At 43.6% G+C, this 144,179-nt stretch overlaps 5 protein-coding genes and 1 long non-coding RNA gene across 9 annotated transcripts; 2 read left to right on the top strand and 4 right to left on the bottom strand.

Annotated features, from left to right (window-relative positions):
* The first annotated feature begins 24,956 nt into the window (after nucleotides 1–24,956).
* On the top strand, nucleotides 24,957–28,925 carry MPEG1 (macrophage expressed 1). Its single transcript, XM_019754076.3, has one exon. It carries the CDS (start codon nucleotides 25,052–25,054, stop codon nucleotides 27,203–27,205), a length of 2,154 nt encoding a protein of 717 aa, XP_019609635.2. The 5' UTR covers nucleotides 24,957–25,051; the 3' UTR covers nucleotides 27,206–28,925.
* Nucleotides 28,926–29,791: 866 nt separating this feature from the next.
* Nucleotides 29,792–63,168, bottom strand: DTX4 (deltex E3 ubiquitin ligase 4). Its single transcript, XM_019754057.3, has 9 exons — nucleotides 62,956–63,168; nucleotides 54,071–54,794; nucleotides 47,924–47,985; nucleotides 47,434–47,595; nucleotides 45,610–45,671; nucleotides 44,575–44,727; nucleotides 42,205–42,366; nucleotides 34,700–34,789; nucleotides 29,792–33,211 (listed from the first exon to the last, which is right to left on the bottom strand). Exons 1-9 carry the CDS (start codon nucleotides 63,164–63,166, stop codon nucleotides 32,978–32,980), a joined length of 1,860 nt encoding a protein of 619 aa, XP_019609616.3. The 5' UTR covers nucleotides 63,167–63,168; the 3' UTR covers nucleotides 29,792–32,977.
* LOC141572272 (uncharacterized) lies at nucleotides 61,404–107,324 on the top strand. 2 transcript variants are annotated; one of them, XR_012497596.2, is made up of 3 exons: nucleotides 61,404–62,518; nucleotides 69,369–69,481; nucleotides 102,391–107,324. It is a non-coding gene; the product is annotated as an uncharacterized LOC141572272 (long non-coding RNA). The 2 variants fall into 2 exon arrangements; XR_016018372.1 differs by lacking the exon at nucleotides 102,391–107,324 and adding an exon at nucleotides 78,226–78,364 and having other exon boundaries at nucleotides 61,406–62,518.
* On the bottom strand, nucleotides 75,735–89,084 carry FAM111A (FAM111 trypsin like peptidase A). 3 transcript variants are annotated; one of them, XM_074336426.2, is made up of 5 exons: nucleotides 88,830–88,953; nucleotides 87,909–87,958; nucleotides 85,632–85,661; nucleotides 81,072–81,181; nucleotides 75,735–78,982 (listed from the first exon to the last, which is right to left on the bottom strand). In XM_074336426.2, the coding sequence occupies exons 4-5, from the start codon at nucleotides 81,150–81,152 to the stop codon at nucleotides 77,243–77,245; spliced, it is 1,821 nt and encodes a 606-aa protein (XP_074192527.2). In that variant the 5' UTR covers nucleotides 81,153–81,181; nucleotides 85,632–85,661; nucleotides 87,909–87,958; nucleotides 88,830–88,953; the 3' UTR covers nucleotides 75,735–77,242. The 3 variants fall into 3 exon arrangements, with proteins under 3 accessions (XP_074192527.2, XP_074192526.2, XP_074192525.2); XM_074336425.2 differs by lacking the exon at nucleotides 87,909–87,958 and having other exon boundaries at nucleotides 88,830–89,084; XM_074336424.2 differs by lacking the exons at nucleotides 85,632–85,661; nucleotides 87,909–87,958 and having other exon boundaries at nucleotides 88,830–88,951.
* FAM111B (FAM111 trypsin like peptidase B) lies at nucleotides 91,057–97,872 on the bottom strand. Its single transcript, XM_074336427.2, has 3 exons — nucleotides 97,090–97,872; nucleotides 95,147–95,303; nucleotides 91,057–93,306 (listed from the first exon to the last, which is right to left on the bottom strand). The coding sequence occupies exons 2-3, from the start codon at nucleotides 95,225–95,227 to the stop codon at nucleotides 91,222–91,224; spliced, it is 2,166 nt and encodes a 721-aa protein (XP_074192528.2). The 5' UTR covers nucleotides 95,228–95,303; nucleotides 97,090–97,872; the 3' UTR covers nucleotides 91,057–91,221.
* A 46-nt stretch (nucleotides 107,325–107,370) lies between the features above and the next one.
* LOC109459546 (glycine N-acyltransferase-like protein 1) lies at nucleotides 107,371–132,078 on the bottom strand. The gene is made up of 6 exons (XM_088789606.1): nucleotides 131,883–132,078; nucleotides 120,347–120,466; nucleotides 119,565–119,672; nucleotides 111,583–111,709; nucleotides 111,185–111,362; nucleotides 107,371–110,909 (listed from the first exon to the last, which is right to left on the bottom strand). Exons 2-6 carry the CDS (start codon nucleotides 120,422–120,424, stop codon nucleotides 110,486–110,488), a joined length of 915 nt encoding a protein of 304 aa, XP_088645732.1. The 5' UTR covers nucleotides 120,425–120,466; nucleotides 131,883–132,078; the 3' UTR covers nucleotides 107,371–110,485.
* Between the last annotated feature and the right edge of the window lie 12,101 nt (nucleotides 132,079–144,179).

The raw sequence follows: 144,179 nt of genomic DNA, 5'->3' as shown, positions 1-144,179 counted from the left end.
TGTTCCTCCATTTGTTTGTCTTGTTCTTTTGTTGTTTTCAGTTTTATATACCACATATCAGTGAAATCATATGGTTCTCTTTCTGTCTGACTTATTTCGCTTAGCATTATAATCTCAAGGGATAAATAACTTTTATATCATTTTCTTTTTTTAAAAAAAATTATTATTTTTATTTTTCAATTACAGTTGACATTCAATATTTTTTTCCTGGATTTCACATTATATTTTATTAATTTTTTTATTTTTCAATTACATTTGACATACACTATTATGTTAGTTTCAGGTGTACCACATAGTGCTTAGGCATTTATGTAACTTACAAGGTGATCACGCTGATATCATACATATTTATTACAATATTATTGACTATATTCCCAAAACTATATATCCCCATGATTATTTTTTTTAAAGATTTTTATTAAAAATATAGCTAACATACAATATTTATTAGTTTCAGAGGTACACCATAGTTATTCAACATTTATATACCTAAAGAAGTAATCACCATAAATCCAGCAACCATCTGACACTGTACTATGCTATCACAATATTATTGACTATATTCTCCATGCTGTACATTACAACCTATGATTTATTATTAATTTTTTATGCCTGGAAATTTGGACCTCTTATTCCCCTTCCCGCTTACCCTCATTTTTAAATTTATCAATTACAGTTGACATTCAATATTAATTGATATTAATTTCAGGTATACAGCATAGTGGTTAGACATCTATATAATTTAAGAAATGATCCCCCTGACTAGTCTAGTACTCACCTGGCACTATACATAGTTATCACAATTTTATTGACCATATTCCCTGTGTTTCACTTTACATCCCCATGACTATTTTGTAACTACAAATTTGTACTTCTTAATCCCTTCACCTTTTTCACCCTGCCCCCTAACCCTTTCTCATCTATCACTCCAACAAATCTAGTACCTATCTGACACCATACACAGTTATTACAATATTATTGACTCTATTCCTTATCTGTGTGTTGGGTGGGCAGGGTTCCAGCTGAGTCAGCAGGGCAGAGCAGCAGAGCTCACCAGGCCAATCAGATTGAGATTTGGCCAGTGGGGGGCGGGCTCAACACAGGCAAGATGGTGCCTGCCTGCTGGCTGCACAGGAGGTAAACCCCCTCACCAGGAAAATGCTAACTGTCCTCCAATCCTCCCCCTGAAGCCACACACCTCTGTCTGCTCCCTGTATGTTTCTGCTGCCCCCCAAGTCACCGTCCCTCCGTTGGAACCCAAGGAGAGTGCCTGCGAGCAAGTGAGTCTGTGCGCGGGTCATTTAAGAGGACCTCTGGGTTTCCTGCAGCCTTCTGTCCCACCCAGTTCGTCAGAATCATCAGTTTTTCACAGCCAGATGTTATGGGGGCTTCTCTTCTTGGCATCAGTACTCTAGGCTGAGAAGCCTGGTATGGGGGGCTGGGGTCTCTCCTCTAGGAGGAACCAATGCAGCCGAAGTATCCTCCCCTGATTCTCAATCACCACATGCAGGTGTGAGGCTCATTCCACATCTCTTCCCCTCCTACCAGTCTGGATGTGGCTTCTTTAAAATTTTAATTGTAGGACTTCTGTTTGGCTAGATTTTAGATGGTTTTCCAGGTTGATTGTTCTATAATTTAGTTGTAATTTTAACGTGTCCATGGAAGGATGCAGGAACAGTGTTTCTATACTCCGCCATCTTGGATCTCTTTTTATGTTATTTTCAATGAGCTAAAAACAACTATTTGCAAAGGCAGACAAGACCAGCTGTAGGCATGAGTATGAAGTCCTCTAACTTTGTCCTCTGTGCCACCCCCTCACACTTTAAGCCCTCCCCATCCCCATCTGGGTTCCTTATCTTTCCCATTACTGCTTGCCTCTATGCTCTCATACAGCCTTCCTTTGTTCCCGGTAACTGGAGCCACAGGCTTAAGTGCTGGTTCTGCCAATGACTGGTTGTGATCTGGTGAGCAGCCATGAATGAGAACCTCTGTGCCAGAGTACCCCTCTCTGTGGCTTTTCCTTCAGTCTCCAAACCTGTTCCAGTTTCTCCAATCTTGAGAATTCTTTCACTTGACATTGCCAGATGCTTTTCCTTTTCCTTTCCCTTCTCTTCTTTCACTGCTAAACTGGCATCTCACTCTCTTCAGCACTTGGATATCTCCCCATGGTCCCCACTCCAGATATCCCATCCGGGATTAACGGGCTATTGAAACTCCTGGGAAGATCACACCTTCCTTCCTTCTTGCCATCTGATGGCCTTTTTATTCATGTTTTATTTTTTCTCTTTGATTTCCATGCCGTATTCACCAAGCATTACTAGGTGGCGAAGGCTTTGAGGAGCAGGATAAGGAACTTGAATGCAATTGGGCTATTTATGAAGAACAAGAAACTAACAATATTCTTGAGCAAGGGATGACGTGGTTGGACCTGCTCTTTAGGGAGGTAATCTGCACATTAAGAAAGAAGGGTTGAGTTGAAGAAAGTCTGCAGGCAAAAAGACCAGTTAGAAGATTTTGGAAGATCAGGAACAATCAGGTTAAAACTGCCTGAAGATAAAGGAGCTGGGATGGAGATGTCAGGAGGCCTTGTTGATTCCACTGATGATGTTTATAGTCTGTAAATATTAAAGACAAAGAGAGTCCTTTCTGAAAATTTGCCTTGGGGAGAAGGGAGGGAGGGAGGGAAGGAGAGAGGAAGGAATTTAAAAAAAAACACCACACCACAGTCTTTCAGCATCCTATGCTTACATCCTTCACTCTACAATAAGGAGTATGAAATGAGAGGTTTGTTTTGTTTTTATTATTATTCTTTTAATCTAGTAAAGATTAATTGCATACGAATGACTGCATTGAATATGATGATCCTTTCCCCAATATCATGCCTTAGCAAGACCCAAGAATGTAGGCATAAGGCCAAGAGCTGGGAATTTGGGGAAAGGGGTATAATATTTTGGCTTCACAGTAGGAGACTATGGCCCTTGTAGAAGAGAAGTGGGTGGGGTTTGGGAGTAAAGAAGGGAAACGGCAGATTTTTCTCATTTGGATGCAAGTTGAAGAGCTGCCAATACAAACAGGGTGTGGCCGCCATCTTTCACAAATCCTTGAAAGAAGCCACAGTGTCCTGTGGGTTTGCACAATGCCCACTTCCTTCTGTTCTTTGCATGTCCCTCCCCAAGACACACAAATAGACTTCAAGTCTTTTCAAGTTGGATATTTGATAAATCATAAACAAAACACGTACACGAGGGAAATCTGGCCCTAGTCAAACAGCAAAGAATTATTTTCTTTTAAACTTCCTGCACATAGGTCTTTTGACAAATGAGGTCTATGAAGGGATTTCCCTCCTTGCCATCTGTTTTTTATGTCTTTTTGGATGGCAGTGGGGTGTGGAGGACTGAGTGTAGATTTTGGCTTCTGGAAGTCCTGCGTACAAATTCTAGCTTTGCTGCAATCTTTCTATGTGACATTTAGCAAGCACTTCTTCACAATTCCATTTTCTCATCTGAAAACGTGTTCAAGAATGCTTTCCTTTGGAAGCTACTGTGAGGATATTATAAAATAAAGTATGCAAAGGCCAAATCCACACAACCAAAACTCTAATACCTGTCTGTCTTCTATTCTCTTTGTCTTTACGTCACAAAATTATACAATCTTAGAGTTTTAAAGAACTCATAAATTAAGCTAATTCAGACTCTCTATTTTTGATGATCTATTTCTTTTATTTTTCCAGTTTTATTAAGATATAAATGACATATAACATTGTATTAGTTTAAGGTTCACAACATAATAATTTGATGTATGTATATGTTGTGAAATGTTTACCACAATAGGTTTAGTTAACATTCATCAGCTTCCATAGTTACAGATTTTTTCTTGTGATGAGAACTTTTAAGATCTACTGTCTTAGCAACTTTTAAATATACGAGCATAGTATTATTAACTATAGTTGCTATGCTGTACATTAGATCCCCAGAACTTACTTATCTTATAACTGGAATTTTGTACTTTTTGACCACCTTCACCCATTTCCCTCCACCCCCTGCCTCTGGCAACCATCAGTCTGTTCTCTGTTTCTATGAGGTTTTTGTTTGTTTGTTTATTTGTTTTTTCTTCCACATACAAGTGAGATTATCGTTGTCAAGTGGACTATCTTCTCATTACTTATTTCCAGTGATGGAGAATTTACTCTTTTCCAGGACATCTATTCTAGCTTTGAACTGTTCTATCATTTTCCTACAACCTGTCTCCCTCCCTCTTTCCTTCCCTCCCTCCCTTTCTTCTCTCCCTCGCTCTCCATCTCTCCCTCTTTTACCTGTTTAGTCATAGTTCCAACTCTTGGAGTCATCTGAAAGATATTACACTGAAGAGAAGTCATCTGAACTGCAAATACCCCCATACCTCGAATGTATCATTCATTTGGGAACTACCACCTTAGAACTTCATTCCTCTTTATCTTGGTGTGTAGCTTTGACTTCGTTCAAATGTAAATGGACCTATCCAGGTTGAGGAAGAGAAGAAAACTCTTTACTGTGATTTTCAGCATTCAGGTTTCACATAACTAGTCTTGTTCAGTCAGTTGCGGTGAGGAAAGGGTCATCTCTATTGCAATTACACCGATAATATGGCCTTCTGGAGTGCCCAGACCCATTGCCAGATTATTTTATAGCATCCAGGAAAGAGAACAGGCTCTGGAATAGAAGAATCAAGGGTTTAAATCTTGGCTTAGTCACTTAATAAGTCCTTAAGTTGTCATAACCTCAGTAAGCTTCTGGTCTGAAATATGTGTCTTTTGGAATTGTTGTAAACTGAACTCATTCAGCAAATATTGTTTAATGTCTACTATGTGCCAGACTCTGTGCAAGGCACTGAGGTTATAATGCCCTCCCCGACTTTACAGTCAAGAATGCAGACAGAACAAGTCAGCAAACAAAAGTAAACACAAAGTGTGGTAAGTGTTAATGAAATAAGCCAACATGTTGCTATAAATATTGGGAATAACATAAGGGACATCTGGTCCATGTATTCATTATTTATCATGTATAAGTACATGCACCTGGGTTTAGGCAGCAGGTGTAGTGGAGAGCAGACCTTGGATTAGGGACAGAGACCTGGGTTCAAATCCTTACAGTGCTAGTGATTTGTTAAGTAATAAAAATTATTTATTTTTTCTGTTCAAAACTTGGTGTAAGGGGCTGGCCTGGTGGCTCAGGCGGTTAGAGCTCCATGGTCCTAACTCCGAAGGCTGCTGCCGGTTCGATTCCCACATGGGCCAGTGGGCTCTGAAACACAAGGTTGCCAGTTCAATTCCTTGAGTCCCGCAAGGGATGGTGGGCTCCGCCCCCTGCAACTAAGATTGAACAGGGCACCTTGAGCTGAGCTGCTGCTCAGCTCCCGGATGGCTCAGTTGGTTGGAGTGCGTCCTCTCAACCACAAGGTTGCCAGTTCGACTCCCTCCAAGGGATGGTGGGCAGCGCCCCCTGCAACTAGCAACGGCAACTGGACCTGGAGCTGAGCTGCGCCCTCCACAACTAAGACTGAAAGGACAACAACTTGAAGCTGAACGGCACCTTCCACAACTAAGATTGAAAGGACAACAATTTGACTTGGAAAAAATCCTGGAAGTACACACTGTTCCCCAATAAAGTCCTGTTCCCCTTCCCCAATAAAATCTTTTAAAAAAGAAAAAACTTGGTGTAAGTTATTTCATTTAATCCTCACAATCTATGAGGTAGTGCTATTATTACCTCTGTTTTACATTTGAGGGAAATCGGAAGAGATTTAAGAGTGATGTGTCTGTTTGACTGAGGCCACACAGCTCTTGAGTAGTGATGGAAGGATTAGAGACTAGCTCTGTCTGACAGCAAAGCCTTGCTTTGGATGAACACAAATAAGATCATGGATGTGAAAATGCCGTATAAACTCAAGACTGCTGTAAAATTAAGTGGTGGTGGTCCTCAGATCATGCAATGCATGCGTGCACACACACACACACACACACACACACACACACACACACACAACTCTACTTCTATATCTTTATCTCCAGATAATTCTGGAGGTTATTGATGTGGTCCCACGGGACCAAGACAAGGCAGTGTCCATATTCTATGGAGCTGCAATTCCCATGCTGAATCCCATCATATATAGTTTGTAAAACAAGGAGATCAAAGAGGTGTTGAAAAAATGCAAGGAGAGAAAGAAGCAGATGTCCTCTTTCTATCTTATAGTTCCTTGAGTTAAAAACAAAAAAACCCTTAAGTTTTGCTATATGTAAATAGGCATAATAATAATATGACTCACAGAATCTAAATGATAAATTAAGAAGCTATTTCAAATAAGATCCCCAACATACATGTCTACTGTACAATTAGGTTCAACAAAGGTTTGTTTTCTTCCCTTTGCTTTTCTTGTCATGGACCAACAGGGTTTCGATTTTGGTTCTCTGCAATAGAAAATAAATATGCCTTTCCGTGACACTCCTTAGCTTTATGACCTTGGGTGCTGGGTTCAGTATACCATACCTTAGAATCAACTGAGGCGCGGCCCCAGGACCATGAGCACTCCATATAGACCTCTTTATAATATAACACTGCTCATACCGATTCATGAACCACTCGGGACACATTTTCTGTTCCCGTTGCTTTGGATTCCTGCCTATCCAAAGGTTGATACTGACCAGCAAGGCTGACTCTTGATTAAAAACCTGAGAGACCTAACTGTGTGGGTTCAGCAATGGTTACTCAGAACCAGGAGAGCAATAAGGTACCTGTAAACCATGTCTGAGAAGAGCCAAGGATCACATCTGTGGGGTCATGAAGTCTCCTGGGGCCAGAAATAGGATTCGAAACCAGCAGATACGAAGCTGTGATGTTGCAGTGAGCAAAAAGCAAGGATAACGGCAAGTGAGAAGACCTAGAGAATAGAGCATCATGAGGTTAATTTTCATGGCTGAACCTCCTAGTGCTTGGGTGGGACCAGCTGGTTTAAGGAACAAGGTCAAGGAAGAGAGGCTTCCCCAAAAGCTCTGATTCCATATCTGCTCCCTAGACTGGTTCTCACTCCTGGCCTTGCATGGATAGTTGACTCACTCTCTCCTCACCTCCATCCCCAGTGTACTTTCACTTCATGTGCTAGAGTTGGGTTCTGTCTTCTGTCTTGCTGAAATCTGACCTGAGCCTGTCCCATGATTCTGACATCCTTGCTTTCATTTTCATGCATTATCTCAGAAGGGGCCATGATCGGAAGTCCTACTTCTTTAATGGTTTTGTATGTAAATCATGGTGATTCATGACAGTCATCCCTAAGTCACATGAACTTTGGCTATGATTATTCTTCTGCTTAAATCCTCTTTTCAGTTCATGATGTTATTTGATTTGTTCTCTGACCACTTGGATAAAAGTTACTTCAGGGTGTTCCCATAGCATCCTCTGTTTCATCTATCAGCAACTATGAGACTTCATTATTTCTTCTTTCTAGTTATCTGTCTTCTCCCCAAGTTGTTAACATCCTTGCCTAACTGTTCTCTATTATTTCCTCAAAGCATAGGACATGACTGGGGCAAACAGTGTACTTAATAAGTATTTCTTTAATAAATGAATAAATAAATCCAAATTCACTTGACAGATAATTTAGAGATTTCATGCCAAGGAAGGGAATTAACATTTATGGATGCTTAGTGTATGCCAGGCATTGTGCCCAGCAATTTTTAAAAATTGTATTTTAATTCTATAAGATATACACAGATTCCTTGTTAAAAATTAAAATGTTATACATAAGAGAATGTCTCCTTTGGCCATAACCCTCAATTTCAATTCCTTCCAGCACTCCGGAAGAGGTAATGATTATTTATGTTGGCATGTAATATAATACCTTTTCTGCATATTAATATTCATATATGTACCAATTGAAAATATGTAATACTGCCTTATGTGGCTTTGTGTGTATTTACATAAATGGTATTGCACTGAATGATGATTCTATGCCTTGCTTCCCCCCCATTCAACATTATTTAGTCGAACCCTTTCCATGCTATACATATAAATCTACCCCAGTCTTTTTAAAAAAGATTTTTATTAAAAATATAGCTAACATGCAATATTATATTAGTTTCAGGTGTACACCATAGTTATTCAACATTTATACACCTGAAGAAGTAACCACCATAATGAGCCCAGCAACCATCTGACATTGTACTATCCTATCACAATATTATTAACTATATTTCCTATGCTGTACATTATATCCCCATGTCTTATTTGTTTTATACCTGGAAATTTGGACCTCTTATTTTCCTTCACCTTCCCCCCCACTTTTAAAATTTTCAATTATAGTTGACAGTCAGTATCATTTTATATTAATTTAAGATGTACAGCATAGTGGTAAGACATTTATATAATTTAAGGAAAAGGAACGATCCCCCTGATTAGTCTAGTCCCCACCTGGCACTATACATAGTTATTACCGTATCACTGACTATAATCCTTATGCTTTACTTTACATCTTCATGACTATTTTTTAACTACCAATTTGTAGTTCTTAATCCCTTCCCCTTTTTCACTCACCCCAATCCTTCCATCTGGCAACAATCAATATATTCTCTATACCTATGAGTTTGTTTCTGATTTCTTTGCTTTGTTAATTTTGTTCTTTAGATTCCACATACAAGCAAAATCAAATTGCATCTGTCTTTCTCTGTCTGACGTACTCCAGTCAGCACAATACCAGGTCCATCCATGCTGCTGCAGATGACAAGAACCCATGCCCTTCCATGGCTGAGCAATATCCCATTGTGTATATGTACCACCTCCTCTTTGTCCATTCTTCCATCCATGGACACCCAGGCAGCGTCCATATCTTGGCCATTGTAAATAATGCTGCAATGAACATATGGATGCACATGTCCCCTTGAAGTAGCGCTTTGGGTTACTTTGGATAAATACCCCAAAGTGGGATTACTGGGTCCTTCATTGTCTCTTGTTATAGCTCTTGTTTTAAAGTTTATTTTGTCTGGTATAAGTATTGCTACCCCAGCATTTTTCATTTCTTTCATTTTCATGAAATATCTTTTTCTATCCCTTTACTTTCTGTCTGTGTGTGTCTTTAAATCTGAGGTGAGTCTCTTGTAGGCAGCATATGTAAGGGTTTTGTTTTCTATGTCTTTTGAGTGCAGCATTTAATCCATTTACATGGGAAATAGTTGTTAATAGATACGTAGCTATTGCCATTTTATTATTCATAATTTTGATCTCCACCCCCCCTTCCTCCACGTCAAGCAACAAAAGAACAAGACAAACAAATGAGAAACAGAAACTCATAGACACAGACAATGGTTTGGTGGTTGCCAGAGGGTAAGGGGGGTGGGGGGTGGGGGTGGGAGATGAGGGTAAGGGGGATCGAATATATGGTGATGGAAGGAGAACTGACTCTGGGTGATGAACACACAATGGGATTTATAGATGATGTAATACAGAATTGTACACCTGAAATCTATGTAATTTTACTAACAATTGTCACCCCAATAAATTTAATAAAATTAAAAAAAAAAAAAAGAAGTCCCACTAACTTTCCTGGTAATACTAGTGTGGTGGTGATGAACTCCCTTAGCTTTTCCTTGTCTGGGAAGCTCTTTACCTGTCCTTTGATTTTAAACAATAGCTTTGCTGGGTAGAGTAATCTTGGTTGTAGGTCCTTGCTTTTCATCATGTTGAATATTTTGTGCCAATCCCTTCTGGCCTGCAAAGTTTCTGTTGATAAGTCAGCTGACAATCTTATGGAAGCTCCCTTGTAAGTTATTAGTTGCCTTTCTTTTTCTGCTTTTAGGAGTCTCTCTTTGTCTTTAATCTAGGGCCATTTTAATTATAATGTATCTTGGTGTGAGCCTGTTTAGGTTCATACTGTGTTTCCCTGAAAATAAGACTGGGTCTTATATAAACTTTTGCTCCAAAAGACAAATTAGGGCTTATGTTCAGGGGATGTCATCCTGAAAAATCATGCTAGGGCTTAATTTCTGGTTAGGTCTTATTTTCGGGGAAACATGGTATTGTTTGGGACTCTCTGGGCTTCCTGGACTTGGATGACTATTTCCTTCACCAGGTTAGAAAAGTTTTCAGTCATTATTTCTTCAAATAGGTTCTCAATCTCTTGCTTTGTCTCTTCTCCTTTTGGTACCCCTATGATGCGAATGTTGTTATGCTTGATGTTACCCCAGAAGTCTCTAAAACTATCCCCATTTTTTTTTCTTTTTGCTGTTCTGATTGGGTGTTTTCTGCTACCTTGCCTTCCAAATTGCTGCTTCGATCCTCTGCTTCATCTAGTCTGCTGGTGATTCCCTCTAGTGCATTCTTCATTTCAGTTATTATATTTTTCACTTCTGACAGGTTCTTTTTTATGGTTTCTGTGTCCTTTTTTATGCTTGCTAGCTCTTTGTTGTTATTCTCACTGAGTTCCTTGGTCATGCTTATAACCATTGTTTTGAACTCTGTATCTGGTAGATTACTTGCCTCCAATTCATTTCATTCTTTTTCTGGAGTTTTCTCCTGTTTTAATTTTGGGACATATTTCTTTTTTTCCCTCAGTTTGGCTGCCTCTATGTGTTTGTTTCTATGTATTAGGTATATCTGCTATGTCTCCCAGTCTTGGCCATGTGGCTTTATGCAGTAGATACCCTGTGGGGTCTTGCACAGTCTCTCTGGTCACGTGCTCTGGGTGCTCCAGGATTGTCCCTTGTGAGGGGTGTGTGTGCCCTCCTGTTATAGTTGAGCCTTGATTGCTATTGGCACATCAGTGAGTGGGATTGACCCTCAGGCTGATTGGCTATGGGGTTTGGCCATGTCCACAACTTACAGGCTGCTGTGCGGAGGACTTACCCCACTGAGTGGTATTTACCCCAGTGGGCTCTGATGCCTGTTGAGACCCCCCTTTGGGTGTGCTGCTTGTGGGACTAATTGACTGTTGCTCTGCTGTGGTCTGAAGCCAACCTCCAAATATATTGGTTCTGGAGACTCTTGTGAGGGGCTCTGGTGCAGGCCCAGGTCGCCCACTGACTGTGACCAGCTGGGGAGTACCTGGTAGGAGCTATAAAGCAATTCACAATTGTTTGCTGCCTGTGTTACTGAAGTGCTCTGAAAACATTTATTGTGACTAAGCCTTGTAAATTTTGAGGGAGGCATTGAACTGGATAATCTGAAATCTTGAAAATTATAACCTAGTTCCAGATGGTTTAGTTCAGAAACTAAAACCTAAAATGTAGCTGAAATCTAAGAATGCAGGAAGGAGGTTGTGGGGGCAGAGCCCCAGAAAGAAGTTTCCAGGCTCTCGGCCTCACATAGACAGGTGCTGGCTCAGGTAGTAAATGGCCATCAACTGTGATTGCATGGCCATCAGCTGTGGCTAGTTGGCCGTCAGTTGTAACCAGTGAGCCATTAGCCACTAATATAACTGCTGTGGCTATGCTAGCAGAAGAAGAATGGAGGCTAGCAAGAAGATGGTGGCTGGGCTGGCAAGTGTGGATAGCGGTTTGCGGACAGTGTGGATCCAGCCTCCAGTGAGAGTATAGTGCCGCCAGAGAGAATATAGTGGTATGACTCCCCTACCTATGGCTCCGTGGGTGTTCCTTTTTGGCCTCACCATATCCTGCGTTCTTGTGTGGGGAGTGGGAGCAGAGACCCCACCTGAAAGATGGTGCGGCGAGGTCTCCCGCACGACAGAGGTACTAGCCAGGATGATAAGACATGGAAAAGAAATGAAAACATAGGCAGATTGAAAAGGAAGAAACTGTCATTATTAGAAGATGCTATGATAGTCTGCACAGAAATTGTAAAAATTCCTACATGCAAATCACTAGAACTAATAAGAAAGTTTAGCAACTTAACTAGATATAAGATCAAAATGCAAAAGTCAGTTGCATCTCCACACACCAGGAATGAGCAGTTTGAAAACGTAACTTTAAAATTTATTTAGACAAGAAAAATGAAATCTATGTATGCAAGGAAAATAAAAGACATCTAGGAAAAAACATCTAAGGAAAGATATAACATTTTATGGAGAAGTTGGTTAAACCTTATTGAAAGATATTACAGTTGACCTTAGTGAATAGAGTGGTAGCCACATCAGAAAGCTCAATAGAAAGAGATGTGAGTTCTTCCTAAATTGATCTATCGAGTAAGAGTAAGTAAAATCAAAACCTCAACAGAGTTTTTCATGGAATATGAAATTTAGATGGATGATCAAAAGGTAATTTAGTTAAGACATCCTTTCCTGAAAAGAGGGAATTCAGGGAAGTTCTAGATACAGGTTTCTCCCACTATCTGAAAGGATAGCACTTCTACGAAACCTTTCATGAGCTGAAGTGGTGAAAAGCGAAGAAGCAATTACTTTAGGACGCAGCTTGCTAACAGATGCACAAATAAATCGAGATAAAGTACAGGTGCTCACAGACACAATTCAAAGCTGTGGGGCTTGATGCTGGATGCTGAGTATGGTTCCCGGACAAGGAGCTTGGGGGCCCACTCTCACCGCTCTGGTGAGTGCTGCCTCTATAAGACTCATTGCAAAACAAATACTGACTGCTATTTTTGCTTTTTGCCTTTTATCGTAAAAGCAAAAATTCTCTTTGGATTTCTTTTGGTTCACAAAAGCAGGTACTAATGTAGGTCTTTTGTAAAAGTGAAGGGGCAGAAAGCAAACTTTTGAAAAGTGGGGGACACCTGTATCAAGATTTACTATAAAAAAATAGTAATTAATGCAGTGTAATGTGTCAGTGAAGAGCAGACAAGGAAACACCTGGAACAGATTAGAAATCCCAGAAACAGACCCACATGTGTACAGATATCCATCATGTGAGTGGAGAAAGGACGGACTTATAAGTAAATGATGCTGGAACAATTGATTATCCACGGAGAAAAAATAAAATTGACTTTCACTTCATAACATAAACCAGAATCAATCCCCTATAGGATTAAGGATTTAAATGTAAAAGGCAAACTTCTAAAGTTTTAGAAGAAAATATAGAAGAATCTCTTTATGACCTTGGATAGGAAATGGGATGATTTCCCCAAAGATGGGGACATGTGGGATTCTAGTAACTTCTATCACATGTCTTCCTAAAATTTTTGCTAACAATTGAATTCTAGAACTGAGTGGAAATGTTGGAGGCCCCTGAATTCAACTTCTGCTTAATCCAGGAACACTTTCCAGCCCCTGACTTCTAAACGGCACCCTCAGCGACGAAGTGCTCAGCACCTTCCAAACAGGATGGCTGCCACCAATACTGAGCCTGGGGTAGCTCTGCAGAAAGCCAGGGCACCCCAAAGCTGCTGCCACCTGCTGGCTCCTTTAAGGTTCAGCCCCTGATAAAGCCCCATGTGGTGCACGAGTTGGGTGAGGCAGGGTCTCAGTGAGTCACTAGAGTGGGAAGAATTGTGGTTAATGGGTTAATGTGACTCTGGTTTGGTGTCAGTGCTGAGCCTGGAGCTACTCAGTAAAAGTTTCAGAGCACACCAAGGTGAGTTGCCACCCCCCTAAGGCCCGAGGACTCTGATAGTTTTCCAAGAAAGAGTGCAATATGGGAGGGGCTTGCTGCTCATGGAGAAAGTGCCTCTGGTGGACCGAGAGTTACATGGAGGCATGGTTCCTGCTGAGTCAGCAGGGCGGAGCAGTGGAGCTCACCAGGCCAATCAGATTCAGATTTGGTCTGTGGAGGCAGGCTCAACATAGGAAAGATGGTGTCCACCTGTCCACTGCATGGAAGCAGGACCCCTCACCGGGAAAATACCGACTGTCCTCCCTGCCTCCCCCTGAAGTCACACAACTCAGTCTGCCCCCCATATGTCTTCAAGGAATCCAAAATCATCAGCCCAAGGTGAGTGCTTGCGAATGAGTGAGTCTGTGCTCAGGCCATTTAAGAGGGTGTCTGTGTTTCCCACAGCTTTCCATCCCACCCAAATGGTAAGAATCGCCACTGTTTTTCACAGCCAGATGTTGTGGGGGCTCCTCTTTCTGGCACCAGTACTCTGGGTTAGGGAAGCCAGTGTGGGGCTGGGGTCTTTTCTTAGGGAGGAATCTTTGCGGCTGAGATATCCCTTCTGGTACTCAACTGCCACACAGAGATTTGGGGCCAGACCGTTTCACGTCTCTGCTGCTCCTACCGGTCTCCACATGGCTTCTTCTTTATATCTTTAGTTTAAAACTTCCGTTCTTCCAGACTTCAAATAGTTCTCCAAGTTGATTGTTCTATAATTTAGTTGTAATTTAAATGTGTTCACAGAAGGAAGCAGGCACAGTGTTTAACTAGTCTGCCACGTTGGATTTCTACCCGTCTTTTAAATTGTTTCATAGAATTGAAATACCAAAATTTATGTACCTCTTTTTCCATTGATGGACATTTAGGTAGTTACCAGTTTTTGCTAGTTTATTACAAACAGTGTTGCAATATGTATGTGTGTATATACCTCATTGTGCTAATATGCAATTTTGATGGCAGAAACTGAGAAGTTGAATTGCTGCCTATAGGATATATATATATATATATTTAAATTTTAATAGATATTGCCAATTTCTCTAAAATGCCTACCAGTGGATGCTCCCGCCAGCAGTGTACTAGGGCACCTATCTCCTCGTAGCCTTGAAGAAGGATAATATTATCAAAACTTAATTTTTTCCTACCTGATGAGCTTTTTATATATCTTGTTTTAATTGCTGGAGTGACCCTGCTGGATAGGGTTGTTTATTGTTCTTATTTACATATAATGTCCCACATAAAGACTTTCTATCCACTTTTCTTTTTTTTCAGTTCTCACAACCACACTATGAGATAGGGGTTTTTATGTAAAAGATGAGTATGATACGTAAGGCTTGGGAAGGAGGTTAAGTAACATACACAAAGGCACACACTAAGTCAGGGAGCTCCTAAGTGTGTATCTACATGATACCAAGACCATTAATTGAAAATACATATTCTCACATGTATGTGTAGCATCATCCAGAGACAAAGGAGAAACTATCAAAATAAATTCTGTCTGTCAAAAACTATTTTCTCAAGTCAGGCAGAAAGTAAGTGCAGACAGAGACAGGAGAACTGACTTCTGTTAAATAGTTAAGGTTAGTTTTAATAAGATCATCTCTTAAGTGACATACCAGGAGTGAGAAGCTTTATTTAAAACAGCATTATTGAAAAATGGGTTTCTCAATGGAACAATTTTATACATGGTTTTATTCCCAAATGATGGTGAAACAAGGAAGAAGTCAAAATGTTAAAACATACACAGAACTGAATTAATAATGCTCTCCAAAGGTAAGCAAAAGTAAGGAGACTCCATCCCGGGTTACAGCATATGAGTATGCCTCTATATTCAGATTAAGAAAATGATCACTTGTACTGTAGGCTCCGGTGAGGAGAAACAGTCGTGAATGGCCGTGTATGGAGATATCGGGGTCAGGGAGAGAACAGGGGAGGAGGGTTGATGTATTAAAGTCTTCCCCTGGACTAAACCGGATAAAAGAGAGTTTAGCAGACAACATTGTATCAGCACCCACACGAATTGTTTGTACCGGAGGACTCTGCTTTCTAACAACTGCCTTTTTATGAACAATTCTGTGTTTGTCCTATTGACCCTGTGCATAGTATTACTGCACATGGAAACATGAACTCTTTCTACGCTGGCTGCTGAGAACTTTTGAGTAAAATTTGTGCCCCATCTGTAGCAAGAATTTAGGTCACTCTGGCGTGTAGTTTTCTTCTTCCTGGCCCTAGTCTGCATCCCTACTTTTTTCTTTCACCATTCTTTTAGTCTTTTCTCTTGTATATTTGATATATCTTTGCAAACTGCTTGCTTCAACATTTTGGATTAAAGTAGAATATAAAAGTGACCAAGAGTTCGCTTTACCCACCAGATTGGTACATTAGAAAGGGAATTCATCATGGGATATTTAGTCACCAATATCTCTAACCTCTGCTCAGATCACACCCATCTCCCTAATCTGTAGTCATTCGAGAGTTCTCCCTCATCGTTCTCCTAATTCCCTCTCAAACGTTTTTCTCTGTATGTCTCTTTCTATGTCACTAGGTGTCTCTGTCTCTGTCTCTGTCTCTGTCTCTGTCTCTCTGTCTCTCTGTCTCTCTGTCTCTCTGTCTCTCTGTCTCTCTGTCTCTCTCTCTCTCTCTCTCTCTCTCTCTCTCTCAATCTCTCTCTCGCTGTGTCTTGGAGAACCACCCTGACTCTCTGGTCTGAGTTGAGCCCTCTACCATATTCTTGAGCACACTGCACTTCCCTTTCCATAGAATGCATCACTGTGCAATGTCTGTCTTCCTATTAGACTATGATCTCCATGACAAAGTGAGTGGTGCCTGACACATAGTACTTATGCAGGGTTTTTTGCGATTACATTAATCATTTCACTAGACCTCAGAAAGTTTTTAGAGCTATCAGTAACCTCCTACCGTGTTTCCTGAAAATAAGACCTAGCCAGGCAATCAGCTCTAATGTGCCTTTTGGAGCAAAAATTAATATAAGACCTGGTCTTAGTATAATATAAGACCGGGTCTAATATAATATAATATGATATTATATGATATGATATAATATAATACCCGTTCTTACATTAATTTTTGCTCCAAAAGGTGCATTAGAGCTGATTGTCTGTCTAGGTCTTATTTTCGGGGGAACAGAGTGGTGACTACTCTATTCCACCTCCATTTTCACAAATAAAGAACTAAAGCTTTGAGTGGGGAAATAATTTGCTAATGACTCACAGCTGGTTAATGAAAACCCTTCTTTCCAGCCCAGCAATCTTTCCATTTACTACATAACAGCTGGTCGTTGCCTGTCAACAAATTATCCAAAAGGAGGTGAAAGGTTCTCTAAGGCAGAATGCAGGATGGTCTGAAAATCCTTGCTTCATAGTTTGGCAACTCTGACTTCCTGTTTTCAGGGAAATCGTGCTACTTCAGCTCTGTCTCATGAATTTTATGGCTAGGGAAGCTTTTCTTCTCATCATTATTACAAAACTGGAAGATAATGTAGAAGATACATGTGGACTGGTATTTCGAACTGTGTTCCAGGAGTCCCAGGGTTTGCTCGGCCCTCCTCCAAGATGTGAACTGAGGCAGCTCCTTTTAACATAAAAAAATATATATATATATATATATATATATATACACACATACATATATATTCAAAATACACAAATATAGATATATTATTTACTATATGTATATATATACATATATATATATATTTTTTTATTTTATTTTATTGGGGAACAGTGTTTTTCTCCAGGGCCCATCAGCTCCAAGTCATTGTCCTTCAATCTAATTGTGGAGGGTGCAGCTCAGCTCCAAGTCCAATTGCTGTTTTCAATCTTTAGTTGCAGGGGGCACAGCCCACCATCCCGTGCGGGAATTGAACCAACAACTTTGTTGTTGAGAGCTGGTGCTCTAACCAACTGAGACATCCAGCCACCCAACTTTTTACATTTTATATATTAGTTTCCACGTAAGCTTGCATTTGAAAATAAAGGTTCCAATGCTAAAATTAGTCTTATAATCTACAAATTTAATAAAAATCCTCTAATTTTGTGAATGAGGAAATGAAAATCCAGACAAAGGAAACAATTTTCAAGAGAGTGACGAAGCCAGGATTCAAATCAAGGCCTCCTGACTCACAGGTTAGCGGCAGAATGAGGAATAGAATCCAGGCCTTCAGAATTCTAGCCCTGTGCTACTTACTGTCCCATGCTGCCCTCATTTCCAAAGGTAGAAATTAAAACCTAGTTTCAAAAGAGGAACAAAAAGAGAGGGACAGAAAGGCCTTCTCAGTACCCGGGAAACCCCTGTTGTCTCGACCATGCACTTTTCTACACACACACACACACACACACACACACACACACACACATTCTCACATACTCACAAACACATTCATACAGACACACACACACATGCAATCACACATACACACACATTCTCACATACTCACACACAAACACATTCATACAGACACACACACACACATGCAATCACACACACACACATTCTCACATACTCACACACAAACACACATTCTCACATACTCACACACAAACACATTCATACAGACACACACACACATGCAATCACACACACACACACACACACACACACACACCCCCCATGGAAGTGAAGGAGGAACCGGGAAGAACTGGTTCTTGTTATGTCCTCCTGCCAGTAAAAGTAGTCTCAGACCTTTCTCCACCCAGGACCTCGGCTTTCTTCATCTTCCCCTCTCTCCATCCCTATACACTAACCAACGGCTTTCTTTCCCTCCTCTGCTGTCAGGAAAAGTTCTGTTCTCGTCACCTCATGAGACTAGCGGTTCTTCATCTTTTCCTGCGGTACAGGGAGAGGGAAAGGCAGATTACACTGGAAGCCTGAGAGCTCTTGGTGGAAAAAAAGTTATTACCTCTGGAAGAAGGGTTTCAGACTTCAGTGACGGTGTTCTTTTATTGGGAGGAGGGAGTGTGATAGCAGAAAAGTTTGTTTCCCAAAGTCCTGCCACCTAGATATACGTGTGGCCACCCATCATATCTATGAAAAGGTTAACTGTACAAAATAACCATAACAAGAGAGAATTTGGCTGGTTGAGCTGGTGCATGGAAGATGCCCGGCCCCCCCTAGAAACACAGGTACAGGCGACATTTCTTTGAACACAACAATTCAAGCTCAAAACCAAGAAAGGGAACTCTTTGAGTGTCAGAAGGAGAGAACTTAAAATGAGAGCAGTGAGTGGGGGCTGAAGCCCCATGGCTAAGGGGTTTTCTGAGCAGACGCAGACCACATTGCACTGTACAGAGTCCTTGAGGGCTGTGGGACGTGGTCCAGGCCACTGGTCCTGTACGGTGCTCAGGTGGGGCTGAAATTATCCTGGGAGTCAGGAGCTGTCTCAGCCACCACCTGCAGACGAAAAAAACTCCACCCACTAACTTGTGGAAAATGGCCAGGATGCCTGCCATCTTCCAGGAGATATCAAAACCTGAGCATTGTGTTCACACAGACATGAGGCTTGAATTCACATTGACGCCAAACCAAGAAATTGGTATAAACACTGGCCCCGTAGGAGCATAAGGCATCAGCAGAGACAAATTAAAAATCATTTGGGAGGGACAACTGCGTGAACCAGCGCAACCTGGCCTCCCACAGCAAACCCCAGTGAAGAAGGACCTCAAGTCATAAATTAGAGACCACACAAGTAGACAAGTCACCAATAGGAAGTGTCAGCAGCAGGAAAACTAATGGGAAAATGTGCACACCTTGACCTGTGTGGAACGGAATATTCTTAAAAGTTTTGAGTAAAAGATCCCAGAGGAAAGCCAAGGTCTGAGGAGACTCTAACATGCCTTTTCTCCCATTCCCATCCTATAAAGATTGAACCAAAGTCAACCTGAAGACTGCAGCACCAAGTTCAGGAAAGCTGAAAGCTGATATGCACTGATCTCCTTCCTGGGTGTGGGGACGGAGTCCCAGAGAGCAGTTTCCAGGCTCTCGACCTCACGTGGAAAGGAGCTGGCTCAGGTAGTAGATGGCCATCAGCTGTAACCAGTTAGCCATTGGCCGCTAATACAACTGCCGTGGCTGCACTAGAGGGTTGGTTGGTTGGCAGAGAAGCGGACGGCAGGTTGCGTATCATGTGGCTCCTGCTTCCTGTGTCTCCAACCCAGACACCAGTGAGACTATAGTGGTATGACTCCCCTACTTATGGCTCCGTGGGTGTTCCTTTTTGGTCTCACCATATCCTGCGTTCTTGTGTGGGGAGCGGGAGCTGAGACCCCGCATGACACTGGGTCATATAGGGCTTTTCATGGATGATTGCAATCAGTTCACTTAGCAACTTCATCTATAACATAGAGGTAGATACCATTGTTTGTGTTTCACAGTTGAGAAGATGGAGGCTTAGGGAGACTCCAGAACTTTCTCAGGGTCACATACAATGTTTCCCTGAAAATAAGACTTAGCTGGGCCATATTACATTAAAATATTATATTATATTAAATGGGGTCTTATTAATTTTTGCTCCAAAAGATGCATTAGAGCTAATGGTCCGTCTAGGTCTTATATTTGGGGAAACAGAGTATGGAGCCAGGATATCACCTATATTTCAACTCTGAAACCTCTATTTCACATCCATATTTATCAGTCTAGTAGTTGGGATATTTTGAGTGACTATACAAAGCAGAACAAACTCTAGAAACTGAATAGACCCATAACCCAGCCCATGCTCTTAGTTTCATATTTAGATCTCACATACGCAAAAATAACAGAGACGATAGGAATATTTCAATGGATGACCCAAACCTCCCAGTTCCATGTAATTCTGGAAGAACTACCTCACATAATTCATTTTTTTTCACCCTGACCTAATCATGATTATTTCAGGTAGAAAGAAAAATGGTGGTGGTTTTTACTTTGTCTCTGCTTAAGGTCCATCTAAATTCCCATGGCAAAAGAGGGAAAAATTGAATGTTAGATTGGTTTTGTGTTACCCAATAATGAAACAAATATAGAAATATGAAATCTGCCAGCCGTTAGCCCAGAGAGGTCAAATGCCACTCTGTTATTTCTTTAGCTCAAATCATCCTGAAAAGAGGAAGTTACATGACAGGAAATACATGGGGACTGAGAAATGAGGACATAAGAGAAATCCTGTGTTCCCACTCCTGTTGTGTGCAGTGGCCTCCATGTCAGCCTGCTTCCCGTTGGAAGGAGAATACAAGTGGCACTTTTCATACCAGGCTGATGTCATTAGAAAACCTGAAGGCACATGGGGAGGGGAAATAGATTGGTCCTAAGTGTTCATTTTCTGGAAAATGAGTAGATGAAGAGAGAGCGAAGGCTTTGAGGGCTCACTTGGTCAACCAGACTCTTAAAAGAGCATGACATTTGACATTGGCTACTGCAAAAATAGCACTTACTACGGATGCCTGACAAATTACAGGTGCTCAATAAATATTTACTTAATGGATGGATGCGATAGACTTCCATTCGAATGTCCTGGAGAATTGTGCTGAGAATGATACTGACGCAGCCTCAGAGCTCAGTGGAAATGAAAGTTGTGATTGATCAGTGAATCTGCCATGACGTGGGGGCAGCCTAAAGACTAAGTAAATCTTTGCCACATCAGGAGTGGAAGTAGCACCTGAAATCACAGACTTATATCCTTCAAATCTAAATATGGCAAAGAGGGAAAAGGAGCAGAAAGGGATAGCTGATGAAGAGGAAAAAAAAAAAAGGAAGATTGGGAGGGAAAAGTATTAATAGAGAAAAGAAATTAAATGACTTAAGGCTGCCAAATTCTAGTCTAGGTTTTAATGGGAATTTCACATGGACCTTCTGGTTTGACCCACAAGATTAAAAGAAGTCAAGAAACCACTGTGCTCTTATTTTTCTGGTCAGGACACAAACAGTCCTGATGAGAAGAACAGTCTTTGAATGGAAGAAGCTGACAAAGCAACTCTGTAAGCATCAGGTCAGGAATCAACCACTCAGAAAAGAAAATATTGCCACTTTGTTAACTGATACCTCCCAGATTTTTTAGAACCAGAGTCCATAAGAGTCATAGTTCTCTGATCCACTTAGCAATTCGATTATTTGACTGTCAGATTTCAGATGGGTTTTCTAGACTCCTACCAAAAAAAAGAAAGGAAATGGTGCTCGCAAATGCAGCCAGATACACCCGCCAACCCATTTCAGACCACAGGTGAAATGCAGAAAGGGGAAACACCTGGACCGGATCCAAGCCCACACAGAACTGAACCTCAGCCCTGAACCATGTCTGGGCTCTGCTAGAAGGGTTCACGTGCTCAAAGGGAGAAAGAAAGCAGACATGGGACTTCCTTCTTGCCTCTTTTTGGAGGAAGTGAAAGTGCTCTTTTGCAATACATATGCATGTCTTTTGTAGAAAAGTTGTCTTTTTCTTTTAGAAATCAGAGTTCAGTTTTTAGACATGGGGCTTTGAGTGTGACCATCTGCAGAGTTTATGTGGTTGCATATGCATTTCCGTGCAAGAAAAAAGTAGAGGAGATTGCTGGTGACCTGAGTAAAGCAAGAAAGAAATTCATGAAATGCTCTGGCCAAACTCGCAGGCTGCTTTCTCCCCCTTGACTGTTATGTTATGAGCAGCAAATTTAAGTGGCATGCAAATTTAAGTTGAGCCAAAATTCCCATCATTCGCACTTCTCCCTTCATTGTTTCCCCGGGAACTGAAAAGAGAACTTCTTTGAGCACAGCAATCACAGAGTCATAGGCTTTGGATCATTTCAAGTATATGGAAATTCCAGAAATAACGTGCTTCTTCTGTTATTTTTAATGTCTATTTGTTGGTTATTTTCCTGAGCGCAAAAGTGATGATTACCCAGGACTCATCCCTGTGTTCGGTACATAGTAGATTCTCAATAAAAGTTTGTCAAATGAGTAAGGACATAGTCATTGTTGAAAACTCAAAAAATACAGAAAAGTAAGAGGAAAAAATTTAAACAGTTCATAAAACCTATCAACCAGGTATAATTACTGTCAATGGGTTGTTGTACAGTCCTCTAGTTTTGTATACCTGGGGTGCCAAAGTATATAAATGGACACTTTGGTCAACGTTGCTCAAGCAGTAGTTCGCCGTAATCAGAAGTGTATGGAGCTGATGGTAACCACTTGGAGCAGCTCTTGTAACTGCAGAAGTCAAACGTGACTTGTATTCATCTCTTTTTATCAGTATATATTGAGTACTACAATTTTAATAGTTTTTTCCTTTCTTAAAATGTGTATACATTTTTTGGCACCCTCTGCATTTGTACATAGTTGAATGACATTGAATGTACATCGTGCTTTTTTCACTTAACATTATGGCATAAGACTTTCTCATGTGATTAAAATTGTTTGAATTTATAATTATGGCTATACAATATTTCAGTTCACAAGAATCAGTCCACTAGCTGATGGATGCAATATAATTTCATTCTTGTTAGCTCTTTTAGTTCTTTACAAATTTTTTGCTATGATAAAAATGAAGAGGAAGGCTGTGACTGGGTGTTTTGGATCATAGGAACACTGGAATACAGAACTATCGATATTCGCCTTGCTTATATTCTCACTGCAGAAGAGTGAGGTCTCCACCGGAGTTATTAAAGCGAAAACAAAGAGTAAGAAATTGCCAGCATGACTTCAAAACAGTGAAAGAAGTGGATGAAAGGTTTCTGATTCTGATGAACTAGGCTTGAAACGGTTTGGAGAAAAATGTGTGGCTATTTCAAAGAGTTATTGGAAGCAGTAAAAAGTATTCAACTCTAATTTTTCTAATCCTCAGATTATTTTACTGAGCAATAAATATATAACTAACTGATTTGTAAATTAACCAGGACAGACACTTGCTTTTCTAGCCAAGTATAAACTGGACACTGGCTCATAAATTAATCCTTCTTGTGTGTAAGTGAATTCCCAGAGCACGAGAACTGAGGCACGAATAGACCCAGAATGGTGTTTCTGGATTTACAGAACACAATACAATTATCATGTTAATAATTACTACGGAAGCTCAGCCTGGGGAGCTAGGCAACTGGCCTCATTATTTCTGAAAACACTGTGAGTTGCATCTGTGGCATCTGAGGTAGGTCAGTTCCTTTCAACCTTTTCAGGATGTGTGCAGGTGTAGTGGACTGATTCTTGTGAACTGAAACATAACTTTTCCAATCTCAGCGCTGCACCTGGTTCATGGAATAAGGTTTGGGGAGCCATGAGAGTGCGATGGGGAGCTTCATGAACGCCTCCCCTGGCTACCACTAAATGTACTAAGAGGCACCCTAGTTGTCCCAAAAGAATTGACAGAGCTGGGCTTCAGTTAATCCTGGTGCTAGATCAATGGGCCCGGAAACACTAAGCTAAATTCTGGGGTCTCATGCCCTAGCATTAGCACAGTAAAGAAAATTCATGAAATGATGTTCTAATGATATAACAAGTGAATTATTGCTTTAAAAAAATGGAGTAATGAAGAGCCACGTTCTTCTTATGCACCCGTACTGATTACACGCACTTATTAACCACGGAATGAAAAACTAAAGGTAAAACAGCAGGTGCCAAATTATTGCCACACACACACACACACGTGTATTAGAGTATATACAGATATATTCCTTGACCACTGTCTGTTTTTTGATAAAATCTAGATTATAGTGTGGATTTTCTCTTTGCTCAAATATTTCTATCTGAAAGGAAACAACAGTGCAGGTGGGGGCCCCTCACCTCCACTCTGAACGCTGAGGACGACAGACTGAAGCTCCCAGCATACATCAAGTGGAATCCTCTTCAGTTCCCTGCAGCTCTGCTCCAGACAATGCCATCTCCAAAGCCAGGGCTATTAGGGCTTATAACAATGAAACTCCACAGGACTCGTGTCCAAGATTTTCATGCCTTTTTTCCATGTGAACAACCTTCACCCTCAGGTGAATGGAAAACCCAGACCCTGGCCTTGACCTACCTCTAGCCTGGGTATGGTGGAGGCAAGGTGTCTCAGAAAGGGTGGTGCTCCATTCACCAATGCATTTACAGTGTAAGGAAACCGGTATTGGAGTTCCAGGAAAGAGCAGTCATGGAAAATTTGAAACGTCACGAAGGTGAACAAAAAGCAAAACCAAAGCTTTCTTTCAAAGCCAAAAAACTCATGGAAAGGAGGCAGTAAGGCCTGTGGTTGCACTTCTCCTGAGTGCCAGCACTGCTGCAGGGTAGGGGAGCCAGCACTGCTGCAAACTGGGGCTGGGGTAAGTAGGGGACAGCTAGGGTAGTTACCTGTTAAGGATATAGGGCTGTGTTTGCATATCTAGCACAACATAATTTTTTCGAAGTCCTGATGGACCTTAGTATTCCAGTCAACTCTCATTTCCCCATTTTGCAGATTAGCCTAAAGAGGAACTGGTGGCTTTAGGAGAACTGTTGAATTTTTTTTTCTTTGTTTCAGCAACTGCTTTCTTTCTCATCAGTTCAGTTTATACCAAGCTAACTGGCTAGAGCTTAGGGCTGGCTTGTGGCCGGGCTGTCTGAACGATGAATAGCTTCAAGGGTGCCATCCTGTTCTGGGCGGTGGCAACATGGGCTAAAACAGACAAGGTCTTGGCAGAGACAGAAGAGGCTGGATTTCAAAAATGCAAGAATGCCTTAAAACTGCCTGTTCTGGAAGCTTTACCTGGAGGGGGCTGGGATAATTTGCGGAATGTGGACATGGGAGGGGTGATGGACTTGACTTACACCAACTGCAGGACCACAGAGGATGGACAGTACATCATCCCCGATGAAATCGTAACCATTCCCCAGAAACAGAGCAACCTGGAGATGAACTCAGAAATCCTGGAATCCTGGATGAATTACCAGAGCAGCACCTCCTACTCCATCAACACGGAGCTCTCCCTTTTTTCCAAAGTCAATGGCAAGTTCTCTCCTGAGTTCCAGAGGATGAAGACCCTTCAAGTGAAGAACCAGGCTGTAACCACTCAGGTTCAGGTAAGAAACCTGATCTACACAGTCAAAATCAACCCTGTTTCAAAACTGAACTGGGGATTTAAGAAGTTGCTCATGGACATCTCTGACCGTCTGGAGAACAACCAGACCCGGATGGCCACCTACTTGGCAGAGCTCCTGGTCCTCAACTTTGGTACCCACGTCATCACCAGTGTGGACGCTGGGGCTGCTCTCATTCAGGAGGACCACGTCAGGTCCTCCTTCATACAGGACAGCCAGGTCAGCCGGAGCGCTGTGACTGCATCTGCTGGGGCTGTTTTCTTCAATGTCGTGAACTTCAGATTTGAAGAGAACTACACATCCCAGGATGCCTTCACCAAGAGCTACCTCTCAAACCGAACCAACTCCAGGGTGCAAAGCATTGGAGGGGTTCCTTTTTACCCAGGCATCACCCTGCAGGCCTGGCAGCAGGGCATCACCAACCACCTGGTGGCCATAGATCGTGCTGGCCTGCCTCTGCATTTCTTCATCAACCCCGACATGCTGCCTGACTTGCCAGGGCCCTTGGTGAAGAAGTTGTCGAAGACGGTGGAAAGTGCTGTGAGGCGCTACTACACGTTCAACACCTACCCTGGGTGCACAGATCTTAATTCTCCCAACTTCAATTTTCAGGCCAACACTGATGATAGCTCTTGTGAAGGGAAGATGACCAACTTTTCCTTTGGCGGGGTTTTTCAACACTGCACCCAGCTCTTGGGGAACGAGGCTGTCCAACTCTGCCAAAAGTTGGAGCAGAAGAATCCACTCACTGGCGAGTTCTCCTGCCCCTCTGGCTATTCCCCAGTCCACCTGCTCTCTCAGATCCATGAGGAGGGTTACAACGGGTTGGAGTGTCACCGGAAGTGCACCCTCCTTGTCTTCTGCAAGACGGTGTGTGAAGATGTGTTCCGAGTGGCAAAGGCTGAATTTAGGGCTTTCTGGTGTGCGGCCAGTGGCCAAGTACCAGAAAACTCAGGATTGCTTTTTGGGGGCGTCTTTAGCGGTAAGAGCATTAACCCTTTGACAAATGCACAGTCATGCCCAGCTGGCTATGTTCCATTGAGACTCTTTGAAAGCCTCAGGGTATGTGCCTCTCAGGACTATGAGTTGGGATACAGGTTTTCAGTCCCCTTTGGTGGGTTCTTTAGTTGTGCAGTCGGGAACCCCTTGGTGGATTCTGCCATATCCAAGGATTTGGGGGCACCTGCTCTGAAAAAGTGTCCCGGGGGCTTCAGCCAACACCTAGCTCTCATCAGCGACGGGTGCCTAGTGTCTTACTGTGTCAAGTCTGGGCTCTTTACAGGAGGGTCTCTGCCCCCCGTCAGGCTCCCACCTTTTACCCGGCCTCCCCTCATGAGTCAGGCTGCCACCAACACCGTCATCGTGACTAATATTGAAACTTCAAGCTCCTGGATTAAAGACCCCCAGACCAACCAGTGGAGGCTGGGGGAGCCGTTAGAGCTGCGCAGAGCCATGAAGGTCATCCACGGGAACGACAGTGGTCTCTCGGGAGGAGCAGCTGCTGGGATTACAGTGGGGGTCACCACCGTCCTGGCAGTTGCCATCACCGTGGTCATCTATGGTGCCCGGAAGTACAAGAAGAGGGAATATCAGGCAATTGAGGATGAAAGGAAGAGTTTGGCTCCAAGCACTGAAGAGGCTGGAGACACGCCTGCCCAAGAGCAGGAGCAGAGTCTAGCCTAAATCTCTCCCAGAAAACGGTTTCATTTCCGAGCAGAGCTTCAAGCATGTCTTTCATTCCTTCTCTCCACTTCTGCCTTCTTAACTCCCGCAGTGGCAAGTGCTACAAAAAGCAGGTATAACTTTGTAACTTCTTTAGGTCTCTGTCTGGGCCGGGAAATAAATAGTGACATGGACAGTTTGGGAGCAGTTGTGACTTTCTAAGCAAAAGTCACCCTGGGGACTAAAACATAAAGGGGGTATCTTTTCTTGACGTGCACTATGAATTAGCTTCACCTGAATGTATACGTGTAAAAAGAGAGGAGGGAGAATGTTGACATACGAATTTGGAAATGATGTATTTAATCTGAGGTTGGCCATGGTTTCCAGTTCATGGGCTATAAGAATTTATGCCTTTAAGTGTTAGCCTCCCACTGTTTTGCTTTTTAAAAGCTGTCTGGATCTACCTCCTGCTCCTGGAGGCGACAGAGCCCCCAGGAGACACAGGAAGTCCTGCTTGGGCACAGCTTTTCAGCTTTGAGAGCTCTGTGTCAACGAACTGTGTCCTCTCCTCTGGGTCATCTCAACATCATCTGAACAGACAAATATTACTTATATGTAGCCCATGTTTTCCAACTTCCCCACAATTTAAGACTTACTTAGACCAGACCACTCTTGGACTTCGGACTAGTGTCATAAAGTCCTCAGAAGATATTTTAGCTTATACACATCTATTAGGATGTCAAGGGAGAAGGGATAGTTTGTAGAAAAGGAGTAAGTGAAGAAAGGGTAAGAACTGGGAAAGATTCTGGTGCTCAGGGGAAATTGGAATTCTTACCCACAACCAACTACCTGGCTTTTCCCTCTTAGCTCGTCGTAAATGAGGCAAAGAAAGGAGTGTAGATTTGGGTAGAACAAGCATTACAGTTTCCTGTCTGTTACCAAAGTACAACCCTTTCCTTTTCCATGAGTGGCCCTTGCACTGACTCCCATTACATGCACATACACCCCCAAACACACACTCACGCGCACGCACGCCCCCACACACACACACAGCACATTCCAACAAGAAATCCTCATTTTTTTCTGGGGGTGGGAGACAAGGGAAAAACCATGAAGTCAAAGTAAGCCCACACCTAAATTTTTCATCCTCCCTAAAACCAAAACAGAGTAGACATCAATGATGTACCCTACCTTGATTTTTATTCCAGCAGAATGGGGGCTGCCATGATAAAATCCATGTTTTTAAATGAAATGAAAGGGCATCCACCACCATTTGTGATATATTTCTTTCCATTCCAAGCTGACTTCCCTGGGGCACCTAAGAGGATGCATGATTGTCACCTGGCAGTTGGGGCTCTGCCCAGTTTTAATACCACTCTCACCTAATTGTAATTATCAGGGTGAATCTTTCAATGTTCCTCCACAACATTTAAAAAGGTTACATATTTCTTCACCAAATCAAGTGTCATTTGTCAGTGATGTGTGAAGGACCATTTGTCCTCTCATTAACATTCACAACCAAGAGCTTAGGTTTACAAAACATCCTTCTTCTGAGGAGCTTGGAGCGTCCCAACCCGTGGGAAGATGGGAAGAAGCTTCCTTCACCTTCTACTGTGACACAGAGAAGAGGCACGAATCACAAAATTGGAGCCCTGCTCTCCTGACTTCCCAGCCAAGGACACAGATTTCTACAACCCCTTTAGTTAACCCCGCCCCTTAAGCATTAAAATGTTCTCCTCAACCTCTGGGTGTTTTGTGGGTGAGTTTCAGCCAAGCTAACCACTTTTCTGCAAATACGGACTTTCCCATGAATTCTTTGAAGATTACTAAGTCAGAGACCAAGTAGAGCTATAGGCTCCCAGACTTTTAATGCACTAACCACCCATTGAAATGAAAAACTTCTTCACAGATTTATATTTTGACTAACAAAATGGCACATAAATATGCATTAGCATATGTACTTGAGGAACACTCTGTCTGAAATGAGAACAAGGGCATTTGCAGTGTACATTCATCAAGTGCTTTTACCAGTCAGGACCCAGAGGGGGTTGTTGCCAGGCTCTGCTTTCCTGACCGGGGAGCTCAGGCTGGGGTCTGGGAAAGACTAATCCGGCTTTCAGGAAAACCACACTCTGTGGGCTCACAGAAATAGAGACACATTTGTGGGACAAAGGTAGCTTTGCAATTGAATTTTATTTTTGTGTTCTTGTTAGTACTGGGATAATTAATACTAAATATTTATGTGGAAAAAAGCAAACAAACAACAGCTCGTAAACTATTGAAACACACACTATTGTGTGGTCAGGGGAAGGGAACTTGAAGAAGCGAACCTTCGTGGTTTTTAAGGTTTCTCCCCACAGGTTCATTTACTTATTTCCCCTGCCACATGGGCTGTGTCCTTTAGAGGAACAAGAAGTCAAGCCAGGTCGCTTGGTCAAATGTGTGTGTAGAAAATATGTGGGGAAAAAGAAGCAGAGAAAAGGGATTCCCCCCACCCCACCACCCCATCCAGAGGAAAGGCTTGCAGTTGCTTACAGACTCACAGAGGTACCCCAAATGCCTCAAAGATGGTGCCATGATCTACAGAAAGCAGAAGGTTGACAACAATTTGTGGTTGTTCACGTATTTGCCATTTATTGTTCTGCACATACACCTCATGAGCACCAGGTGGCGATGTCCTCTCACAGCAACACCAGGGACTTCAAAACACACCAGTCACAAAGATTTACATTAGGACATTCACCTGCCCTCTCCCAGAAACCCACCCCCCACTCAAGTGCCAGTGACCACAGACAAGGAAAGGGGACAGGGCCCTTTCTTGTACCACACCGGGCCTTCCCCCAATCTTCTCATGCACACAACAGTGCAATACCAGGACAAGTACATTTGACCAAGTCTAAAACCACAGAGAAGTCCAAGTTTTACCAAAAAGTGGGGGGAAGGAGATGAAAACACAAAGGCACACACAACCACATATACACAATTAACCTTTAAGGGATGAGCATCTGACAGGATTTGTCTCCCATCCCATTTGTCATCCCTGGAGACTCAGGGAGGGAGAACCTGGGCTGCTGGTGCTAAAACGATGTAAGGAAAGGCATGGAATTCCCTGCATGAGCCAGGTATCAGCAGGGCTTCTGGTGGGGAAACATCCTGTGCCAACGTGGGTGGGGGGGTGTACAGAAGCCTTCTGTTGGCAGGGCTGTGTCTTCCCAGCTTGGCACAAGAGAAAGGGCAAAGGAATGCCCCCCATCTTGTCTGGCAGTGTTAGAAAGGAAATCCAAGATTCCTTCTGCTCACAAAGTCCCACAAGGAGATGAGGATGAGGTAGGCCCTACTGAGCATCCTCAGAGAGGAAGAAAAGTGGGGCACAGACACAACTGACATTCTGGAGGAAAGGCTTGGAGGTACAAAGACGTACTCTCAAAGTAGTATTGCCCCTGACATACAGCCTGCCTTGTATACTCTATGGGTCCCCTTCCCCACCCACATCTTCTTCTCCCTAACGCAAGACATCAGTTTTTCCCCACTGCCCATTGCCAGTTGTCAAGGGATATCTTCTTTCTTCCCCCCCGCCTATCGCACAGTTGTGTTTCTTCCCACTCACCCTCAGTCTACTTCCTCATCCCTGTGGGTGACAAGCCCAGCAGATCCTTGACAGGGCTGCTGAAGGCGGAGGTGGTACTCAGCGTACAGGAAGGCTCTCTGATAACCTCTGGTACATGGTAACCTGGTGAGGGGCACAGGGACGTTAAACACCACGGGATGTCTCTCCTGTCAAGTTCAGATGTTCCTTCCCGACTGTGGCAGGGAACTACCCCCATGCAGCAGCGAACTCAGGACGAACAGCTGGATCTGCTGGTGGCATAAAATGGCTGCAACTGACAGGAAAGACTGGAGCTTACATGACAGACACAATTCAGCCTATCAGAGCTCCCTCTGCTGGAGCCAATCAACGTCCCTATAGTCAGTTGGAAAACGAGGAAAGGCTCAGCAGCAGCATGTCCCAAGGAACAGGGTGACACTCGGGTAAATCTGATGGCCACAGTGATGTCCAAATGGCTGCAGGCCAGCCAGCAAGCTGGTTCTCAGGGAAGCTTGGTTTCCGGTTCTAACTTAAGTACCATTTTTGAAGGTTCTGTTGTTTCAACTTTTCTAACATCAAAAACCTTCCAAATATTATGAAATATATATGCATATATATACGTCAAACCCCCAAAACATGAGGTATATAAATTCAAATTAGTATCCAGAGGAACTTCCTCCAAACACATAGTTCAAAGAACCCACTTTCAAAGGGGGAATTGGGTTTCCTTTCTTGATCCCCCTTCACTCCTCCCTGACCCCCAATTCATTTCTTAATAGGAGCCAAAGGCAAGAGGAATGTTGGGGAGGGCATTGACAGGGTCTTGGGACACAACCCAGACGCAGGTTGGACTGGACCATAAGGTGGGCCTAACCCTGTTGCTATGAGCTAAAGAGGCCCCCTCCATGTTCTAGGTCAATCTCTAATAGATGAAGGCAATGAGGGGCCCAGCACCATCTCTGGGCTCAGATTAGCATATTTGCATGGACACAGATTGAAGACCTCAGAAGAATAAGACTGGATGGAGATTGGCTCAGATCCAATCTTGAAAGAGATATAAAAAGGGGTCAGTCCAGCTCTCACCTTACACATCTCCCCAAACACAGTTCTGTCTCCATCAGAGTCCAAGTCTACCATGGGATGGGTTGTCAAAGGGTGAGAGAAATTCAGGGAGGGACCACAGCCTGGCTCTCTGATCCCCGTCAGAACTGGGGTTTGACATCTTGCAAAACAGAGTGTGGGAATATGATGGGACTCTCCACCAGCCTGGCGCAGTGGTATGCACACATCCACACACATCCACACACATATGCACATACACAGATGGCACAGAGCCCAGCACAGGCTCTACTCACAGTGACGTGATGAAACTCATGGAATCTTTGAGCTGGTCTGGGATGAGTTGGGCAAAAGGCTATGGGCTCCTCTCCCTGAGGACAGTTCAGATGCTAAATAGGATGCAGGCTCTGGTCTAATCAGAGAGTGGCTGGAAACATCATGGGGTGCCATCCAGAGAGGAATCCCAGAGCCCATCCATCTGCATGAGAGAACCAGATGCCTCTTTGGACAAGTCAAAGGTGTAAGGAGGAGGGAGGGCACAGAGAAACCAAAGACTATTATGAGAGCTGAGCGTGCTCCCAGAACCCTTTGTATCCCTGACCCTCTTGGCAAGAAGTGCTTCCTCGCTGTACACCAAGGCATTTATTTCTGATGTCACAGCAGTTTAGCGGTTCACCCCTTTGCCCCCCAACCTTGCACAGTGAGAGCTCCTCACCCCAGTGGCGGAGAGAAAAGCAGAAACTCCACTCTCGAAGCAGAGTGGAAGCAGCAGGAAGCCAGCTGAGGCAATGAACCTCCGGCTTCACAAGGCCAGGGTATGGAGTGCCCATGCACTAGCCATACCCTAAGTGTGCTGATCATGGCCCCACTTAGGGGGAGGGGTGGGGGCGGTGTTCTTGCCTACCCAGCACCGAAAACTCCATGGGAACAGACCAGGGATGGCCCTCATCCCATGTGGTGGATGAGGTTTATGAATGACATCCCCTATTCAATCTGGCTCCCCCCTGTGGCTGGGAGGGATGGGGGATGGAGACAGGATGGTGGGCAGATGAGGGAGTTGGGAGGGCAGGGCACCAACTTCTACCTTGACTCTCCCCACTTCCTGTCCTGTAGTCCCCACAGCCCCTCCCCCTCAAAGCCCTTCCAGCTCAGTCCTTCTCCTGGGCAGTGCTATCCTCAGAAATGCCCTGGGCAGCCAGTTCAGCCAGCACATTATCCAGGTAATTGGCATCTGGGTAGCCATGGCCAGTGAGATTAGAGCCAAACTCTGTCTTGTGGTGGACCTCATTCCAGATGACAGTGTCTGATTCGCCCGTGGTGCTGGAGGTACCAATGGCAAAAATGAGACGGCGATCCCAGGCCACCAGCAGCAGCTTCAGAACCTATGAGAAAAAAGGCAGGATATCAAAGTCCGACATGCAGTGTTGGTCAAAGACTATCCCTTGGTTGGTAGAGAGTCCTCCCAAGAGCCCCACCCCTTCCTGTATCACAACACCCTAAGCAGCGCAATGATTGGAAAATTTGGATGTGGGGTCAGGGACCTGCAGGTAAGTCTTGGCTCTGTCACCGGCTACCTGTATGACCTCAGACAAGTTATATCACCTCTCTGGGCTTTAATTTCCTTCTTTATAAAATGCAATTGTACAATCTGCCTCTAAATGTTGTGAGCAATTTAGCAGGCGCCACGTAAAAAGCACTTTCATGGTAGCGCCTGGCACACATTATTCAGCAAATGTCAGTGACCAACATCATCACAGCTGTGTTTTAAAAGATAGGACCTAGGAGTCCAAGGCACTTCTGAGCTGAGACCTTCTGAAAATGTGCCCTCCGGCACCACCACCACCACCTGAATGTGGTATTGGTTTGCCCACAGCTAAACTTGAGGAATGTTTCTCCAATGGTGTGGTTCAAGCTCTTCAAGGCTATTTCATATTTATTTTCTCATCTGGTCCTCACAACCACACTTTGAGTCAGCTCTGGCAGGTACTGTTATTGCCTATTTTACAGGTGAGGCCCAGAGAGGTGTTAAGGCTAGCAGAATGTTCTAATTCAGCTAAAATTAAAAAATATATATATATACAGAGGGTGCCAAAACAATGTATACACATTTTGAGAGAGGAAAAAAAACCTATATTAAAATTGTAATATTCAATATATACTGATAATAAAAGACGAATAGAAGTCACGTTTACGACTTCTGCAATTACAAGAGGTGCTCAAAGTGGTTACCACCAGTGTAATTTTAATAGAGTTTTTTCCTTTCTTAAAATGCGTATACCTTTTGGGGGCACCCTCTGTATATCTTTGTTGAGCAAGACAAATGCCTGAATCCTGTCCTGCATGAAGAAGGCACCTGATAAAAATGTACTGGGTTCAAAACTGAACTACCACAAGCATGATATGAACCAGAGGTGGGGAATCATAATAGTCCAGACACTAAAACTAGGAGCTACCATTCCGTGCCCCACAGCAGTGCTTCTCAAGCATTCCTGTGCTGTTAGATCACCTGGGACCTTGTTAAAATGAAGTAGATTCTAAGGTGCTGCATTTCTATTAAGTTTCTAGATCTTGCCACGGGTGTTGGCCCCAGGACCAGCTGTACAGCAGCAAAACCCTAAAGGAAGGATCCTGACATAGATGAACTACTGCCAGTAATATCCAGGAGAGGAAAAAGCCACAGCCCCACCCACCACCCTACAGGAAAAAATTCTGATCCCATACACCTTTACCTTTGGTTGACTCAGCTATGACCTTGTTACTATGCGCATCTAGAGTTACGACAGACCCAGGTCTCTTTTTCCGGTGCATCGTAGGGAGCAAAACTTGGAGTCCTGACATAGAAGTAAATAACCTGACACCCCCACTCTTACTTTTCTCCCTTTCTCGCTGTCTGGAAGGTAACAGTGTCGCGGGAAGCCACGGGCGCTGAAACTCTTGCCAGGATTCGGATGTTCCGGCCCCTGAGCAGAAGGAAAGAAAGTGAAGGGCATTTTTCAAAACATTTCTGGTGTGGGGTTGCAGGCTGTGACTAATTCATATAATCATGGCAATAATAACGGCCATAGAGTCTAGACAGAGAAAAGACCCACAAAATAGTCGGAGTGGTCACTCAACATGGTCACTTTGGTGTCCTCAGGCCTGGCTTTGGACACTAGGTGCTGCAGAGTCCTCTCTCCGTGCGTGGGTTCCCCATCTGTTAGATATGGCGGATGTGAAATTCTCATTTTGTGCAACCACTAGGAATGTTAAGTGAGCCCGGCGCCTGCTGCATACTGAGAGCTCAGTAAATATTTATCGGCACCGTCATCATCATGCATTCTGACTGTTTTGTTTTACATAAGAGGAAAACTGCAGCCCCCAGAGGTTAAATGACTTCTACGATGTTATGGGCTTTGCCAAACCTGATTTCCAGAGGCACATCCTGGATGTCTTACCTCCAAACGACTCAGGATAACACAGATGCCTCTGAGCTATGAGCCATGCAATCAGAATGATCTGACGGATGCTTGTGGATTTTGTCCTCTGTCCTCATGGGTTCTTGTTTGTTTTCTTGTTTGACAATATGGATTGGGAAATTCATGACTAAAAATCTAGCAACATTTCAATTGTCATCACCCTATCTTATCAAGCAGTCTCAGGCCACTGGGTGGGAACAAAACTGAAGCAGAATTTAGCCAGAAATTAGACCTCCTCCTCCAGGATGGGCTCACAGGCCCCTTTGAGAAATTCAGGAAAAGTGAGGGATTTTTGTCCAGTAGCATATTTTCCCCAAATGTTTGTCTATAGTTTCTAAGCATCCCTGACCCACTCAGAGCCCGTGACATCCTGTTTTAAAATCCTTTCTAGATGAAACCAACATAACATCGATAATTCCATGCGTGTCCTGGCACCAGCTCCCACACAGAGGATCAGTCAATGTGTCCTGGCTGAATAAATGAATGACTAAGTGAATATATGAATGAACGACAAAACTGCAAGAAAACACAGGTTTTTCATTTTCTCTTATTATGGATAATGGTTCCAAAATGTTATTAAAATTCTGTGATTTTATTTATTTTTTTAATAGCATGGTTCAAGATCATCTTTGGTTTGGCAAACAGAATGGCAGTGGGGTCTCGGAGAAGGGAGAGATCGCTGTGAGCTGAAAGAGGCCGCAGTGTCTTCTTGGAGATGCAGGATGAGACAGTTCTGAATTCCACACTGACATGCAATCACGCCACATTTGCAACATTCCCGTGGCCACGGCAGAGTCTAAGCCAGGCTGCCTGACTGCAGGGCCAGTTCCCACCAGGGCTCTGCCTGCTCCTCGCTTGCCTGGGACGCGCCTGCGGTGCGGCCAGCACAGATGCCTGCTTGGCACAGACCCAGCAAGGCTGTGCGCTCCTGGCATGTTGCTAAGTGAAGCAGTCACGACTCTGCCTCGGCCCAGATCAGAGTTTCTCCCCCAGGGAACTGTTCTCTGCAGCGAAGGCTGAGCTTAAAGGTCTCTACTCCTCACAGAGCCCAAGTTTCCGTGGATGGGCTGAGAAAGGGCAATGCAATCGTGATCTTAATTGGGGAGGCCCCAAATTAGACTCTTCCTTATGGCCCTTCAACACCCCCACCTTCTATCCTCTGCAACTCTGCCGTCTCCTCCTACTAAAAATGTTCTCCATGTCTTCATGCCTTTCAAGTCTCTCCTAGCGATTGCCCTGCACCAGAGAGTCTCTTCCGACCCTGCCAGTCACATAGACACGGGCCCTCTTCCTTAGTCTGACACAGGGTACTCCCATAATGAGGGTGACCAGATATCGAGCACCCAGGTACTGTGTCCGGGACCACAATATGCACACACGAGCATTATCTCCCATCCTCATGAAACCCCTGCATATTAGGTTCCCGGCTGTAGGGATAAGGAAATCAAGTCAGGAAGGTCAAGTGAGGACCAGCCAGGACTTTTGCAGGCCTTGTACTGCTGGTGTGCACGCTGCCTCCCACAGCTTTTATCAGTGGTGCCCACCCTGTTGGGCTCTGTAGCTTAGTGATGTATAGTGATTTTTCCCTGACTGGTTGGTAACTCCCTCGAAAAAGAACTGTGTTTTTCATTGAATTCTTTTATAGGCTATCACATCTCCCTGTTTTATTTCTTCCACACCACTTATCACTATTTGGAAGTACCTTGTTTATTTATCTGTTTACTTTATTGTCTTCCTTCTCCCACTGGAATAAGGTCTCCAGGGAGCAAGGACTCTGTCCATTTTGCTCATCATTGTTTCTCCAGCATCTGGTCCATAATCCACACTCAACATTTGTTAAATAAACGACAAAATGGAAGAAGGCAAGGAGGAGGGAAGAGAGAGTGAACTGATAAATACTTACTAAAGAAATGAATCTGGTAAACAGCCTAGAACTTTTAGGCAAAGCTTCAGTGTATGACACATTTGTAGTTGCACTCAGGAAAATTGTCCTTAGGACTGTCTTTCAAAGACTCAAAAGAGGAAAGAAATGCCCACAAAAATCAAAGCCAAGGAATAGCTATCAAATTACAAATGTAAATACCATCTGACAGAGAAATTCCACTTCTAGAAAATTATTCTACAGATATACTCGCACGCATACAAGGTTATTCATTCCAGCATTATTGGCTGTAGCTAAAGAGTGGAAACCATTCATATGCCCATCAAATGAAAACTGCTGAATATGAATTACGGTGTCTTTATACAATGGGCTATTCCACAAGCTAAGAAAGACTGAGGAAGCTTTCTCTATACGGACATGCAAAGATCTACAGACTATCTTGTTAACTGAAAAATGCAGAATGGAAAGCAATATGTCTAAGAAAATGGGAGGAGTGGACACAGGCTTTGTTGCTTATGCGCAAAGAATCCTGGAAGGAGACAAAAGAAACTAAGAACAGTGGTGGAGAGTGGGGGAGGCTGAGACCCAGTAGATGGGGGACAAAAGTGGAAAGGAGACTTTTGGGGGTATAACATTGTCTTAGCGCAGGCTGCTATAACAAAATGCCACAAACTGGGTGGCTTTTAGCAACAGAAATTCATTTCTTACAGTTCTGGAGGCTGGGAAGTCCAAGATCAAAGTGTGGGTAGATGTGATGTCTGGTGAGTCTCCACCATATGACTTGTTTGGTTTCACAGGCTCACAGCTGGAGGGTAGTTTGCTTCAGGATAAATCATACCTTGAGTCTCACCCATATCTGATTTAGGTGATATTTAGACAAGACTTTGGACTTAGATGCTGGAATGAGTTAAGACTTTTGGGCGTACTGGGATGGAATGAATGTATTGGGCATGTAAGAAGGACATTAATTTTAGAGGACCAGGGGTAGAATGTTATAGACTGAAAGTTTGTGTCCCCCCAAAATTAATATGTGGAAACCAAATATTCAACATGATGGTATTAGGAGGTGGGGGCCTTTGGTAGGTGATAAGGTTATGAGGGTGGAGCCCTCATGAATGGGATTAGTGCCCTCATAAGAGAGATCCCAGAGAGCTCCCTTTCCCCTTCCACCAAGTGAGCACACAGAAGGAAGATGGCGTCTATGAACCAGGAAGAGGGCTCTCACCAGACACCAAATCTGCTGGCACTTTGTTCTTAGACTTCCCAGCCTCGAGAAATTTCTATTTCTGTTTTTTAAAAATATTTTTATTAACAATATAGCTAACATACAATATTATATGAGTTTCAGGGGCACACCATAGTTGTTCAACATTTATAGACCTAAAGAAGTGATCACCATGGTAAGTCCAGCAACCATCTGACACCATACTATGCTATCATATTATTGACTATGTTCCCCATGCTGTACATTACATCCCCATGACTTATTTGTTTTATACCTGGAAATTTGGACCACTTATTCCTCTTCACCTTCCCCTCCTTTACAAAATTTTTAAATTACAGTTGACATTCAATATTTTATATTAATTTCAAGTGTACAGCATAGTGGTTAGACATTTATTATAATGTAAGAAGTGATCTCCTATGCTTTACTTCACATCCCTATGACTATTTTGTAACTACCAATTTGTTCTTCTTAATCCTTTCACCTTTTTCACCCTGCCCCCCAGCCCCTTCGCATTTATCACCCCAACAAACCTAGTACCCATCTGACACTACACAGTTATTACAATATTATTGACTATATTCCTTATGCTATACCCTACATCCTCATGACTACTTTGTAACAACCAATTTGTACTTCTTAATCCCTTCCCTTTTTTTCACCCACACCCCCAACCTCACTCCCATCTAGCAACCATCAAAATCTTCTCTGTATCTATGAGTTTGTTTCTGATTTGTTTGTTTATTTTGTTCTTTAGATTCCACATATAAGTGAAATCACTTTTCATCTGTCTTTCTCCAACATACTCCACTCAGTACAATACCCTCTAGGTCCATCCATGACACCACAGATGACAAGAACCCATTCTCTTCCATGGCCAAGCAAAATTCCATTGTATATATGTACCACCTCCTCTTTCTCCATTCATCCATCAACATATACCCAGGCTGCCTCCACATCTTGGCCATTGTGAATAATGCTGCAATGAACACATGGATGCACTTGTCTCCTTGAAGTAGCACTTTGGGTTTCTTTGGATAAATACCCAGAAGTGGGATTACTGGGTCCTTTTTTTGTCTCTTGTAATAGCCTTTGTTTTAAAGTCTATTTTGTCTGGTATAAGTATGGCTCCTCAGCTTTTTTGTTTGTTTGTTTCCATTTTTATGAAATATTTTTTTCCATCACTTTAGTTTCCATCTGTGTGTGTGTCTTTCAATCTGAAGTGATTCTCTTATAGACAGCATATGTAAGGGTTTTGTTTTCTCATCCATTAAGCTCTCCTATGTCTTTTGAGTGGAGCAGTTAATCCATTTACATTGAAAGTAATTATTGACAGATATGTAGCTATTGCCATTTTATTATTCATAATTTTGATCTTATCCTCCCGTTTTAAGAAGTCCCTCTAACATTCCTTGTAATACTGGTTTGGTGGTGTTCTCTTGCTGCTTTTAAGAGTCTCTCTTTGTCTTTAACCTAGGCCATTTTAATTATAATGTGTCTTGGTGTGAGCCTGTTTGGGTTCATATTGTTTGGGACTCTCTGTTCTTGTATGTCTATTTCCTTCATCAGGTTAGAAAAGTTTTCAGTCATTATTTCTTTAAATAGGTTCTCAATCCCTTTCTCTCTTCTCCTTCTGGTATCACTATGATGCGAATGTTGTTACACTTGATGTTGTCCCAGAGGTCTCTTAAACTATTCTCATTTTTTTTGGATTCTTTTTTTATTTTTGCTGTTCAAGGTGGGTGTTTTCTGCTACCTTGTCTTCCAAACTGCTGACTCGATACTCTGCTTCATCTAGTCTGCTGGTGATTCCTTCTAGTGCATTCTTCATTTCAGTCTTTGTATTCTTCACTTCTGACTGCTTCATTTTTATGGTTTCTATGTCCTTTTCTATGCTTGCTATCTCTTTGTTGAAGTTCTCACTGAGTTCCTTGGGCACCCTTATAACCACTGTTTTGAACACTGTCTCCGGTAAATTGCTTGCTTCCATTTTGTTTAATTTCTCCTGTTCTTTTATTTGGGATGTATTTATTTGTTTCCTCTTTTTGACTGTCTCGATGTGTTTCTTTCTATGTATTAGGTAGATGTGCTATGTCTCCCAGTCTTGGCTGAGTGGCCTTATGTAGTAGGTGGCCTGTGGGACCCTGACAGTTTCCCTGGTCACGTGCTTCGGGTGCTCCAGGAGTGTCCCTTGTGTGGGTTGTGTGTGCCCTCCTGTTATAGTTGAGCCTTGATTGCTATTGGCATGACAGTGGGTGGGATTGACCCTCAGGCTGATTAGCTGTGGGACTGGCTATGTCCATAGCTTATGGGCTGCTGTGTGTGGGGCTAACCCCTGTGAGTAGGATTTTCCACAGCAGGCTCTGGTGCCTGCTGAGACTGCCCGTTGTGTATGCCACTTGTGGGGCTAATTGCACAGTGCTCTACTGTGCTGTGAAGCCAAGATCTAGGTATGTTGGTTCTGGGCCTCTTGGGAGGGGCTCTGATGCAGGCCTAGGTCACCCACTGCCTGTAACCCACTGGGGATTACTTGGTAGGAGCTACAAAGTGATCCGCAGTTGTTCGCTGCCAATGCTAAACCTGGAAGCACGTGGGAGAGGCCACACTGTGAACTGAGGACGGCTGCCGCCAGTACCGGGCCTGGGGTAGCTCCTCAAAAAGCCGGGACACCCCAAGGCCTGCTGCCACCTGCCAACTCCCTTAGTTCAGCCACTGATAAAGACTCATGCGGTATGCAAGTTGGGTGAGGCAGGGTCTCAGGGAGTCACTAGAGTGGGACCAGTTGTGTAGATTTTGGTACCAGTGCTGATCCTGGAGCTACTCAGGAAAAGTCTCACAGCACACCAAGGCCAGTCGTTGCCCTCCTGTGGCCCATGGACACTGACAGTTTTCGGAGAAAGAGTGTGGTGTGAGGAGGGCAGGGTGCTTGCTGATAAAGTGCCTCCAGTGTTGGGGGAGTTGGATGGGTCAGGGTCACAGTGAGTCAGCACAGCAGAGCCCAGGACCTAACCAGGCCAATCAGATTCAAATTTGGCCATAAGTATAGGGGGCGGGTCCAACACATTAAAGAGGGTAGCTGCCTGCCCGGCTGCATGGGAGCAGGACCCCACACAGGGAAAATACTGACTGTCCTCCAGCCCTGGCCTCAAAGCCACACACCTCAGTCTGCTCCCTGTATTCCTCTGACACCCCTCAAGTCACTGTCCCTCCACTGGAGCCCAAGGTGAGTGCCTGCGAGTGAGTGAGTCTGTGCAGGGGCCCTTTAAGAGGGCGTCTGGGTTTCCCAAAATCTTCTGTCCCACCTGGATAGTTGGAATCCTCACTGTTTTTCACAGCCAGATGTTATGGGGGCTCCTCTTCCTGGCACCAGTACTCTGGGCTGATGAATTTGGAGTGGTGCTGGGGTCCTTTGCTTGTCCAGGGGGAACCTCTGTGGCTGAGATATCCCTCCCTGTTTTCAACCACCACACAAAGGTATGGGACTAGCCTGTTTCATGTCTCTGCCCCACCTACCAGTCTCAATATGGCGTCTTTATATCCTTAGTTATAAAACTTCTTTTCAGCCAGACTTCAGATGGTTCTCCAGGTTGATTGTTCTATAATTTGGTTGTAATTTTAATGTGTTCACGGAAGGAAGCAGGCATGGTGTTTATTCTACTCTGCCATTCTGGATCTTCTCTATATTTGTTTTTTTTTTAAAGCCTCTCAGTTTGTGGTATTTTGTTACTGCAGCCTGAATAGACTAAGACAAACATTTACCTGCAAACATTTAAGCCTAAAATAGTAACAGTTGTTGGCTAAAGCTGGGCTCACCTGAATGCCAGGTGGGATGCTGTAGATGATACGGATGGTTTTGCAGTCTGGGTGGCCAGGCAAGGAGTGTGGGATAAGGTGGTACTCCATCTTCCCAGGAGGCTGGGTGCCTGTCTTCACCCCATAAATGGTCTTACAGGTTGGACACTGCAAACTCCCATCCTGAGGAGACAAGGCCAGAACAATGAGCTTGGGGAACAGTTTCGGTAATAACTTCCCCACCCAACCCCCAAAAATGCCAGAGGTAAAGATCCAGGTGGATAAAAATGCATCCAAGTGAGTAATGAGCCTTAGTCACTCCCCTGCACACGTCCCGAGGCCCTTTCTGCTTTCTCCGAAGTAACTGAAGGTACATTCCACAAAAAGCCCCATACTCCATGCTGAGGGACAGGTAAGAGAGACCCTGTCCTTGAGAAGGAGACCAGGCTTTGCACTGTAACTTGGGGCTCTATTGGGGGAAGGGAGATGGGTGACTCTGGATGCATTGATGTAAGGGGTCCTGATTTCACAGAGGACCTGCCGAGGTGTCCCCTGAAAGGGAGGGAAGAGAACCTGGACAGTAAATCCTATCTCCAGGATCACAAGAAGAAAGGGACTGAGGAGAAGGAAGGCATGAGTGCACAGGGAGCAACGTGTGTAAAAAAACACTGTCGCACAGCTGGGACCAAAGCTTTCCAGGACACCCGCATCTCCTCGGGAAGACAGGGATCCTCTGTGGAGCTATTTACGGACATTTCAATTCAAGCTCTACACATTTAAAGGCATAGCTGATATTCAGGACAACAGAGTTACTCCATGTGATCAAAGGATGGGAACGCAAGGCTTGGGATCAAGAAGCCAGGGTCCCACTCTCTGCTCTGGCCTTAACCAGCTTCATGACCTTGGGTGAATCACTCCGTTTCTCTCTAGGCCCTTTTCTCCCCTCTTTTGTATAAATAAATGAATAAATAAATAAATAAATGTTTCAAACAAAGAGAATAAAGAATCATGTTTTAAAAAACATTTTTAAAGCACCATGGAAATAAACGCAGAGGTACTAGATTAGTCTTAAATATAGTCATCAAAAGGGAATGAATGTAATAAGAAATCCCTTTAAACCCAAAACAACCTCTTAACATGCAAAGTGCCAATGAAACCTTTTAGTTTAGAGTCAGGACAGTGAGCATGGGAGACAGCTATGCATCATCCATTCAGGACTGAGGATGCCCTTCCTGAGACAACTGAGAAAGAGCCCCAGCATTTTGGGAAAGTCAATCATAGGGCTACATAAAGATGAAGGAAAATTAATTAATAAAATTAATTCGTACAATGTGTTAGCCACAATTAATACAAAAGAAGTATCAATTTGAATCATACTAGTAAGAACACCCTATAAAGCAGGTATTGTTTTATCTGCACTTTCCAGATGGAAAAATGAAGTCTCAGAGAGTTGAAAATCTTGCTACTAAGCCCAAGTTCAATCTTGGGTCAGCTGCCTGTCTTGCCTCTACTCTTTCCCACAGCAAGAGAAGTACAGAGCAGCCCCCAAAATCCAGACATTGTTTGGATGAGTAAGAGGTTGGAGGCTATCAGGGAAATCTCAGACTCTGATGTAGTCCAAGCTGAGCCTGCAGAAATGAGTAGGGCTTGACTTCATGGAAATGGGGAAAGACAGTTATCACAGGCTCAGGAAAAATCATGAGAAAAGTCAAGGATTTAGAAAAATCTAGGACATTGTAAGGAGAGAGTTATCATCTAAGGACACTCCCAGATTCCTGGACACCAGCTGTAACAGGGGAAGACTGCTTCACTGTCAGTAATGGACAGCTTTGCATAACTCCAACAGAGGCATCTTAAGGGACTATCAGCGATACCCAGGAAATAATCTGTAATGCTTTTGAAGGGGCAATCAAGGGTGTTCTGAAATTGCCCCCCAAAATGAATGATAACTGAAAATTCACTAGTCCTGGAGAAGGAAGGGTGATTGGGAAACCCATCTACATCAGTAGGAATGAACACTCACCATGGCTATGATAAGAACTTCCTTGTACCTCATTGATGGGGCCCAGCAATGGGCCATGACAATGGACCACTCCCCTCAGAACCCTCAGGGACAGAAGTCTATACCTCTCAGACCATTGTGCCCAGTGTAGAGACTGGGGGCAGTAGGGTAGCATAGCACACAGGGAAGGTAAAGACAGGTTTTGCCATATTATAATTTTGTGGAGGACATATCCTAATAAGAACAGCCAAGCTCATCACTCCTGCTGCTGTGGGATGCCTTTAGGACTCCCCAGATCACCTGGGTACAACCCCAATAGGGCCTTCATGCTCTGGCTCCTTCAGGGCCCAGTGCAGGAGGTGGCAGCAGCCCCATAGGCTGGCACTCACCTTGTTGCCATTGTTGTACATGGCAACCAGGCAGTAGGTGTGGTAGATGTGGCCGCATCTGGACAGCTTTCCCACCAGGTCAGGCTTGACCGTCGGCTGCGGGCCCTTGTAGCCCGAGGGGGCCGTGAGGCGCTCCATACAGATGGTGCAGTCCTGGGGGTAGTGGGGGACAGAGCAGAGAAGCCATCAGCCCTCACCCTGCATTGGTTCCTGCGTGATCAGAGGTCAGGTGAGCTGTCACTGCTTCTCTTCCGGAAAGCCCATAAACCGGGGTATATGGACCTTTGGGAATCTAAATACAGTGTTGTCTTGCTTTACACAACAGAAAAATTCCTGAAATAATTCCTGGTGTCGGTATAAGTTAACGTGGGCTGGCCAACAAAATTACAATCTCCTTGAGGTCTGTGATGACGCACTGTCCTTCCTCAGTGTCCCTCAATGGCTAGTGATGGAAACAAATGCTTGTTGATAGACCCACTGACAAACTTTTATTTAAGCTGAACTTCTGTAAAGGAATTCTAATTCTAGGGTACCAGAGGGGCTGCTATTTAAGTAAGTCTACAACATGATTTCTCCACCTGGCACTGTTGACATTTGGGGAGAGACAATTCTTTGCTGCGGGGGCACTGCAGGGTGTTTAGCGGCATCTCTGACCTCTACCCCCTGATATCAGTAGCACCCTCTCACCCCTGAAAGTTGTGCAAAATTGTCTCTGGTCGAGAACCACTCCCTTTACATCAAGCTCCCTTTACAGTCAGTTCCCACAGCTCCGCAGGCTGTTTTTCTCAAATGCAGACTGTCACGTTAAGGGAGTTTAGCATTGATCAGCTCTTTGCTGAATGGGGAGGTGGGAGCAGTTAAGCTGCAGCTCAGGACCACCAACCTTGGAGCCCCGGTAGGCGTCCACTCTGACCATCTCTGTACCTGTCAGGACTTAGGAAGCAGGTCTTAGCTGCATTGTGCGGAGAACTCTGACAGGAGAAATGCTGGTGGGTGATGGGGAAGGGGAGCCCTGCCTGCTTCCCCTGCACTCACCTCCTCTGGTGGGTGCCGGACTTTCTGCAGATACTTCTTCAGCACTTCTTCTGGGGTTTTACCTGTGGGGACAGGGTGATCAGTGGGCCACCAAGACTGAGACAAGGGATCAAACAGCCTTGCCAACCTGGGTATGACAAAGAAGAGCGTTATCAGTGAGGTTTCCAGCAGGAAAGGGGAGGAATTCATTCAGCAATTGGATTTAAGAATTTAAAATGGGGCCAGGGGATAAAGAGCAAGGGAGGTGGTGTGAGGAGGAGGGAGGTGCTCTCACCTTCCTTTTCCCCTTGCAGTCATTTCCCTGACTATTTGCAACAAACCCACCTTTTAGCTGAGAAAGACTGAGTGGGTTTCTCTTCCATATAATCAGAGAGCCTGGACCTGCCCAAACGATGCGATAAGATAACTGAAATGAAAGCACTCTGTACACTGTTAGGCTTATCACATTTATTTTACAATGTGCTAAGTACTGTCTCCATCTACAATGTGGCGTCAAAGTGATATTATTTTCATGGGAAACCAGAAAGTTATGACCACAGCTTCAGAACAGTCTCCTTTGGCTGTTGGTGGTGCAGTCACTGCCAGCAGATGTAGCCCAGCAGCAGGGAAAGGCTGACACTCTTGGAAACGTCCTGACAGGTGCAATGATCCTGGAATTCCTCCCGGGACTGGACTCCTAGGAGGCAGCCCAGCCTGGAAGCAGGGGATGGGATGATACGGCCTCACAAGGAGGCATAGAAAGAAAAAAGGGTCAGTGCCTCCTTGGGAGTCTCTCTTGACTTCTCTAAGCTTCTGTTTTTCACCTATAAAATGGGGAAGTGCAATCGCACTTAAGTCAAAGAATAGCTTTGACAATTAAATGAGCTAATGGACTTATAGCCCTTTGACACATTGCCGGCTAAGGGTATGCTTTGTGCTATTAATAATAACAGGAGAGTGGGAAAGTGCAAAATCCTGTCATTTCCTATCAGATTATGAGCAAGGCAATCGAGTTCATTTCAGCAGAGGAATTTTCACAGACTGGAAAAGTAGGACAAGGGTTTGAGGAAGTGGATCATGAAACAGCCCAAAGCTGGATGCAGGCCCTTCCTTCCCACTGTCCTGCTTCTCTTATAAGAATTAAGCTTCTATTAATTGCGAGCCTATTACTTGCCAGGCCCTGGGCTCAGTGCAATATACATATGATCAAACTGAAACTTCACCACACGTTTGCAAGGTGAGGGCTTACGGGTGAAGGTCAAAACATTTAACCATCAGTGCCAGGGACCAGCAAGACCAGCCACAGGGCTGAGCTGGGTCCTTTCGTGCCATGGCAGGCACAGGTTGACCCCTTAGTTGTGGGACTGTGAGCAGGTAGGAAGGAACTTCTGAAAGAGGGTTCAAGTGTCCACAGTGTCTGGGGACTCTAGAGGGACACAAGACAGTGCATACTTGCCAACTGTCATGGATGCTTTCCAGGCCATGCCTGCTGGCTCCTGCTTGTGAGTGTTTTCACCCCATTGTAAAGATTAAGAAAACAGAGGCTCTCTGAGGTCACACACTTGCGAGTGACAAAGTTGAAATTTGAATCCGGTCTGTTTGGGTACCAGTGCCAAATTTTGCACTGCATTCTTGTATTTCTCAAGGTGTCTGCCTCTGATCCATACACAACAATTCATTTTGGTATGGTCATCAGAACAAGGGCAAGTTAGGCCGGCTTAGCAGATGCAGAAATGAAGGCACAGGGGGTAAGCCACGGGGGTGACCCTCAGGAATGGAGGCAGAGCAAGGGCTGGGAGCCAAGCCCTTGACTCTCAGTCCCCCAGAAGGTAAGGTGGCTGATACCTTTCTTGGCCTGTTTCTTGGTGGTCTTGCGGCTTGTGTTGGAAACCCCTGGAATGGATTTTATTTCGCTCTTGCTGACGGGGGGCGGGTGGAGGACCAGCTTTGGTGGCCTGGTGAGACACACAGGCAGCCCGGCTGCACTCATGAGGATCCCAGTGATTCCTGGAAAGGCAGAGCGTGAGTGCAGAAGGCGGACAGTCAGCTTTCCACCCCCCATCTGGGCCCTCCCTCCCATCAACCCACTCTCCTCTTCTCCAACAGAGTTCTCACAACTCATGGATTCTGTACTTACCCTCTACTTTTCCCAGAAATGGGTCCATTCGCTCATCTTCAACAGCACGCTTTGCTTTTAGCAATCAGTTCTCCCCAAACTCTTCCTGCTCTTCAGACCCAACTCCTAAGATCCCTGTTTGTTTTAACACCTGAGTTCTCTTCCTTACAAATACTACCTATTTTTCATATTTCTACCTGAAACCAGGGTTTCTCTTACCTGCCAAGGCAGGATTGACAGGACTAGACCCATTTAGGTTCTTCACTGGAACAGTGGGGACCCTGTGAAAAGAGCAGATGCATTATGGTTTTGACACGTTGAGACAAAATTCATCAGTATTGAGACCCCAAAATTTCACCCACTGAACAGCTTCGCCCTTTTGTATAGAAGCTACTTATCCTTCCGCAGCCAGAGGGAATACCTTCAAAACCTCAGTCAGATCATGTCACTCCTCCACTCGGAACCTCAAAACTCAGAATAGCTCTTCAGTGCATGCAAAGTCCCAGCAAGGCCTACACAGCCCGGCATGACCTGCCGACACTCCCCACCCCGGTCCTCCTGTCTCTGTCCTCCCCTCATCTCACTCCCCTTTACGCGGCTCCAGCGGTTTCTCCTACATGCCAGCCACGCTCCTGCCTCAGAGCCTTTGCATATGCTGTTCCCACTGACCGGAAATGCTCTTCCACCAGATAGCTGCCTGGCTCCCTCCTACAACACCTTCACTCCTGGCTCAAATCTTACCTTCTCAGTGAGGTTCCTGAGACCATCTGATTTAATACTGCTACCCACTCATCCATCCCACCCTGGGACCCCCAAGCCCTCTTACCCTGCTCTTTTTTAAAAAAATTGTTTTCCCTAAGGAACTTATAATCTTTTAAAATAAGTTGTTGCTTATTATCTCCCTTCCTAGAATTGAAGCTCTACAAGGGCAAATACCTTTTTGTTCAGAGTCTGACACTAGTAGGAATTCAATGAATAATACTTACTGATGGAATGAAAAAAAAAAAAAGAAACAAGTTCAAACCTGGGTGTACATAACATAGTCATCTAAGAAGCTTTCAAAAAAGAGCCCCAGGCCTGCATCGGAATTTCCAGCTGTGGGGCACCAGAGTTTGCATTTTTACAGGCTTCTGCTGAGAGGATGCAGAGGCAGCCCATCCCCAGTCCAACATTTGGAAACCATTGCTCTAACAGCTGTCACGTCTCCTTTTCTCTGAGAAATAGAAATACCAGGCAAAGCCTCCTTCTCTCCTGTCCTTCTCCCAAGCACCTCAAGCCAAGCTGGAGAGGAGACGGCACAGCTGCCTGGGAAAGACGAGGCCTCCCACGGTGCCGACTGGAGAAATATGGGGTGTGCGGGGCTGGGTCTTGCGCTATTCCCCCTGCCCCCCAGGCTTCCACAGCTGGGCTCAGAGGGCAATGTGGGCTTGGAGAGGCCAATGGCCTGGGTCACAGATAACTCCAGGAGCCAGACAGCCTGAGAGGCCAGCAGTTCTGCTACGGGGGTGGGGTGGTGCTGGAAAAACAGGAGGAGGGAGAAAGAGTGTGTTGGTCTGTTTATTTATTTAGTTTATTATTTGTTTATTTGTTTCTTTATATTGAGCCCAACTTTCTGTTGGATGTGCTGCTAGATGTTGGGGACACGGTGGTGAACACGAGAGCCCCTGAGTCTTCGTCCATGTGTTACAATTGCTGAACATGCACAGAACCCTCATACCAGGCATGATTCTAACTGCTCACAACATGTAATCTAATCCTTCCAATGATCTGTGCAAGAGGTGTTGTTATGATTCACCCCATTTTAATAGGCAGGGAAGCTGAGGGCACAGAGAGGTGAAGCAAACTTGCCGAAGATCACACAGCTAAGGATTTGAATTCAGGAAATCTGGTTCCAGAACCCATTGTTTTAGCCACTCTGTGCCATCCTTCCACCACTCCATGCTTTAGACACAGAACATGAAGCTCAGAGGGTAAAGGAATAAACCCACAACTAAGACAGGGGAGAGCTGGAACGGACCTCAAGGCTGAGTGGCGTGTCTCTCTGTCCCCCACATACCCAGGGGTGCTTCCCCAGCTATGCTGAGTCTTCCAGGGCCTCTGTCACTTCCCAGGGACCATGACATGTGCACCAGGGTTAAGAGAAGGATGTGGAAATAACAGATGTGGGAGTGTTTGTGTCTCAGCAGGCCACCAAAAGCTACTTTTCTTAGGAAACTGTCCCCAGGATAAATCAAACCCAGATGGGGGAGGAGAATTCAAAACAAGGGAAAGTCGGCCAAGAAAAGAGGCACCATCTAAACCCTGGGCTCCGACCCAGTACTGGGACGGGGAGTGAGGAACACTGGGTTCGAATCCCAATCCTGCCAGTAATGCCTTCACGTCTGTTATCTTTTTTGAGCTTTAATTTCCTTACCTATTAACTTGTGAGGGTCTGTGGGTAGAAGATGCCAGGGTGACTACATGACGATTTCCCACCCCAGTACCTAAGAATCAGGTGACAGTCTAAGCGCTGGGTCCCCTACCCACAGTTGAGTGGCCTCCTTACCTGGCTCGGTCTGGAGAAGGAGTGAAGGTCCGGCCTCGGGTGCCTGTCCCCCGGCTCTCCACCAGGGGGCAGCGTGCCATCTAGCCCCGCACCTGCCTGTCTGTCCCCCTCACCAGCTCCAAGGCCCCTGCTCCCTCCCGTTGATAAGTAACTGTGATCTGGGTGACAAAAGCTACCTTTGTTCCCGTAAACTGGACTGGCAGGTTTCCACACCCAATTTGCTTAACCAGGAAATAGTCCAACCCTTAGAGCACCCCCCTTCCCCAGGCAGCCCAAGAACTCGCTCTGACGAGAGGGAGGGTCTGCACACATGGGGCCCAGGAGCCCCGTGAATTCTGTGAGAGAGGTGGGTGTCCCTGCCATGCCAAGAAAGGGACAGCGTGGCGGAAGGACTTGTCAGTGGGCTCTGGGTGACACTGGGGCTGGGGGAGGGCGAGCATATTTGTTTATGAAATACAGAAATGTAGAAGTCCAGCTTCCAGTCCGGCTGTGCACTGACGTGGGCTTTGGGACAGCCACACAGCCTCTCTGCAGTTGACCACATCTGAATCACCACGACTGTAAACAGGGCCCCCTAAATCTCTGTTGGGGGGTCCCTGTGAGGATTTAGGATCCAGAATAAATACTTTGTAAACAGCCAAACCCTATGCAAATGTGGGTGATTATTTACATTTTTGTTTCCCAACTGGAGGAGGAAGTTGGGCTTGATATAGTCTTTTCCTGCTGTAATATTTCAATTTGCTCAGATGCTTGAGGACATCACATGTCAGGTACCACGCTGAGTGCGGGGCAGTACTTAGGACTGTGGAGCTGACACGGACTGATCACCCCTCCCCCACTGTTACTGGGTAAAATGAAAACCATGGAGACTGACTGGCCTGTGTAGTCCACACAGATCACAACCTGTTGGGGCCCCAACTTCATATGCCTGAGCCCTCCTTCTAGAAATTAGCAACCCAATGGCAGGCATGTGTCCACATTCTCCAGGAACTCAGCTCAGCCAAAGCTATCTGCCTAACCACTTGCTGGCCAATCAGAAGATATTCTCCTCCCTACCCACATTCCATTGGGCTGATCCCAGTTATGGAGTGTGCAAATTTTAATTTCCATCCCTCAAATTAAAAACAAACAAACAAACAAACAAACACAAAACGAAGGAAAGAGAAAAACCAGCAAGGTGCCGGGGAGGAGGGTCAATGGCGGGAGCATGGCTCTGCAGACACTGTGCTGAGAAGCAGTGTTTTTCTTGGAGTCATGAGCCAACCCAGGAATCCTCAGGCAGAACAATGGTCTTGTCTCTCCAGCAACCGAGGCCTCGCTGGAGATAGAGGAGCCTCAATTCTGGAGGAGAGGGCCAGAGGGGTGACTCCCGCCCTCTGCTGTACAGCCCCTCTCTCTGTTCCATTTAGAAGCCCCCTGCTTGTGTCTCTGAATAATTCACAGGATCTTTTGTTCCCCCCAAACCCTTCTCTCCATCCCACTTCTCCCACCCTCCCTGGTCTTCCTTTCTTCCGTGGGAAAGTTACTTGAAGAGGTCATGGGCAGAGAGAGGAGGGGGAAGGGGCCATTGGACGACAGAAGGTCGATGGCAATACCAGACAAAGGGAATAAACATGCTAATTAAATGGCCAAGAAAGACTGGAGGAGAAGATGGTAGTGGGGGTGAGGGAGGTGGTAAGAGGTGAAAAGGAAAGGGCTGGAAGATAGAGAGGGGTAGCGAGGGGCCTCACTTGTCAGGAAAACAGAGCAGAGAAAAAAACAACTTGTTTCTATAGCCCTTTTGAAACGGCACTGCCCAGCCCTCCACCCTATTCTCTCGCTCCAATTCTACTGGCTGGCAGAGGGAATAAAGCAGAGAGATAAAGAGCTGCCGATTCCCTCATTGGGATTTAAAGCGATCTGGGGTTCCTTTCCCTCAATTATGGCATCGGGTCAGTTGGCATTTGTCAAAGGTGCCAGAAATGAGGTGGGGCTGCTCAACTTTGCCTTCAATTCAACAGTTACACAATTACACAGTGGACGTTCAGTAGATACCTGTGAATAATAACAACTAACGACACTAGTGGCTAATTATGACTGAAGTCTTCCTATGTACAAAGCATTGTGCTAAATCTATATATCAAGTATTGCATTTAATCCTCATGGTAACTATATAAGGGAGGTGCCATTATTATCCCCATTTTACAGATGAGCAAACTGAATTCAGAGGATGCAAAACTTGCCCCAAGTTACACAGCAAGGAACTTGGGTTGAAGCCCAGGTTCTGGTGGCTGGGTTCTTATCCACGTCAGCAATCACCCTGAACTCTGCCCGAGGCCCCAGGATGCTGTGTGACAATGTGGAGAAACTGAGCCAGAGGCACCATTTAGGTACACAGTCCCCTCTCCCAAATATTTCTGCTCTCTCAGAGGCAGTCATATAAACAGCCTATGCATCTGACCAGCTTTTGACCATTTATAAATTGCCTTTACATACAATAAGTAGCTAGGCTCAAGCAAAAAGAGCAGTAGACTGGGAGACTAAAATCTAGGGTCAGCACCCATTCTGTAACACACGAGCTGTGTGGCTTTCCTTGGGGAGTTAATTCTGAGTTAAGTGTCATGCTTGACACTTGCATCACAGGGTAAGGGAACAGGATAATGCTGGTGAGTGCACCTTGTAAACTTAAGTGGAGGTTTTCACAAACATTTCATGGGGTAGTCAGGGCAAGCATGAAGACCCCCATTTCACACATGAGGGCCTTACACAGATTCTGCAGCTCATCCTTGTGGCAGAGGCAGGAGTAGAGGCTGGGCCTCTCAGTTTGCAGTGGACCTTCTTCCTTCTCTCCTCCCAGTGCTGAATCTCTATGAGCAGAGACCCCCCCTTCTGGGCAGCCTGAATTCCACACTCAGGTGTCCCACCTAATGCTAAAACCACTCCTACCTCCTGGGACTCAGGCGCTGCAGGCAGGGCCAGACCCCTCTGAAGAAAGGGAAGATTGGACGGCTATGAGAGGCCAATCTCATGAGAAACCAGGGGCTGGCAGGCAAAGGCTGTGAACACCTGGGTCACTCTCATTTTATGATCGGGCCAGACCAAGATCATAAAAAGCAGTAATCACAGAACCTACAACATCACCAGGTTGTCACAGAAGTAACTGAGACCATGCATGGAGAATGTCCAGCATGTGGGCTGTTATTCCAATCTGGAGGCAGCCCTCCGGTTTCCAGAGAGACCAAAGGAAAGGGACAAACCCTTATTTGGCACCTACTGCATGCCAGGCACCATGGGCGTGCTGGACAGGAAAGTCTGGCTCAGACATCACACTTGCTAAAGTGTGACTCCTGGTCTCTGCCGATGATTAGCTACATGCCCTTGAGCAAGTGAACTTCTAATTTCTTCATAGGTAACATGGGATCAAAATGCCTACTTCACAGAGTTGCTGAAAGGATTAAATGAGGTTATAAAGCCCCCAAACTAGAGCACGGTGGGGGCACAGTAAAGGTTGCCTGCTATTACTGAATATGCATGATCTCCTTTAATCTGTACAGCAACCCTGAGGTGAGTATTACAGCCAGCATTTACCGAGGAGGGAGCTAGGGCTTTGTCCCCATCACAGGGCTAGTCAGAGGCAAAGCCTCAATCAGATTCCAGAGCTGTGGGCCTCCAAAGGCCAAACCTTGCCTCACCCACCACACCACCTTCCACATGCAGCCAGGGCCAGACAAGGTGATGGGAGCTTAGGTCTTGGTAGCCCCTCCTCCATCTCTGATGCAAGATCAGCCCTGTGCTACGCCCCAGATGAGTAAACGCTGGAGGCAGCCACGGGAGCACCTTACCCGGAGGCGATCAGCACCCGGGACTGGGCGATGGCCAGTCGCTGCAGGTTGGTACGATTCAAAGTCGCCAGGGCCACCCTTCCCGTCTTGCTATTGGCCCCTGGGGGGCTGGCAGGAGAGCCCGCAGTGGCCCCTGCCGCTGTGCTGGAGGCTTGTCGCCGGATTGGCTGTGATGGAGCGGTCTTTATTGGGCCTCGAATGGTGCCCGTGCTGTCCAGTGGCTTGGCCCCAGGGCCTGATAGTGGTGGCATCTTGACTGCTCCAGATGGGGGCATGTTCTTGCGGGCCGCTGGGGGCTGCAGGGGCCCAGCACTCCCGCTGACCACTGCCGCCTTGACACTCATCACCAGGACGCACTGTGGGCAGGAGCAGGGCGGGCCGGGGGGCGAGGCGGCCGACCCGGGGCTGGCTGGCCAGGACTGGGCCTTTGGCAAGGTGCCAGTGACCATGGGGTAGATGAGATCAAGACGCCGGCGGACGCGGCGCTGGCGCTGGGTCTGCCGGTTGATCTGGCCCATGGTGCTGAAGTCAATGACGTAGCTGAAGCCAATGGACGTAAGGTCGATCCAGGGGTGCTGCTTCTCGTAGGCGTGCTGGATGGCGACGCCCACTTCCATGTCATAGGGCGTCCAAGAGCCGTTGTCGTTCTCCCACTCCCACACCACGCCCTTCCCGGGAGCGGAGGAAGGGTCGTAGTAATTGCGGCGAACTGGGCGGAGGGTCCCTGCCAGAGGGGGGCAGAGGAGAGGGTCAGGGTCAGCAAGGAGTGAAATCGAATTGTGTTTCACTAATAGGCCAACATTAAATGAGTCCTACTGTGTGCCGGGCACTAGGCTGCCTGTTGAGGTATCAGCTGTGAATGAGACTCATTCCTGCCTTTTAATCTCTGCAGTCACACAAGGGTGAAAACAGAGGAAGAGGATGGAGCAGGCAGTGTCAGACACCAGAAGGAGCACCTCCTGGTGTGGGTTCCGGACACCTTGGTCAGCAGCCAAGTTTGCTCACTTACTAGCTGCTATAGGCCCCTGGGCCTCCTTTTCTCCCCTGAGAAACAGGATAATAGTGACATTGCTGAGTTTTTGTGAAAGTTAATTGTGACTCACTTATTCAACAAATATGCATTAGTATATGCCAGGTTCTAAGGCATATAAAGCCCTCGACACACAGTAGGTGCTCATAAATATCATATCCCTTCTCTAAATGCTCCTCTAAATGCCCCTGCCCTGAGGATTAGAGAGGAAAAGGACACAGGGCCATGGAAGCCCAGAGGGCAGGGGAAGACTGCCTCCTTCCAGGAAGGAAGCAGAGGCAGTGGCGATGGAAGGAAAATCAGGTTGAGAGCACTCTCTCAAATGTCCCAGCGTTAACTCTTATATCAACAATAGTAATGGCCATAAAAATAATTTTCTGTTTATCTGATGTCTTTCTTCCAAGAAGTTCAAACTCTTCTGAAGAGAAGACCATTTTAATTTTTAGAGTCTTGTTGTTGGTGGGGGTGGGGTGGGTGGGGGGAGGTAAGAGGCCAGGGCTGTTGCCGGGGAATAGTACAGTGGAAATGAGCGTGCAGGACTGGAAGGGGAAACTAAGCCTGCCACCATTGCTCTTTATCCCTGTAACTGTCGCCTCTTTCTCCCCTACTCACCCCAGACATGCATTCAGACCCATGCCCACCAGGGCTCATTTCACGGGTATCATCATCAAGGCTGAAGACACCTGGCTTGAGGCAGGGTGGGGAGGCCTGGAGAGCTCCAAGGAGGCTTGAGCCCTATCCATCAAAGTGGTGGGAAAAGGCTCCCCTCCTCTGGCCTCTTACCCTCCCCTCCTCCATCCCAGAGGGAGACACCAAGACTAGGGACAGAATCCCATTCAAGGGGGGAAGAAAAGGAACAATGGCTATTCAGGCCTTTGCCAGGGTCATAACCCACCCCCCACCCCATCTCCAAGCCCCTTAATGACCCAAAACATCAACATTCAGAGGCAGGAGGGAAAGGCAGAACAATCCCCTATTCAGCACCAAGACCTCTGCTGGGGACATGAGGGAAGCCGAAGAGGGGGGATAAGAGGAGGAAGGGGGGCAATAGTCCCCTGGTTAGCCTCCATTTCCTTCCTAAGTAGCCAGCTCCCTGGGGAACAAAAGGCACAGGCTTTGTGTCCCACAGTGGAGGTGTCCCCTCCAGCTGTGTGATCAAGCCTCAGTTTCCTCATCTGTTTGGGCCCTGGGTAGCTACTTCAAAGGGTGAGTTTGAGGATTAAATGAAAGAATGAATATAAAGCACTGAAATAACACCTGTCACATGGCAAGAGCTCAATAAAAGTTGGTGATTATTATTGTAATTTATTTTCTATTGTATGTCTAAGCAGGATGGAGGAGTCAGAGAAAAGTTTAGTTCAGGGGATGCTGTGTGTGTGTGTGTGTGTGTGTGTGTGTGTGTGTGTGTGAGAGAGAGAGAGAGAGAGAGAGAGAGAGAGAGAGAGAGAGAGAGAGGAGGAGAGTTTATATATAACTCATATTTGTACAATATTTATTATTTAGAGAGCACCTTCACCTATCCCAAACCATATGAACTTCTTCGGCAATCCTATGAAACATCTTTTAGAGATGAAGAAGGTAAGTATAAAAAGCTTAAATGACATTATTTTATATTTTCTCCAGGGTAGCGGGGACAATGTACTTGACCAATTCTCATAGATGTGCTTAAAAGGCTTTTTTTTTTTTTTACAAGTGTTACCAATCCCGGAGATGCTGCGGATTGCCCCAGAACTCCTGGCATCTGTGCCCTGGCTCTCACATACCTTCCCAGGTTTAGCGTCCTCTGTGCTGGTATTTTCCTCCACTCCTGACAAACAGATGCCCCTTCGATGCTCATGCTTTCCCTCAGAGTTCCCTGATCTCCTCTCCTACTCTTGGCCAGGTCCCTTCTACAGAGATGCCCATCTTGGCCATTTTTACATTGAAATTCCCCCAGTCCTTCAGGTGCTATGCCATTTGCCATCCATTACTTGAAAGGTTCTCCCAGTCCAGTCCCATGCTCCCCAAGTCTGGGGTGCACATCTATTTATGCCCGATGTGCACCAGCATCTGGGCACTTTTCACACCCGGGCTTTCAGTGGAGGCTACACTGTAGCTCTGCATCCTAATGCCCAGTGTGGTGACTGGCAGCAATGAGGGCTCCGTCATGAGCTGTGATTGACAGACGACTTCTTGCCACTTCGGCATTTCATCATTTACCACATTTTGCTGAGTACTCACCCGCTGTATGAGGAATGCCAAGATCCAGGCACGCCTCAAGTAGCTTATAGTCTAAAACAAGACAGGTGTGCAAATGACTACTTAGGAGGCAGCACTGCCGCCAGAAGGGTGCCAACAAAATGCACGTTGGCAGAAAATGCGACCACATCCTCACTGTGCTTAAATCCTTTCCATGACTTCTCCTGAGGTCATGGCGGGGATCCCCTCCACCCACCAACCTCTGTGGCCCCCTCACACCTCATACACTCTGCCCACATTTCTGCCCCCTTGGCCCCCTTCACTCTCTGCCCACTGCCATGCTTCTCTGGGCCTTTTCACAATGCTAGTCTCTCCCCCCTCCTCCCCCAAACACTCTGGCGGCCTCTTCACTACTCATTCTACAGATTTCCTCTGGCTGCCCTGACCAGGTCAAATTCCCATTCCTATTTTTCTTATAGCATTTATCTTGATGTGCATTTACACATTTATTTGTGTGATTAATTTGATGAACGTCTGTCTCCCTTCACTGGATTCCCAACCCCACGAGAGTGGTCATCCAGGTGTGTTTGCTCTCGGCTGTATCCCCCATGCCTGGCATGTCCTAAGGGCTCAATAAATTTCAATTAAATAAATGAAATAATGATGGAGAACATTTCAAGAAATGGATGACAAGTAGCATAAGACCTGAATGATAAGGAGAATTTCAATAGGAAAGATGGCAAAGGAGGACATTTCCGAAGAAGGGACTTTGTGAATAGTTGTGGGGGAGGGAAGTCAGAGAACTCTGAGGCAATGCTTGAGGATGGACATCTGTTTGTCAGGGGTAGAGGAAAATATAAGGCATGGAAGAAGATAAACCTGGAAAGGTACGTGAGAGCCAGGGCATAGATGGTCTGGACTGCCAGGCTGTGATGGGTTTTATTTGTAGGCAATGAGGAGCCAGTGACGTTTGTGACACAGAAGTGACAAGACCAAGGCTGCTCTGTTAATCAGTTCTAAGTGAGAAGTAATGAGGGTGTTGGCAGTGAAAATGAAAAGGAGGTGACAGATTGGAGGGAACCTACAGAGAGGAAATGGGTAGGACTTGACCATGCATAGCTGAATGCTTTCCAAGAGGGCTTCCAGAATCTGCCTCAGATGCTCCTGGGGTACAAAGCAGCAGTGCCCTCCAGCCCCGAGGCTCAGTGTGTCCGGGGACCAGCTCTGGGAACCTGCAGGTGAACGACCCCCTGAGTTCTCATCATGCACACTAAAGTCTCCACTGTTTGGCCACGTGGGCACCCGAAGAAGATTCTGAATGGCATCACGTGTCAGAGTCCTGAGGCTTTGACCACGGGCACATGGTGAAATGATGGCACCATTAAGAGGCAGAGGGGTGTCAAAAGGAAGAGCTGGGTTTGGGATAGAAAAATGATGAGTTTGATTCAGCCCTAGGGGGTTAGTTAGAGACAGAAGCAGACCTCAGAACCAAAGTTGTGGGACAAAGGGAGATGGTGGGGTTTCAGGATCTGATCATCTTCAGAGCCGGCTCCATCTGGAATGGGCTAGCCCTAGACCTTTCTATAATCAGGACCATGACCTGGAAGATCTGAGGAAATCCTTTTGGTCCTAAGGTTCAGTGTCCCAAGGAAAAGGCCTCTAATATGATAGGGATAAAGAGGAAAGAAAGAAAGAAAATCCCAGACTAAGGAGGAAAGAAAGAAAATCAGTTTTTTCCTGGCAACCCAGACACCTGCACTCCAAAGCACCCAAGATGTTTTGCCTCCTGGGTGATGGGAGACAACACCTTTCAGGCATGACCTGAGGTCTCCAGGGCATGTCACCCACATCTGTGCAACCCTGTGTTAGAGCATATGCTGTACCCAAGAAATCCCGGCCTCTCTTACCAGCATCTCTCACCCCCACTGGAATGTCCCAGGAGGACAAACACTTGGGTGTTTGTTATCGCTGTACCCCACATGCCTGGAACAGAGCCTACATGACGTCGGTGCCCATATGTGCTCACCACATATTGGAGTAGAGCATGGGGCTCTTGATTTGGAACCTCAGTTCTGCCATTGACTAGCTGGAAACCTTTGAGCAACTTAATGCCTTTCAACTCACTTCCTTTCCTATGAAATGGAACAACAATAAGTCTTTCATAAGATTGCTGGGAGGATTAAACAAGATAATGTGTGCAATGTGCTTGGCATATGCCCCACACTGTAACTATCAGGTGGTCATCGTGACCTTTGCCTCCTCCATTTCTGTGCTCACAGAGGATGGAGGGTACTGTGGGGGGCCGGGGCTGGCTAAAAATGGGCTTCTGTCAAATCCTTTAATCTCTCTCCATCTGACCCTCTCACCACATTAAAGACACAAAAGAGGCCGAAGTTGCACAGAAAACTCTGAGCTGGAAAGATCCCTCCCTTACACCAGGCCGCTTCTAAGTGGCATCATCACTGGTGCAGGGGCCAAAAGCGTTCACCTGCCAATCTGCACGATGGGAAGAAAGGAGCCAGAAGGAATCTTAAGGCTGCTCTTCATTCTACAGAGGAAAATGAGGCCTGAGCAGTTATGGGATTTGGTCAAGGTCACATCATAAGCCAATGAGTCTGGGATGAGAGCCTGAGTCATGTCTCTCCCTCCCAGCCTGGGTCGTCCCCCATCCTGATGCTGGGGCCCTGGAGATGGCAGTGACCGGGCATGTTGGAAGACACAGCGGAAACTGATGCGAAAGTACAGAGCTCTAGTCACTGTCCTACAAGAGGAAAAGGTCAGCCAAGTGAAGGTAAATGATCGTAGGTAGAGAGGACCCGACCACGGCTCTTGGAGCAGCCAAGACCCAGACACCTCCATTTTTCTCCATCTCTTCCCTTCCTCCACATTGACTAGCTCAAAATGCTGAGAGGAGACTAGCACAGAATGCAAATAAGCTCAGACTGGGAGGTGATCTGGAGACAAGGGCCCAGGGCAAACAGGCAGGCAGAGGGTGTCTGCAAACTTCTAGCCAGCTCCCTGGAGACAGGCTGGATGAGGTGGGAGTCAGGGCAGCGGGGAGTCTGAGGACCCCCTCTACAGCAGGACAGGCCACTTCTGAAGAAACAAAGCTCCCATGTCAGGGAATGTCCTCACATAGAAGAGCCAAGAAAAAAGAGAGGAATGGCCTCTAGGCAGGGGACTTCCAGCTCTCCTTTGTTTATGGGGATGTTTCTGGTTCCCAGCTTCAAACTGTGGTGGGGCACGGTGGGTAATTTAATTAAACATTGCCAGTGCTTGACCGAGGTTGCCTTGGAGCCAGTGGTTTAAAGTTCCTACCCTGTCACAGCCTCATCAATGAGCTATATTGAGAGGAACTCTGTCTGTTGGAGAAGAGAGAGGAGGGGGCTCTAAGCCCAGAAACCCAGAGATACTGTTCTACTTTGACAAGCTCCCCGACAGACCCAGCATTCCTGGGAATTCAGCCCAGTGCCTCTAGCACCCAGGGCAGGGCCTGGCGCTGAGGGAGGTGCTCAGTATGCAAACAACTGACCAGTAGAACCAGTGGGTGAGACCTAAGCAATCTGAATGTGAGCCTCAGACAGACAAAAATGTGAAACACACGCTGAGGCCGTATTTAAAATGATCTGGGGCCAGCCCCTTGCCTCTGGTCTAAAATCTGGGGAGCCCGGTCACTCTTCCCTGAGGACAGGCTCCCCACTGCCTGCTGGCTTGCCATGGACTAAACTGAGAGCCACCAGGTAGTGGTCAGCCTGTCCTCAGGGAAGAGTGATCAGACCTGGGGGAGGTAGCTTCCGTCCTTCAACCCAATTTTCTCCAGCACTTGACTTCAGGCCATGACCCTTTCTAGGCACCATGCCCATCTTAGATATCCCTAAACACTGATTAAAGTTTCTCCCTTCCCAAATGTGGGACAAGGGCTGGGACCTTTATGCCACCAGGGTGGTTCTCCATATGCTGTGGAGCTTTTGTTTCAACTAGAAAAGCTCACACTTGCCTGTTTATTTTGAGCAGTACTGAAATTCCCTGTCAGGTGTCTTAACTGCTGGTCTCTCTAGTCCCACCTCCATGTCCCAGCTGTCCCTTTCTCCACACACGTACCCCCCCCCCCCAATCTGACGCCTCCACCCTCACCTCCACAACCTCTATCCAAATTGCACAATTTCATTCTCTCCCTCCCCCTCAGCCACACTTAATCCTCTTTCTCAATCTCCCCAGATCCCCCTTATTCCCGCCTCCTCTCACTTTCCCACTGGGGTTTAGCCCCTCTAGATGATAACACTTCTGGAAGCCTTTCCCCAGAAAGCTTGACTCATTGGGCCAGTGTGTGCAAAGCCCTTGGCAAAGAGGTTGTTGGAGTCATGACCAAAGATGGGGACATGAGAGTGGAGAGATGCCCCCTTCCCATGACAATCCTAATTAGCACACAGGATGTGGGGGCTTTCCAAGGGGGCTTAGATGCCCTGCTCCAACAGCTGTTCTCTGGCCTTCTGGGACTCTTCCAGGCATCCTCTCAGTTCCCCTCCCCACACCTGCCTCTCCAGGCTCCTCCTCACGCTCTTCGGAAAGTTAAGCCAGAATTCCAGAAAACACCCCCACCCCCATGAGGAGACTACATGGAGACATACTTGTCCCGAGTCATAAGTGAAGACTGGACACACTGGGCCAAGCAAAGACATGCAGCTCTGCCCTGCCCCTCCCGCCAATGGCCCGCCACCCAAGCAGGCTGTCTTTCTCGCCCTGACATGGGAAAACTGGGCAGCTGGGAAGTTGGACTGTGGTAGCTGCTGTGGCAATTTGCTTCTCATGAAAAGATAGGAGTTTAGCGCTCGGGAAGGCGAGAGAGTTCCTCCTGGGCGAGGATTTCGGGAGGAAGCTGGGGGCAGTTTCTCCTGAGGAATCCGCCTCCTCCCCCTCCGCGGACAAAGGGAGCCGAGCGGCTTCCCTGCCAGGCATTCCGTAGAAGCCGGGTCCCTCCCCCTCCTTTCTCCATCTGCTCTGGCCTGTTGCTTCAGCACTTGGAGTGCACAAGCAGCCGCACTCGCCAATGCCACAGCATCCAGGGTACTTCATGCCCTGGAATCCTCCCAACTCCAGTCTCTCCTCCCCGGGAGCCCAGCCCTTCCCATTCGAGACTACAGCTTGAATCTCCGGGGAATCCCTTCTTTCTCCCCCCAGTTCCCGCACCCAGGAACCCACTGTGGAAAGGCACCCCACACACGAGGGGCAGAGGCAGTAAGGTGGGTGATGAGGGTGGCAGGTGGCAGGCCCAAGGGTGCCTGGGGACAAAGCAGGGTCAACCGACGCTTGAGCTCTGGGAGCAGGAAGCCTTTGCTCCGGGCTGGGATGGCTTGAGGGCGGGGTGGGCCCAGAATTTCCACAGGGGAGGACTTGGGGCTGCCAAGCGCTGAAAAGGGGACGTAAACCGTGGGTTGTTAGGAGGTAGGGTGCAGTTGGGTTTGCATAACCAGAACACAGATACTAATTGCACGGACGTTTATTGCAGGGGGTATCTTAAGAGGATGATGGGGAGGACAGAGTCCCCTCCAAGACCACCTCTAGGTGACACCACTGCACGGAGGTGCGGACTGGGTGGGCCCCGGTGGGCTCGCGCCACGGGAGATCTCAGGGCGGGGAGGGGAGGTGCGCACGGGAGGGGCAGGGGCGGCAGGCTCACCGGTGTCCTGGCGGAACTGGTTCATGGACTGCAGGTCGATGATGTAGGGCGCGAGCCGGCTGTCCACCTGGCCCAGCACCACGCTGCCCCCGGCGCGGGGGCCCGCGCGGACCACAGCCTCGATGTGGTGGCTCACCGCGGGGCTGTAGGGACGCCAGCGGCCGTGCTCGTTCAGCCATTCCCAGACCACCACGGCCGAGGCCAGGAGCATGGCGAGCCCCGGGCTGCGGCGGCGTTGCGCTGTCCCCCTCCCGGGCCCGGCACGCCTGCCCTCCTCCGCTTCCTCCTGCGCCGCCGCCTCCGGGCCTCGACCGCGCCCCCAGCCCCGCGCCCCGACGCCCTGGGCAGCCTCAGCTCCGGCCCATGGGCCGCTCCCCAGCCGCGCATCCACCGGGGCCCGGAAACCGAGGCCGCCTGGCTTCCACCGCGCGCCGCCGCTGCCGGGGTCCGCCGCTGCTGCCGCTGCTCCGTGGGGTCGAGTGGCTTCATGCAAATATCCGGCTCTCCGCAAACAGGCCCCCGCCTTGCAAAGCCACCCGGCGGGCGCGCGGCCGGAGCCCCGGCGGCCGCGAGCTGGCGCGGACTGCAAGGCGAGGACTGAGCCGTCGCACCAGTTGCGCCTCGGGCTCTGCAGTCGCCGGGGTGGGATCTCGCCGCGCGCTCGCGCTCGGACTGGCACGCTGTGTTTCCCTCCCCTCGCTCCTCTCTCTCTCTCCCCACCCTTTCACCGCCCGAAACGCTGTCGTTGCCTCTGCGAGAGCTCCCCCTCTCTGTGGCTCTGCCTAGTCGCTTCCAGAATGAATCGGCCCTTCCCAGCGGGGCGCTAAGGCAAACCCGCGTCTGCGAGGGTTTCCCCAGTCCCTAGACGACGTAAAGCTACCGGCCATGACACCGCCCCGGGACCGCCGCTCTCGCCCGGCCTTTACTTTGCAGCTTCCTTTCCAGGAATAGAATTTTCTTTTCTTTTTTTTTAAAATGTAATACAGCGTTATCGGTTTCCGCAGCGCGAGCCCCGAGACACGCAGTGTCTCCGGTTTGTGCACGCACTCGCACACTCACATTCGCACGCACAGGCGCCCACACCCCCACGTCCTCCTTGCTCCGGCTGCTATTACCTCATCTTCGCCCGCATCCTCAGCTGTCTGTCAAGCATGCAGAGCCACACCCCTCGACTGCTCGGGCAGGTGCCCTGGAGCTCACTCGCCCCCTGCTGGCCCAAGGCGAGGCGTGCCGGCCAATGGCCACACAACTACTATACGGCTCAACTTCAACCTTTGCTAATGAGGTCCAGTCCAAAGGGATGCAGGAATTTGATGAATGATGAACTTATATCGTCTATGTCGAGAGCAAATGTGTTTTTTCTGGCCTGCTCCGACGTCACTAGCGTCAAGAAGACATATGCTAAATTGATTTATTCTGCAGGGTTTCTGTAACCAAAGTAATGAGACACTAGGACAGACACAAGGTAGACTTGGTTATTTTGGTCACCAATAGTTAATGTGTAAAATAATCTAAAAGGGCAGATTAACATCCGGATTACATGCTAACATTGCCTGAGAACACAAACTTTGTTTTGCTGAGGTTACAACCACATAAAATAGTGAATTTATATGCTAGAGATCCAGGATAGGATATGGAAGAATGTAAATAGATTAATGTTAGGGACTGGGATTATGAATCTTTCTAAAGTAATCATTCCCTTTCATAATATCACATCATCATTTTTTGTTTTTGGAAGATTGGCTTTCCCTCTCTCTTTCTTGTGCTCCCTTGAATGACAGCTGTCCTTTTTTTAATCATTATTAGTATTTTCTATATCTCTTTCATTCCTTATCTCCTTCATCACAGAGTTTTAACTGCAAAGCAAAAGAAAAATATCATACACGCTCTTCTTCAACCCTCCAAAAGCACAGGCTGGGGCTACCTCTGAGTTTTGTTCTTGTTAGTGATGCCCTTGCCCAGAAATCTCCCCAGCATGACCTCCGAAACTCCACTGTCCCTTAAAGCCATGCTTCCAACTCAACTCAATCAACACCATTCATTAAAACATCAAATTTTAGGCTATGAAGGACAAAAGGAAAACCAGTAAAGCATACCTACACTAATCCTACCAAGAGCCATTATTATTCCCATTTCACTAATGACAAGGTTTAGAGAATTTATGCAGTTTGCTCCAGATTACATATTTATCCAGAAGGGAAACTGATATTTGCAACTAAGTTGGGCTCCCAGAAAAAAATAACACATGCTCTATGGTGAGGAGGTGTTGCAATAACAGGCAAGGTATGTGGCAATGTCAACGTGTCTCAGTGTAAAAGAAAGGAAAGGAGACAATGAGGTTAAAGTGTTCTGGAAGAACATAAGTAGCATTGAAGAAAAGGTAATCTATGTTTATCGAACTAGTTTTACTTCCAATCATGAGACTGAAAGTATGCAGAAACTCTGTACACTTTCTTGTGGTGTGGGTAGATGTACATCCAGAGACGATCAGTGGTGGTTTAAGGAGATGCTGGAAGTACCAGGGAGAAAACAGCACCTGACCAGCTAAACCAGAAATTCCAAGGTAGGAAAAGATAAGGGGGTGATTGACAAATATGAAACAGGCTATTTAAGAGATGAATGTAAAGCAGGAAGAAACTGGCTCTAACCTATGTTCAGCCTGATTTTGCATCTGGTCTTCCGATCGCTGCCATGTTAAACATGGCAGAGTCTTACAGAACAAAAATAAATGCCTAAAAGCACACGAGAGGGTTTGTAGGCAACCTGCTTCATTTGCAAATGGAAGTGAATATTTAGATGACTTGACATTAGTAATCGATTACAGTTGTAAGATATGTATATTTTTGATAAGCTATGATAATTTATAATTCATAATAGCCCACTTGGCATTAATAATTTATAATTACATGTCAATAATAATAGTAACATATTTGTATTTACAATTCTTAGATCTTCCAAAACAATCCTAATTTTAAATAATCTGTACCATGCCTGAAAATCTCAGACATTCCATTTTGGTATCCAAACTATACTTCTCAAGTTGCCTCCTGTTCCCACCCAGAAGTGACAGAATAATCTTTAAGCAAAGGGTGTGCCCAATTCATAATTTGGAATATGGCAGCTATAATAAAACTCCACTAAGTAAGACTGATTAGAATAAATCCAGTCTCAATTGTTCAAAGGTATAATTTGATGATACTTCAAAAACTGCCATAATTGCTTAACATTAAGTTTCAATACAAAAAATTCACTTTTTTTTCTGTGGAACATTCATAGACAAAAGTCATCCTTCATTCCATCCTCCTCCCACCCCCGGTTACCTATTGCTCTGTTACAAGTTGCCCTAAAATTAGTTGCTAAAAACAACAACAAGCATTTATTTGGCACACAGATCTGCAATTTGGGGAAGGCTTGATGATGACAGCTAGTCTCTGCCCCATATGGAACTCAAGGCAGCTCAAAGGACGGCTGGGGCTGAATCACCTGTAGGTTTGCTCATGTCTAATGCTGGACGAGGGCTGTCCCCTGGGAACTCAGCTAGGGCTATAGCCCACGCACCTACTCATGGCCTGTCTGCGTTGCTGACTGGCTTCTTCACAGCATAGAGCTAGTTGGGATCCAAATGAACGTGACTCAAGAGAAAGAGCTGGACAGAAGCTGCACTGCTATTTTTTTAAATTACGATTTTTGTTTTGAAATAATTGTAGATTTACATTCCGTTGTAAGACATAACACAGAGAGATACCATGTACCCTCTCCCCCCATGTTACCCAATGGTAGGTAACATCTTATAAAACTATACTTACAAAACTGTAATACATCACTATTGGTATTGACAGAGTGAAAATACAGAGTAGTTACATACAATTCTGCTCCTTTATTGATGCAATATAATTGATCATATATTATACAATGTTATTATATTATTGTTTCTATACTGTCACATATTATGTATTACATATCTAGTACATATTTTATATTATGCAACATACATTTTTGTATACAGATGTGTGCAGTATAGTTTCTATCACCACAAGGATCCATCATGTTGCCTTTTTATAACCACATCCAGTCCTTTCCTACCATCCCGTCCTTAACCCCCGGCAATCAGTAATATGTTCTTCATGTCTATAATTTTGTCAATTCAAGAATGTTACATAAATGGAATCATGAAATATGTACCTCTTATTTTAGTATGGTACATTTGCTACAATTGATGAGCCAATATTGATACTTATTATGGATGAAAGTCCATATTTTACATTAGAGTTCACTCTTGGTGTTGTACATTCTGTGGGTTTTGTCATGGAACCCACAGAACACAGGTAGTGGTATCTCATTGCTGTTTTAAGTTGCAATTTTCTAATGACACATGACACTGATCATCTTTTGACCTACTTATTTGCTATTTGTCTTTGGTGAAATGTCTGTTAAGGTCTTTGGCTCATCTTTTTAATTGGGTTGTTATTTTTCTTATTGTTGGATTTTAAAAGTTCTTCGTATAGTTTAGAAAAACAGTCCTTTATCAGATGTGTCTGTCACAAATATTTTATGTCAATCAGTGGCTTGTCTTTTCATTATTTCTCTCTCACTTTGTCTCTGCCTCTGTCTAAGGAATGGGTGCTTGCCCCATCTGGGCTGCTGCAGGTACCACAGGGCCCAGGCGTGGCAGGAAGTGCCTTGGCACCCCAGTACCCAGGCTCACTGGACGTTCTCCAGCCTGGCCCAGCACTTACCTCTGCACCATGCAGCGATGATCTTCGTGCCCTTAACAGTGTCCTTTGCAGAGAAGACACTTTAAATTTTAAGTCAGACATCACGATGTTTGCTTTCATGGATTATGATTTTGTGTTGTAACTAAGAAGACATCACCAAATCCAAGGTCACCTAGATTTTCCTTTATTGGCTTCTAGGAATTTTGTAGTTTTATGCTTTATACTTAGGTCTATAATCCATTTTGAGTTAATTTTTGTGCAAGGGTAAAGTCTGTGTCTAGATTCACTTTTTCTTGTGTGTGTGTGTGTGTGTGTGTGTGTCTGTGTGTGTGCATGGGATGTCCGGTTGTCTTAGCACCTTTGTGGAAAAGATTATTTTTGCTCCATTGTATTGCTTTGTTCCTTTGTCAAAGATCAGTTGACTACACTTATGAGGGTCTATTTCTGGGTTCTCTATTCTGTTCTATTGATCTACTTGTCTATTCTGTCACCAATACCACACTGCCTTGATTACTGAAGCTTTATAATACATCTTGTAGTTTAGTAGTGACAGTCCTCTAACTAGATTGCTATTCTCCTTCAATATTGTGTTGGCTATTCTAGGTCTTTTGGCTTTCCTTATAAACTTTAGTATTAATTGGTCAATATCCAGAAAATAACTTGCTGGGATTTTGATTGGCATTATATTCATTAGTTGAGAAGAACTGACAACTTGACAGTATTGAATCTTCCTCTACTTTACATGGAATAGCTCTCCATTTAGTTAGATTTCTTTCGTCAGAGTTTTCCTTATATAGATCTTATACTTATTTTATTAGATTTATGCCTAAGTATTCCTTTTTTGGGGGTTGGTGGTGATGGCAAAGTAAAGGGTATTATGTTTTAAATTCCAATTATTCATTGCTAGTGTATAAGAAAGCAACTGACTTTTGCATATTAACTGTGTATCTTGCAACTTCAGTTTCAGGAGTTTTTCTGCTGATTATTTGGGATTTTGTACATAGTACACAGACATGTCATCTGTGAACAAAGATAGCTTTATTTTTTCCTCCTAATTAGTAGATCTTTGACTTCCTTTTCTCATCTCATTGCATTCTTAGGACTTCTAGTAAGATATTAAATATGAGTGGTGAAAGCAGACATCCTTGCCTTGTTTCTGATCTCAGCAGGAAAGCATCTAGCTTCTCACTATAAACTATGATCTTAGCTGTAGGTGTTTTCTTTCTTTTCTTTCTTTTTTTTTTTTTTTTGTAGATTTTCTTTGTACACTTGAGGGAGTTCCCCTCCTAGTTTGTTTGGAGTTTTTATAAATAGGTGTTAGATTTTGTCAAGTACTTTTTCTGCATCTATTGATATGACCATATGGTTTTCCTTCTTTTTAGCCTGTTGATATGATGAATTACATCAATAAATTTTAATGTTGAATCAGCCGTATATGCCTGGAATAAACCCCACTCCTTTGCTGATTTGCATTTGTATCATTTCAATGAAATAAACCATAACCATGAATATAACAGTTTTCTGTGTCCTAGGAATCTTTTATCAAATTATTGAACCTGAAGGTGATCTTTGGGACCTCTTGAACTTGGCCAATGGGGAGCTCAGGAGCTAAAATGGACAATCAGAGATGCCCCTCATTTGCCTTGTAACCTAACATATTCACAGGTTCTGGAAATTAGAATGCGGATGTCTTTGCAGGGACGCTCCCCACATTGCTCATGCAACTCCCGTGTCCTGCTCATCCTCACTCCTGGGTCATCGCCTCCAAACTACAAGAGACAGCTTTTGGCCACACCTGACATTATGACTTGGTAAGTCTAATAGGACTCATCACATAATGGGCAGTTCTGAACGCACAGTCACTTGATGTCTCAAGGCAGGTATTCCATCTTTACCAGGGCAATAGCACACCAGGAGTCGTTATTTAGCAGGCATATGTTCCCATTGCGAATGGCATGGCTTTGCTTCAGAACCTCAGGCGTCTGCCCTGTGATTCTCCTATGTGGGCCTGTCATAAATTCCACATAGTGTCTCTTCCTATATCTGATACTTCTAATACCGTTGAGTCAGCTAGACTGCACTGTGCAAGTAGCAGCACTGTTTTCACCACAGCCAGGATATTCTGTAGAACCCTTCCTAATCTAAGCCTCATTTAATGCTGGCAGCCTGTTGTGTCACCCTGTCAATGGGCTGAAGCCATATACCCAGGCATACAATATGCTACCTTCAGAAACCAAAAAGGCGGTGTACTTTCTTCTTCATCGTGGGGTATGCAAGATTCATTCATTTATCTTTTCCTTTGGATGAGACATCCAGGTATGTCCCTGATTTACTGGGCCTTGGATTTTTCATAGGGTTCATCTGCCATCATCTGAAATGTGTGTGTGCCATGACCTCTAATGTGCTGGCTACTTCTGCCTCATCTGGCCTGATTGATGTGGTGGTCTGCAGGAAATACAAATAGTCCAGACTTTTTCTATCTATATTATGACAAAAGAAGAGAGTGTTAATATAGTCTTAGGACAAAACTAAAAATGTATACTATTGTCTAGTCCACATGAGTTACCCCTTTCCTGACAGTGACAGGAAATAATCTGTTCATCCAATCTGGGGCCACCATGTACCCAAGCCAGTGCTCGTTTGCTCTTCCACCTCTGGTGCAGTGGCTGCAACTGGGCCTATTGCTTAGTTTGACTTCGCGGTAGTCAACTGTCACCCTCCAGGACATGCTAGGTTCCCGCAGGGGCCAGGCCAATAAGTTAAATTCATATCTGATAGAGACCATTATTCCTATATTCTTTAGATCCTTAAGGATTGCACTAATTTTCAGCAACCTCCCCACCCCCAACCTGGGTAAGTCAATGAAAAGTGGGGCAGAACTCCCTAAAAACGTATAGTGCTGATGAGATAAAAATTACAGAGTTCCGGATTTGATAAGGGAGGAGGCACTAATAAACATACCAAGCTCTTGGGTGGGAGTCCTGGAGGGCTGAGCTCTAGAAGTGAAGAGACAGAAGTGGACAGGGCCTTAACATTCTGGAACAGAGTCCCAAGTCACTTTCGTCCATGATTGAATTAAGACAATCTTATTCACTTTGTCTATCAGAAGACAGGGTGACTGTTTCCTGGAGGAAAACAACAAAACCCAGGTGATGAAGTAGGGGAAAAAGTGTCCACTCACCTCTTCCCAGCAAAGGCAACTGCCACTTTTTCATTTAAAATGCAAGATGGTGCCAAGGCCTGGCTGGCTGAACTCCTGAGTAAACATACCATTCACATTTCACTACCAAGGTGTTTTGGATCCTTCCTTTGTTAGTCAGTGAGTCTGAGTTGAACCACCCCAGAAAGGGAATGCCAGACGGAAGACACTGCCTTGGGTCTAGCGGTCAGTTTCAATACAGTTTAGCAACGCATTAATAATAATGGCTGCCTTTTTTTTGAAAGGGGCACACTGCTGGCTGCATCCAGCAGGTGGCGATGTTGTACCAGGAAATGACTTCTGAGTGCTTGGTCGCCTTTCAGTGTTTAACCAAAGGTGGGATTTCCCTTTTTTTGAAGATTCTATATTAATTTTATTTAACATAGAATATTCCAAGGGGACAGTGAAATAGTTTGGGGACAATCTACATATTCCACGTGAAGCAGTTCCTGAAGAAGAGAATCCCCTCTGGTACTTATATGATGGGAAGTGTAGGCACAGGACACATCAATTCCACAACATTATATTGAATCCATGCAAAGGGTCCCGTCTGCAAGATCAGCTTTTCTTCTCCACCTCAAATCTTGCCTAAACCTCATGAATTGAATTAGGGTGACTTTCCTCCTATAGGAACACAATGCAAGTCATAGATTCCATCCAGGAGACCAGGGAAGTTCAGGGTGACGGGGTAAGTCTAGCTAGGGTGGGAAAGGGAGGACAGTGGAGGAAAGAAAACTTAATTGTCAATCTCTTTCCTGCCTTTGTCCTCTTGTTCCCGGGTTAGCACCTAAGCACCAGTGCTAGTTCCTCTCCCATGTACCATTCAGGGTCTGGTGAGTACTCAGGTCAAGGGACCCCTATCTGCTCCACCCCGACCCACCACATTGCCTTAACTCCACCCCTCACTTCTTGGTGACTTTGCCAACTCCTGTGCCCAGAATCTTTTCCTCTCATGAGATGGCAGCATGGTGAGTTGGGTGCCTGAATTCAACTGGGCCAAGTTTGAGTCCTTCCCTGCCATATTCACACAAGTGTGTATGGCCTTCGGTCCCCTTTGCAGACTGGGAGATCTCAGCTCCATCTCTAATTATCTTCCTCCAAAAGCATCTGAGGTTTTGGTACAGGGGAAAAGAGGGACTAGAAGGTGGGTGAGGAGGGAGACAGGACTGACTGACTACATGCCTTTGTTCTTGGTTTTGAGAGGCTGATGGAGGTTTGGGTTCAACCAAACGAACTTTTAATGTTTTAGTTCATTCAAAGCTGATCAGTAGCAATTGCTATCAAATAGCAAGATCGGTGGATGAAGCTGGAGAGTGGTGCCCCTGGAGAGGGCATGGACGCTCTGTGCCCCTTCACACATACTTTGCCCTGGTGACACCTCGAGTCTTGGGCTCCCAAATGCCTGTGCCATGCAGTGGAGACAGAGTCCTATTCCCTACTCACTGAGTCCTATGTTTTTTCCTTGCAGAGAGCACTGTGGGAAGTCCAGAGGTTTAGTGGAGGAATTGAAGGGACTGGAGAGATCTGGGGGCTGACAAACAAGTGACAAAGTTTAGCTCTTGCTGCATAAGGAGGGAGGGAGAAGTGGATCTAAATGAGGCACTGGCTTTGAAATGGGTTCCAGCCTGGAGGGAAACCGGTGGGCTTCTTAGTCTTCTTTCTCCTCAGCCCTTTCGCCCACCACCTCAGCTGGCCCATCTCAGGCTTCTTCCCGATTTTCATGTCTTCCTCTTCTTTTTCCCCCCCACAAGGCCTTCTTCTTGTTGTGGGTCAGACCTCCCTCTTATTTCCCATATGAAGACACCAGTCATTAGATTTAGGGCCCACCCTAAGTCTAGGCTGATCTCATCTAGAGATCCTTAACTTAATTACATCTGCAAAGACTCTATCTCCAAAAAGGTCACATTCGCATTCAAAGATATTAACAGATAGGACTTGGACGTATCTTTTTGGGGGACATAGTTCAACCCATTACAACCTCTGTAAGTGTTTATGTTATGTAACCTAAATATTAATGCATTTCCCTTCATATAAGAACCCAGTTAATATTTCCCCTATGTCTGTGATCTCCTCTCTGGATTTCAGAAGTTCAGAGCTTAAAAGTACCAGAAAGATAATTCAATTCAACATGCTATAATAGGCTTGGGGCAGGTGGGGTGGAGGTGGGGGTCACTGATCTTGCCCCCCTCCTTCAGCAATTTGCATGGCAAGGGAAAAAAGAATGCTCCAGATCTTCACACCTTCTGAAGCTTTATCCCAAGGGGAAGCCAGGAGATAAAATTGGGTTTAGGGTGCTTGGTGATCTGGAATGGATTTCTAAGCTCCAGATGGCTGAGTGAGCTCTGTGGCTCTCTCTCAGGCTATGGAATGAGACACCTGTGGTCCAAAACCCACTCCATTGCTCAGGGTGACCTTCCACTTTAGTTGACTTATTTTCTCATTTGTAAAATTGAGATGATGACAGTAACTACCTCCTGAAGTTGCGGCAAAGCTTAAATGTGGTATTGTGTTTAAAGTTTGTGCATGACCCCAAATACTAAGCACTGCATAAATGTTAGCCACCATGATCGTTATTGATCATGAAAGAGAATGGAAAGAAACGAAGAACTAGAGAGGAGGGGTAATGTTTGGGGAGAGCCATAAATTCAACACAACTTGTTGGCAGTGTAGATATGGGCTATGAGGGGAAATGAGACCCAAAATTCTCCCAAAGATTTTGGTGTGGAAGATTGTGTGGATGATGGGCTGTGAACAGAATAGAGGTACCGGGAAAGGGGCAGATCCAGGCAGCAGGGGAAGTCTCCGTGGCTGGGTTTTTAACAAGTTGGGTTTGAAGGGATATTGCATATTTGTGCTCCTGAGTGATATCAGGGCTAAAATAATAATTATAGTGATCCAGAGAGAGAGGTACTCGGGAATCTGAAGCTGCAATTGCCAAGCAGGGAGTCAGGGGTGGAAAGGACTGAAGGTGCGACTCCAAGGGAACTTTCGGATACTATGAGGAGGAAGAAGAGAAAGGAATGGTTTGAAAGATAGAAGGAAAATCAAGATGTCCTAAAAAGCTAAGAATAAAAGACCCTATAAGACAGAAGACAAGGGATTGTCAGGGACCAGGGGAGGGAAAGGGTCAGACACCCGTGGGGTAACATCAGGAGATTCTTTGGGGTGTTGGTGTTGCAGTGGTGGTAACAAGAATCTTTCATGTGTTAAATTCATAAGACAGTATGACAAAATAAAAGAGTGCATTTTCCTGAGTATCAATTAAGAAATAAGAAAGAAAGCCTGGGGGCTGGACGGGTGACTCAGTTGGTTAGAGCGTGAGCTCTGGGCAATGGGGCTGCCGGTTCGATTCCCACATGGGCAGGCGAGCTGTGCCCTCCACAACTAGAATGAAGTGAATGAGCTTACGCTCAACTCTTGGGTGGCCAGATGGCTCAGTTGGTTGGAGCGTGGGCTCTCAACCAAAAGGTTGCCGGTTGGACTTGGACTCCCACAAGGGATGGTGGGCTGCGCTCCCTGCAACTAACAACGGCAACTGGACCTGGAGCTGAGCTGCGCCCTCCACAACTAAGATTGAAAGGACAACAACTTGACTTGGAAAAGTCCTGGAAGTACACACTGTTCTCCAATAAAGTCCTGTTTCCCTTCCCCAATTAAAAAAGAAAGAAAGAAAGAAAGAGAGAGAGAGAGAGAGAGAGAGAGAGAGAGAGAGAGAGAGAGAGAGAGAGAGAGAAAGAAAGAAAGAAAGAAAGAAAAGAAGGAAGGAAGGAAGGAAGGAAGGAAGGAAGGAAGGAAGGAAGGAAGGAAGGAAGGAAAGCAAGCAAGCAAGCAAGCAAGCAAGCAAGCAAGCCTGGAGAAAGTTTGATAAAAAACCAATGGATTTGATGAGAGGTCAGATGTTCCAAAGAGCAATTGTCCCTTCTCCCACCTTTACAATTTCCCATTCTTTTCCCTCCCTTTCTCCCAAGTCCATATACAACTCTAAAAAATATTAGCTGTATTCTTCTTTAGACCTCAAACCAAACCTCCGAATCCAACCCAAAGCAGGATGATTCATAAAATCACTGCTTGGAGAATTTGAAGGACAAGGGGAAAAGGAATTGGGGTACTTCATTAATTATTATTAGATCACTATTATTTCCAACTTACACTTTGAGACACTGTGTAGAAGAATTAGGAGTGGGCCCTGAAGTCAGACTACCTGGGGTTCGTACTCTGGTTTTCAGGAGCTGTGCAAGCTTGGCCAAGTTCCTTAACCTCTCTGTGCCTCAGTTTCCTCATCAGTAAAATGCAGATAATGAAAGTTCTAACCTCATAGGGCTGATGTGAGAATTTAGAGTTAACATATGTAAAGTACTAACGACAGTGCTTAACATGCTATATAATTGAGAATATACAGGTAAGACATCAATGTTCAGGGATTTGGAGTAATTCCCCCTAGGTACACTGGGTATACATTCCAGGGAGGTCAGTTTTCAAAATCTGCAATTCAAAATTCTTTCTGGCGGTCTTCAAAGTGTGTTAACGGGGAGAGAGTGTGACAGAAAACAAGAGTTAGTGTTTTAGCGTGAAAGATGGGAAGGGATAAAATAAGAAAACGCGTGTTTTGGAAAAAGAAACAAAGGTAGCAATGAGAAATAAAAGGTTATGTTTAAAGCTTTTGTAAGGTCACCTGGAATTCCCATGTGGAAAATAAGCAAAGACAGAAAAGAAGTGGGCTTCAAAAGGGAACAGGAAGAAGCTGTGTTTTTTTCCTACCTGTGTCTAATTTTAGCCTGATGTTTTACTTGATGCTTCTCTGTGATGCCATCAGATCTTAAACATGACAGAATATTTCAGCTGAACAAAAACACTTAGTACTAGGATTTGTTTGTAGCATAATTTATTTACAGGACATAGTAAGTGTGCAGAGAACTTGCAGTAATCAGTTAAAGTTGTAACATATACTTTATAATAAGAACCACATTACAATCTAAAAATGATAATTTCTGATGTGTATATGTACATGTATTGTATGTGTGTGTATGCTGGTTACCTATTGTCAATTTAGTGGCACCACCACTTCCTTATAAAGCTGAAAACTATTTGTTCTGGGTTAGCATTTGTCAATGAGAAAAACTTGAAAGGTAGAAATGAAGTGGGAGGCATTATTTCTTGGAAGATCATGGCAGTCGGACAGGACTATGTAATATTTCCACAAGCTCCCACTGGTAGGTTGCATCCCACATAGCAACTTTGCAACCTCTCTGTGAGTTACTACTTTACCGTTACGGTGACAAGAGGTGGGAGCCTCTCAGACTTCCCCTCATCAATCAGCCACTTCTCTCCCCCTCCCAGTGCTTTAGCTAACATTCTGTGGCTACAGTGTAACAGATCTTTACTTGCCTTGCTTCTCCTGTACTCAACTGATTCCTAATTAAATACTTTACTCTTATAATATTTATAGTGGCTTTATTCTCCTGACAGAATCTAGACCGATACCATAACTATGTACACATAAGCTAGATCATACAAGACAGCGCCAGTTTCATGAATAAATCCCATAATCCCCTGAAGAATATCACGCATCCCAATAGTATTAATATGTCTAAAAAAAAAAACCTGGCAACACCAACTGCTGGTGAGAATATTAATCAACATGAACTCTCCTCCATGCTGGTGGGAACACAAAATGGTGCGGCACGTTGGCACGTACTTAAAAAGTTAAATATAATTTTACCCTACAGTCCAGTCGTCACATTTCTTGGTATTTACTCAATTGAGTTGAAAACTTATATTCACACAAAAATTTGTACACAAATACTTATAGCAACTTTATTTATAATCACCAAAAATTGAAAGCAATTATCTTTCAAAAGGTAAATGAAGAAATTGTGGTATACCCATATAATAGAATATTATTCAGCGATAAAAAGAAATGAGCTATCAAATCAAAATGAAAAGACACAGAGGAACTTAAACTGCATATTGCTAAATGAAATAAGTCAATCTGAAAAAGCTACATACTATGTGATTCTACTTGTATTCTGGAAAAAGCAAGACTATAAAGACTGTGTAAAGATCAGTGGTCACCAGGAGTTCAGAGGAGAGGGGAGGGATAAGTAGGTGAAGCATAGGGGAATTTTAGGGCAGTGAAACAATTCTGTATAATATTTTAATGGTGGACACATACTATGCATCCAGGACCCACAGAATTTACAGCATGAAGAGTGAACCTTAATGTAAGCAATGAAAAACAATCACTTAGGAGGTCAAAAGAAAGAATGCAGATTGTAATTAACTATTTTGGAATTTAGAAAACTGTCACCATTGCCTGTGGAATAATAACTCCAGAGGTAATCTCAAAGTTCAGAAATAGACTGAACTCTCACTGTCATAAATCCTCATCACTGACCATTTCTACATCCTGCTGAGTTATGCATACTTCTTCATACCACTTCCTATGATTTTGTTTAATATTACCAATGATGGATTCCATAGTAGGGCCAAACTCAATGATACTGGAATGCCCATTTTGGTACTCATAAGCGAAGCCAGCACTGTGTATGGCCACCAATGAACCTTTTGAATCAAACACCGGGGAGCCAGAAGACCCAAAGTAAAAAGTGGTGTCATAGGTAATCACATCAGGCCTGTGAATTATTTTCTGGAAACTACTTTGAGTGTGCATATGGATATACTGTATATCCCTGAAACCCTCTGCTTTTCTAGCCTGAATATGTTCCTGATATTTCTCTAATCGCTGGCCCTGAGGGATTACAGTACAAGCATCAGTAGACTTTAGCTCTCCAGATGGATGACCAATAATATATATCAACCCGCTATATGGCACAGGACCAATTCCATTATATAGTCCCAAAGGTACTTGCTGTCCATTTTCCTTCAGTTGCAGAACAGCATAATCAAGAATTGCATCATAGATCTCAAACCAAGGTTCAATAAAAAAGCAATTCTCTTCTTTTTCACAACTGTCTTCGTAAGCAAATGTCACTCTTACACATTGACCAATTATGTCCGCCCACTTACTTGGATCTATTCCTTTTCCCACAATATCATTTATCACATGCAGATTAGTGAAAATGAATAACCCTCTAAAAAGAAAGCAGGTGGCAGAACCCGTATTTCCATTGTTGTCCCATGATAGGTACCCAACTGAGTCACTGAGTTTAGAAAGAAGTTTGTGCATTTTAACTGGAGTAGAGTTTTTTGTCAGTTTCCCAAAGTTTGTTTGATGACATTTAAATAACGAAGTTTTCGTCTTTCTTTTATTCTTTTCTTTCTCAAAGTTTTCTCTAATTTTTTTACTCTCTCTTATCAAACTGGGATACTCGTGCACAATTTCTTCATTCAACACAGAGGAGTTTCTTCTCTCCAACTCAGAATCCTGAGCAGTTGCTGCCTGAGAACTCATTCTTCCCTCAACCTCAACCTGAAAGAGCTTGCCCTCTAAGCCATCAACTGGCTGTTTGCTTTCTACAATGGAGTCCAGTTTTTCAATGAGTTTCCACTCCCTATTCTCCAGTAAGGGGATGAATCTGCTGTCCTTGCACAGAGCGTCACGGATGGTTTCTCCTTTGAAAGCATAGACGCAGAATTTGCACCCATCTTTGTGAAGTTCCCCGCATTTGACAATCTTTTTTTTATTCTTCCCTATTGCATGAATAAAAAATTTGACACAGTCAGTGGATGCCTTCTCATGCCGGCCAAATATCTGGTTCTCTTCTTTCTGCTGACGTTTACTTTGGGCAAATGTAATTAACAGGTGGCAGGTTTCAGGAAAACAGCGGAGGGGCATTCCAAGGTTCAGGTACCCTTCAATTCCTTGTGTGCCACGCACCAGCATTTCTTTCCCTTGGTGAGCTTTCCTCTCTTCTTCGACAGCCTCAAGAGTGTTGAGTGCCTCAAATAAGCTACCTTGTTCATTATGTGCGACCCTGTATTTCATTTGTTTGTGTTTCCTGTGGTGTACACCCAAGGTAACATGAATGACCTTATTTTGGGATGTAGCCTGGTCTTTGGGTCCTTGAGCCTGGGTATTAGTTATATCTTTTGGACCTTTTCTAGAGCCTGTCTTCATTTGAGGAGTACTGGAATTATTCTGTTCTTTATTGACCTAAAAAGAAATGTCAAATATTGTAAAACTAAATGCAACCATTGTCTATTGCTTGTCTTTTTAGTATGCAACTCACAAAATTTCTATAGGAAACTCAGAACCAATCTCCAAAGGCCAGTAGTACAATTAAATTAGAGTTTGTGTTGGGAGCCGAAATACAAGCTGACGTTTCTGTCCTCTCAGTCAGATAAGCTTTTAATACTGCTATACTGGTGCATTGTTCTGAGAAATATGAGGAAAGAAATAACTGTTTTCTAGGTGCATCAAAAACAGAGATGCTTAAAATTCTGCCACCTCCCTTATTGTGTCATTTCAAGTTTTGTTTACTATTTTCAGCTGTATAGTTTTTATTTTTTCTGAGCACAGTGATGGAGCACACCAAAAATTGGTTCTTAAAGTACAAAACTCAACAAGAATAAGGTACCATGATTTATTATCAGGCATTAAATGTAAAACCATCATTAATTAAATAATCATTTGGTCATAATAATATAATTATTTCTAATAACAAAATCTCGATTCACCCAGCATCTATCATATAAAGAACTCAAATTATTTCCTTTATCATATCAATTAATCCCCAAATCCTATGAAATGAGGAGCAACAAACATGGCCTCTCTGTCCTTTTGATGGAGAAACTGAGGCACAGAAAGTTTTTCCTATAAATGCCTTTCTTAAGGATATATAATAACCAATTAATGAAGTGAGTATCAGAACTCCAATACTTAGTCCAATGTTTTTTCCATTAGACTACATATTCTTTTTTTGTAAATTTATATCAATGATTCCCATTTTTATAGGGCATCGTCTTAAAGACCAGGGATGGGGGAGGAGCGAGGAATTACATGAGGAGTAAGCAAATAGCAGAAATTCAATAAAAAATTAAGAGCATCTGATTCCTATGTCTAAAAGATACATTTTTGCAAGTTATATTCATCATGGCATGGGGGTCAGCAGATGCCACTTGCTGGCAATGGGAATAACAATGCCAGGATTGTTGTAAAGATTGTGTGACATCGTGTGTGACAATGCCTAGCACAGTGACTGGCACATTAGTAGGTTAACTTTTATTTTCCTTCTTTGTAATGGTACTAATAGTCTGGATCAAGAAAAGGGACTAAGGTAATATAAATTTACTCTGGGCATACATACAAACTCTCAGAGAGCGTCCCTTCAGCCTCATGCTGTCAGAAGCGTCCTTGTTGTTCAGCCCATCGGAACACCATGACAGATTTCCAACTATTCAAAGGGTTCTTGGGCAGACACAGACACTTTCAAAAAGGGGGCCCTGGGGTAGTACATGGTTACTAGCTTGCATTGTCGTGGAGCAGGACAGAGAAAAGCAGAACTAGTTTGGCTTGGCTTTTCTAGATACTCGGATGCTCTAGTTAGAACCAGGATAGAAGAAAAGTCAAAGGGTTTTACGCTGCATTCTCAAATGCTGACCATTTCTTAGCCTTCTTCTTAATAAATTCGAGGAAGATTTTAGACTCAGGAAGGGATATGATAACAGAGCCCAGTTGGTAGAAACAGCCCCTACTTGGTGTAGGTAAACTTAAGTCCAAGTCGTCATGCCACTACGCCATAGGCAAAAACTCACTCCTTTCCTCTCTTTATAAACAAATCGAGGATAATAAAATCCTCCCTGCCTACCTAACAAGGTTATGGTAAGAATAAATCTTTTAAGAATTGTTTTATAAACTGTAAATCACTATGCAAATGTAGGTTATTAATGTTATCAAATAGATCAGCCATTATTTGCATGGTATATATTTTCAAGCTATGAAATAACACTCATTTTGCTTTTATTCCATATTTTACTGCAATACATTACAATTGATTCTGGAAGTGTTCCAATAGCTTTTTGTTAAAGGCTGCTTTGATATGTCTAAGATTTTTTATTAAAGCTTCTCCTCACCCCACCACTGCCCAAAAAGGAAAAAATAAAATGAATGAGAAAGATTTTAACTTATCTAATATTCCCTACATACAATGAGCTAATTTCTTGGCAGGAAGACTGTGAAAGCCAGTGTCAAGGATGGCTAGTCTAATATTGGTGTATTCTGTACATAGTGTTTACAAACATACCTGAGGAAAATAGTGGTCAATTTTCATATTATTCTTTACGTCGGATAAGACCTTCTGTGATCTGCGTTTCTTAGAACTCATGATGGCTTGAAGATGAACAGACAGTTCAGCTGAAACATTAAAAAGGTTCAAGTTAGAGCAGTATCTTCATAGCTATCATTAATTGTACAGAGACCCCCAGATCCCACCTTTCCCTTCAGCTCCAGCCTCGCTGTCCTCAGAGATGCTGATTTAGCAAGTAGACAGCTTATCCACCAGCTACAACCATCCCAACAATAAAAGCTCCCCTTGATAGCGCACCATACTAAATACTTCACAAAAATGACCTCGAACTGCCAATGCCCACAGATACCGTGCAAAATAGGCATGTCTGCATTTTGCATATGGGGAAAGTATATTTAACTTAGGAAGGTAGTTGACCTGCCCAAGGCCAGAGCTATGTGGCAGAGATGGAATTCAAAGGCAGGCATAAATACCCTATAGAAGGGTTGGCAGTTGGAGAATTCAAAAGTGTGTTCTAGTTACATTGATGTTAAAATCTGGCCTCCACTTAAGTTGCAGATAACACAGGGATGTTGTACTAACAGGAAAACGGATGGGAAAAGAAGACAAAATAACCTCAGAATGAGAGTTGCCTGGGAAGGCAGGAATGTTGGTTGCTGCTTCGTTTTTGTTGAAAGAGATAATTTCTCCTCTGTCTTTCCTCTGATTTCTCCCAAGAGACTGAACAATGTAAACAAAAGTGAAATCTCCAGTAGTGATAAACACCATGGAAGGGTAGCAGCTGTCATGTGGCAAGCCCTCAATAAAGATACATTTATAAAGATACATTCAATGAATGAATGGAATATGCATATGTTGTATTATGCCCTATTTTATGTGTTTTTATAAACTACCTCATATAATTATTACAACCCTGTGAGGTGGGCATTATTAGTCCCATTTTAAAGAACTTGAACATTTCACTTAGCATAATACTCTCAAGATCCATCCATTTTGTCACAAATGGCACTATTTCATATTTTCTTATGTCAAAGTAGTATTCCATTGTGTATATATATCACATGTTCTTTATCGAATCATTTATTAAAGGATACTTTGGTTGTTTCCATGTCTTGGCCACCGTAAATAAAGCTGCAATGAACATTGGAGCACATATATCTTTATGGATAAATGTTTTCAGATGTTTTGGGTAGATACCCAGAGGGATTGCTGAAATATAAAACTGAAAGCAACAAAGGAACAAGACAAACAAAGAAACAAAAACTCATAGACAAAGACAATAGTTTAGTGGTTACCAGAGGGTAAGGGGGGAGGAGGGTGGTAGATGAGGGTAAATGGGGTCAAATATATGGTGATGGAAGGAGAACTGACTCTGGGTGGTGAATACATAATGCAATATATAGATGATGTATTACAGAATTGTACACTTGAAACCCACGTAATTTTACTAGCCATTGTCATCCCAAAAAATTTTAATTAAAAAAAAACGAAACTTAAACAACCAGAGAGATTAAGCTATTTACTCAAGGTCATAAAGCCCCAGAGAGTATACTTTTAATGACTTTCAATTATGAACATTTTCAAATAGGAAAAAAAAAGATAATATAATGAGCCTCCATGTACCTATCACATAGGGTTAATGATTGCTCATTTTGGGGGCAAATTTGCATCATTCTTTTACTAGGTTATTTTACAGTTAGAGACATCCTGACATTTTAACCCTAATTATCACTTTCTGTCTCTAAAAATTTAGAACTTTTCTAATTTATTCAGACCAAAATCCAACTGAGATAGAAAAGCTGTCTTTAATTATTATAATTCTTAAATTTCTTTTATTCTAGAAAAATCATTGATTTCTTGAAGAGAACAGAGAAGTCATTTACAGTATGTTTACCTCCTGGCTTGCTTCATCATATTGTTTAATTTATGCTCTAGCTCCTGTAGTTCTTGTCAAGCAGAAGTTATCTAAAGACTATGCTTTAAAGAACTCCTTTAGCTTTTTCTTGACTGGGTAGCTCTTTATCTGTCCTTTGATTCTAAATGATAGCTTTGCTGGGTAATCTTGACTGTAGGTCACTGCTTTTCATCACTTTGAATATTTCCTGCCACTCCCTTCTGGTCTGCAAAGTTTCTGTTGAGATATCAGCTGACAGTCTCATGGGAGCTCCCTTGTAGGTAACTAACTGCGTTTCTCTTGCTGCTTTTAAAATTCTGTCTTTAATCGTTGGCATTTTAATTATGATGTGTCTTGGTGTGGGTCTCTTTGGGTTCACCTTATTTGGGACTCTGCAATTCCAGGACTTGTATATCTATTTCCTTTGCCAGGTTAGAGAAGTTTTCAGTCATTATTTCTTCCAATGGTTTTTCAATTCCTTGCTCCCACTTCTCCTTCTGGTGCTCCTATAATGCAAATGTTGGTATGCTTGATGTTGTCCTAGAGGCCGCTTAAACTCTCAATTTTTTTGGATTATTTTTCTTTTTGCTGTTCTGATTAGGTGTTTTCTGCTACCTTATCTTCTACCTCACTGGTTCGATCCTCTGCTTCATCTAATTTACTGTTGACTCCCTGTAATGTATTCTTCATTTCTGTTACTGTATTCTTTATTTATTACTGGTTCTTCTTTATGTTTTCTATCTCCATTTTCATGTTGCCTATCTCTTTGTTGAAGTTCTCCCTGAGATCATTGAGCATCCTTATAACCAGTGTTTGGAACTCTGCATCTGATAGATTACTTGTCTCCATTTTGTTTAGTTCTCTTTCTGGAGCTTTGTTCTTTTATTTGGAACATGTTTCTTTGTCTCCCCATTTTGGCTGCCTCCCTGTGTTTGTTTCTATGAGGTAGAGATGCTATGTCTCCTGGTCTTAGTAGAGTGGCCTCATGAAGTAGGTGTGCTGTGGGGCTCAGTGGTACAGGCTTCCTGGTCACCTGAGCCATGCACTCCAGCTGTGTCCCTTGTGTGGGTTGTGTGTGCCCTCCTCTTGTAGTTGAGCCTTGATTGCTATTTGCATGTCAATGGAAGGAATTGACCCTTGGGGGTCATTTGTTATGGGGACTGGCCATGACTATAGTGGTAGAATTGTGGTACAGAGGCTGATCCTACAGAGCAGGATCTGCCTCAGCAGGGCTGTGGTGCCTGCCCAATCTGTCCCTTGGGTATGTTGTCCTTGGAGGTGGCTAGGTGATGCTCCAGCTCATTTTGAAGCTGGCCACTGGGGGTTCCAGCCCCAGGCCACCTGGGAGGGGACCTGCTGCAGGGCAAGTTCACCATAGCCCATGCCCCACCTGGGGGCCACCCAGCAGGAGCCACAAAGCAATCCCTAGATGGCCACTGCTCATGCTGTGTTTGGAAGTACCTCGAGAGGCCAACCTGTGAACCAAGGCCGGCTGCCACTAGTGTTGGGCTTAGGGCTGCCACTAGTACCAGAGGTATGGGATATGCTCAAGCCATATGCTGCTTGTCTGGGTTCTGCAAACCTTTGAGAGACCCTAGGAAAGCCTGCAGTATGAGTCAAGGGAGGTGATTTGTATGAAAAAGCCACTGGAAGCGGCTTAGATGTGCCCAAAAGTTGCATGGGGCAGGGTCTCAGAATCATGAAGGCATGGTGAATGACTAGTGTTAGCCATGTTGATGGAGACTTAGATATGGCGGCTGACTGCATCTGCACTCTGGGAGGGGTAAAGGGCTCAACAAAGAAACAATGGTTTCGGCCAGCTCCTCTGTCTGGGAGAAAGCTGCCTCTCCAGTCCTCATTGTGAAGCCAGACAACTCAGTTCCCCCTCCTCCCCCCCATGTGTCCCTGTCACCTCTACAGCGGGAGCTCACAGCTAGTGATTCCATTGGTGAGTAAGTCCAGCGTGATCCCTTTAAGAGGAGGGCTTGGGATTCTAGCCAACCTCCACCTGACTCAGTCACAATCTCCACTGGTTCTCACAACCAGAAATTATGGGGACTTGTCTCCCTCGCTCTGAAACTCTGGGCTGGGGAAGGGCTAGGACTCCTCGCTCCTCTGGGGATTGGGAGACCTCCGCAACTGAGATATCCCTCCCGATTTTTAATGGTCACATGTGGGTATAGGACCAGCCTGTTCTGCATTTCTGCCACTCCTACTAGTCTTGAGGTGGCTTCTTCTCTATGTCCCTAGTTGTATGGTTTCAGTTCAGCAAGATTCTAGGCAATTCTCAATGATGGTTTTTTGTTCTTGTTTTTGTAGTTTAGCTATAATTTTGATGTGGTTGTGAGAGAAGTAAAGCACAGTGTTTACCTATTCCACCATCTTGACCGGAATGTTAGTTTTTTCAATGTTAGTTTTTATAACACCATCAGGGTTCAAAGTTTAGGCTACAATTTATTAGCTGCATGACCTTGGGCATATTAATTAATAATTTGTGTCTCATTTCCACTCTTCTAAGATGGGAGTAGTGGTAGAATCAGCCTCCATTGTTGTGAAAATTAAAAAGTATACTGCATGTAAAGCCTTTAGAACAGTGTCTGGCATATAATAGGTTGCCCAGTAAATATTACTGCTGTTAATATTATCATTATCAATATACTTACCACAGGGAGACTTTTTATACAGCGGAGACCCTGGGGAAACAAAGATAAGATACACGTAATTGAGGAGCTACCCTACGCTGCAAGGTCCTTGAAGGCAGGAACTTACTACCCAACAACTAAGAGAATTTGAGGGTTCAGTATGTCTGCTGATGATGACCCATCTTACGGAATCTGAGAGAGGACCCAGGTGCTTTAGGAGTGATTATTACACATAGGCCAAAAGAGAAACACAAAGTGGGCAAAAATAATGTCAGTTTTGCACTCCACTGGGATGAACTTGAGCAGTCACAGTGGAGAGGGGCAAAGGTTAAGAAAATACGTCAACATCCTGTCCCCAACATGGATTCCTGTCCAGACTGAACCATGTTATATCAAAATGTGAAGTGTCCTTAGCTGTCCTGCTCAAAGCCCTGTTTTACTGTTGGAGAAGTCAATTCTCTGCTGACCTAAAAGACGTGCCCTGTGTTCCCCAGTAAAGAGATAAAGATATACAGCCCTGGTCCATTTCCCAAGGGCTTCCCCTAGGAATTCCTCTCCCCTTCATCTCTCTCCCCCTCCCTCCTCTCTTCTCACTCAACTCTCTGACACTGGGCTCCCTGGCTAGAGCTGAGCACAGCTGCAAAGGGGCAGGGATCGGATCCCTGCTAACCCTAGGCCTGTCCAAGCCCACCACCTCGCCTTCCCCTAGCACACAGCACATGACAAGAAGCAGCCACTGAACTAAAACCTGTGCCCCCTCAGCCCCACAGGTAGGTAGTGCTGCCCCACCCAGGCGCCAGGAGGGGAGGCAGAGGGGGGGACTCCCAGCCTCTTCTGCTCCCAGCCCCACAGACTTGTATGCAGTTGCCCACCCAGCGGAGCATCCTAGCGCTCCAGCACTCACCGACTCCACGGTGCACCTCACCCACCACCAGCACCCCGGGCTCAAATCCAGAGCCCAGCCAAGATTGGTTCTTCTCAAAGGAAGGGAAGGCCTTTGAGTTGTTCACAACTGGCCCAGGAGAATGAGCCCATGTTACCTCAGACCCTCAGGACAGGTGGGAGGTGGGGCTGAGATTTGAAAATCTCTCTGGTCTTTGGGGAACTGCAGCTGTGTGCGCTGTGTGCGTTTGCATTTCTTTCACTTTCCTACCGATCTGGCTCTTCCTGCCTAAGCCTCCTCCACCCACCTCTCTTCACTGCCCTCTTCTTTGTTTCTTTGCTTCTTTGGACACCTGGGGAAGCAGGAGCCATGTGAAGTATTCTGAGGCTCATACAGGGCTGAGAATAGTTTCTTTTTCCAATAGTCAAACTAGAAAACTTCAGAATTCGTGAATATTGGCAGAGTATTCAGAAGAGTGTTGCCTACACAGTGGTACAAAAGAGCTCTCCGCAAAAGACTGCTCTGGTGCCACCTGACAAACTTGAAATTCCAGTCATACAAGGATAACACTGTTTCCAAGGAGAGGAACTGTGGGTGAGAACAAAGTTCCAGCATACGGATAAGAATATAAGCATTTCTGGGCCGGCCTGGTGGCTCAGGCGGTTAGAGCTCCATGCTCCTAACTCCGAAGGCTGCCGGTTTGATTCCCACATGGGTCAGTGGGCTCTCAACCACAAGGATGCCAGTTCAATTCCTCAAGTCCCGCAAGGGAATGTGGGTTCTGCCTCCTGCAACTAAGGTTGAACACGGCACCTTGAGCTGAGCTGCCTACAGGATGGCTCAATTGGTTGGAGCGTGGGCTCTCAACCACAAGGTAGCCAGTTCAATGCCTTGACTCCCGCAAGGGATGGTGGGCAGCACCCCCTGCAGCTAAAATTGAACACGGCACCTTGAGCTGAGCTGCCGCTGAGCTCCCAATGGCTCAGTTGGTTGGAGCACATCCTCTCAACCACAAGGTTGACGGTTCGACTCCCCCAAGGGATGGTGGACTGTGCCCCTTGCAACTAGCAACGGCAACTGGACCTGGAGCTGAGCTGTGCCCTCCACAACTAAGATTGAAAGGACAACAACTTGACTTGGAAAAAAGTCCTGGAAGTACACACTGTTCCCCAATAAAGTCCTGTTCCCCTTCCCCAATAAAAATCTTAAAAAAAAAAAAAAAAAGAATATAAGCATTTCTATCACCCTCAAAATATGAGACTAACCAAACTCGATATCCAATAAAAAATTATCAGGCATAAAAAGAAGCAGGAAAATATGGTCTATAATGAGGAGGGAAATCAATGAATAGGAACGGATCCAGGAGTGACACCTAGGACAGAACTAGTAGAGGGGAACATTAAGGCGGGTATTACCTTGGATTTCGGGCCAAATGGAGTGACAGAGACCAGACAGACTCCTCAGCCTGAACAGAAAAGAAGACAAAATGGACTAATATGTGAAACAGTGGCGGGCAAGGAACTGGGCATCATGCATTAAGGACAGCAACAAATGAAGTACAGCGTGTGGTTACTCGGGGTGTCTGCCTGGAGAGATACCAAGCCAGGGTGCAAGGTGGGCAGCCAGGCAGATCCTGTTGGAATTCCTGCTTTGAGGAGATAGAGCTGAGAGACCGAGGTGGCAAGAGTTCACAGGACACAGAGGGAGACACCTGCACAGAGAGAGCACTGGGGATACCTGCAGAGGGCTGTCTCAGGTGCGCTTCTAAAACTGGCAGAGTAGGCCTGGTGAAAACTACCTAAGGCCAGGAAAGAACTCCAGCCGCAACCTCTCCCCCCCCAAAACAAAAACAAAACAACCATCGGAGGGTAACTTCCCTCAAAACCTCTCCTTACATCTCAGGTGGGCTCCTGTTTCCTCAGGCAGGAGCTTGGCTCAGACCAAACTTTGTGCCTGTAAATTACCCCCTGGCTTGTTAAAAAGGAAGAAACCAGACTCCTTCCCTCAAAAATCCTGGTTCAGTACCACCTGGGTTCAGTTTAGGAATTTGCACTTGAACGCCCAGAATCCTCCCCCCCTCCCCTCCTCGCAAATGAGCACAGCATATTGGTTGCATCAGCTAGCTAGACTGTCTCCAAGTGTCTTTCCAGGAGTAAAACTCCTGATTTTGAAGCTGGGGAGCAGGAAGGGGATTCCCACAATGGGAAGCTGCTATCGCTCCCGCCCCCGCCCCCCCCAACCTCCTGGGGTCTGGGCTGAGGTCCTTCTGCCTGGTGCCCTCTCCAAACACCCCCTAAGAGCTCCAGGTACAACTCAAGTCCAGAAGAACAACTCACAGAGGCGGAGAGCCTGCCTGACGGTGCCGGTGACCGCCGCACTGGGATTCCCAGGAGCTGCGAAGATGGCGCTCGGCGGGCTGTGACCGCCCGGGAACTTCTCCCTCTCAGCTGGTGATTGAAAACCCGCGCTCGTGACGAAGCAGCGTTTCTGGCCAATGGACGGCGAGGTTGCGGCAACCAAGTGGCGGGGAGGGGAAGGACTGGCGGGGAGCCCAACACGCGGGCTGAGGAGTCGAAAGGCCGGGCTCAGGGACGCGCCCGCCCACCGGTCCTAGCGGTCGGGACCATCCCGCTGCGTCCCACTCATCCCCTCACTGGGCACACTCGGTTCACCGCCTGCTTCTGCGTCCAGGACAAACTTTGAGCACTCATTTCCCTCCATCTCTTCCCCGCCCACCCGCGTCCGCTGCCGTCGCGTGATAAGCTGAGCGAGCGGGGCGGGAGACTGAGCAGCAAGCACCCTGCGCCTCCCGGGGCTGTGATTGCGCAGGGGGCTCGCGGAGCGGGAACGGCGCGCCCCGCGTCTGGCGTGGCGGGGCCAATAGCCCTGTCCCCTGGTGCTTGGTGCTTGGCCATCGCAGCCCTTCAGGAGCTGCGCGGTGGGCGGTGGGCGTGGGAAAGACATCCCGGGCCAGAACCTGTGGTCGCTGCGGAGCCACACAGAGACCCCGCCTGTCATCCTGAGGCGTCTGTCCTTGCGGTGAGCTTCACCAGCTTCCAGCTGCAGAAATGGCCCAAAGCAGACAGCAAGCAGCCTGCTCCCGCGGTGGGGTCTAGTGGAACCTGCTGACCCCCATTCGTTCCTTTCCCCCCACCTGCCAATGAGCCAGCTTCCAGGAGAGGCTGATTCACATCAGTCTGTGAAGAGGAAGAGGCCCCCACTGGCACTCCTGGATGCAGATCTTGACCCTCCTGATGGAGGGCTCCAGAGTCAGGCGTCTCCAAACTGCTGAGCAAAAAGTGCTCTGCAAGAGGCTTGAGAAAACACTTACTGTTTAAGAAGCTGAATAGGAGCAGGTGCCTTCCATATCGGGTGCTATGTTTGAAAAGTTGGCCAGGGTAGGAGGGGTATAGTTTACCGGTGATGATGGTGACCACCCCCTTGTAACTTATGGAAAAATAGATGTTTATGTATAAATTGATGGTGTCGTTGGAAAATCGTGAAAGCGTCTTCTAACTTGGCCTAATGTAAAATATACACTGAGAACTACAACCACTGTCCAAAATCCAGGTGGTCTGTGGAGTTTGGAGACAGTAAACTTTAAAAGCATAGTTGTGAAAACAACATGAAAAAAGAAACAAAAGAGGAAAAACTGTGATAGTTTTATCAAATCACGGTTGTTACTTAAATCATCCGAAAGTGGTATAGGTGCTGTTATACTCGTATATCCATAGGTGGAGAAGAATTTACTGTACAAGGGGAATTGTTGATTTTCTTTCCTTTGTAGAATCCGGAGATGTGAAAAAAGTATTAGGAGCAAGAGGCAGTAGAGAGAGAAAAAGGGCCTGTGGAAAGTGTCTACCATCCCTGGGGACAGAGAATGTGCCCTGGAATGGGACATCCCTTAAGGAGCGCGCTTGCATGTACCATTGGCACTAGGCACCCTGGAGGCCATAGTAAGGAGTCTGGATACCGAGCAAGCTGATGACTAGACACTGACACTGACCGTGCCCACGCTACAATCTCCACACGCTCACCCTATGACTTAGTTTGCCAGAAGATGAGGCAGAAGGAAATTCTCATTTCTATCTTCCAAATGACATGCATGTGCATCATCAGTTCAAGGAATCCGATTTATATCCGGACCCTTCACTGCAAATTTGACTGAGGCAATTAGCTTTTAGCTTTCTAGACTCTGAACATGAGAGGGTGGGGATGGAGACTAAACGCGTCACTCCTTCCATCTGCCAGAGAAACGCTGAACTAGAGGGCAGAACTGAAAAGCTGGGATTCTCTATTGGTTTTTGCAATAGAGGCTGCTGTGACAGGTGACATAGAAGGGGAACAATTAAGATTACCAAGAATTTGGGGGTTTAAAGGAAAAATACACCTTTGTTCCTTAACTCTAAAGGTGCATTTCCCCATTGAACAAGAATCACTTCACCAGTTATGAAGTTGGGATGGAGGTACCACCCCAGGCATTCAGGAAGGTACATACCACATTCTTTGTAGTTGTATTTTACGTGAGGCTTGAGATTGTCTGACATAAAAAGAGGAAGCCAGTGAGAAAAACAACAACTATTTATTTGAGCTCTCATATGTGTTTTGCACAGCCACATGACTCTCTAACAGTTTTCTATGAACAAAGTGTATTCATCATACTTTAAGGAAGCAGAACCAGGTACTTTAAATTATGGGCATATTTTCTTGAAAACACCATGTTTTTTTCTAGTGTTCCATGGGTTCCTTCTGATCATTTTCAATCGATGACTCTTGTTTGTTGTTTTTGTCTTCATTGAGGATCTCGTTTTTCTCTTCCATTAACGATTTATACAAGGCCTCATTTTTTTGTTTAACATCACTAAGGATTGATTCTATAGAATAGCCAAATTCCACAAGGGGATGAACCATAGCTCCTTGTTTATAAAAATGCCCGACGCTGTGCAGAGCGACCAGTTCGCCAAACGCATTAAACACTGGGGAGCCAGAGGACCCGGTGGAAAAACAGGTATCGTAACTAAGCGTGTCAGTACTCGAGGCCTCTGATAGGAAGCTTCTTTGGGTAAACATAGGGAAAGCATTGTAAGTGGCAGTCTGATGTGCTACATGTTGGTAATGCTCTGGGTACCTCCCTGACCGTTCATTTAGAGGAACCACAGCACACCCATCTATTTTCTTGATCTGGCCTTCTGGGTGACCAATTATATAAATCAAACCACAAGGTGGCAGAGGGGAAACTTGCCGGAACAGGCCAGGAGGAAACCCATTTTCTTTTTCACTTAGTTTTAAAATGGCATAATCTAGAGATCCTTCAGACATTTTCAATGCTGGCTCAATGGAAAACCATTCGACAGCACAAGGGCTGAAATTTTTATAAGTGAAAGTTACCTTTGCACATTTGCTTATTATATCTGGCCACAAACTTGGAACCGTGCCTTCTCCCACCATAAGGTGCACAACATGTCGACAGGTGAAAATATAACCACCATTGAAGACAAAGCAAGTAGCATTGCCTTCCCTTCCATTATTGTTCCATTTCATGAACCCAACTGACTTACTAAGATGAATAAGATGTTCACAGGTTGCAACTGAAGTAGAATTTTCAGTCTCTTTTGCAAAGTACTTTTTAAATGTGTTGAATTGTTTAAACGGTGACAGTTTTTTTCTACTCTGTTCCTCCTGAAAATACTCTGTCATCCACCGTGCCTGTTCCCTAAAATTTGGATATTGCTCCATGAAACCTTTGTCCAAACTTCTTCCTAAATTCTTTAGCCAGAGATCAGTTTCCCCTCTCTGGAGATCCTGATTATGAGTAGATGACATATCCAGATGGGGCCTTTGCCTAACTTGTGAGTTTTGTTTCCTGTTGAAATCATTACTTCCAATCAGGGAACTTGTCCGGCATTTTTCATCTTCAATATCATGACTTAGACTTTGAGGTACGAGAGCTGTTTCTCGGTTGTGTTCTTCATCTTCAGTCTCTCCGTCTTTCTCTAGTTCATGGACCTCGATTTCATCAGTGGCATTTTCATTCTCCTGTTTAATTTTCTGATGAGTACCTTTCCTGACAGATAGCTTTTTAAAAATGTCCATTTCTAAGATTTTCCCAGATACTTCCTCAACCTTGGACTGTTTTCCATGAATGTTCTTATGACCTTCCATTAGGTTCCACTGTAATTCTTCCAGGTCAGACCGGAATCGGCCGTCTTTGCATAGGGCTTCTTTGAGAGTCTCACCCTTCGGGGCATAGATACAAAGTGTACTTCCCTTTACATGAAGTTCCATGATCTTAAGAATCTTCTTTATTGTCTTCCCAATAGCAACAACGTGAAAAAGAATGCATTCAATGTCTGGATTTTCACACAGGCGTAATATCTGATCACCTTCTTCGTGGTTACTCTTTTTTTGACTAACTGTAATTTGAAGGTGAGAACCTCTAGGTAGGCACTTGAGAGGCATTCCTAAGTTTATGTAGCCTTGAATTGTTTTTTCTTCATAAGCCATGATGATCTTATTAAAATGATTCTGCATCTTTTCACTGAAATGTTCATTTGCTCTCAGAGCTGAGTAGATATTCTCATTGAGTTCACCATATGCGGTAAACACACTCCGGTCTGTTTTCCCAGAACTTTCATTCAAAGTAAAGGTGAAATGACATTTTTCACTGATGCTCATATTTAGGTTCTGCATTTTAAGGGTCGCTTCATGCTCACTGATTTCACTTCTAAGTTGACTGGAGCCGCTACACTCTCTTCTGTCAGACAGAGAATGACCAACAGTTGTGCCAGAACATGTCTGCTTCGTGACAGTATCCTTAAGAAAGGAAAGATTAAACTCTTAATACCAATTGCCCTTAATAACAATGTTTCATGTTTTTCTAATTGTGACATAATAGCTATGCTGGATGAAAATTACATAATATAATGGGTGCCGAATAATGGTGGAAAATGTCAATCATTATTCCATCACCAGAGATAACCATTCTCCGTTTTCTTTGCTTCTATTATTCTATGTATGAGTTCACTTTTCACACAACGATTTATCAGTGCTTTCTCACGTCATTAAACAACCTTTGAAAACACAATTTGATTCTCTCTAAAATTCTTCTAATCTTCTCTTCTCTTGCTGTTTAGATTATTTCCAATTTTTTCGTACTTTAAATGTATCAAGCATTTCTCCACAATAAGTGAATGATTTCTCTAGGCCAGATTCCCAGCAGTGAAAAAACTGGGACTAAGGTTATACATGTACTTCACAAGAGGTCTACTGCCAAACTGCTGTCCAGGAAAGTGGCATCAATTCACCCTGCTGTCCAATGGCATCAACCAAATGGGTGACTCCTCAAAGCATTTCAGTGTTATGATGTTAAGTGTTAGCCAATTGATGAAATGTCAACTGATTTGAGTGTTTTTAAAATCTGCATTTACTTACTTTCTAATAAAGCTGGACTTAGTTAATACATCTTTTGGACATTTGAGACAACACCTTTACAAACTTCCCATTAATGATCTGTTTATTTTCTGTTCTGTACATGGCTCCAACAGCATAAGGAAATATGATAAAATACTCTCTAAATCACAGGATTGGGTAGATATTCATATGCAAATAGATATTCATATGCAAACAAATATACATACTCATATACAAACACACAAACATTCTTCTCTCTGCACTCTAAAATACCTCATTCATATCTCGGTTTAGTATCATCATTTTGCCTATTTTTGAGTATAATCCTGTGCTGGTCAAAAACTGGACTCTGGAGATTGACATCTGGGTTCAAAATCCTTGCTCTGAAGTCCATTACTTTTGAGACTTTAAGAACGTTGGATTTCAGTTTTCTCATTTGTAAAATAGGGGTGGTAATAATATCGATCGCATGGAGTTGTATTAAACGTTCAATGAGATAACCCATAAGAAGTGAAAGTGCTAATTCCTGGTACACAGTAATTTCTCAGTAAAGATTAACTGTTATGATTTTCGCCTATCTATATTTCCAGGGATTTGAGGTGTCTCTACTGTTCATTAGCCACCTTGTCTAACAAGGCATTCTTTGCATTAATTCATATACTATCATTTCATTTTACACAAGCAGTGGCATGGATATTGTCCCCAAATATATTTTGAACAACACAAGAAAAGGAATTATAACTGCCATTTTTTTTTTTTTAAGGAGGGCGCAGTTCACAGTGGCCCATGAGGGGATCGAACTGGCAATCTTGGTGTTACTGTGTTTTCCCGAAAATAAGACCTAGCCAGACCATCATCTCTAATATGTCTTATGGAGCAAAAAATAATATAAGACCCAGTATTATATTATATTATATTATATTATATTATATTATATTATATGACATTATATATTATACTATACTATACTATATTATATTATATTACATAAGACCTGGTCTTATTTATATCAAAAGAAGACCAGGTCTTATATTAATTTGTGCTCCAAAAGACACATTACAGCTGATGATCTGGCTAGGTCTTATTTTCAGGGAAACATGGTATTAGCACTACGCTCTAACCAACTGAGCTAACCAGACACCCCATAATTGCCATTCTTTATGAGCCATCAACCTACAGAATCCCTGTGTAGACCTCTGGTTAGAGTGCTGTTCCACCCAAGAGTTGTAAAAAGTAGACATACCTCTGCAACTTCACGTCTGGTACTCTGGTCATTTTCAGCAGCACTGAATGACTCGTTCTCTTCACACTTTACGGAAGTCATGATGAGTTCCAAGAGAATATAACTCACTTGCACTATCAGCCAAGATGGAGAAACAAGGACTGGGTTTATCCTCCAACTGGAAATGATGAAAACAATTGAAGACAGGATATACAAAAGGACAACTTTCAAACACTGAACATCAGGCAGCTCAGAACTGTGATCTCTGATCCCTAAGAGAGGGAAATCAAAAGAGGCAAGCCTGACAGCTGTCTAGCTGACTGACTCGGGAGCCTTTCCAGGCCATATCTCACGGAGGGGAAACACAACAGAGCCTGGCGGTTTCCTTAGTTAGAAGATAAGCTGAGAGTTGTGGGAAGCCCAGGTGGCTGGAGTCTGTAGGGCACAGTACTAGAGAGGAGAGAGCAGCAGCTGCAGAGACAGGCGGAGAGTCGATCTGTGGTGGGCACCCCTTGAAATTTCAGCTAAGTATCTGTCAGTGCGTGACAGTGATGAAACTATTGGAAGCCAGGGGAAGAGCCCTCCACTGCCCACTCAAAGGGAAAGCTGGAACAATTCTGACGCTCATCCAGGCTGAGAATAGTTTCTGTTCTCAAAACTCAAACTAGAAAACTTCAGAATTCATGAGCTATCAAGCAGAGTATTCAGAAAGGTGTTGCCTCCACAGCCCACAAAAGTAGCCCTCGGGGAAAAGGCTGCTCTGGTGCCACCTGATAAACTTGAAATTCCAGTCATACAAGGATAACACTGATTCCTAGGAGAGGAACTGTGGGTGAGAACAAAGTTAGAGCATATGGCTAGGAATATAAGCATTTCTAGCACCCTCAAAATATGAGACTAACCAAGCTCGATATCCAATCAAAAACTTTCAGGCATAAAACAGAAGCAGGAAAATATGGTCCATAATGAGGAGGGAAATCAATGAATGGGAACAGATCTAGGAGTGTCACCTAAAGCAGAACTCGTAGATGAGAACATTAAGGCAGTATTACATTGGATTTTGGGCCAAATGGAGTGATAGGGATGGGATTTACCCTTCATCTGAAAACAAAAGAAGACAAAATGGACTAAATATGTGAAACAGTGGCGGGCAAGGAACTGGGCATCATGCATTAAGGACAGCAACAAATGAAGTACAGCGAGTGGTTACTCGGGGTGTCTGCCTGGAGAGACACCAAGCCAGGGTGCAAGGTGGGCAGCCAGGCGGAGCCCGTTGGAATTCCTGCTTTGAGGAGATAGAGCTGAGAGACCGAGGTGGCAAGAGTTCACAGGACACAGAGGGAGACACCTGCACAGAGAGAGCACTGGGGATACCTGCAGAGGGCTGTCTCAGGTGTGCTTCTAGAACTGGCAGAGTAGGCCTGGTGAAAACTACCTAAGGCCAGGAAAGAATCCCCACCTTTCAACAAACAAACAAACAAACAAACACCATCGGAGGATAACTTCCCTCAAACCCTCTCCCTACATCTCACATGAGCACCTCAGTTTCCTCAGGCAGGAGCTTGGCTCAGACCAAACTTTGTGCCTGTAAATTACCCCCTGGCTTGTTAAAAAGGAAGAAACCAGACTCCTTCCCTCAAAAATCCTGGTTCAGTACCACCTGGGTTCAGTTTAGGAATTTGCACTTGAACGCCCAGAATCCTCCCCCCCTCCCCTCCTCGCAAATGAGCACAGCATATTGGTTGCATCAGCTAGCTAAACTGTCTCCAAGTGTCTTTCCAGAAGTAAAACTCCTGATTTTGAAGCTGGGGAGCAGGAAGGGGATTCCCACAATGGGAAGCTGCTATCGCTCCCCCCCCCCCCCAAACCTCCTGGGGTCTGGGCTGAGGTCCTTCTGCCTGGTGCCCTCTCCAAACACCCCCTAAGAGCTCCAGGTACAACTCAAGTCCAGAAGAACAACTCACAGAGGCGGAGAGCCTGCCTGACGGTGCCGGTGACCGCCGCACTGGGATTCCCAGGAGCTGCGAAGATGGCGCTCGGCGGGCTGTGACCGCCCGGGAACTTCTCCCTCTCAGCTGGTGATTGAAAACCCGCGCTCGTGACGAAGCAGCGTTTCTGGCCAATGGACGGCGAGGTTGCGGCAACCAAGTGGCGGGGAGGGGAAGGACTGGCGGGGAGCCCAACACGCGGGCTGAGGAGTCGAAAGGCCGGGCTCAGGGACGCGCCCGCCCACCGGTCCTAGCGGTCGGGACCATCCCGCTGCGTCCCACTCATCCCCTCACTGGGCACACTCGGTTCACCGCCTGCTTCTGCGTCCAGGACAAACTTTGAGCACTCATTTCCCTCCATCTCTTCCCCGCCCACCCGCGTCCGCTGCCGTCGCGTGATAAGCTGAGCGAGCGGGGCGGGAGACTGAGCAGCAAGCACCCTGCGCCTCCCGGGGCTGTGATTGCGCAGGGGGCTCGCGGAGCGGGAACGGCGCGCCCCGCGTCTGGCGTGGCGGGGCCAATAGCCCTGTCCCCTGGTGCTTGGTGCTCGGCCATCGCAGCCCTTCAGGAGCTGCGCGGTGGGCGGTGGGCGTGGGAAAGACATCCCGGGCCAGAACCTGTGGTCGCTGCGGAGCCACACAGAGACCCCGCCTGTCATCCTGAGGCGTCTGTCCTTGCGGTGAGCTTCACCAGCTTCCAGCTGCAGAAATGGCTCAAAGCAGACAGCAAGCAGCCTGCTCCCGCGGTGGGGTCTAGAGGAAACTGAGCTCCCACCGCTCCCCAACTCTCCCCATCCTCTCCCCCCTGCCCCCTGCCCCTGCCCTGGCAAATGGGCCAGCTTCCAGGAGAGGCTGACTCACATCAGAATGGGAGGAGGAAGAGGAAGAGGCCCCCACTGGCACTCCTGGATGCAGATCTTGACCCTCCTGATGGAGGGCTCCAGAGTCAGGCGTCTCCAAACTGCTGAGCAAAACTGCTTTGCAAGAGGCTTGAGAAAACACTTACTGTTTAAGAACCTGAATAGGAGCAGGTGCCTTCCATATCGGGTGCTATGTTTGAAAAGTTGGCTGGGGTCGGAGGGGTATAATTTACAGGTGATGATGGTGACCACCCCTTTGTAATTTATGGAAAAATAGATTTTTATGTAAAAGTGATGGTGTCGTTGGAAAATCGTGGAAGCGTCTTGTAACTTGGCCTAAGGTGAAATATACACTGAGATCTACAATCACTGCTCTAATTCCAGGTGTCCTGTGGTGTTTGGAGACAGTAAACTTTAAAAGTATAGTTGTGTGGCCATTGACCTCACCAGCTAGCCCGGGCCACAGCCAGCCCTTGCTGCCCACCAGGTCCAGCCTGGTGTCCTGTAGGAAAGATATTGAGGAAAATTTGCCTACACTCGGTGGTGTTAACTTTTGTCTATTAGCTTTTGTCTGTTCCTGCATGTGAGGTAATGGTTAGCTTAGGGTTAAAAGAAGTCTGTGCTTTGATTAGGGGGTGAGTAAATCCCCTCTTTGATCTCCTGTCCTCCTGAATAGGGGAGATATGAGATCATGTTGTTTTCTGTCTGTTTCATCCAAATCAGCAGATGAAGTGAAGAAGTAGCTACGTTGTATTCAGGATGACGTGACAGGCACATCACCAGGCCTTGTTGCTTAACCAGATGAACTAGCCCTTCAGCCAGATGGGCAGCATTCGTATCATTGACTGCCAGACCCTCCAGGAGCAGTCTAGTCCTTGAGAAGGGAGGATGGAACACAAAACTTGGCTCTGGGGTGCATCTAAAGAGAGATATAAGACAGACCTCAGGTGGATTGGATTGGATTGATTGCTGTTTCAAGAGATTACTATTCAGGAGATTTGCTGTTTCAGGGCTGTTTTTCAGCATTAGATTGTTCCAGAGTAAGAGATTGCAACTTACCTGACTGGACAGTAGAGACTTCTTGTGTTGGTGAATTGTCATCATTTTAGCATCTTTGGGAACTTGTGAGCATTTGCTGCTAATCACGAAGCTGGCAGAAGAATGCAAATTGGAAGTTCCCACCCCGTGCAGTTTTCCAAAGTGGAGGGTTCTCCGGGTCCAGACAAGTGGGAGAGCACTGTGGGGAGCAGGAATCCCCCAGGCCTTGAGGCTGAGAAGGATGAGGGCACAGGACCTACAGCTGCCAGCACCAACTGTGATTCCCATTGTCTATTTTCTGTATTCCAGTAGAGTTTGACACATAAAAATAAATAAATAAATAAATAAATAAATAAATAAATAAAGTATTGTTGTGAATATAATATGAAAAAAGAGGAAAATTTTTTTATAGTTTTATCAAATCATGGTTGTTCCTTAAATCACCCTAAAGTGGTTACAGGTGACTGGGTCCAACATATATCCATAGGTGGAGAACCAATTATTGCATTGCATTAGAGACCTTGCTGATTCGTTTTCCTTTGTAGGATCTGGAGATGTTAAAAATTTATGAGAAGTAAGAGGTGGTAGAGAGAAAAAGGCGCTGTGCAAATTGTCTGACATCTCCGGGGACAGAATTTGCCCTGCAATGGAACATAACCTTAAGGAGGGGTTGTACGTGCTATGGGCACTAAGTACCTTGTAGGACTTAGTAAAGAATCTGGATTTTATTATAAATGTGACATTTATTATAAACAGAAGGCCATGATGGGCAATTCAGAGCCTGTTACAGTGACACATGTTGATTGGCATACTTAACACCAGGTGCAACGGCAATCAGGTGTATGACAGAGAAGTGACCTTGTAGACAGTTACTTTCTAGAGCTTTTCTTTCCTTTAGGTCTGACCTACTTCAATTTCTCTATTGGCTCCTAAGCCTCTGAGTTCACGTTAATTTTCACAGTTGTCTACTGTGCAGGATTTTGCTCCTGAAGAGAATGAGAATACTCAAGATTCAAGTGAAGTCTTTTTTTTTTTTTTTTTTTTTTAAGAATTTTAGTTTTTCAATCTAGCTAACATACTTGGTAAAGTATGCCTTCTGTGACATTTCTAAAATAATCATCATTCAAATTTGAATGTTTCTGAAATACATTTGCTCCTAATAGTAAAATATGATAAAATTCTAACATTATTAGTAGTAACAGTAAGGATAATGGCGTAATGGAAAGAGCTGCAGCATTTGAATTAGGATCTCAGTCTACAGACTCAAGTGTCACTCTTTAGTTCCATGACCTTCGGAATCGGCTTCACCTGAAATACTTTTTCGCACCTGAAAGAGGGATATCACCACCTTCCCCCCCCCCCTCCGGGTGGCTGTTCACATAAAATGAGATAATGTACCTAGCACAGTACCTGCCACAATTGGATGTTATTTTATTTAAACAGCCACCTGGAGGGAGGGAATGGTGTCACAATAAATACTTCCTTCATTCAATGGGATGTCCTTCATTTAACATAAAAGACACAGGCACAAGAAGATTTCGGTGGAAGGGAGTCTACACTTCCAGGTCTTCATCAGCATAAAACACTGCAGCTCGTTGGTTCTAACACAAATAATACCGTCACCCTCATTCCGCGTTTCTGAGAGATATGGATTAAGATGAGGGTCTCTGCATGTGACTCTGCAAGACCTCCATTAAGTCTGCATATCGTCGTATATGAACCACTAAAACATTAACAAGAAAAGGCCACAGTAACCGTGCTATAACGTCTAGATGCATTTATGCTGCTAACAGAGCTCCCTTGGGGTATAGGAAAAAAAAAAAAAAAAAAGGAGTCAAATTAGGCCCAACTCCAAACGACTCTTTAATAAATCAAGAGAGTGATGCTGTCTTGTCCTTCCTTAAACGCAAACAGCACGGTATTAAAATCCATTAAAAAACTTCAAGATTGAAACATCACACAACTAGCACTGATGCCGCTAATACTTTTTAGAAAGCCTGCGCAGGACAGCACCATGGGCATCACCAAAGATATGTAATGCAAGCCGTTCGCGGAAAACACAGGCGAGAGGAGGAAAACAGATTCATTTCGGTGTTCTACACACAAGACGCGGCGAACCGCTTTCACGATCGCGGCCGCTACCACCACCCACCCACAAGCATCTGAAGCAATTCCGGGCTTTACAACCGGATGTCAAAAAGAAGACCACCTTGCTGGCATTAGGGGGCAGAGCCGGACGCTCTTCTGCTCCCTTTCTGGGGGTCATAGCTCCAACATCGGTGCTGCGCGGGGTGCGGCGCACCCCCGCTCCTGGGGTCCGCCACCCGCGCCCCGCCCCGCCGAGAGCGAGGGCCCATCCCCCTAGGGTCGCAAGCTACACCCAAACCTCCACCGGCCCGGGGGCCCCGCCCGAAGCCCCAGGCGCGCGGACCGCAGCGAACCCCAGGGTTGGGGTGCGGCTGCCCGGAAAGCGGGGGTGGGCGGTCGGCTGCGGACACTCACCGCGCTACGCGGTAGGCGCCCTCGCCCAGGTACGAAAGTTAGTGTGACGCGGCCCCACGTCTAACACTTGCGGCGGGACCATCTCCCGGCCCGCGCTGGGCTCCACGCTCCGCGGCCGCCGCTCGTCCTACGCCGCGCCTCCGGGAGGGACCGCGCCGCCGCCTACCGGGAAGGAGCAAGGAGGGAACCACCCAAGAAAGCGGGAGAGCCCATGGCAACCGGGACGGCTGCCTGCCTGATTCTTGGGTAGTTTGTTTGTTAGTTTTTAAACATGGATTCTGGGAATTAATCCAGATATATTTAAGTTCAGTAGGTCTGCGGTGAGGCTCAGTAATCTGCACCTTTTAACAAGGAGAGGCAGGAATAGACCTGCCTGAGAAACTCAGGCCAATGCTTTGCAAAGTTCATGATGCATCAGCATCCCCTGGCAAGCTTGTGGAACCAGTCCTGAGCTCCCTCTGCTGACTCGGTGCAGCTGGACGGTTGCCCAATAACTTGCGTTTCTCAAGAGGTGATGCCAGTGGTGCTGGTGGCCATATTTAATGCCAATTGTTAATTTCATTGGACAAAAACTACTCTAAGTACTTTACAAATATGAACTCATTTTATCCTCATCACAACCATAGGAGGCGGCTACAGTTAGCCCTATTTCAAAGGAAACTGGCCATACAGATAAACAATTGGCCTCAAGACACAAAACCATTAGCAGAGCCAGGATTAAACCCAAGCAGCCAGGCAGAGTGACCTTAGCCCCTAATCATAGCTTCTCAGATGTTCAAATCAGGCTCCACGACCGCCCACCCCAGCACTTCCCAGCCTTGCTCCCTTCCAATCTCGCTTTCCGCCGCACTCATCTGTCCTTCTGTGACCTCCCTCAGCGCCTGAGGCTCCCTTATTCGCAGCTCCTGGGAGAGAGATCACCGCGGGTAGTCCCCTTCCAGAACCGCCATGGCACTTGCGAACAGACCCCCTAAGAACAGCGCCCCGCCCTGGGGCCAGCAGTATCTGCCAGCTTTTTCACAGCGGATAGAGTTCTGGAAGTGGCCTGCAGATGGGGCCAGAAGATAACCTTGATGTACCGGGGTAAGATTGACATTCATGATGGCGAATGGCAGCACAGTGTTGCTTTGCCCACTCTTTTTAAAAATATTTTTTTCATTTATAGTTGACATTCAATATTATATTAGTTTCAGGTGTATAGCATACTGGTTAGACATTTCTATAACTTACAAAATGACCCCCCCATAAGTCTAATGAACCCCCACTTACCCTGTTTCCCGGAAAATAAGACCTAGGCGGACAATCAGTTCTAATGCGTCTTTTGGAGCAAAAATTAATACAAGATGGTCTTATTTTACTATAATATAAGACTGGGTGTTATATTAATTTTTGCTCCAAAAGACGCATTAGAGCTGATTGTCTGGCTAGGTCTTATTTTCGGGGAAACATGGTAGCACCATACATAGTTATTACAATATTATTGACTATATTTCCTATACTGTCTACATCCTCATGACTATTTTGATTCTCTGGCACCCAAGAGTTTCCTACCCCTTTAGGGGGCCACATTTGTGGCATGGAATGGAGACATGGATGTAGGAGATGTTTCATCATGTGCTTGCTGAAGGTGTACACTTTTGTCCAAGGTTGCTATAGCTCATGTTGGCTCAACCCTTTATTTCCAATTTACTTTCCTCTGGGCAAACCTGTCTCTCCATCACTCTGGGTTCTTGGGGTTTTTGTAAAAGGCATTGTGGTGGCAAATCCAGTGTGCCCAGGAAGTGCCCCGGAAGGTTGGGGAGGGAGGGAGAAAGCCTTGCCTAGAGCCTCCTGAAATCTCTTGGGCCTAGGGTGGGAGTAGAGGGAAGATGGTTCGCGCTTCTTCTGGTTCCTACATTCTTGCAATGCTCAGGGCCTGCCCTTCCCTCTACCCCAGTTATCTGCAGTCTTTCTCTGCCTTTTGTGAGGAATAGCACATTTTCAGTCCCCACCACAGCAGGTAGCAAAGGTAAAGTTCTGATATGCAAAGACATCCAGTAAGACTGAGTTATAGTTCAGAGAGACTCTGATGTTTGTCTCTCTCAGCATCTTCTCACTAATGGCATTTGTTGGGTTGTAGAATATATTTTGTACAGATATTTTCTATCTATGTTTTCTCAGCAACTAAGCAGTTCAGTGTTCATATATAACAAGATTGTCTGATCTGGCCTAAACTAAAAGTGTTACCCTTAGATATACTTCTCATGAATAATTTTAAGGAGGTCAGTGAGCATGCTCAGAAAGGGATTCACAAAAGCCCTACAATATACGAGTTTGGGGCACAAGGAGATAAAAGTTTGGGCTAAGTTTAGGTGAGCTCAGGGGCCAAAGAGGAAAGCAGTGTGTGTGTGTGTGTGTGTGTGTGTGTGTGTGTGTGTGTGTTGGGGTGGGAGCTGGTGGACAGACTAAAGGCTGCTAGAGAGGTGCCACGATCTCCCCTGGGCAGACCAACTGCTCTGAATGGTTGGTGACCTTACTGGTTTTTAAACATTTTTATTATCACTCCTGGGCATCATTGTTAAAGTTTTTTAAAATCTCACCCCTGGACTAGGAGCCAGAAGACCTAATCTCCTTACTTAGATTTGCCTCCAAAGAAAGGAGTGAACAGGATAATTGAACACCCTGTCCTCACACGATCCGAGTCCGCTCCTAGACACAGGAGCCACAGGCACCTAGGAGTTGACCCTGGACTGAATTTCTTCCTGAACCCATTTCTTGAACTAAAGATAAATGAGGAGTCTTGCCCAACTGCCAGTTTCTGTGTAATATAAGGATAACATCCTGCAAACCTGCACAGAGAGATTATCTGTTATATGATTTATAATGAGTGAGCTATTTACAGATCCCTGAAGAGCTAGTGTGACCAGCAAGGTATAAAGTTGAGTGTGCAGACAGACATGCACTAGCTTCTCCGTATTGAGATGGTGCGACCAAGCGTGCTCCGTGTTAGGCCTGGGCCTGGAAGTCACTCCTGGATCAGTGCAGTTCTCCTGATGAGAGCGCATATGCTCTGCCTGCTCTTCGCAGTCCTCATTTTATCGCCTTGGAGTTGGGTTAAGTCCTGTTTTATCCTGTGCTTTTAATTGTTAATCCACATTTGAAACCCCCATTGCTAATCTGCTTCTGACTAGCTGCATGACCTTGAACAGGATACCTTCTTTCTTTGATTCTCCGTGTCCTCATGTGTAAAATGGAGAAAATAAAATTTGGTCAGCCTAAAACGTGGGGTCCCTGAGGGTCAATGAAAGATATTTGTGGGTTTGGAAGACTTCAGAAATCGTATTGGTAACCTACTCACATGTAGAAAATACTGGAGAATTCTAACCAAACATCAAGTGAATGGGAGCCGAAGGCCTAAGATAGGAGCAGATAAAAATGAGAGGAAAAAGATCTGGCAAATTATGTACCTAGTTAAATCTAAATGGACAGTGATAGACTCTTTGAGAATGTATAATTAAAGATTTAAAGAAGGATTCTTTAAATAGAAGTGACTCACTGCAAGGGAAATTCTATGATATTGGAACTGAAATATCCAGTGTTTGGGCTCAGAGGGACCAGGGTAGAGGAGTAGAGGCATTTTGTCTCACTCATCACACTCACTCTTCTGGATGTGAGGAGGGAGAAAGTAGGGGGATGAATCTTTTGGGAAGATATAGTCTTATTGGGGTGCAAGAGGGAAGCAGAGGGAGAATAGCTGGTACTTTATTTTGTATAAGAGTAGAGAAATTTGAGTTCCGCTATGAGCACTAAGAAAAATACTATTGACTGAATAAAGAGTTAATAAGGGAATATGATAGATAAGTGAATTCATATGATTTCTTAGTTGAGGCAATATCTCCTTATACAAAACACATTATTGTTTGAACAGGCACAGCCCACTTTTCAAAAGAAAAAAAGAGTATACACGGGAAGTCAATTCATTTTCACCACATTCTCTAGACACTACCTTTGCAAAGATGACCTGTGACTATACGAGCATGACGCATAGTCACACTGTACAGTCACTGAATGGACATCACTCATTTATTGGAACCTCAGGAGCTGGAGCCCACTCAGTGACACATAATCACAACATACAAGCGTAACTCCTTTTCAATATATTTTCACAGCAACTGAATAGTTCAGTGTTCATACATAATAAGATTGGCTAATCTGGCCTAAAATAAAAATGTTACCCTTTCTCATGAATAATTTTTAGGAGGTCAGTGAGCATGCTCAGAAAGGGATTCACAAAGGCCTACAACACATGAGTTTGGGGCACAGGGAGATAAAAATTTGGGCTAAGTTTAGGTGAGCTCAGGGGCCAAAGAGGATAGCAGTGTGTGTGTGTGTGTGTGTGTGTGTGTGTGTGTGTGTGTGTGTGTGTGTGTTGGGGTGGGGGCTGGTGGGCAGACGAAAGGCTGCTAGAGAGGTGCCACGATCTCCCCTGGGCAGACCAACTGCTCGGAATGGTGGTGACCTTACTGGTTTTTAAACATTTTTATTATCACCACTTGGCATCATTGTTAAAGTTTTAAACATCTCACTCCTGGGCGCACAGGCTAGGTGATAAGGCAAGGCTTGGCTGCCAAGAACTTCCATTTGACTGTCCCTAAATTTTCCCTGTGGTAACAGGAACTCCTTCGGGGTAAGGAAAGAAGCAATGGCTCCGTTTGACCTACTGTTTCTTCCCTGTGCCCTAAAAAGGCACAGCAAGTTCACCTTTAGAGACAGGCCATTGGGGTCAGCTTTAGTGCTGCCCATAACTCCTGAACTGAGGCCTTCAGTCAGGTAAAAAAAAAAAAAAAGACTGTTTTCTGTGTCAAGGGGAGATGCATACGGAAAGCCTGAGACTTGGGTAATAGTTCAGGGGACTTAGTGTCCATGCTAAAGCAGGATTGGCCCAGGGTCGTCTGATTGCAAGGGCAACTGTCTGAGGCAAATCCGAGGCAAGTGATACACGTGAGGGGCGGGACCAAGGTAGTGACCTATACATGTCTCTCTGCTTCACAACAATAATGATATGAAGTAATGGAAAAAATGAAAAGGAACAAGAACAAAAAATATTTGCAGCAGTACAGCAAAAACACTATCATTGGACCAACAATTTTGAGCAGAAAGATAAACCTGGAGGAAACACTTGAGGGCACAGACTGCTATGGAGATAGGAACTGAAGAAATCCTTCAAGTTTGGGGATGACAGAAGAAAGAAGTGGGTGGGCGGTGGCCTAGGATATGCTTTTATTGTGGTCCACCTAGTCAGCCCTCTTTCTTCCATCCTCATGTCCCCAGTTGTCCTAAGCCACATGACAGCTGTGGCATTTATCCACAGGTTAAAGTGGCGAGTGTCACCACTGGGGCTAGAAATGCAGAGCCAGCCCAATAGATAGCCAATGACGACAAGAAGGGACCGGGAGCCTCTAGACTTAGGAACAAGTGCCCACTTGTGGCAGCACATCCCTCCCACCCCACATAGTCCCTGTAGGTCAACTGTGATAGACAAACATACAGAGCAGCAGGCATTCTCAAATACAAAATAAGTAGATAACCAAAAATCATCAAAATATCAAGTTATAATGATATTGTGTAAATCCAATTTTTTTTTTTTTTGGATTGGAACAATTTTTTTTTTTTTAAATCTACCTGATCTGTTGCTTTGTACCCTGAAAGTATCCTGAATTCTCCCACTATGATTGTGGATTTACTAATTTCTCTTTGTGTGTCTATATATTTTGTGGGTGCTTTGTGTTAGGAAGCTTCATGACCTCTCGTTACCATGGACTCAAAGGTCCGCTTGCCTGCGTGCATCCAGGCCAAAAAAAGACACACACGAGCAGGAGTTTGCAGCAAAGAAAGTAAAGGTTTATTTAAGGAGTTGGTGCCAAGTCTGGAGACACAGGTGAGCTCGTGCTCAGACCCGGCTCCCCAATGGCCTCTAACAGCTGGGTTATAGAAGGGAATCATGGAACCATTAATCATGGTTAATATGGGAGTTGGGGTCATGGGCTGAATGGATTGGTCGGGGCCTAAGGCTAACTGATCATGGCCCCAAGTCCTGGTGTCAGTCATGGCATTGTTCAGTCCAGTTTCCAGGAGATGCAGTCTCTGGGGCCGTTCTGCTGTCATGAGTCTGGGGCTGCAACATAACTGAGGCCAAAGTGTTATCTTTGTTTGATTAAAACTTTACTCTGACATTTGGTGATTCCATCTTGGTCATGGCTGACAGACCTGAAGCTTTACTCTTAAGTGAATTTGACGCCGATGAGATCCTAATGTCCTCAGAGCTTAATGGTTAAAAGGAATGGACACACATGATAGGCACAGGTAGGAGGACCTGGAGAAAGAATGCAAGTGAGTCATGGTTCTACGGGGCTAAACGAAACTAGCTTGGATTAAAGCAGAATGCATGTTAAAGAAAGGAAGTTCACGTGTGGTCACACTCCCTTGTGGGAGGCCTCTGTATTTATCAGGTGTTCACCTAAATTCTGTTTTGTCAGATATTGTTGTTGTTACCTTGCGTGCGGTTTCACATTGTCTAGGGTATCTTTTTAATCCTTCCATGTTGTTTGTTTCAGATGAGCCTTATTGTGGACTTGATGCTGTGTCCCTCCCCAGTCCTCATGGTGAAGCTCTAATGCCCGAGGTGGTGGTATTTGGAGGTGGGGCCTGTGGGAGGTGATTAGGGCGAGATGAGGTCACGAGGATGGGGCCTCCATGATGTCATTGGTGTCCTTCTATGCAACGAAAGAGAGTTCAGAGCTCTCTCTCTGTCCACCATGTGAGGACATAGCGAGATGGCAGCCACCTACAAGCCAACAAAGACACCTACCCTGCTGGCATCTCCGTCTTGGACTTCACAGCCTCCAGAACTGTGAGAAATACATTTCTATTGTTTAAACCACCCAGTCTATGGTATTTTGTTATGGCAGCCCTAGCAAACTAATACATGCTTCTTGGGTTTTATTTTTAACTCAATATACGAGAGACCAGTATTTTAAGAGGTAAATGAATCCATTCACTTTTATTGTGATTATTATATTTGGGTACTTATTTTTGTCACATTTAAAAGATCTCCTTCCTATTTTCCATGTTTTCTTGTTGTTTCTTTAATCCAGGTACATGATCAAGTTTGAGAATCACTGTCTTAATGGAGCCATCTAGAGTCAGGTAAAGGAAACTGCCAGGTGATTTGTGCTAAGGTAGCCTGAGCCCCAAACCCTGGATGCATATCCTCTTCTGAATAGAGTACCTGCCTGAGGCACCATTTTTAAATAGGCAAATTTTATTTGCTTTCTCTTGTTTCACTTCTATATTTGCTCCTGCATTTTGAATGCAAGGATGTAACTATTTGCATTTAAACCAAAGCTCCAGATTTTATTTTTTATCTACTTCTCTATCCTTCAAAATTCAAAATGATATCTTTCCTTTCTTTCTCAGACCATGCTTTCATTTGATCAATATAACATCAGCCAGATCTTAGGAGTTTAACAAGCTGATTGGACCAATTTTTACTAAGGTGTGAGTGACAACCCATCACAGTCTTCTATGATGCACTGGAGTTTTTTAAAAGCTCATTAACTTACATAATTCTTTAATTGCTGGAATTGCATCCTTTAAAATAATTTCAAATATAAACATTAAATTCAGTGGAGGTTTACTTTTTTACGAAGAGATAGGGGCAAGCATTGGTTAATCACCCAAAGCCAATTTTATTAAGATACTTTTGTTTTATGCAATAGCTGCAGTGTCCACAACAGCCTAAGTTCCAGAGGCAGGATTGCAGGGAAGGGCCAAAAGAGGCCATTGGTATGTCTGTACTCTTCCTGATGTTTTTCCTTTCTTTCTTTCTTTCTTTCTTTCTTTCTTTCTTTCTTTCTTTCTTTCTTTCTTTCTTTCTTTCTTCCTTCCTTCCTTCCTTCCTTCCTTCCTTCCTTCCTTCCTTCCTTCCTTCCTTCCTTTCTTTCTTTCTTTCTTTCTTTCTTTCTTTCTTTCTTTCTTTTTCAGCTCAGGGATTCTGAATTGGTAATATAAGTTTTCGATGATAAACTGCTTATAATAAGTTCCTGCCATGTGTTCTCTCTTTCATCTGGAAGTTCCCACCACATTTTTTTTTTTAGTCTGGTACATTCTTCCAGACTCTTATGTCCTCACCTTAGTTGTTACTTCTTTTAGGAACTGTTCTGATACCAGATCTTACCCCTGACACAGCCCCTGACACACACAAAGGGCTGAACAAACAACCAGACTCACAGGAAACACCTTACCGAGGACCAAACTTCACGAATGATTAGCAAAGGATACACAAAAGGCACTGCAGCAAACACCACCTGCGTAACAGAGGCCCTGAGGCCGTCAGGCTCACTTCTCTAGGTTCATTTTCCACATGGCAGTTGTGGGAAACTAACTGTCTGAGTGGGTGAGGTCAACCTAGGGAAGCCATTTGTTTGGGATTTCACTTTTTATACCTTGCTGGTCACAAACTATGAGACTGACTTCCAGTCTTCAGTGTATTTGTGCATCATAAATCCATAAATAGCAGGTCCATAAATCCATAAATAAACACCCATACAGACTAAGTATATTCTATTGACAATCGAAGTTCCTCATTTGTCTTCCAGATGGTATATTCAATCAATCCAGCTTGATAAAGAGTTCTGACTCCCAGAAGTAAGAAGTGCTTCTGGCTTCCCAGTTACAGGTTTGGTGGTAACCCCTGCCTTCCCCACAACCCTTATCATACATTTTGAAAGACTGAATTACCACCACCTCACCCTCCGCCAGACTGTAAGCCCCTCAGGATTGTGGCAGCATCTTTTAAAATCCTATCTGCAAGTTGAACAGTCCCTGGCATATCATAAACGCCCAAGAATCATTTGTGAATGAAAGAAAGCTATATTGTGACTTCTGCTTCAATACTGAGAGAACCTTCTCAAGATGGCTAAACAGCTCCACAGCTCACAGAGAACTCATTTCTGTGGGTAGCAGGTCCATTGGTGCCATGCACATGGCACATGAGGCCACAGAGAAACCAGACCGCTTTACCACTCTGTGAGATTGTTCATTCTCGGCCCGCACAGAGAGGTAAAACGGAATATTTTCTTGACGCAGGTATGTCACATAATGCACCATCATCCGTCTCATGATGCCCTTGTTTCGGTATCTCTCCAGGGTGTAGCCCATTACTATTTCACTAGTGGTGTCCATGGCGTTCCACGTGATCGGAGTCCCCTCCGGGCCCAGCGTGCAGTAAGCTGGCAGGGTCTGGAGGCAGCGCTGGATGTAACGCAGGCTCCTCTCGTTCTTCCCCAGTTCCCAGAAGTCATTGACCAGCCCAGAATGGGACACAGTCAGCCGGGAAAACTTCCAGTTCAGATCCTCACTGTGGAAACAAACCAAGACGAACAGAACTTTGATCCCTGCTCCTGTAATTTCGGGATCCCACCCCATGCTGGAGCTCTCGAGCACTCATCTCCTTGATTAAATCCCCACTTTTGCAAAGTTGTTGGCTTTGACAATTGACAACCTTTATTCATCCCAGGGAACACATTTGTCCTCTCCTCACTCCAAAACTGATTTATGGAAGTTAGAAAAATGTGTACAAATTAACAATATTGAAGGAAAGCCACGGGATTGGGTAGCACATGTGTTTTGTACCTGTTAGGTACGTCGTCTGGGTGGTCTGCCTCACGCCAGCTTCCAGGCTTGCTCTCATTGGTGGCATTGAGTTTCATAATATCTTCCGTTACATACAGGATTAAGTTCAGATACTCCACTCTTGCTGACTTTGAAAATGCAGCTGTTCTTATTCCCTCACCCAGACTTTCTTGGCAACCTGGGAAGAAAGGTAAGAAAGCAATACTGGCAGCGATTCAGAGTTCTCTGCTTTTGTGGGGCATTTGTTCTACCGCAGACTGCTGTCCCCTCGCAGTCCCCAGGGTTTCTGATTCAGTAAAGCTGAGAATTTACATTTCTAACAAGTTGCCAGGTGATGCTGTTGGTTCTGGACCCACTTTGAGAGCGACTGCCGTTACCCATTACCTCTGACTTGTTACCTTCGATTTGGAACATTTGTTTCCAGTTGATGACCTCACAATTTTTCAGGACTTCCTGTAATTTTTGAGGCTCTTTGGAGAATATACTGTATCTGTTTATGTATAGATCATTGTCATCAATCATCTCCTGTATGGAACAGTGAAGGGTGAGCTCATTCCCCTGAACGTTTTCTTTAGTTCTTATTTATCGAGACTCTCAGTGTCAGAGGCATGGCAAGGTACTGCAAGTGTTAGAGGTTGGGCGATGAATGTATTAGGTTGGAAATTATATTGTTAAAGAATGAAACATATAGTATAACTAATTTAAAAGTATCCTTCAAGAATTTGAGAGTGCTGTTTAATTGCAGTGTGGGGCCAGAGTCCCAGAGAACAGTTTCCAGGCTCTTGGCTTCACGTGGAAAGGTGCTGACTCGCTTATTAGATGGCCATCCGCTGTAATCAGATGACCCTCCACTGTGGCTGGGTGGCCATCAGCTGTTATCAGCTAGCCATTAGCCACTGATATAACTGCCGTGGCTACGCTAGGGGGTTAGTTGGTGGGTTGGTTGGCAGGGAGGCAGCCTGCTTCCTGTGTCTCCAACCCAGCCGCCAGCGAGAATATAGTAGTATGACTCCCCTATCTGTGGCTCCGTGGGTGTTCCTTTTGGGCCTCACCATATCCTGCGTTCTTATGTGGGGAGCGGGAGCTGAGACCCCGCCTGACAAGCAGGTTACTGAGTGTGGCCCCAAACAAAAACCTAATGTGTTCAGGACAATAGATATTTTAAGAGGCCTGATTTTAAAAGAATGACTGGAGATAGGAAATATAAATATTCAAGGAATTATGAAAATATCAAAATGAACCAAAATAAAACAAAGGCAATGGTGAATAAAAATTAAAGCTGAAAATAATGAAATGGAGAATATGATTTAGTACAAAGGATATACAAAGCCATAAGCTCATTCCCCCCCCCATTCTTCCACCTCTCCTCCCGCCTCCCCGCCCCCCCGCCCCCACCACTCCGGTTCAAGCCGTTGTTTCTCAGTCTAGTTATGTAGGACACAGCTCCTTGGCCCATGCTGGTGTTATGAACCTTGTGCTCCCCTGCCAGCGGCCGGCTGCCAGCCACTCATGGTAGCCCACAGCAGCACACAGCAGCCCACAGCAGTTCATGATTGCTGCCGGCCACTCACAGTGGCACACAGTAGCCGCAGCAGCTCACGCCAACTTCTGGCTGCTCACGGCAGCCCAGCTCCAGGGAGAGCTGTTGTTCACAACCTTAGCTGTAGAGGGCACAGCTCACTAGCCCATGTGACAATCGAACCCATGACCTTGGTGCCACCAGGCCAGCTCCATAAGCTCATTTTTAAATGGCCCCAAAAAGGATAAACTCCTAATAAGAGTTTTAAGGAAAAACAAGAGAAAGAAAAGCGAAAAGCATGCAGTACTAGAGATGAGAAAGAAAAAGATAAGGGAACAAGAGAGTTATAAGAGAAAGTTATAAGCTACTTCAAGGCAATATATTTACTGTTAAAAGACATGAATGATTTCTCTCAAGAATAAACTATTAAAACTGACCTTCAAAGAAATAGGAAACTCAAAGACTAATAGAAATGACTAAAACTAAAATGAAAAATCAGCCATTTAAAAATTGGCCAAAATTAGATTATTTACATTTAAATTATACATAAACCAAAAATTAACACACAATTTCAATATAAGGCCACGGCAACGTGGGAAGATGCCCAATTCAAAATATACTAAAAAAAAAGGAATAAAAGATATTTATTGAACATTCTCACTTATGTACGCAGATACAAAAATCCTGAATAAAATACCCAGTAGTAAATCAAAAGAGTAGAAGATGTGAACAAGTAGAGTTTTAGAAAGGCAAGAATGGCTTAGAATCGGAAGATTTTTCAGTGTAGTAATTAAAAGAGAAAAACTGCATGGATATATCAATTGCTAAAAAGAAAAGTAACAAGTATGAAATAAATGCAAATAATAGGAAAATACTTTGAATATGTAAAGACAGATTACATGTAATTCCAAATATGAATTGTTAAAGCCATCTCATTAAAATCAAGAATGAGAATGGAAATATTACTGTTGTTAGTTGGTGTTATTTTCTTAGGTTCTACTACATACAATAAGGCAAGAGACTAAAAAACCAATACAAATATGAGAAAAGAAGAAACAAATTATCTTTGACTATTACAGTATTATGTATTTACAAAATCCAAGAGACTGACAAAAACCACATAAACCAATGGGATCTTAAAGAATCTTGTGGCATGTTTTGAAATTTAGAACACAAATAAAAATCAATAGCAAAGTAATAATACTCAGAAATGGAAAAGGAAAAATAATTCTACCAACAGTAGCGACATATAGCACAAAATCCCCAAAGATAAGTTTAATGGAAAGTCATTTGGCTTACCCAAGAAAAACACTAAAATTTTACCAAATGTATAAAACAGGAACTGAGATAATTCAGACACATATCATGTTTTTAGATGAAAAGATTTAGTGTTATTAAAATATTAACCCTTCCACAATTGTTTTAAAAAGTTAATCCAGTTCCAGTTACAATTGCAGTAGGTAGTTGGGATAGTTTGTGGGAAACTGGAAAACTTAGTAGTTTAAGTCCATACAGCTCATAAGCCCATAAGAAAAAAAAAAAAATTTAAAAAATCAACAGTGGAGGGAGATTTCCTTTATCAGGCATTAAAACTTACCATAAAGCCACAGAAATATCATAAGAAATGACTAGAAACAAATAGATACAAAAACATTTAAATGTGTTATGTGACATAAGAGATGTTTAAGTTTCAGTGGAATTATTTATTTAATAAATAGTACTAGCATAATTAGCTAGCCATATGGAAGAAAGATATAAAAGCATCTTTTTTTTTTATTATTAGTTTCAGGTGTATAAAACAACATAATGATTAGACATTTACACCCCTCACAAAGTGATAACCCCCCTAATCTACTACCCCTCTGAGATCATATATATCTATTACTATACCATTGACTATATTCCCTATGCTGTGCTCCACATCCCATGATTATATATATTATATAATATATATAATATATATAATTATAGTTGACATTTGATATTATTCTATATCAGCTTGAGGTGCACAGTGCAGTGCCAGGCATCTACACAATCTATGAAGTGATCCCCCCGATAAGTTTGTCCAATGCTATGCCCAAATCTTTAGTCAAATGAGAACAGTTCTCAAGGCCTTAAAATGTGTATTTTGTTATAGAACGGTAATATTCATATGAGTGCCCCTAGTCTTTCTTCCTCACCTGAAGATTAGACTCAACTTCACCTCCTTTGTTCCTTAGCCTTCCTGCCCTCCAACTCCCATCCAGGAGCTCTCTGTCATTGCCATATTATGTAATTTTTTAAATGGGGGTCAAAACATTGAGAATGTAGAGGGAAAATTAAATTATAGCAGAATAACAGGAAAAAAAGAGGGAGCAATAGAAACATAAGAAGTGCATGGGATAGAGCTAGTTGGGGCTATTTAGGGAGGGGAGTCGTGAATGAGGAAGCACCAGCAAACTGCACAAATGAAGAAATGCAAAAAGAATGTGATTTTTACATGAGGGCTGTACATCCCCTTCACTATGTTTGACAGACGTGTGCAAAGAGTAAAAGAATCTTAATTAATGTTATTTAAAAACATATTCCAGATGAAATGAAGATTAAAATGTTAAAAGTAAAAATTAACTTATTGTAAGAAAAAATAGGGAAATATTTGTATAACTGTGGAGTAGGAAAACCTTCCCAACTAGAAAAAGGAAACTCAGAAGTCATAGTGAAAAAGATAACATGTTTGATTACATGAAAATTAAAATTTCTGCTTGTCAGAATCTCCATTTATGGTACTAGACTTATGGGGTGACCACTTCATAATTATATAAATGTCTAATCACTATGTTGTACACCTGAAACTAACATAATATTGCATGTCAATTGTAATGGGGAAAAAATTGTAAAAGAGCTCTATCTAGAAAATAAAGATAATTGTAAATTGGGAAATTTTAACATATACCTCAAGTGTGCATATCCCTAATATTCAGAATACTCTTGCAGAATTTTAATAATCATGTAAAAATCCAGTATAAAAGTGGTCAAAGGATATGAACAGATGATTAGGAGTAAACCCCAAATGCCTGAGAAACATATGAAAATGTGTTCAATCTTTTCATAGGGAGATGCAAATTAAGTCTAGAATAAGATGCCATTTTTCATCCATGAGTTTGAAATAAATTGAGGGATAACACTCAAGGCTGCTGAGAATGTGGGGAAATAGTTCTTCCGTTTACTGCTAACAGAAATAAAATTGGGGCAATCTTTTGGGGAAGTAATCTGGCAGAGACTACTGGACTTTGAAACACACATGCCCTTTGACTTGTTTATAGACTTTCAGTCCTATTGAGATGTATTCCAGGATGTAAACATATGTGTGCAAGGATGTTTATTGAAGCATCGTTGTATTGGAAGAAAACTGAGTAATTTGAATAGAGCAATAGGAGAATAGCTAAGTTACAGTGCAGTCACTCTATGGAATATTACACAGCTATTAGAAAAGAAGTAGTGCTATATTCATTGACCCAAAGGGATGTCCATGCTGAATTCAAGGCAAATTAAAAAGTTATGAAGAAAGGGAGTTCCTTTCTAGTTGCTAGATGGGATGCTGCTCCATTCCTGAACTGCTTAATAAAGCCAATTAGATCTTTAAGAAAAAGTTATGAAAGAACAGATAACAAATACGCTGTATTTGTTAGTATGAGCAAGACACTGATTATCTCAAGCGGTGGGAAAAGAGGAGAAAGGGGGAAAGGAGAGATTATTAATCTCTTAAAACAACACTGGATTGTTCCACTTGTAGCATCAGCATGTATTACCTTGATGATTAAAAAGTAACAAAGAAAAAGTTTAAACCTTATCTAGATCCCCACCCCCACAGCGTCTTATTCATTACATCTGGGTAGGATCTTAAAACCTGTAGTTTAAATGATCATCCCACTGGACTCGAATGCAGGGTGAACCCCCTATTTTTCAAATAAGGAAACTGAAGTTCAGTAAAAAGATTGTGCCTTTCCAAGATCAACTAGTAAGTGGCCACGTGAGATACAGGGCTAGCCCAATGTTAGTTCTACTGTTCCTAGCTACTCCTCCAAAGTTTTGAGGAAGTTAACAGACTTTTTGGTTACATGGTGATGGAAGGAGAACTGACTCTGGGTGGTGAACACACAATGGGATTTATAGATGATGTAATACAGAATTGTACACCTGAAACCTATGTAACTTTACTAACCATTGTCACCCCAATAAATTTTAATTAAAAATAAATAAATAAAACAAAATTTTGTTTTGAGCATTTTTTAATGGAAAATGTTAGTTACACAAAAGTCGAAAAAGTTTTATACATATATAAAATTAACCCCCATATACTCATGACCCAGCTTCAATAATTTTCTATTTATGACCAATTATGTTTCAATTGTACCCTCTAGTGTACCCTCCAATGGATTATTTCATCCTGAAATACTTCAGTTGTTAACAGAATTTTGACTTTTTAAAAAAATAACACCACTGATGTTTGTGGGGAACTTACTTGGATAGTCTCTGAATAAAGTTTCAGCATGTAAATTTGAATGTTTGTAACACTACAAAGTAATGTGGAATTTGGTCAGATGAATAAAGGAAGATAGTTCAACTTCAAAATACAATTTGGGATCAAGTGATTTTCTATGTACCTTATACTTTGAAGGAAAATTTAAGGAATGTATAAAAACTGATTTGGAGTTAAAAAAAATCAGTCATAATTTCATGACAATTGGATTGCTTTTTAATACTGAAAGGAACATGGTATGCTATGGAATTAAGTGAGGTGAATATAGTTCAAAATAAATTGTATTATCTTACATCTTCCCAATTTTTGTCATATAGATATACCATGGCACTTTAATGTATTTAGTATTTTTATTACCTCACTTTTTAAAAAACTAGCATTGCTCAAAGCAATGAATATGTGACATCATGGGTTTGAGGCTATAATTATATTCTCCAATACACATCGTAAATATGAAATTAATTGAAATAAAAAGAAATCTTTGACCATATGTCACCTTTTGACCACATTTAGCATACCACACTTTGAAGAAACTGGGTTATGGGATTTCATGTGCTGAGTGTCAGTCCTCACACCCAGATTGCCAGGAAGCCAGGAGACCGAATGCACTTCCCTAGGAAAAGTGTCAAGAAGGAAGACGTGGAGCGCGTCCAGCCCAGCCTGGTTCCCTGGTTTCCTCACCTGAGGTCGCGTCATTACTTTCTGTACCCCAGGCCTAATTTGGATGACTTTATTATTTTCGGACTCAGCTTCCGTACCCACAATAAAGCCTACTGGCCTTGAAGCATCAGTGCACTGACTAGATGTCCATGGCACTGGGAAGTTCATAAGCTTTAGGGCAAAAATAGATCCAAGCTTGCATCTCTCTCAGTTTAATCACTCTTTGTAGGACCTCAGCCATCAACAACTGTAATATTTACAATCACATACTGTATATTAAGTTTTTGATATACAGCCTCTCATTTAAACTTTGTCATTCTATATCGAAGCTACTCTTTTTATTTAATTTATTTTCTAATTAGAGTTGACATATAATATATGAGTTTCAGTACAACAAAGTCATTAGACATTTATATACCTTATCAAGTGATCACCCTGATAAGTTTAGTACCCAGCTGACATAATACGTAGTTATTATAATATTATTGACTATGTTCCCTATGCTGTACTTTATATCCTCATGACTATTTTTATAACTGACAATGTATACTTCTTAATTCCTTTCAATTCCTTCATATTATCCCCACTTTACAGATGATAAAACTGAGGCTCAGAGAACTTCTGTGGTCACATAGCTAGTAAAATCGGCAGTCATTCAAATTTGAATTCAGGCCACATTAGCCAAAGCCAAAGACAAATTCATAAGGGGTACTTTTGTACATGATTGTTAGTTTTGAGGTTATAATTGTTTTAGGATAGATTTCTGGAAATGGAACTGCTGGGTTAAAGGGTAAGAATAATTCTGAGATTCTTGATACATGCTGCCCAATTGTTTCTAGAAAAAATGTAATTATTCTTATATCCATAAAAAGTCCATGGGAGCATACATTGTAGTGGTTGTCTTTATTATTCATAATTAATAGTAGCTGAAATCTGTTGTTCATTTCCACTTGCAAGTCATTGTGCTAGTTGTTGATATGATATGTGTTATGCCATTTAATTCTGAGAATAATCCTCAGACAAGGTATGTTGTAGCGAACTCTTTTATTTTATTTATTTATTTTTTGCCTTTATTTTTTGCTTTAACTTATGGTCTCTTGCAGCCACATGACGTATTATCTCTCCGCATAGTTTTCTCATCTCTAAATTGGAGATATTCACTTGATAGAGTTGTTCTGAGGATGACATTCGCTAACAGGAGAAGTGTCTCCACCTGGTTGACACATAGTCGTTACAGGTCCCTTCCTGAGAGGCCTTTTTACTAGAGGACTTCTGCCTGGTTTTTGTTTCCAAGTGGCTGTTCTGATGTCCGGGACACCCATGTCTCCCTTTAGGCTGGCCTTTTTTCCGCCCCTGTCGCTGACCTCCCAATCAGCCCTTAATTTGCATCAGGTCAGAGGTGAGCTGCCAGTGCCAGTCTTCTTCTCTTCCCTCTCCTTCTCATGCCGCCCTCCTCTTTCTCCTCCTCCCCCTCACATCCTGCTCTTGTAGCTGAGTTCTACGCTTTGACAGGCAGGGTGGGGATACGGAGCTCATCCCAGGTACCAAGTACTGAAGGCGTGTCTTTAAAGTATTCCAGTTTCTCTTTTACCTTACACAAGCAGCATGGTGTGTCGGAACTGAGTTGGCTCCTCAGGCCCCTTGGAGCTGGCAGGTCCACCTGTCCAGGTCTGTGCGCCTACCTGCTTTTGAGGCCGGACAACGACTGTCCGATACTCAGGCCAGGAGTCTACCAGCACCTCCAAGTTGAAGGGGTTTCCATGGTTGATGTGATAAACAGAGCCATACACCTGAAGGAGGAGCAGAAGGGACTAGGAGCGATTGGGAAGGTCGCCCTGGCATCCTCAGAGATGGGCACTTGGATGAGATGAAGAGAGAAACGGAGGCCAGGAGAGGGTACCAGGACCAAGTCAGTGATGAGATACATGAGGCCTGTCCCCAGGGCCATATCTATGGAAGTGAAGGCACCAGCAAGCAGGTGGAAGAACTCACAGGCGTCCTCATGATAACAAACAGCCAGTGTGCACTAATTGGGCACTTGCTGTGTTCTTAGTACATACATCATATACAATTGAGTGCTGACAATAACTTCAAGAGGAAGGTGCTAATATTATCCCTCTCTCACAGATGAAGGGACCAAGGCACAGAAGCGTAAAGTAACATGCCAAAAGGCACACCATTAGCAAGTGGCAGGGTTGGAATGCTACCCGCTCAGTCTGTCTGCAAATCCTATGCCCTTAGCCACCCTCCTCCACTGCCTCCCCAAGTGAATGACAAAACCTGCAGAACTGCCCAGTTGCCTCCTCCTAAGAAGAAGCAGCAGCAGAGGTGCCTCCCCCTCCATCCTCTTTTGCAGCTCCAACCCCCTTACAGAAAGTCGGGAGGAGAAGCAGAATTATGAGCTTGGTATCTCCCTGTCCTCGACACCCCATTTCCCTTCCCCAACCTCCTGCTACCCTCTCACCTTCAGGGATTCAGGGATGCTTCTGGCCAAGGATTTGTATAAGGTCAGCAGCTTTGAGGAATCTCGCAGCAGAAGCATTTTGTGGGGCACTTCAGTCTTTGAGCTCTTCAGGGAGAAACTCTGAAAAGATTAGAAGTAAAGGGAGAGGGAGAAGGTTTAGGACCAAAGGAATTACAAGTGCACTTTACACATATTCACCAAGTAATCCTCATGTGGATGTCATCGTCACTCTGCTTTGGAAGACACCAAAGCTTAGAGAGACTAAGTAAGTTCTAGTTCATCCACAAAGGAGAGAGGCAGAGTCAGATTTTGAAACCACAGATGAATGAGTCTGAAACTCCTCCACCACCACCATAACAATGCTTTTCTTATATCTTGGTCAACAGATGCCTGACAAGCCTTCTTTTATCAGGGATAGAAAATATTAGCACTTCAAGGACAGTTAGGAAAGGAAACTTAGAGCAGGGCTTGACAAACATTTTCTTAAAAGTGTTTTAGACTGTTTCAGAAGTTGTCTCGGTTTCATTACTAGATTTTAAAAACAAGGAAAAGTTTTGACACGAAACCATTGAAGTTCAATTGAAATGACATTCGCAATTCTCAGAAATGGGCCAAGAATTTAACAATCACTTGGAGAAGGTCATCAGCGTTAACTGATAGTGGTTCAAAGCTCAGGCTGGGTTCAAATTTTAGCTCTGCCTCCAATTTCTTCATCAAGTTGGTCTCAAAATGTTTTCTAATCAGTAAACTGGAGATGAGAGGGCATACTTTTCAGAGGTATGGTATTACACCATGTAGTGCCTATGAAACACTTAGCATCATGCCTGGCACAAAGTAATTACCATATGTTAGTTTTTTGTGTTGGTTAAATTATCAACATGCTTGGCCGGCCCGGTGGCTCAGGCGGTTAGAGCTCCATGCTCCTAACTTCGAAGGCTGCTGGTTCGATTCCCACATGGGCCAGTGGGCTCTCAACCACAAGGTTGCCAGTTCTATTCCTCGAATCCTGGGATGGTGGGCAGTGCCCCCTGCAACTAAGATTGAACACAGCACCTTGAGCTGAGCTGCTGCTGAGCTCCCGGATGGCTCAGTTGGTTGGAGCGTGTCCTCTCAACCACAAGGTTGCTGGTTCGACTCCCGCAAGAGATGGTGGACTGCGCCCCCTGCAACTAATAACGGCAACGGCAACTGGACCTGGAGCTGAGCTGCACCCTCCACAACTAAGACTGAAAGGACAACAACTTGACTTGGAAAAAAAAAAAAGTCCTGGAAGTACACAGTGTTCCCCAATAAAGTTCTGTATCCCTTCCCCACTAAAAAAAAAAAAAAAAAAATCACTAATCAAATGTTTAAAAAAAAATTATAAACATGCTATTTTATAGATTTAGGCTTTATATCCAGTGATGTGAAAAATAATAAAAAATGTGAAGAACTTACCAAGTTGATTAGTGTAAGAGGAGGAACCCATGAATCAGATATCTGAAGCAGTCATTACCCAATTAGCTAATATAGATGTTTAAATTTTTTTTTATGTCCATGGAGATGAAAATGCCCATGGAGATGAAAATAGTTAACAAATATGTTTTTTCTTTGCTTGGGCTAAAGTCTTGCTAAAGGTACGCTATGTTCTATGGCTTCATGAAACAGGAGGTAAACGAAAGCTTCCTATTGCCTGAACTCAGGATTTCAGAATGTTTGAATGTTTAAATAAACAGAACTGTGTCTCTGACACGTCTTCTTATGCTGTTCTTGTAGCTGTCAGACAAAGCTACTGTGTTGTTTTTTTTCACCTGCAAATACTTTTCCTGTTCTTTGTTTCTCCCCCAATTTATCTAAAATTACCCAATCTCATGTTTTTCACTATTATTTTCTCCTTGAAATTTTCAGTCAAGGTTTTAAGAAGTTTTAATTCAAGAGTCATTGTGCTAACTGGCTGTGTCTCACCTAAGCAAGAAAGGAAAATTAATTTTCAAGATGTAGGACAGCTCTCAGAAGTCAAGGAAAAACTTAACTCCCTGAACTTGCTGAGGAATCAGGCAGCCTTGTCTATCTGGGTATGGAAATCAATGGCTGGTTTCTTTAGGACATTGTTATAAGGATGAATCCGTTCCATCCTCTCCATCCATGTGCCACAAGCCTCACGATTCAGCTTCCAAAGGTCTGATCAGACTAGTGTGGGACTCATGCCCACCACCCGTAGGTCAGGGAAGGGTAGAGAACCTTGACTGACAGGGCCACTATAACTATAGGCAATGGGAAAAATGAGGTGTGTTAACAGAGAAGTGGAGAACAAATGCTAATGGCAGGCAAAAAAAATTAATAATTAATTAATTAATTAAAATGTTTGCTACAGCATACCTTGTAGGATTATTCTCAGAATTAAATGGCATAACATATATAAACAATTAGCACAATGACTTGCAAGTGGAAATGAACAACAAATTCAGCTACTATTAATTATGAATAATAAAGACAACCACTATAATGTATGCTCCCATGGACTTTTCTTTTTTTTTCCCCAGATTTTATTTGGGAGGGGGAACAGGACCTTATTGGGGAACAGTGCGTATTTCCAGGACTTTTTTCCAAGTCAAGTTGTTGTCCTTTCAGTCTTAGTTGTGGAGGGCGCAGCTCAGCTCCAGGTCCAGTTGCCCTTGCTAGTTGCATGGGGCGCAGCATGGTTTGCGGGAATCAAACCAGCAACCTTGTGGTTGAGAGGACGCGCTCCAACCAACTGAGCCATCCGGGAGCTCAGCAGCAGCTCAGCTCAAGGTGCTGTGTTCAATCTTAGTTGCAGGGGGCGCTGCCCACCATCCCTTGCGGGACTTGAATAGTTGAACCAGCAACCTTGTGGTTGAGAGCCCACTGGCCCATGTGGGAATCGAACCGTCAGCCTTCGGAGTTAGGAGCACGGAGCTCCAACCACCTGAGCCACAGGGTTGGCCCCCATGGCCTTTTTATGAATATAAGAATAATTACATTTTTTCTAGAAAGCAATTGGACAGCATGTATCAAGAATCTCAGAATTACTCTTAGCCTTTAACCCAGCAGTTCCATTTCCAGAATTCTATCCTAAAACAATTATAACCTCAAAACTAACAATCATGTACAAAAGTACCCCTTATGCATTTGTTTTTTAATAATAGCAAAATGTTGGAAGCACCCTAAATTTCCAAAATACAGGAATGGTTAAATAAATGATGGCATATTTACATCAGCAGATAGATATTATACAGATCTTAAAGTTAGGTTTAAAAATATTTCTTAATGGTAATGAAATTTGCCATTATATAATGTTAAGAGAAGAAAGTAGTAAACAGAATTGTTGACTCAATATGATTGAAGTTACATATGATATATAAAGATGTTAATAATGCTTCACTAGGGTGGTAAAATTTTGGGTAATTTTAGTTTTATACTTTTTTGAATTTCCAGTATAGACAATAATCCTGCATTACTTTTATAATTAAAGAAAACAATTTTATTTAAAAAAAATTTTGAGTCTGTGTTCAGTGAGCAAGACACGGATTAAATATGATAGAGGTTTTTTTGTGTTTTTTTGCCCCCGATCCCCCCTGCCTCCCCTCCCACCCCCCGTTTTTAAGCTGTTGTTTCTCAATCTAGTTTTACGACACAGCTCCCTGGCCCATGCTGGTATTATGAACCTCGTGCTCCCCACGGCTGAGGGAGTTAGTTGCCAGTCACGCTCCAACCGCCTGAGACACCGGCCCGCCCAGATAAAGAGGTTTTATAAAATTTTTTATGGTAACATTTGCCCTTAAGGAAAAAAGTTAGGCTATCCTTCAGGAAAATATTATATATTATATATAAAAATATATACACAAATATAATACATGTATATTATATAATGTTACATACATAAATCACGGAAATTTTTCCTTTAATGAGCTTTCCCCCAAATCTCTACTATTAATATCTTAATCCAAGGCTCTGAGCAAGGTTATGGATCTTGGGCCCTTGTCATTCACCTTGGACTTGGGGCTGTCTCAATTCCAGAGGAAAAGCCAAATTTCTTAGCCTTTCCTCCCTCTTGCCAATATACATACAGACAATTGAAAAAGAATATACTCAAAACAGCTCTTTTTCTTACATCTACACTTTAAGTTTCTTCAAAGACTTTTTGGAGTTAGAAAAGATGTTGAAAAAAATAAACAAGTGGCAGACATTTATTTCTGCATACTGTCAAGCGTATACATACAAGATTGACAATTAAGTTCGCAAACTTGTTGCAATGATGTTGCTAACCAGCAGGATTATTCATTATAAATAGTGACAACTGGACAAACGGTTAACCAAGTTTACTACTTGGAAGTGCTGAAAATGCTGCATGAAAAAGTTAGCCGACCTGAACTTTTCGCCAACAATTCATGGCTCTCGCATCACGACAATGCACCAGCTCACACTGCACTGTCTGTGAGCGAGTTTTTAGCCAGTAAACAAATAACTGTATTGGAACACCTCCCTACTCAACTGATCTGGACCCCAGTGGCTTCTTTCTTTACCCAAAGATAAAGAAATACTGAAAGAGACATTTTGATGACATTCAGGACATCAAGGGTAATACCACAACAGCTCTGATGGCCATTCCAGAAAAAGAGTTCCAAAATTGCTTTGAAGGGTGGCCCTACACTGGAATGGTCTCATAGTTGCCCAAGGGGAGTACTTTGAAGGTGGCCGTAGTGATATTCAGCAATGAGATATGTAACACTTTTTCTAGGATGCGTTCATGAACTTAATTATCCGACCTCCTGTACTGGCCACAGGCAATGTGGCAGACACTGTTGTAAATTGCTTTTCATATCTTAAATTTCTTAGTCCCTAAAGCAATCTTATGAATGAGGTACTATTATTATCTATAAATAAGGAAATGAGGGCAGAAGAGAGATTATGCCCAAGTTACATAACCAATAAGTAAACAATTTAGGAATCAAACCTGAAAATCGAGTTCTTTTTTTTTTTTTAATTTATTTTTTTAATTTATTGGGGTGACAATTGTTAGTAAAATTACATAGATTTCAGGTGTACAATTCTGTATTACATCATTTATAAATCCCATTGTGTGTTCACCACTCAGAGTCAGTTCTCCTTCCATCATCATATATTTGATCCCCCTTACCCTCATCTCCCACCCTCCACCCCCCTTACCCTCTGGTAACCACTAAACTATTGTCTGTGTCTATGAGTTTCTGTTTCTCAGAAAATCGAGTTCTTAATCCCATGTTCTTAGTCACCACGCTATACAGGAGAACACAGAAGCAGAAAGTAGGTGTCATGCAGAATGTCATGCGGGGTCTCAGCTCCCGCTCCCCACATAAGAACACAGGATATGGTGAGGCCTAAAAGGAACACCCACGGAGCCATAGATAGGGGAGTCATACCACTATATTCTCGCTGGTGGCTGGGTTGGAGACACAGGAAGCAGCAGCCACACTACCCGCAGCCTGCCCTTCACTTCTCTCTGCCAACCAACCTCACTTGCTAACTGCAATCCTCCATGCTAACTGTAATCTGCTCTTGCTAGCTTAGCCACCATCTTCTTGCTAGCCCCCATTTTCTGCTATCGTAGCCATGACAGTTATATTAGTGGCCAATGGCTCACTGGTTACAGCTGACAGCCAACTAGCCACAGCTGATGGCCATCCAATCAGAGTTGATGGCCATTTACTATCCGAGTGAGCAACTTTCCATGTGAGGGTGAGAGCCTGGAAACTGTACTCCTGGCTCTGTCCCCACAGCAGGATAAAAGATGCATTGTAGAATAGTGTATAACTTTTGGGGGTGGGGGATTTTTGTTGGTTTACCACACCCCCTTCCTGCAATGACTTCTTTTAGCCACAGCTGTATGTAGCCCAGTAGCCATACTTTGTACCACATTTCCCTGCTATTCTGGCATTATTGCCTGGACAGAGGATGAACGCAATCTGAGTTAAGGTAAACAATTCTATACCTCAGGGGTTTAAAGTAAGATTCGGGGTGTCCTTGTGGTCACAATTTCAGTGGTCTATACCAAAGGGGCTTTGATGTGAGGCTTATGAGATGTTAGTTTTGGACCAGCCGAGAAAGCAAGTCTAGAAAGAGGAAAAGAAACAAAACACGCAGAGCGAAACTGAGAGGAGACCTAGGGAAAGCAATCTTGGGTGTAACTTGACAGATTTGTAGGCTGGGATTCCACAATTGGGCTGGCTGTCCTTGGGTTCCGAATTTCCTTCCAAACTCAGAGATTTCTTCTCAAATATTTCTTCTTTTATTTATACTAAAAAGAAAATAAAAAATAAAGGTTTCTGCTGCCTATAACCCAAAGAATCTTAACTAATGTGCAAAATTCCAGAACCCTCAATAGCTGCTGAAAATTTTTATATATTTCCTCCAGACTTTCTTTCAGTTATTATCATTTTAATCATGATTGAGAAGATCCTCTGTTTGCAAGTTGGAATAACTTCTCTTTGCATTTATAGTGGTAATAAAAGACTTTCTTCATGTTGCCATATAGACTTCATAAGTATCTTTTCTACTCCTGGTAATATTTTGTGGCTTCTTTGTTTTCTACATAATTTTTCTTTTCTTCTTCTTGAGTGTCCACAGTTAGACACATTCTATTTATTCTTGGTCCATTTAAATAGTCTCTGTCAGTGATATTCCCTCTCTCAGATCCTTTTTCTCTTCTCCCTGCATTTTATAGGACATTATCTGAGTGTATAAGAGGAAGGGAGTGGCTCGTGCAAACTTAAGGCAGGAGATATGATGGGTTTTTTTGGCTGGTAATCCTGTGGTTTTCAAGATCCCATTCACCTGATAGCTTCTTGCCCTTCTGGCACTAATAGATGGGGTACTCATGGACCATCTTTTGAGTCACACAATGCTCCTTGGGAATAGGCTACCTCTCTCTTACTGACATGGTGTCCTCTAGGTCAGTCCCCTGGCTGCAGACCCTATAGTTTCCACCATGTCCTTCCTTGGCCCCTCTTATCTAGGAGACTATACCAGTCCTGTCCCAATCGACACCGTATCCTTAGCACATGAAAACTGAAACTGCTGGGGAGGCCGTAAGCTGGTTCATCTCCTCTCTGCAGCACCTAGGGCAAGGGTACTGATGGAGGCCCATGTACCAATGTCTAAATATTTACCTGTTCTAAATCAGTTATCAAACTACTAGATAATGTTTATGTTCCTACCTTGACAAATATACTTGTATAACAGCACAATTAAAAAAAAATCTAGTAAGTATGGTTTTAATATGATTAAAAGTCAACAATGTATCAAAGATGCCTAGGTTTAATTATGTTGAATATGATTGGGTGTTCTGTATGATAAACTAATGGTATTTAAATGAGTGATAAAATAAGGGTCTATGTAACTTATCAGTTATTATATAGTTATATAATAAAATTCATTTTCCTTACTTTCATTTAATCAAAATTACAAAATATGTTGTTATAAGCAATTTTTCACATATTTTGTGTTCTTTTGACATTATTGATAAATGAGATAAACTTTGTTGAATCATTATAGTTTTTATATTGATTTTTACTAATTTAAATTTGGAGAAACCTTGCTCTGCTGAGGCAATATCAACTGGTATTAAATTTCTTAAAGCAATACCTAAATTTAGAAATCAATCATGAATTTTTTATTTATTTAAAACTTTGTTGGAAGTCATTTTATTATATGACTCTTTTATGTCATGCCAATTTCATGCTGTGAAATGCATCGTAAAATACATAGGGTTTTGTCCCTCTCAATTATCTGGAAAGATTTTGAAGCAAACATAGAAATAGCACTTTTGTATGTGTGCGCGTCTGTTTCCTCCTCTAGGCTGTGAGATCCTCAAGAAAAGGGATGGTGTCTTATTTATTGTGTGCAATCTGGTATTTGGTAAATGCTGGCTGAATAAATGCTCATTTATTTTCTTGACAGCAAAAAAAACGTTCGGATTATCATGCTGGATCCCTTACATGCAGGGCTTGTGAATGACCAGTGGGACTTTGGAAGAAATGAAAGGAGCTTGAAATATATTGAACGCTGCCTCCAGAATTTTCCAGGATTTGGTATTCTGGGTCCGGAGGAGCTCCCTGTCTCTTGGATTGTGATGGAACAGTCCTATGAGTTAAGAATGGGTTATACTGTCCCTAAATATCGAGGCCAAGGCAACATGAGGGAAATGGCCTACTACATTGTGGAGTATCTTAGTCAGAAAAAAATACCATTTTATTTACATGTGGCAGAAATTAAAGAAGAATCCCACAAATTATTCAGAAGTTTTGGATTTAACATTTGTCCTTGTGGCTGGCATCAGTGGCAATGTACCCCCAAGAAATATTGCTGATTGGTGCCATTGTCCATTCTGAGCCTTTCTTATTAGTGAAAATGCATCAGTACAAACACAAACATGGTAATTGACATTAGCACAAAAAAGCATCCAATAATCTGAGATCTATGCATTACTTAAGCCACTCTCATATAATATTTTTGTCTTTCTTCTCCTCCATAATATAAAAAATAAGAAGTTTGAACCTTTGATGATATTCTTTTCCTTTATGGTGACAGACATTTCAGAATTAAAATCCCACAATGTAAGTCATTAATGCCAAAGTAATCCTTTACAAGTAATATTTGCTACATGGGAGGAAGGTTGGTGGGATAGGTAAGAAAGGTAAAGGGATTAGGAAGTACAAATTGGTAGTTACAAAATAATCACGGGGATGTGAACTATGGTATGGGGAATATAGTCAATAATATTGTAAAATCTACGGTGTCAGATGGGTACTGGACTTATTGGGGGATCACTTCATAAATTATATAAATGCCTAACCACTATGTTGTACACCTGAAATTAACATAAAATTATATTGAATGTCAACTATAATTTAAAGAAATATTTAGCCACAAGATCTAAAGTACAGCATAGGAAATATAGTCAATGGCATTGTAATAGCTATGATGGTGTCAGATGGGTAATACGCTTGAGGGGGTTATCACTTTGTGAGGGGTGTAAATATCTAATCACTATGTTGTTTTGTACACCTGAAACTAATAATAAAAAAAAATAAAAGCAATATTTTCTTCTTTGAAGAAGACTTCTTTCATGAAAGAATCTTACTTTTTCATGCTTCTATGTTTGAAAATAAAAAGTCTGCTCTGGTATCCTCCCCTTCCTCTTACAAAGTTTTCCAAAGGACCATTCAAAAGCCCTCAGCATCATTGTTCTTGGTCCTTGATCCCCTTTAAAGAGCTTTGAGATACTCTACTGAATTAAAGTATGTGGCTGTCAGTGAAAGTTTGTTTTTTTGACTAGCTTTTTATCACAAGGGCTTGGTAGGTTGAGTTGTGTGGCTTAACTTTGTATTCTCAAGATGATTTGTATATCTATACTGTGTTAATTTCCTATTGTTGTAACAAATTACCACAAATTTAGTGGCTTAAAGCAACAAAAACTTATTATCTTATATTTCTGGTAGTCAGACATCCAAAATGGGTCTTATGGGATAAAAATCAAAGTGTCAACAAGGCCATTTCCTTCTGGAGGCTTTTAGGCGAGAATCCATTTCCTCATCTCTCCGGTTGGTAGAGGCCATCCTCATTCCCTGGCTTATGGCCCTGCATTACACTATCTTTTCTCCCTTTACTTCCTTCATCTTCACATAGCCTTCTGCTTTTCTGCATTCAAATCTCCCAACCTGCTTCTTACAACGACGCTTATGGTTAGACTTAGAGCCCACTTGGATAATCCAGGATAGTCTCCTCATCTCAACATCCTTAATTTAGTCACCTCTGTAAAATTCCTTTTGTCATATAGTAATTTAACGTTCAAAGGTTCTAAGCATTAGCATGTGGATATCACAGGGGGTCATTATTCAGCCTATAAAATAACATCAAGTTTATGTTCTCCATGAGTAAACTCACCTCATACTTTCAATCTGAGACTGACTAACATTTCTATATTCTAGGTCCAGATTCATGGGAGAAAGAACTTACTCTAGTTTGAGACCTGTGTCTATCTAAAATCCTCTCAACTACGACTTAGAGGTCAAGGTCATATGTAACATTGACGTTCAGGTCCCATTCACGTAAAGGATTTGGGGGAGAAGGCACCCTAGCAAATGTTTACTTAAATCTAAATAAAACAGAATCAATATCTTCATCTTTAAAATGTGCTTGGTGCTTGAAAATAGGTGCCCACCTAGACTGGTAAAGGGTGACATAGCCAACCTATAATAATAGACCTCTGCCTTAACAGCTGTGTGACTCGGTGATCATTGTCTGAGCAGCGATAGGCTTCCAGCCACCCTGCCTATACATAGAGGTAGCAACTTAGGAACTCAGCTGCAATCTGACCCCACTTTTCCTGCCCTAATTTACATTCCAGGACATGGTGCTTCTTGTGATTGGTTCCTCTGGCAGCCATGGCATATCTCGGCTATATAACAAAAGTAGAAAGCTTTGATTCGAGATAGTGTCTATCCAAAGAAATGCAAAACACTCATTCAGAAAGATATATGCACCCCTATGATCACTGTAGCACTATTCACAATAGCCAAAATATGGAAAGAATGAAAATGCCCATCAGTAGACGATTGGATACAGAAATTGTGGTACATACATACGATGGAATATTACTCTGCCATGAAGAATAACAAAATCTTACCACTTGCAACAACATGGATGGACCTAGAAGGTATTACGCTAAGTGAAATAAGTCAAATGGAGAAAGACAAATACCATAAGATCTCACTTACATGTAAAATATAAAGAACAAAATAAATGAACGAACAAATTTAGTAAAGATTAAGAAAAAAGACAGTGCCAAAGGAATCACAGAGACACAATAAAAAGATGAAGAAATGGCCTCATGATAATATCTTATACCTAGGTACCACTTAATAGGTTCCAGGCAGTATTATAAGTGTTTCATGTATTTTAACTCATTTAGTGCTCAAAACTGCCCTGAGAGTTAAGCATGGTTATTACAGAAGAGAAAACCACACTAGAGAGTGTTACATCTCTTGTCTAAAGCCACCCAATCAGTAAGTGGCCAATCCAGGAACTGAATTCATTTATATGGCTCTCAAGCTGGTATTCTTAACCTCTGGGATATAACCTGTGACAGATGGCTGAAGTTTAATAATCATTGATAAATGAGTTGAAGTATGGGTTCCTGACTATTGTCTCAGTTTCCTTATCTGTGATTGGAAAGAATGACAGTTATATTTCGTAGAATTCTGTTAGTATTAAAGGAAATAACCTAAATGAAATGCATGTCACTGTATAGCTTAGAAGAGTAAAACTACTTATTAGACATTCTGCCTATTTGGGTTTAGAATAATTATCACAGAGCAATATCAGAATCTGGAAAAAAAGCATTCTCTTGGTGACTATGATCTATCATGTAATTCTGTACCTGGATCCTCCCCATTTTGGAGAAATCCACCAGAGAGTCAGCCAGCTTAGTTTATACTCCTTTAGCCAATCAACTCCTACTCACTCTACAGATAGAATTGAGTAAGTCTCAGGTACTTACCCTAATGCTGCAGGCTGCCTTCTATATTTAGGTTGGCTGAATGGCTTCATTTAGGGAAGTTCTAACACGAAATGTTGAACCCAGAGATATGGAGTCTTTATAGACATCCCCGGGATCCCTTCTAGTGTCCTGGATCCCATGCAATACTAAAACTAGAAGGTTACTCAAACCTTATTTCTTCAGGAAACACATAGTAAATAAAGTGTGGACATTTTTCTCTGCCTTTGACCTCTGTACACTAGCTAATAATTATTAAAAGAAGATGACCAGACTCCAAAGCACAAACTGTTGCTAAAAATTTACCAAATTGTTTAATTAAGACTGTGTAGGTTCAAAGACCAATGATCAACTTGCGCTACTCTGAGCAAAACCAAAATATTTTATTTATATGTGTTAAAAAGAAACCGGTCACAAGAGGAGGCACGCGTGCCAAGCCCCACCAAGACGTAATACCTAGACTGCAGTTTCAGCCTCTCCCAGGACTGGAACTTTAAACCAATTAGTCTGGAATTTCCAGGTCAGCACTGATGAGATAAAGTGCCCCATAAGACACTCTGACTTTCTCCAGGGGAAGGTGACCTTGACTACAATAATCCACTCTTTTAACTTTCTTGTCCTGCCATGTTTCTGCCTATAAAAACCTTCCATTTTGTACAAGTCCTCAGAAAACCTTTCTATTTACTAGACGGGATGCTTCCCAATTCATGAATTGTTCAATAAAGCCAATTAGATCTTTACATTTACTTGGTTGGACATTTTTTCTAACATAAATAAAACTATAGAGATGTGTATTCTCAAATACAGAAATGTAGATTAAAACCAGGAAAAAGGATAGACTCTAAAAATGGAAAGTTGCCAGGGACTCAGAGATCATTTTTTCTCCATGTTTTGTTTCCTCCATGTAGTAACATTAAATACAGTCAGTGTTGTGTAACAATCACCATGATCTATGCCCCAAACTTCATTATCCCCAACATCAACTTTGTACCCAATAAGCAATAACACGTCATTACCCCTGCTTCTGGAAAACTTTATTCTACTTTCAGTCTCTGAATTTGCCTACTTTAGGTATGACATATAAGTGCAATCTTACCATATTTGTTCTTCTGTGTCTGGCTTATTTCACGTAATATAATGTTCTCAAGCTCCATTCATGTTGTAGCATGCATCTAAATTTCATTCTTTTTGTGGCCGTATAATATTCCATTGTATGTTTACACCACATTTTGTTTATCCCGTCATCTCTTGATGGACAGTTGGGTTGTTTGCACATTTTGGCTATTGTAAATAAGGCTTCTATGAACATAGTGTACAAATATCTGTTTGATTTCCTGCTTTCAGTTCTTTGGGGGTATATAACTAGGAGTGTGATTGCTGGGTCTTATGATAGTTCTATTTAACTTTTTCCCAGTTTTATTAAGGTATAATTGACTTACAGCCCTGTATAAGTTGAAGGTGTACAGCATAATGATTTAACTTACATATATTGTGAAATGATTACCATAATAAATTTAATTAGCATCCATAATCTCACATAGATACAAAAAGAGAAAAACAATTTTTTTCCTTGTGATGAGAAAACTTAGGATTCACTTTCTTAACAACTTTCAAATATACCATACAGCACTCTTAACTACAATCATCATATTGTACATTACATCCCTAGTTTTGTACTTGTCGACTGCCTTCATACAATTCCTCCTTCCCCTATCTGCTGCCTCTGGTAACCACAAATCTAATCTTTTTCTATGAGTTTATTTTTTTTGTTTGTTTTTTGTTTTTGTTATATATGACCTCACATATAAGTGAGATCATACAGCATTTGTCTTTCTTTGTCTGACTTATTTCACTTAGTATAATGGCCCTGAGTTCTATCCATGTTGTCACAAATGGCAAATGGTAGGATTTTCTTCTTTTTTTTGGCTGAATAATATTATAACATATTATATTAGTATAAATTTTATCATATATATGTGTGTGTATATATATATATATATATATATATATATATATATATATAATGATACTATAAACATGTGGTTATATATATATATATATAAAATGATACTATAAACATGCAGTATAGTATAATAATTTGATGTAGTATTTTTGCTCCCCTGACAGGCTGGGGTGGGGATGGGGTGTAGTAGACCAGGCTCTAAAGCTACACTCTTTGTTTCATGGTTCATGACCCGAATCAGGCCAACCTGTGGCCCTCTGAGTTCCTTGTTCAGACTGCTCTGCAGATGAGCAAAGCTGCTTGTCAGGACTACTACTTGTACATTGCAGGTAGGAACTCAGTCTGCCAAGATCTGAGTGCTGACTGTTGCACGCCCCTTCCCTGACTCCATCATAACCAGATTCCCAGTGGTCAAGCACCGGAGATTCCCCCACAATCCCCATGGGGCAAGATTAGAGTGAGGCTCCACATTACGGGGTGGGGGCACTAGATGTTATCCCTGGGCTCTCTTTTCCTACTGGAGGAACCGTAGGCTCAGGGGAGACCTCTCCATGTGGTACTGCACTGAGCAGGGGTGATGTCTTGCCCATGAATAGTTGTTATTCTTTTTTTTTTTTGGGGGGGGCAAAGTCAGGAGTGACCTATATCTCCATCTTGGTGCCATCACTCTTCTTTTAACTTTTTGAGAAACTGCCAGACTTGTCCATAGTGACCATACCATTTTACATTCTCACCAGCAAAGCACAAGGATTCTAATTTCTCCACTAAAATAAAAAACAAAAACAGAAACAAAAAACAACTGTAGCCATCCTGGTAATGTATGGCAGGGGTATGAGGACGATTTTTACAAAAGAAGAAACTAGGAGGTTGGATTCCAAGCCTATTGCCTACATGCTCCAAGACTCAGGACTCAGGGAGACGCCCATCAGTCACACAGAATAAACCATCCAAAGGCTATTAAGCAAAGAGGTTCCATTATGGCCATTCCTGTAGTTAACCCCACCACAAACAAGCCATAGGTTGTGCCTTACAAAAGTTAAAGGTAAACCTGCCCCTATTCTTGCATCTTACAGAAGTTAAAGATAAATTTACCATTGATTTTTAGTCCTTTCCCTCATACCAAGGAATATTCCATAGAAGCGAGAAAACACATATAAACCCTAGCCCAGGAGATGGAGGGGGTCTCTCTTCCACTTGTGATTAGAGACAGCTACTCTGTCTGTGGGGTGGCCTTTCCTTCCCTTTCTTTCTAACTCTCTGCTAAATAAACTTACATTCATTTTAAACTCTATATGAGCTCACGTTTGAATTCTTTCCTGTGTGAAGCCAAGAACCTTCTTAAACTAGGGGCTGAGTCCCACTCTGGGAAATTCCACCCACAGGCATCACTAGTAAGTATGAAACGTTATTTCGTCGTGGTTTTGACTGCATTTCCATAATGACTAACGATGTTGAGCATCTTTTCATGTGCTTGGTTATTTGTACAGACAGGCTTTTGAATCAGAGTTGTAAATTTTTACATTTTTGCCATTCAAGAGACCACCTCAGGTGGAGCATTAAATTTCTTAACTGACTACTCCAAATTCCTGAGTGTAATCTCTAAAGGGACCAGCCAAGTGCTCTCTGCTGGCCCAGTGAATTATGGCAAGTCTCACAGCTCAAATATGGTACCAGATCCCACCTTGCAGTATAGCAAGTATGGGAGAGAAAAAGAAGTTAGCAGAGAAGAAGAAATTATTTTGATCTGGAAATAAGTACCAAAAACAAACAGTTTTTTTAAACTTATTTTACCTCACTTCAATTAGAGTAAAACCACTGAATGCAATAATCAACAAAATACCTCAATTTATATATATATATAAATTGATTCTCCTGCAGAAAGCAGTGTGTTCAGCTGGACTTGCTTCACTTTTCATTTTCAGATGGGCACAGGGAACATTTGGGAATGTTCAGTCTTTCTCCTTATTCGTGTTATAAGTTAAACATGTCTTTATTCTGCCAGGGCTCAGTAAGTCCATCCCTTTTGGAGAGAAAGAAAGATAAGGGAATTGGTCATCTTTGTTGTTCCTAACAATTTATGCTTCTCTTCCTCAATTTTTTTAGAAACATTCTCCAGGAAGGGAGGGAATGTTGAGGCAGCACTTTTGGGAGAATAAGGAAAGCATTGGCCTGTTGGTGGAGGGATATGGAGAGCTAGTGGGAAAGCTTTAGTAAGTTGAGAAGTGCATCACATTTTTCGGTAAGGTGAAAACCATCACTTTTCTTAGCAATTTCCCTTACTTATTTGACATTTCCACAAGGGAGTGACAAGACAGACAAAGTAAGGGCCTCAAAACAGTCTACAAAGAAAGATTATGTCACATTATAGCTCAACATATAACACATCCTAATGATTAAGAGATGATGGCTTGAGGCTCAGAGACTAGGTTCAAGTCTACAGTTCTCTCTCTTGTGAGCTATGTGTCCCAAGGTAAGACACTTAAACTCTGAGTCTCAGTGTCCTCATATGTAGAATGGGATAACAATATCAACTTATAAGAATGTTGTCATGATCAAATTAGGTAAAGTATGCAAAGTTTCTGGCATATAGAAAGTGCTCAAAAATGGTTGTTTGATGACGATGTTGTTATAATAGATATTTAATAAGTATTAGCATCTTTCTATCCCCACTAAACCCCCAAGTTCTTTCTTAGTGGCCATGATGGGTGATAGAATCTTGGTCATATCATGTTTCAGAAACCTAAGTTCCCCTCAATTAATTAATTTATCCATCTATATTTCTACTTGTTCAACAAATAAATTTTAAGTCCTGGTTAAAGTCAGATATTATGCTTGATCTTGGGGATACAAAGAAGAATAAAAGATAGTCTTTGGGATCAAACAGCCGACCATCTCATGAGCTGGCTAGCCATATTTCTGTTTCTCTCCTCAGTTTTCACGGACTATTTTTTCTGCTTTTTCTACTGCCTTCTAGCTGTGTTTACTTAATTTCCACCTTTGACTCTTCATAGTCTATGGAAATTCCATAGTCTATGATGGGCTTTTTAGGGCTCTCTCCTAAGGTTTACTTCCTTAATTTTCATCCTCTTCTTAGGGTGAATCGATTTCATGGATTCAATAGTGAGTATTGCCAACATGCACAATTCTTCACTCCTGTCCCCCCCCCAACTGCCAGACTATAGTAAATAACACACAACAGACATCTCCACCAAACACCTCAGACACCTCAACCAAACATATCTGGACTTGAGCTCAGCACCTTCTTCTCACATCTGATTAGCCAGGGATCCTTATATTGGTGGCTGATATCACTGTCACTCCTTTGTTCAAGCAAGAAAGCTGAATCATCCCTGGCTTCCCCTTCTCCCTCCCTACCAAATCAAACCCATTGCTAAGCATTTTTTTGGTTCTACTTCTTAACAATACGTTCACTCCATCGATTTTTTTCCATCCTCATTGCAACAACTTTAGTCCAAGAAACAATGATTTCCTACCTGAATTTCCATAATAGCTTTTAAATTAGTTGCCCCATCTTTCACTCCTGCTCCTCAAAAGTAGTCTATTCACTGTAGCCAGCACAATATTCTTAAAATGTTAATCAGTTAGTTGTTTAAATATCTTCAGTGACTTCTCATATCCAAAGTCCTTTGAGTAGTTTTCAAGTCACTATATGAGGCAGTTGTTACCTCACCTCTCTCCCTCACTCTCCGCCCTTTGGCCATACTTGCTTCCTACAGTTCTTCAACTAGAATTTTCTCTTCAGACTCAGTGTCCTTGCCGCTGTAGTTCCCTTTGTCTGGCTAACTCTTACCCACTATTCAGTCTCAGCAAAATGTCACTTTCTTGGTGAAGCCTTCTCTTCTGGGAAGCCTCCAGTTTCCCGTGTAATATGTTCCTATGGTACACAAAGCTCTCTTTCATAACACTTGTTACGCTTATATTGACTTGTTAAACATTTTCCTTTTTCATTGGAAGTCATGACGACCCAGACCATATCTATTGTCTACCGCTATATCCCCAGAATCTAGCACAATTCTAATCGCGTAACAGGTGATTAATCAGTATTTGCTGAATAAATAAAAGAGACTTTCCTCTGAAGGAAGCCAAGAAGGAATCATGAAAGAATGTGTTGGCATTTCTTCCAAGGCCAAGACAAAGCTAGGGGACTGGTCAAAGAACCTGGGGTTGGGGTGTTTGGAGAGCATGGGTACAGCAGATGTGAGAAAGGGCAAGGTGCCATTATAATTATCAGAGTTCCTGCAATTTGACTGAAACATGATTAAAGTCTGGGGAGATGGTAGCTTATGGAACTCAAAAAAAGGGGAAAGGAAAAAAAAGGGGGGGGAGGAAGGAAAATGTAATGATTCCAGATCCCCTGGAAAGGTTGGGATTGTTGAGGAAAATCTATGATGCTGTAGGGATCACCATGGCTCATTGTCAAAGTGACCTTGTTCAGGCAAGGAAGTTTTTACTTGAGGCAGAGAAAGATCTAGCATTTGGCTCAGAATTCCAGTGAGGAAATGCACCAGCCCAGCTGGAGGATTTTGGGCAGTGGCACTTGAGTAGCGTCACACCTAATACATGGGACCGTGGAGATGACTGGAGACCATTCTCATAGCAGCGGCAGCCTATGGCCAACTTGTCTTGGTGTGTTCCTCCGAAATTTCCTTACATTCTCACCAAAATGGTACTATGGGGAATTATATGGGTTTCTAATATGTTTCTAATAGATTCTCCTCTCCATATTTGGAGTTATACAGCCCAACTTACCTGCAACAAATAACCTTGCCTATTATAATGGGCCCGAGGGAAATCAAGACTTCCCCTCCTCTTTTTTTCTTACTATTCCCTTTCTACTTTCTTATCTTTTTCTTGTCTTCTCTTGCCCTTCTCTCATTTTTTTCTTCCTTCTTCCCCCCCCCAGCCCCCCCATTCCATGCCAGGTTCAACAGCAAGGCTGATTCTAGGCTCCCTGCCTGGTGGGGCTGCAGCACTGTCTGTTCTCCCTGCATGCGGCAGGTCAGTCTTGCTAAGTGGCTTGTGAGTTCTATGTGCTCATGTGCCCTCTGAATTGGGCTCCATGGCAGCCCTGGGCTCAGGCCCTGGACAAGGCTGAGGCCACAGGTGGCCATTGTTGAAAAGGCCCCAAAAAGCTATAGACAGATAAGTCAGATTCTTTAGCAATATCCAGGAACACGTGGGGGCCACAATGTTTGTCATGATATTCTGATGATGTGATCATACTATAAAACCCTCACTTGGCTGTCCTCAAGCTGATGTGTGAGGGACACACTCCTACTCAGAACAACTCTGGGTAGAGATGAGCAAAGAAAATGTTGACCTGATCTCGGTCTGAAGCATCTACCATTCAACCCTCAAGATAATCAACTTGAGGATAATGAGACATACTATTACTACTACTACTACTACTAATACTACTAATAATAATAATAGAAGAAGAAGAAGACGAAGGAGAAGTAGAAGAAAATGGAGGAGAGGGAGAAGGAGAATATCTTTTTTGAGAGCATGCTGTGCGTCAGTATCAATGCTAGGTGCCTTATTTCTATTAATTTGCTTACACATGAAGATTTAGCAACATAAGCAAAGACTCCAAAGCCTAGAGGTGATTTGGATTGCCTTGTGAGGTGATTTGCCCAATGTCATGAGGCTTCCAGTCTTTAGAATAATAGAGGAAGTACACTTACTGAGCACTTACCGAATGACAGGTTCTACTCCAAAGCACTTCACAAGTATTAACTCATTTAGTCCTCACAGTAACCCTATGAGACAGATGCTGTTATTACCCCAGTTTTGTATATAAAGAAAATTAAACATAGAGAATGGCAAATCCAGGTCTTTAAAGGCAGACACACTAGATTTACGGCCCATTATTCTTATCCTCTATCCTATACAGGGATAAAAGTTTACCAGATAGGCTTTTTTGTTTTTTCATTTGAGGCTTAAGTAGGAGAACGAATGGATAATTCTTGTCACACAGTCTGTGCTTAATTAAAGTCCGTGACACATTCATCATTAATAAATACCCCAACTAGTTCAGTTTCCTCTGATCTACGTTCTCGTAGTACGCTGTAGTTCTCATCCATATAAATTATCCCAAAGTCAATGAAATACTTGTGCCATTATTTGTTAAATGCTTATCCCCTTCCCAATACTGGAAAGTAAATTCCATGAAGGCAAAGAATATATTGAAACTTTAGTCCAAAGATTTAGCCAGGGACTTATCAGTCAACACCTGCTGAATGAATGAATAATGGACAGATATAAATAATAAGGAAGGAAGGAAAGACGGACAGAAGGAAGGAAGGAAGGAAGGAAGGAAGGAAGGAAGGAAGGAAGGAAGGAAGGAAGGAAGGAAGGGAGAAAACTTCATAGTGTAGTTGTGAAGATGACACAAGAAAAGATGTCGCTAAGCCTAACATGTAATGTACAGCACAGGGAATATAGTCAATAATATTGTAATAATTTGCACAGTGACAGATAGTCACTAGACTTAGTGTGGTGATCACATTGAAAGGTATATAAATATCAAGTCACTATATTGTACACCCCAAACTTATATAATATCGTATGTTAACTATACTTTAATGAAAACTTTTTTTTTAAAAAAAGAGCTCTGAGTCTGTACATCAAATCTGAACAGCAGCTGTCTCTTGCTGCTGTTGCAGGTACTTGTGAAAGGGGAGGGGAGAAAAGAGGTATTTCTCATAGAAATTCACTTATCTTCCAATTCTTAGCTGGCTGGTTTCACAGCTCGGAGTGGTTTGAGTAACGGCAGGATGTTTAGGACCAGAAGGCAGTTCCCCCTCATCGCCTTCTGCTCCCCCATTGAAGCAGAACGAATCAGAAGGCTACTGTTGGATGTGGATAAGAATTTCTCAGCCCACTTATGTTGAGAATTATGCCAGAGGAAAAGAAACCGCTTCCATATAAGAAACCTGCATCAGGCACCTACCACGTATAGGGCAATATCCTAGTTCTGCGAGAAGTTCTTGACTGGCTAAAGTCAGGCTTTTGTTCTGAATTGGCAAATAAATGTATACGGATTTGGTAGATGGGTAACAGAAAATAAAACAGTCTTTGGGGAGGAATATGCTGGTTGGGTGACATCTATACAGCATATTGTGTAGCTACACCATGCAAACTTTATCTTATTTTTATCCTTAGTAACATTCTAAGGCAGTCAGATTTTTTCCTCGGATCGATGATGATGAGGGAACTCAAGTGCCCTCATGGAAATTTCAAAGGGACAAGGTAGATTCTAGCACAAAGACTACAACACAGATGACATTAAGTGTTAATTTAAAATCATAAAAAAGAAATGTGATTTTAAAAATCTCAGCTGGACTGTCATTTCCTACTCTTTTCATTTTAAGCTTCTCCCATATGGCAAAATAATGATAGATAAGTATTTATGTAAATTATCTTCATAGAGAGACACTGAGATTCTGTCCAGTACATTCCTATAAGTTAATCTTGCTTTACAAAAGTTCCTGGACACCAAAAGTCGACCGGGGATGAACTTGAAAACAACAGTCAGGAAAGTAGTTAGATAAACAGGCTTGACAACAGTCACTTTCTCCTGCTATTTACAGGGGTTTGCAAATCCAAGTTGAACACAGTTTGAGTCTAACAAGAAGACCTTTCTCCATAGTTCCTAACAAAAAGAGTTAGCCAGTGCTTCCCAGGAGTATGGCAACTGGAATCTAACACCATCCTCTCTTCTATGGCCAGTTCTAGTGCAACCTCCGTTAAGGACCCGATAACCTTCCACTTGGGAGTAATACCTCCCTCTTGTGAATTCTCATAGGGTTTAGGCAGAATACTTAAAGTGGCCTTTAAGTGGCCTTTGTCCACCACTTTTAGTCAGCATCTTATGATCCAATTATTTTGATAATCCCAATTTGATACAGTGAATCAAAAATATAGAAATACTCTTTACACTCTGTAGTAATATACACTATATACACCAGGCCCTTAGATTTAAGGATGGGATAAGGCTCAAAAAGAGGTGAGGATTGGGACTAGGGTAAAGGGTAAGGGAATCAGTTTTAAATATTATGTGGTAATAAAAATGAGAAACATAATGATCTATGTTTTAGGCCACATCACAATGGCTGCTTTAAAATGTCATACAATCTATAGCACTGTAACTGCACACATATGAAGTAATTTAGTTCTTTCTACGTTGCATTTTTAGTTATGTTCGTGTTTTATTTCCCTTATTAGATCATGAGTTCTTAGACAATAGGAAATCTATCTATTAATATTCTAATTTATTCTAAGCTCATAGTAGCTCAGATAGTTGCTCAGAGAGCCAGTCAGGGTCCAAACAGAGAAGCAGAAGTAGGTTAGTTAGTTACAGGGATTCAGCTCTCTGTAGGTGTGTGTCCTAGTTAAGCAGCTTCTATAAGGCTGTTTCTTCCCATCTGACACTGAAGATTGAAGTCCTCAGGGAAGGTAGTTGGGAAAGGAAAATGAATTTAAAGTGGGAGGCATCAAGAATAAGCTGAAACCCACAGCACAAGCTGGAGCTCACAGGGACAGACACGACTTTGACCTTGAGAGAGTGGGTGTCCTGCAGAAGCCAGTTCCTTTGTTAGGGAGCTAAACACCCTAGCCCAGATGACAGAGAAGCTGAAGCCAAATCCAGGGGACAGGGACAGTGAAGTACTTGCTAGCCCAGCCACTGCCTCATGTCACAAAGTTAGCTACCAAATGCCTTTTGCTTCCATTTTGCTCTCCCAATCTCCCGTAGGAATCTCCTGTGTGGACCACCCTAACTGGAAATGTGCAGGGAAGGGAATTCCAGGAAATCTAGTCCAGCCTAGCTGAGGTGACACCTTACCAAGCCACTATAGCAAGTTCTCAATCAGTATTTATTGAATGAAGGAATAAATGAGTGAATGAATAAATAGATTGATACTCAGATTTGTAGGCTAGTCACGAAGCCCACTGAACTTACAATGAAGCTGTACCAAAATATTACTCAAAAAAACAAACAAACAAACAAACAAACAAAAAACACCAAACAGTAAGCAGAGAATTTATCTGAAAGGATTATTGTAAGAGGAAGTTTCCGCTGTAATAGAAAGAGGGGGACAATGTCAACCAGAGAACCTTCAGACCATAAGATCTACAAACATCTGAAAGGTCAGGCAGAAACTGCTATCCTTTTACACAGAGGAGGAAGCAGGGTGCGTGGAGCATCATTGTAATAAAGATAGGCTTTCTCCTGCTAATGTTGCCTCAGGCTGTGGGGATGGGGGTGGAGGGAGTCAAAGTTCAGAGTCCTGTGTAGAGGAGAGAAGCTTAAAGTTTGGTCAAGTCTGTGAACACTCTGATGACACATCAGAATTTTGTTCTGGTCCATCAGTGAGGTTAAATCACCAAGCTAACCATTTATGAGGGAAGCATAAATGGGACTAGAGGGAATCTTGTGGGGGAAGTGGGGTGAAAGAACTCAGAGAGTTTTACCCTGAGTTCAGCCTCTTCTTGATAGGGGCTAAGAAGGGAGTTATACGAGGTGTGATCGAAAAATACAGTGAATGTTTAAATAAAAAAATGTATTACAGTAAAAGACACATTGTCATTAACCCCCCTCAAAATACTGCCCCTCATTTCAAACACTTATCCCATCGTTCTTGCCACTTTCTGAAGCAGTTCTGGAAGTCTTCTTTCGTGTCTTTACTTCATCTTCCACTATGACAACACTCTGTCACACATTGCTTCTGGTACAGCAATTTCTGTCAAATGAAAACATTACAGTGTGTCCTCATCCACCTTATTTCCCATACCTGGCACTGTGCAACTTCTGGCTCTTCCCCAAAGTCAAAACGACCGTGAAGGGTAAACATTTTGAATCAATTCAGGACATCAAGACAGCCACTGCAGTGCAACTAAAGAAACTCATGAAAGAGGACTTCCAGAACTGTTTCAGAAAGTGGCAAGAACTACGGGATAAGTGTGTTTGAAGCAAGGGGGAGTATTTTGAGGGGGATTAAAGGAAATATGTCTTTTACTGTAATAAATTTTTTAATTTAAACATTTTTTTATCCTGCCTCGTACGCTGACTCATCCCAGGGGAATAAGAGACACTTAACCCACCTTTAGTGAACAAGCAATTTGTTCTGATATGCCAGTGGTGATTCACAGTTTAGCTAATCACTTATGAGACAAAGACTAGGAATTTGGAGGGTCAGGGTCTGCTTTTTCATAGGTAAACAATGGGGACATCTGTGAGTCTTAAGTCACTTCTTTGCAGTGAGCTGTTTCAGCAAAGTCAGCGGAGGAATTTCTTTAACTGTTGCTGTTTTCCA

Source organism: Rhinolophus sinicus, chromosome 14 (genome assembly GCF_057876585.1).
Source record: "Rhinolophus sinicus isolate RSI-liver-muscle chromosome 14, RSI-T2T, whole genome shotgun sequence".
NCBI lineage: Eukaryota > Metazoa > Chordata > Mammalia > Chiroptera > Rhinolophidae > Rhinolophus > Rhinolophus sinicus.
This window is presented reverse-complemented; position numbering and strand designations above follow the sequence as displayed.

Coding starts and splice junctions, on each gene's coding strand:
- MPEG1 (XM_019754076.3), top strand. CDS start 25,052: ATGAATAGCTTCAAGGGTGCCATCCTGTTCTGGGCGGTGGCAACATGG.
- DTX4 (XM_019754057.3), bottom strand. CDS start 63,166: ATGCTCCTGGCCTCGGCCGTGGTGGTCTGGGAATGGCTGAACGAGCAC. Junction 47,986..54,070: donor CGGGTGCTGATCGCCTCCGG/GTAAGGTGCTCC, acceptor CTCTTTTCACAG/GGTCCCCACTGTTCCAGTGA. Junction 47,596..47,923: donor TGTCAATCCTGCCTTGGCAG/GTAAGAGAAACC, acceptor CTGCCTTTCCAG/GAATCACTGGGATCCTCATG.
- FAM111A (XM_074336425.2), bottom strand. CDS start 81,152: ATGAGTTCTAAGAAACGCAGATCACAGAAGGTCTTATCCGACGTAAAG. Junction 78,983..81,071: donor TTGACCACTATTTTCCTCAG/GTATGTTTGTAA, acceptor ATTTCTTTTTAG/GTCAATAAAGAACAGAATAA.
- FAM111B (XM_074336427.2), bottom strand. CDS start 95,227: ATGACTTCCGTAAAGTGTGAAGAGAACGAGTCATTCAGTGCTGCTGAA. Junction 93,307..95,146: donor CCAGACGTGAAGTTGCAGAG/GTATGTCTACTT, acceptor TCCTTTCTTAAG/GATACTGTCACGAAGCAGAC.
- LOC109459546 (XM_088789606.1), bottom strand. CDS start 120,424: ATGCTTCTGCTGCGAGATTCCTCAAAGCTGCTGACCTTATACAAATCC. Junction 119,673..120,346: donor GCATCCCTGAATCCCTGAAG/GTGAGAGGGTAG, acceptor CTCCTCCTTCAG/GTGTATGGCTCTGTTTATCA. Junction 110,910..111,184: donor CCAGACGACGTACCTAACAG/GTACAAAACACA, acceptor TTGTTTCCACAG/TGAGGATCTGAACTGGAAGT.